General features: G+C 48.9%; 1 protein-coding gene across 5 annotated transcripts; it reads left to right on the top strand.

Annotated features, from left to right (window-relative positions):
* The first annotated feature begins 28,062 nt into the window (after positions 1-28,062).
* PAX2 (paired box 2) lies at positions 28,063-110,373 on the top strand. Of its 5 annotated transcripts, none has more exons than XM_064269444.1 (11): positions 28,078-28,120; positions 31,541-31,709; positions 32,475-32,672; positions 60,343-60,428; positions 61,961-62,080; positions 68,090-68,158; positions 88,075-88,250; positions 90,483-90,609; positions 107,362-107,463; positions 109,640-109,726; positions 110,212-110,373. In XM_064269444.1, exons 1-11 carry the CDS (start codon positions 28,078-28,080, stop codon positions 110,331-110,333), a joined length of 1,299 nt encoding a protein of 432 aa, XP_064125514.1. In that variant the 3' UTR covers positions 110,334-110,373. The 5 variants fall into 5 exon arrangements, with proteins under 5 accessions (XP_064125518.1, XP_064125514.1, XP_064125515.1 ...); XM_064269445.1 differs by having other exon boundaries at positions 110,193-110,373; XM_064269448.1 differs by lacking the exon at positions 68,090-68,158 and having other exon boundaries at positions 28,063-28,120; positions 110,193-110,373.
* The last annotated feature ends 32,714 nt before the right edge of the window (positions 110,374-143,087 follow it).

Here is a 143,087-nt window from a genome sequence, read left to right as displayed (position 1 = left end):
AAGAGTAACTTGTAAAAAATGCAATATTACAATATTCACAAGGACGGCAGAGCGTGGTAAAGCTATAAAATTCAACATTAAAATCTTCCACAGCCTAGATAACCTAGTTAACAAACATGGTATTGGAACTACTTTTCTATTGGGGCTGAGGGATACGAGCCTGGGGCTGATCACAGCTGGGTGGTGGCAAGCGGGAGCGGGGCGGGAGGGGCACGAGGGGCGGGGCAGCCCTGGGTGAGTCCCGCCTTCGCCAGCCTCAGCTTCCTGCTCAGGAGAATGGGGGCGATCCCCGTCTAATATTGAGGAATGCCCGAGGAAGGGCCTCAAAACCTCGGATAGGGCTGTACATTTGTAAGGTTATTTTTCTGTAAGAGACAGATTAAAGCAGAGAATTCAGCGTGGATTTAGTCCTGCCGAATAGGATATACATTTCTGGATTGCAAGATATGCGTATAGAATGCATTAATAAAGAATTTCATGTGTATTTGAATGGTGCAACGATTAAGCACTCAGCTGGTAACCGAAAGGTTGACAGTTCAAACCTACCCAGCTGTTCTGTGGGAAAGAGACCTGGCAATCTGCTTCTGTAAAGATCACAGCCAAGAAAACCCTATGTGATAGTTCTCCTCCATCACATGGGGCCACTATGAGTCAGTATCCACTCCATGGCACTCAACAACAGCACAACACCTGTATTCGAATGTATTCAGGGTGGGATGTTTTATGTGTGTGTGCTCGCGTGTGTGTGTTCACAGAATGTGTTGTACACAGAGACTCAGCGTATGTGCATAGTAACTGAGAACATATGCATGGTATGTAAATGTCTGTGTAGATAGGGTATGCAGGGCACAGCATTTCAGGAAGCAGGATGTGTGTTTATAATACATATGGATGCCAAGCCTATTCACAAAGAGTTTGTATGTAGGGAGTATATGTGAATGCACAGAATATATACATGGGTAGGATGTATATCTAGAGAGCACATGTATTTGCCAAGTGTATGGTGTATTCAAGTACAGAATATGTATGTCACTGCAGGCACATTATGTATCTTTGTGTGAGGTATGTTTTTAGAGAGGATGTATGTTTTCATGATACGATGTGCGTGTGGGAAACCCTGGTGGCACAGTTGTTAAGCACTAGGGCTGCTAACCAAAAGGTCAGCAGTTCCAATCCACCAGGTGCTCCTTGGAAACCATATGGGGCAGTTCTACTCTGTCTTATAGGGCCACTATGAGTCGGAATCAACTCGATGGCAACAAGTTTTTTTTTATGCACATGTGTACAAGGTGCATGTATCACAAGACATGTATGCAGTTGTGAACACAGGATATTTGTGTGTGCAAATAGTATAGAAAGTACAATATGTGTGCTGTGTATGCAGAATATGTATTTATTCACAAACTGTGTATGGGATATGTACACGAATGTGTGTGTGTGTTCAGGGCATGCGTACACATGTACGGTGTGAGTGTACGTGAGCAGGGATGATGTTTGTGAATGTGTGTGTCCACGCGTTTTGTTTATATTCATGTGCAGTAGTGCATACGTATGTGAGCAGAACACATATGCCTTTGTGTTATATGTGTATGAAAGATATGTAGACAATGTGTGTATGATATATCTGTATATGTAGAGTGTGTGTGTGTCTGCAGGTACTGCAGACATGAGCATCTGTTTCTATCAGGCCCCAAAATACCTGTAGTGTCCTGTGGTGGTTTAAAACACAGACTCTGAGACAAGGCTGCTTGGGGATTTAATTTTGGCTTTGCCGTGTGCTAAAATGTGTGACCTTGAACAAATTGCTTAATCTCTAGCTGTTTTAGCCTTGCCAACTACAAAATGGGGATGAAAATCGTACCTACTTTATAGGATTAGGTAAATTAATACTAGTGGTAGGCAGAATTTTGGCCTCCAAAGATGTCCATGTCCTAATTTCTGAAACCTGTGAAGATGTTACCTTATGCAGCAAAAGGGACTCTGTAATTAAGGATTTTAAACTGAGGAGATTATTCTGGTATATCTGGGTGGACCCAATGTAATCATAAGGGTCATCTGAAGAGGGAGACAGAAAAGGAGCCAGGAGCCGTGAAGACAGAAGAAGAGATGGGAATGATAGGGCCGTGAGTCAAGAAAGGCAAGCAGCCTCTAGAAGCTGGAAAAGGCAAGGAAATGAATTCTCCCCAGAGCCTCCAGAAGAATCAGCCCTTTCAAGCTATTTTGGACTTCTCAACACCGGAACTATAAGACGAATTTGTATTGTTTTAAGCCACTAAATTTGTGATAACTTGTAATAGCAGTTTTTGTTTGACTGGGTTTTTGTAATAGCAGCAATAGGAAAAGGATACACTTGTAAAGGTATATAGTGCCAGGTATCCAGCAAGTGCCTTATACCTTCCCCAAAACAACCCATTGTCATCGAGTTGGTTCCGACTCCTATCAATCCTATAGGACTGAGTAGAACTGCCCCATAGGGTTTCCAAGGAGCAGGCAACCTTTTGTTTAGCAGCTGAGCTCTTAGCCACTGTGCCACCAGGGCCCCAAGTGCCTTATAAGTATCCATTAAATAAATTCCTTGCGGATGATTCCTGAGGCCTCTGGGAGGCCTAGTTGGTCAGTCAGTTGCCAGAATTTGCCATTCTCATCTAAGGTTGTCTCTGACTACTGTAGGCTCTCCAAGATTCTGGATCATGCCAGAGCCTGAGTTTTGCCAACATAAGCATGAACCCGTTTACTGAAGGGAAAATGCTTTTGTTCTTCCTTAATCATGAAGAGGGGTTAGGTCAAGGACTAGGATCTAGGCCCATGGCTAAAGGAATTAGTGGGCAGGTCAAGAACGTTGAACCTTCTGATTCACTTGCTCATTTACTTTTTTTTTTTTGGCAGGAGGATAAGGTTGTTGTGGGGGAGGGGAAATCTGGGAACTTGGTACCTTGAGGGCCAGTGAAAAGTACATATGTTTTTATGCACAGAGGGCTCTACCAGACTTTATAGTCACATTCAGCCCATACTCACCAATAGAATTCAGACTACTGGTGGAGTGAGGTGTTACTCAAAGGCCAGCCTTCTCTCTCTCTGTACCTCTTGCTGTCTTCTTTCCCTTCAGCTTGGGGCATCTGTGTTATGCTCCCCATTGCTCCCTAATGAGGACAGAGACCTTGGAGAAATTGCCATGAGATAATGGCATGAGTGGATTGGTTTGTACTGCAACATATTTTTAATTCTTACAATGATGTACCTGTGTGTGTGTGTGTGTGTGTGTGTGTGTGTGTGTGTGTGATATATGAGCCTCAGTTCCTCATTCACAAAAGGGGGATAGTCATCTTTTCCTGCCTTTCTCATGTGGTGTTAAGAGAATAGAAAGAAAACATGCTCTACAATCTTCTGCTACCATTAATGCCTGGGACCCTAGAGCCAAGCACTCACATCTATTTGGAGAAAAGAACCAACTCTGGTTACCCTTGGGCCAGGAGCTGTGAAAGGGTATTTCTCTTCACCGTGGAAGCCTGTCCCCCATCTGCTTTGGGGGCTGTGTAAATGTGTGTTTGGGCAAATACAGTGTATACAGGTCCACACTGGAGGGATCAATGTACACTCCTGTCAGGCCCTCAAAAGGTGTGATAGGGCCTTCTTGGGATGAACCCACAGTGGGGTACAAAAATAGGATACAGAGCTCTCTATATGCACTGAAATGGTTAAGCACCAAGCTCTGGAGTCAGAACGGCAAGTTAAGGATCTCAGCTCCACCACTTCCTGGCCAATGTGATCATGAACAGCTTAATTAAACTCTCTGCCTCAGTTTCCCCATTTGTAAAATGGGATAATAATGACGTCTACTTCAAAAAGTTGCTGTAGGAACTAAATGTGACATGGAAAGTGTTTATTATAGTGTGTGGCACATAACAAGTTCTCAATAAACGTTGTTGTTGATGATGATGATGATGGTATCATCATCATGTGGTGCCGTGGCCTGTTAGCCAGAGGAACCTGGGTTAAAACCATAGCTCTACCTCTAACCAACTGTGTAAGCTTGAGCAGCTGTATAGCTTTAATCCAAATGAGCTTCAGCTTCCTCATCTGTAAAATGGGGTCAGTAATTTCTTAAAAGACTTTCCAGTGAATTTCAATAAAAGTCAAGATTTCTGGCTGCTACTGAAAAATCAGACAACTTGGAATCACTGGCCCCCACTTCTGTACGGCAACAGTCTCCGGGGCCGAGGAACCATGCTCATTATAGGGGACTTGCCCTCTCCATTTGCCCCAGAAGCCCCCTCCTTATTGTCTTTCCAACCCAACCTGCCCACAGGCATCTGTGTGCTGTGAGCCACTGTAAATAGTGTCTACCAAAAAATTTTTTTAAATTGCTGTTGATTTCAACTCACAGCGACCCTGTAGACCCTATAGGACAGAGTAGAACTGCCCCATACGGTTTCCAAGGAGCACCTGGTGGATTTGAACTGCCCACCTTTTGGTTAGCAGCCATAGCCCTTAGCTGCTACACCACCAGGGTTTCCTCTTAACCACTAAAAACCACTAGTACCCAAAAAATACTCAATGAATGCTATTGTTACTCTTTGATGGGAACTACTTCTGTACAGTGTTTAGAATGAGCCTGTTTTAGGGCACAGGTTCTTCTCTCCACGCATGTGTGGGTGAGTTGCGTATTTACAGGGTGTAGGGAACCAGAAGGCCAAGCAAGGAGAGAAGCCAAAGTTCAGAGGCCCCTCCCTCATACCCACAGGCCTTTCCAGGCTTTGCGAGGAGGGGGAATTCCTTCACATATATCCTGCCTAGTTGGCAAAATGAAGACTAACCTGCCTTCTAGAAGTGTGCTGGCCAATACAGTAGCTATGAGCCACAGGTAGCCATTTAAATTGAAATTTAATAAAATTTAAAATTCAGTTTCTCAGTCACTCACACTCACCACATTTCAAGTGCTCAGTAGTCACATGTGACTACTGGCTACCATATTGAACAGTGCAGACATAGAACATTTCCATCATCACAGAAAGTTCTATTGCACAGTGCTGCTGGGGACTGTAATGTCCATGAAGGCAGGGACTATCTGTATGACCACTGTAATTCCTACGCCAAGCACAGAGCCAGCACAGAGAAGGCACTCAGTAATATTTGTTGAATTAATGACTGAGAAATGAAGGAATGAATCAATCAGTCAACCAATGGCCCACAGGAGATAGCCATAGGGCTCCCCACAGCAACCCACTGAGGCAGCCTTTCAAGGGGAAACTGAGGATGGGCTAGGTCAGAGGGGGCCTCAATATAATTCTGGAGACTGGCTGCCCCCAGGGAAGCCAGGAGGGTCACCCCCAGGATAGAGGCCTGGAAAGGAAGCAGTCACCCACTAGTGGTTGTTTTAGTCAAAACCTGTGTTCTGAGCATTCCTGCTGTCTTCTCTTTGCGAGGTCTTCCCTCCTTAGAGTCTGAATAAAAGCCTCTTCTGAAATGTCCCAATGTCTGTGGGCCTGAACTGATGAAGGGGACAGCATAGAGCAGGTAGAGCTCCTCCAGAAGTTGGGTGGGGCAGCTGAGATCTTGCTGGTTACAAGGAATACCCCCACCCAAGCCAGAAGCTATTCTAGGAGCCATGGTGCCTGGCCTGTTCCCACCTGTTCTCACCTGTGCTGAGAGAGAATGAGAAAGACAGAGAGGGGAGGGAAGGGAAGAGAGGAGAGGGCAGAGGGCGAAGGGAAGGGAGGGGAGCTGAGGAGAGGGGAGAGGAAAGAAAAGGAGAGAAGAAGGAAGAGGGGAGAGAGGGAAGAGAGATGGGGAGGTGGGGGAGGAGAGTCTAGGTGAGAGGACAGTGTGTATGTGCACACCATGTATTTGGAGTGTGTGTGTCTTTCTCAATCTATGTGTGTCTGTGTGTATTGAGGGCTATGTATGTGGTTTGGGGGGGGCACTGTGTACAGGAAGTGCTGCGTGAGTACAGTTGGGGAGTTGTATGAGTGTAGTGGAGGCTGTGTACCTGGTGGGCCCTTCAAGTGTGTGGTGTGAGGGGCCTGTGTGTGGTGGTGGCTATGAGTGTATTGGGGCTGTATATACATTGGGGGCTCTATGGGTGTGTGGTATGTGTGATGGGGGTTAAGGGTGTGGTATGTGTGTTGCTGTGTTTATTTCAGGCTCTGTAGGTGTGTGCCATGCTTAGTGAGGAGCTGTAATGTGTGAGAAGCATAAATATCTCTATAACCCAGTTCCTCAGACTCCTGGATGTGGGCCCAAGTTGACCCCTCCAGTCAATTCAGGGAGGCCCTCTGTGGAACATCCCTCCCCTCATCCACGCGGTGAGGATCTAACTGTTCTGTCTCAAATAATCCTTCTTGCTTCTTGGTTCTGACAGGCAAACAGGGGATGCTGAAGACCCAGAGAGACAGGCAGAGATGGAGACAGAGCGGAAGGAAGGGAAGACCCAACCAGGCCCTGTGGACCAAGTGGAGAGAGGGAGAAATGAGAGGGCGAGAAATGGAAAAAGAAGAGCTAAGGGGCAAGGGGAAATGCAAGACAGTGGATCAAAGGCCAGAGAGGTGAGGGGGAGGTGGGGAAGAGAGATGGAGGAAGAGCGGTTGATGGGGGGGGGGGTGGGTAGAAAAAGAGAATGCAGGGGGGTGGCAGAGACAGGGGATCAAAGGCCAGAGACCAGGCCCACGGCGGCGAGAGGAGAGGCGGGGAGCTGCTGGCTGGGGAATTGCCGGGCGGGCGCTCGGGCGCTCCGAGCTGCGCGGCTCCCCGGGGAGACGGCAGACACTTTGCGGAGATGTTACTCTGGAGTTGGAGACGATGATAAATATGATAATTTGTATAAAATCTGAATGGGTCTTGTTTTCAGGGAGAATGCCTCGGATGATGAATGGGCCCGGCTCTCAGAGAGATGGCTGATAAAAAGTGTATTGGATTGTTGAGAGCGATTTTAATTCTCATTCCGTACCTGCAGACGCTGCGCCCCGCCACCGCCTGCTCCTGCCCTCGGCGCGGGGAGGCCAGCGGCCGGGCCGACCTCGGCGGCTCAGGAGGCTTCGGCAATGACTCTAATTACAGAGTTATTAATTTTAAGAGGAGGGTGAGCGGGAGGTTTATGATTATTAATCGAGCGCCGGTGCTTGGCGGGCGGGGCGGGCGGGCCGCAGCGAGCGGCTCTTGGAGCGCGGAGGACGCGCCGGGCAGGCAGTTCAAGCCGGGTGGGCTGCGCGGAGGCGGCGGCAGTGGCTGGGCCGCTTCCCACGCGGGCTAGACAGCCAGGCCCTCCGCGTGCCGCCCGCACCTCTAGCTTGGCGAGACCTGCCCAGCTGCCCTACCTTCTGCCCGGCCCGCGCCCGTGCAGCCAGCGCCCAGCACTGCGCCCGGAGGAGAAAGCAGCCTCAGCCACTGACCCCGGGGCGCCGCTGTACCCCGACCTAGCGCACCCTCCCAGCTCCCAGTTCCCACAGGTGCTGAAGAGTGCCAAGGAACCTCGAGCCTGTGACTGACGCAGTGCGGGCTTCTGTAAATGTGCTACGGGGGCACCGGAAACCCTGGTGGCGTAGTGGTTAAGTGCTATGGCTGCTAACCAAAAGGTCAGCAGTTCGAATCCATCAGGCACTCTTTGGAAACCCTATGGGGCAGTTCTAGTCTGCCTTATAGGATCGCAATGAGTCGGAATCCACTCACTGGCAACAGGTTTACAAGGCAGTAGATCTCCCTGGGTGACAAATAATTAAGCGCTGAGCTACAGACCAAAAGGTTGGAGGTTCGAATCCACCCAGAGACACCTCAGAAGAAATGCCTGGCAATCTATTTTTGAAAACTCACAGTCATTGAAAACCTTTGTAGTCTTGCAATACCTGGGGACACCATGAGTCAGAATCAACTGGAGGAAATGGTCTTGATTTTTATTGGTTACCAGACACTATGCTGGGCACTTTAATGCTTCAATTTCTTCCTGCAGAAGGATAAGCATTCCCCCTCCTTAGAAAAGGAAACTAAGACTCAGAGAAGTACCTTGTCCTTGGGGGGGGGGGGGGATACATTTACTGCAGGGATACCCAGACAGCAACCCTCTCTCAACATACACTTTTCCTTGACTTGAAGAGCTGATGTGGAGGCCAGCAAGATAGAAAGCTCCTCTGCTTTATGTCCATCCAGTTTTCATTTTTTTGCCCAGTTACCTACATGCCCTACCCAACCCCCAATGATTTGGTGGGTTTCCTAAAAATCTGTCCGTCTTGGAGGAAGATTTTCAAGCTGGGCTGCAAGCTAGGACAACAGGCCCCTAAGAGGAGCTGGCAAATGGTTTTGCTCCATGGTGCTGGTACGTTAAGAATACCTATCCGTCCACAGTGACAATTTTGAAGAAATCAAAAGTCCTTTGGAAAAGGCCATTCACCACATTTGGTGGGAAATTGCTTAAATTTGAGTCAAAACTGAGACCCCCAAACATAGGCCCAGGTGCCTCCCACACGCATACATACACACACACATTCACACCTGCCTGACCTTACATGAGTGGTTAAAAGAAGGCAGGGATGTCTCCAGACTCAGATCATTCCAGAACTTCTTCAAGTTCTGTCTTTTGGCAAAAGCAACCTCTGTTGAAAGGAAAAGGGGAAAAAATATCTCTGTGGCCCTAGAGAAAGGAAAGACTGCAGGGTAGTTTTCTAGGATGTTTGAGGGGAGGGCAAATCTCTGGCCACACAGCAGGGTCAATTCTGAGGATGGCCTCAGCACCAGTTGTGTGGACGTGGGGGAGCCAGTAGAGAGCTTGGACTCACAGTAGGGTATTCTCTGATCTTCTGCAGTTCCCAGGAAACATTGGCCAGGCTCCTGAAGATTCTGTGTGGGGCAGCCCAGCTCAGGCCTGTCTGTGGGACATCAGGATTGATCCAGGGAATTTTTATTGCAGCTGGTGTGGGGAATCAGGGTCTACTGAGGCCTGATCAGAGGCTAAGCCCAACTAGGGTGGGACATGGTAGAGGGGAGCCTCTCCCCAGGTTGAGGCTGCGCCTCTGGGACCCAGGGTTGGTAACTGGAAGAGCCTGGCAGCACTGTGGAGAGGCACAAGATTTGACTAGGAAAATCAGAGTCTCTCAACGCAAAGAACAGCTCTGGAGGTGGAGTCTCTTCCTGCTCTGGGTGAGGGCTGGTCACTGGCTTGGTTAGCCTGGTCGCAGGAGCCAGCTCTTAGGTCCTAGATTCAGAGGGCCTGAGGAGAAAAGAGAGGAAGAACATGGAAGTGGTGAAAAGGGACTAGTATGGCAAACTGGAAGGGAGAGGGGAGGAAAGCTCCTGAGTTTCACCAAATAGATTCCCTTAAGGAGCCCTCTCAGACTCACTCAACCTTGTGCCACAGCCAGGCCTCTTCTCCCTCAGGCCTCCTTTTGGGCCCTGAGAATCTCTAGTAAAAGCGTGGGGTTAAGAGTGTAGGCCATGGAGGCCATGTCTGGGTACAGATCCTACCTTTGCCACCTATTTGCTGTGTGATTGTAGTCATGTTACTAAAACTGTGTCCTGGTTTCCTCATCTGTAAAACAGGGTTAATAATAGTACATGAGGGTTAAAGGAATTCATGCACACAAAGCATGCAGAACAGTGCCTGACAAGTACTAGGCCCTCAGACAAATTAGCTGCTTTTGTTGTTATTATGAACCTTGATGGGTGAGGGCACCTGGCCTTTCCTCTGGGTTGAGAACTTCCCTACAGTTCCTCTGTCTTATACTGTTCTTTGTGCCCCCTGACATCCTGTGCCTGCCACAGAAGACAGAGCTCAACCAGCGAAAGCAGAAGTCCAGGACTGGATGGGGCTGAGGAATCAACCAATGTTGACAAACATCTTCTATATGCCAGGGGTCTATTACCTTCTTTAACCCACTCACCAACTCCATAAGGCAAATATTCTTGTCCCCATTTTGAGACGTGGACACTTAAGCACAGAGAGCTCAAGAAATTTGCCCAAGATCACACAGCTTGTACACTTTAGATCTGAGAAAGGTAAATTCCACCTCTGGACTACCTGACTCCATGCTTTTCATTCTTGGTGCTGCTTTCATTGCCTTGGGATGGATGAGAAGTTATTCTCTTCTATAGTGTACACTGTTCTATGAGGCTGCCTGGGTAAGGGATGCATGCGATGGGGAGGAAAATGTTGCCTCCAGACATGATACATGGATTTCCACTCCTGTAACCACTATCTCAGTCCTGTTTGCAAGGGGGAGGGGTGGGTGCAGGAGACAGGTCAGAGTTGAGATTAAAGGTACTGAGAAACCTAGACAGACTTAGTTTGTCTCACCTCACCACACACACACACACACACACACACACCATAACCAAGTCCTGACCATCTTGCCTCCACCTTTCACTTCCATCCACCCCTTCCTCTCTATCCTCTTGGACTTTTTTTCTTTTGAGACCTCACATCTTCCGCTGATATAGCTTTCCCAGTGTGTGCTGCTGTGTCTTTCTCCAGTCCATTGTCCACACCTCCAGAGTGGTCTCGTCCCTCCAAATCAGATATTTTCACTATTTGGCTTAAAACCTCTCAATGGTACTCCATGCCCTGAGAAGAAAATCAAAACCCGCTAGCAAAGATGTTCCTCAATGTAGCCCTTCCCTACCTCCCAGTCTTATTTTCCATGCCTCACAGGCTTCTCTGCCGTTCCCCAATTAGGCAAGCTGTTGCCCTCTCCCAGGCCTTTGCTTGTGATACTCCTTTTGCTGGGAATATCTTTTACCCTTCCCCCATTCCATGCATTGAGTGTACATCTAGTCATCTTGCAAGACCCCATCTCCTTAAGGAAACCTTTCCTGACACCCCCAGTTGTGATTTCCTGTATCCAGTCACCCTTCCAGCCCATATCATGACACTTTCAGGAGCTTCTTGGTTTATAGCTCTGTCTTTGCTGCCAAGGCCAGTGTTGCCTTCATCTCTACAGGCCCAGCTTTCAACAAAGGGCAGGCCCAGACTGACTGACTGACTGATGGAAGCCTCAGGGCTCTGCCGGTACCCTGCCTCTCCAAGCTGACCCAGCTTGGCCTCTGACTCTCTGCCTCCCTACTTTCCCCAGCACAGAGGATTCTGGCCTAGGTAACAGATGAGTCCTGTCTCCATGCAGAAGTAGGAACTGACTGAGCCCCTAGTCTCCTTTCTGGAGGTTCCTCCCTTCCCACTCCACCCCTCACTCCCCCACCCCCCTCCCCAACTCCCACCCCAGTCTGGCTCTGGTGCAGAAAGGGGGAGAAGGAGAGGAGTGGGTTGGGCCACATCAACCCAGAAGTCCCAAAGGTTGGAAAATTTCCTGGTGCTTCCTCTCCCAGAGGCTGCTTGGTGGCAGGGAAGCCTTCCTCTCCTCAGCCTGTACCCTACAGGGTCTCCAGCGACCCTGTAGGGCTCTCAGCCTCTGGGCCTTGCATCCTGGGGGCGCCAGATCATAGGGGTAACGGGTGAGCCCGGGACAGGGGGCACTCCCACCTCTGTCCATGCAGAGATCCCATCATTCTTGCTCCCTCCTTGGCCTTAGCACTGCAGCTGCCCTTTTGCTTCCTCTCTCTGCGTATTCTCCATTCCTCCCCCTGCTCTTTTTCTCTTCTTTCCTTGCCGCCTCCCCGCTCTTCGGCCTGGGTGGCTGTGTCCAGCCCGGCTCAGGGCTGCAGCTGTGTTGCGCCTCTTGGTGGCCGCCGGGAGGCGGCTCAGGAAAGGCGCCCTCCGCTGGCGCTGGGCCGCGGTCTGCGCCGCGTTGCCGTTTTTCCTCAGCTGGGGCCCAGTGCGCGGGCCTGGGCGCTGGGGATCGGGAGGAGAGAGTTCTCTGAAGACTGGGGGGTTCGAGCTGTGGGGACACTGGAGGTCTGAGCCAAGCGGCTGCAGCCCGGCCTTCCCACGGTGCCCGCCTCCTGCCGCGCCAGGGCAGGAAGCTCCAGGCGTTCAATCAGCGCCCAAGACAGAGTCGGGCGCCTTTTATCTCCCTGTCCTATTCTTCGCCAGGGACTCATGATACACCCTCCCCCCTCCCCCCTCCCCCGCACAAACACCACCCCCTTCCAGGAGCGGGTGCTCTCGCGCGCCTTGAGTCCTGGAACTTCAACTTGGGGTCCAGTTCTGCGCGTGTCCCCGCCGGGAGCCCCCAGCACGCGTAGGCTGCTCTCCACCTGGGGCCTCCAGGAGCGCGACCTGCGCCCGACCTTGGTCGCCGTGGGGCGCGCTCTCAACTGCAGCCCCTGGCAGCGGGGGTGGTGGGGGTAGATTCTGTAAATAAACAAAAGCGTTTGTTCTTTTGGTTTTATTTTCTTTATTCTATTGTCCTCCTTCTTAATCTCTCTCCTCTGTTTTTCTTAAATTCTCTTTCCTCCTTCTCATTTTCCCTTTCCTTTCGTTCGCTTTTCTTTCTGTTTTTCTACCTCTCCTCTGTCCGTCTCTTTCTGTATCTCTCTCTTCCACCTCAGTCCCTTCTCTGCCTCTGAGTCCCTCTCTTTCTTTAGGTCTTCCTTCCCGCTACCCTCACTCTCCCAGAGCTGGGGTCTCTCAGCATCATTTTTCTTGGCTCCGCAGCCTTTTTCTCACTTTTTCGTTCTCCCGGCGGCCCCGGTCTGGCGGGCTCGCCTCCGGCTCCCCCACCGCCGCCACCGCCGCCGTGATTTATTCGCCTCACCCGGCGGAATCAGGTGCTGAGCTGAGCCCCGGAACGAGGGACCAGATTTCTCCCAGGAAGGGTTTTGTGAACTAAACGATGCTAATTGCAAGGTGGGGGGCGCGCCGCCCGCGGAGGGGAGGCGGCGGGGCCGAGCGCGCGGCAAGGGGCGAGGCCGGGGCCCGACCCTCCCTGGCCGCCTCCCTGCGCCTCTCCGCCGGGCTTTCGCCTTTCCTTGGGAACTTTCCCGTCAGAGTTAACTATTAACCGTTGGCAAAAAGCAATTTTCTCCGGAATTTCAGCGATTTCCTTTTCGCGGTGGAGGCAGATTAGCATGCAAATGGTGAGATGCTGGGCTTGTGTCTGCTCGCGGGCGAGGATGCCCCTGCCCCTCCAAACGGTGTCCTTCGCTACAGCGGAAAACTACAGCCCGCCCACCCCCCCCGCCCCGTACCAGCGCACGCAGCCGTGACCGAGCCATGGCCGGCAGGTGCCCGGAGTGGTGGTGGAAAAAGCCGAGCGCACGGGGGCGAGAAGGGGCAGCTTAACCCGGGTAGGCCCCGGGAGACCTCAGACTCGCCGCCGGGCACCCCCATGGAGAAGCCCGGGGCCGGCACAGCCTGGTTCCTGCTCTGAGCCCCGCACGCTGGGACGCTCCTGGAGGCGCTGGCAAACTCGGGGGCACTGTCCTCTTGCGCCCGCACACCTCCCAGGCTTCCTCTCTCTTGGCCCCTACCGAGCGCCCCGAACCAGCAGATGGCACACACCGGGCTCTGGCTTTTGATCGCTGCAAACTTTGTCAAACTCGAGCTGCAGGGCACAAACTCCTCTGCTTTTCCTCTTTTCCTCCCTTGCCGGGGGGCCCCCTTTTCCTGGGGGCAGGTAGGAGGGTGTTCTCGGCCCCTGACTTGGGAGAGAACAGAGTTTCCGAATGTCCGGGTCTCGCCTCGCTGTGACGCTAGCCCCTGGCTACCCGCCAGGCCGCCCCATGCCGAGCGCGCTCCATGGCCGAGAGCGCTGGAGGTAGCAGCCGTGAGGCTTGGCCCGGCCAGGACTGACGACCGCCTCTGCCGGGCCGGGCCTCCTCCCCGCACCGGCACCAGGCCCCGCACTGTCATGTCGGGGGCCACGCAGGGCTGGGCGCCCGGGTACAGGGCGGCCAGCCTCTCGCCCCAGCTGTCCTCTCTGCGCCTTCGGTCTTCCTGGCTTATTCCCCCAGCGGTCTACCTGGAGCAGCTCTCTCCCCGCCCGCTTCGCTTTCTGCGCCTCTGGCAGGGCTGCCTCAGTCTCTCTGTGTCTCTCCGTCTCTGTCTCTCTTGTTTGTTTCAACGCGAGGACACTGATTGCGCCTTATGAAGTTCTAACTGGTTTTGTGTCAGGAAGATCTTTCTCGCTGCTACCCAGCCTGGCGTGACGGATTAAACATCAACTAGTTAAATAAAAATTAATATCAACTGCCTCCTAACTTCTAATGTCATGTTGTTTATAACTAATGAACTGATTAGGGGATAAACACATCACGGAGACATTCTGCTCTCCTGCCTGGGCTCCGCCGCCGCCCAGTGCCCACTCCCCGCGCAGCCGGCCTGCCGCCAGGCGGCTGCGAGAGCGGAGTTGGGGGCCCGGGACAGGCTGGGGGGCTGGGAGCTCCCCGGCTTGCTCCTCCGCCAGCCCTAGTCTCTTTCCCTCTCTTTCTCTCTGGCTTTCCTCCCCTTTTCTCTGTACATTTCCTTTTCTTAGTATCTCCTCTTTTCTCTCTCTTTCTCACTCATTCTATCTTTCCTTCTTCTCTGTCCTGTGCTTCTCCACCTCTGTGCATCAGACTGACCCAGCTTCTGTCTCCAGCTAGTCTGGGCCCCCATCTTCTCCTCTGGGTCCCTCCTCTCCCTTTCTCTATTGGAGTCACTGCCCTCTTTTTCCTCTCCTTCCTCCTTATTTGGGTTCATTCCTCCCTGACCAACACAGTGTAATGAGTATCCTGGTAGCTGGGCTTCCGCCCTGCTACAAAGCAAGAGGCTGGGGCCTCTCTCTCAGCACCTTTGTGCAAGATAGACAAGCCCCCCTCCTCTGCCTTCCCCCGCTATTTAAGGGAGAAGGGAGGCAGCTAGAATAAGTAGTTCTGTGTTTTATGTTCCTTATTCAATCTAGAAGGGGAGTAAGGAAATAAACTAATTTTTAAAACTTCCTCTTTGCTTCAGAAGCAATTAATACAGGTTCAAGTGCTAAGTTTAATTTTCAGGGAAAGGAAACTGCTATGGTGTCTTTCCTCCAGGGGTTTTGGATCCCTTGCCACCATCCCCATCCTCCCTCCTACCAGCCCCAGCCTGACCTGAGCAGCCTCCAGCAGGGCCCTCTCCCTAAAGATACTTAAACCAAATCACAATTGTCATCATGACAACAATAAGGCAGAAGAGCGAATAATCACAGACCCAGCCCCAGTGATTTTTTTTTTCCTAAGAAGCCACAACACTTAAACTTGGTTTGCCCTGGACCACAGGGTCTGACAAGACAATAACAACAGAAAAAGCTTTTCAAACCAATTTAGCACACGTGAAAATGTAATTCTAATGAAGAATCAATAGGCTGGCAGATCATTTTTCCTGGTACTCCTTGGAGAACCTGAGAGAGACTCTCAATCAATGGGGCAGGCAATGAGCAAAAGGACCCGAGAGACGGTGCAGGACAGAAGGTGAGGGCCAGGGAGACAAAGAGGCAGAGAATGAGGGAGGAGGCTGAAGGGAGTTTGAGGTTCAGAGTTGGGCCCTTTGACTGGCATCACTTTGCAAGCTTCCGGAGTCCCCAAGACTCCAAGAGTATCAGAGTCAAGAGCTAAGACTGCCCCATCCTCCTCATGGCACCTCTGGTATGCTACAGGCTGCTTAGCACAATGGCCTCAGCTGCCTTCCCCTAGGCCTAGGCCTCAGCCCTGGCACTGCCCCGACCCTAGGCCCTGTGTTTCAGGTAAGTGACCCTGGCTCAGATGCATGCAGGGAACACTAAGCCCAGTGTGTTCACCCCCAGTTCAAAACACCTGGTTCCCTAGTGAGTGGCTTTCTACGTGTGTGTCTGTTGTGTCTCAGTTTGTGTCTCTGATAATACAGAAGCAAGAGCAACTAAGGTGTGTGTTGTTGCACTTTGCACTTCATAAATCACTTCCATGCACATTATTTCCTGACCAGAAACCTGTGAGAAGGGCAAGGGTTGTTATTACTGCTATAGAGAAGAGGAAACAAAGGCACATGAATGTGTGACTCAGCAGGTGACAGTCCCAGTGTGTGACAGGGTGGCTGTGGTTCTGAGGATGGCAGTAAGAGGCTAACTGTGTGTGTGAACGTCACACCTGTGTGTAATGGAGTGACCACATGATAGTGGTCTTTGTGGGTGTGACTAGGGTTTTATTTATGCATAATGCTCTCCTATCTTGATCCTTGGGAATGTTGCCCTGTGTAAAACAAAAAGCTTTTTTTTAAGCTATTGTGCTCTTGGATTGGAAAATTCCCATTTGATTGGGGGGGTGGAGAAGAAGAAAAGAAAACTAGTGAAGTCTGATGTTCTACAAAGCAAATGTTGGCAAGATGAGAATTTGGCCATGATTTGCCTGAAAGGGTAGAAATTCATATTTTTGTAGGAAGATTTTAAAAATTTAAGTTGGAACCATGATATAGATTTTCCCTCTAGGCTCCTGGGCCCTCCAACTTCCTGTCCCTGGTTCAACAGTCCTTCTAAAGGAAGCTCAGCTTAAGTGGATGGGAATCCTAGAGGACAACTTTCAGTTCCTGACCAAAGTGGGCCTGGAGCTGGGGCTTGACTCCTTGCCTTGGTGCCTTTGGGGCTTGAGGGTGTGTGTTTGAGTAGGGGCCAGCCACAGCCCTTATTGAGGGCATTACTTGATGGCCCTTTAGTGTGATTCAGGGCATGTGAGCAAGGCTGTCTTCCAGAGTAGGAGGCCCAGGGTAAGTGGGTGGGGGTAGAAAGCGGGGCCAATAAGAAGGGCATATATGGTTAGGAGCAGTAGTGCTCATGAGATGTGAGAGCGTGTGAGAAGGAAGAGTATAAAAGGGTGTATATGAGAAAAGTGGGGTGTGAGAGATTTGAGGGAGAATGTTAGAAAGGTGTGAGGGGTGTAAACTCCAGAATGGAAGGGCAAGATGTGGGCCAAAGCAAAGTGGGGCTTGGATCAGGGGATGTGAGTGAATGTATGGGTGTGAGTCTGAGCATCCAAGAAACTTGGGGTAAAGGGACCAGGATGTGGTGGGACAGTGTGGCTCATGTGGGTGTGGCAGGAGCTTGAGAGGCCTTTCCTGGTTCACTCTCAAATGCCCTCACCATTTTAGGGACAAGGAAGCCAGGGCCTTTTCCTTTTAAGTTTTTGTTTGTTTTTAAGAAAAGGAAGAACCTGGAGTCCTTGGAACAGGAGAGCTTGTGAGGGCTTTAGCACACAGCTCCACGATGTATTGATGACAGAGACCTCCTGAGAACTGAGGCCGAGACCATGGAGTGTGTGGCTGGCTGTGGAACCTGATAGTCCATAAAGTGGGATGGGACCAGTGCTGAGAGTCTGAGGAAAGAGAACTGCACAAAGTTGGGGACTGCCTGAGCGAGAGGACGCCCCTGAGTGCGAAGCTGGATCACTGCCTGGGAGCATGTGACAGTGAAGAAGAGGGGGTGGGGTGGGGTGGGGTGGGGTGGGGTGGGGTGGGAAGGGTGTGCCGTCTTCTAGGCTGGGGATTCCGTCTTTGGGTGCCTCTGGCAGCGAGGTTGTCGGGCTTGCTTGCGGCTGGCTCAGGGCCTTCGTGCGTGTGTGCGCGTGTGCGCGAGGCGGAGAGTCCCGCGTCGCTGCTCCGCGTGTGGCTGTGCCTTGGTGTGGCTGGGTATGTGAGCGCGGCCGGGAGTGCAGCTCCCAGCCGACGCGGCGGGCAGCCTGGGTTATCTGAGCCGCTCGGTCTTGGGTGGCTGCGCCCAGATCTCCGGGCGGCGGCGGCGAAGGCGAGAAGCGCTGTCGAGCCGCAGAGGAGCCGGGAAGCCAGACCCAGGCCCAGGCGGTGGCAGGGAGCAGAGCATGGAACCACGCGGGGGCCGGGCAGGTAAGAGTGGGGAGCGACTGGTAAGGGACACGCAGGCAAGGGGGTATCTGAGAGGGAGGGGGGCAGGCAGGCCCGGGGCGGGCTAACCCCACTCCTCTTGTTTTCCTGTGCTTGGGACCCAGCGGAACCACTGTAAAGCTGGAGGGTGGGCCTCTTGTGCCTTCCCTCCCCATGTCCTCTAAATCTTCCAGTAAAAACTTTCCACACAGAAAATGTGAGTTTTACAACTTCTTTTTGCAGAACCTGGCTTTTCCTTTCTGTTGAGAGTTTAAGACTTTATCCCTCGGCTTTCTCTAGGCGTATAAATATTTTTCGCAACTTCCTCCAACTTGGGAAGTGGGGAGGCTGTCTAGTGGGAAGGGAGTATGGGCGTGTGTATGTGTGCCAGTGGGTGGGGAAACAGAGTGAACACACCGGTATATACAAGTGTGTGAGTATCTTGTGCATTTGAATATGAACCTAAGTGTGAGCACTGGTGTAGAAGTGCCTAAGGCATAGCCGGGTGATGGCTCTGCCAGGGAAAACCCAACAGCTTCAGGGAGGCCTGGGGGGAGGGGGCGGGCCCCAGGGGAGTGCGGTGGGGGAGGGGAATCTGAAGCTGCCTACCCAAAGGGCTAAGTGAGTGAAGGGCTGCTCTACTATTTCCGTATTTCCTCTTCCTCTTCCCCAGGCCTGCCAGATTTGCACTGACTGTTCACCTGGTGCCTTGGTGTGGTGCAGGGGTGGGAAGCCAGGTGCCCAAGCAGTTTTGGATCGACGGGAGGGAGAATGTTAAATCAGTTCTCCAAATAATTCCACAGAGGTCAAGGCCTAACTCTAGACCTTTTCTTTCTTTTTTTTTTTTTTCTTTGCTTCCTAATTCTCAGTCCTTCCCTCTCCCACTCCCTCACTAGCTCAGGTTCCAGTTCTTTCAGCTGATAACCCAGGTCCCACCTCTGGCACTGTTCCTTGGCCCAATCCCTGGACTGTCCCCACCCCATTCCTATGGCCTTGTCCACACTGAGGAACCTGGACCCCCCAGGAGTGTCAGCTGTGGCCTTCCGGGCTTTTAGGGCTCAGGGCCACCCCTCCGCACCAGAGGTTTAAGTAGGGAGATCAATAGCAAACAGTTGTAATGATCTAATTAATTATGGCAAAATTAAAAGCGAGTACAAAATCAATCTCTGATGGTGTTGAAGATGGAATTCAATTGAGAGCCCATCTGTGCACCCCCTCGACCGTATAAATATGCAGCCCAAGGACAGACCTAATAGCTGGGCTTTCCTGGGAGCCTCTCTTCCCCTTTCTTCCTCTCCTGCACAGGGCTTCTGGCTCACTCACTCTCTCTAAATCTAGTTTGCCTCCTGACCCCACCCCTCCCTCTTTCCTGGTCCTGTTTGCTCAGGCTTCTCTATTCTCTCACTTTTCCATTTTCCCTCCAGGCAGGCAGCTCCCTCTGCCTTGTAGGCCCGAGGTGTGTGGATCTTGCTCCCAGCCCGGGCAAGTCTCCCAGCAGATGCACCTAGGCCAGCGCCTCGGGAAGGAGAAGGCAGAGCGGTGAGGGGCATCCTTGAGCGCCTTTCAGGGTCCTCACCCCAAGCTTTCTGCGCTTCGGCTCCTCCAGAAGCTAGACCAGACCGCGGCGCATCCCACGTCCCCAGGGGCGCCTGCGCCTACCTGCCGGGTCGGGTAGGGGCCGGGACGCCGGATTGCCCGCCGCGCTCCCTTTCGGTTCCTTCTTTTTCCCGCCTTTGCCGGCGCGGGGCTCGCACTCCCGGCGGCCGCGGCTCGCAGAAGGGTGGGGAGGAGCTGTGGCCCTGGGCAGGAGGCCGAGCGGGGTCTTAGAAAAGGAAATCACAGTTCCCTTCGAGGCTGCCTGGCTGAGCAGCCTCGAAGGGAACTGTGATGGTCTTCTGCCCTCCCCGCCGCCTTCTGTCTTTCTTTCTCTCTCCACTACTCCCCTCCTGTTCTTCTGAACCCATCTCCTCCATAGCCCTGTGGCTTCCCGAGGGTCCGCACCCCCCAGACAGCGCCTACGTCCCGTCCCTTTTGGCCCCATCCGGCTACTTTAATGGGACAATGATACACGCGCTCGAGCGAGCGTGCCTGGAGGACGCCCGCGCGCAACCGCTGCAGACGGGTTTGCGAAGGATACGGGTTTTATTCTCGCTGAGCCTGTTCCGTAAGAAAAGAGAGAGGAAAGGGGAAGGGGGAGAGAAGCGGCAGCTGGGTCAGTTGTATCTTCAGCCATCGCCGCGTTTTCCTCCCAAAACCATAAAACAAGATGTTTATTTGTCGTCCTCCCTTTTTCTCCCCTTTTCAGCCGCTGGCCTTCTCCAGTCGGCTCTCCAGCTCTCTGTCGTTGGTCCCCTGCCTCTCCCTCCTAGGGTCCTAGGTCCATCCTTGGCCCATACTGAGTTCCCTGCCCTCGGAGACCCCTGCCTCTCCTTGATCCACAGCCCGGCCCTCAGTGTCTGGGGGAGACACAGCCTAACGCCTCCCCACCCTCTTTTGCCAGGCCTCCTCTCCCTGTTATTAATTGCTGTGTTGACCTGCAGGATTGATTGGCTGCCCCTCTGCAAGAGGCTGCAGAGGCCTTGGCCTCGGAGCAGCCTCGCTGAGGGCAAAGGGAGGAGGGAAGGCACAGGATCTAGGTTCTGAGCTCCCAACTCAGCCCGTCTGGAATACAGCTGTTTGCCTAGACACCCTTTGCCACACTCCCCCCACACAAACACCTTTACGCACCCTCACAACTCAAACACACACTCACAGACCCCTTCACCAAGAGTTGCTCAGTCCCCAAGAAGACACACCAGAAATTCTCCTTAATCGGTTTAGAATTGAAAGAAACTTCTCTTCCGATTATTCAGTTTCTTCAGTGTATTTGTTAGCTCCGGGTCTAGACCTCACTGTCGGCCTAGACAGGGCCAACGAACTCCTGGCACCCAGGCTTTTTACTGTCCGACTGATTTTGCGCCTTCTGTTTTCTAGGAACAGTTGCAGAAAGTTAAATAATCCTGAATGCGGCTGACCCTTAAAGCCTCAAACCAAAGCACTTTCGCCAGAAAGAGACCTTGCCTTTGCTTCTCTGTGATTAGTTTCAGCCCTTTTGTTTCAAATTCGGGGAATGGACGGCCTTGGACAGTGGAGGGTGGAGGCTTGCAACCCCCCTGGGGGCAGGGGTCGAACTTACGCTTACAGCGAGGGCCCTTCCCTCCTACCCCTACCCCTCGCCGGCCTAAACCGCTGGGCGCGCGAGCGCGCGCGCGCGCACACACACACACATGCACACACTTACGGGACCCCAACAGCCACAAGCAACTTCCAGCAACACGCCCCTGCCCCGACCCGAGGCCACGGGACAGCTGGCCAGGAACCCAAGAGGGAGTGAGCCCTGGGATATCCCGACTCCAAGGTGGGAGCTGGGGCGGGAGCGGGGAGGCCGGAGTACACAAACCTTGGCCGTCACCCGAAAGAACCCCTTTCTTGGGGCCTCTCCCTATCTCTGCCAGCCCTTCTCGCCCGTTTTTTCCTCTTCCTCCACTCCAATCCTTTGTCTCCAGCCACTTTGCGCGCCGGGAGCCTGTCCCCCGCCTTCGCACCCCTGCCTGTTGTCTTCCCAGTCTGGCTAGCAGGTCGCCCCTCCTTACCCGTTCCCGGCTCTGGCGCATTCTCCGCCTGCTCCTGGCATCCATACAGCTGCTGGGAGAGGAGGAAAGGAGGGCGGGCACACCGCGGATGGATCCAAGACAGTAGATTTAGTGTCTGCTCCCAACTCCGAGAAAACTAGGCACGGTCCTCCCGCCCCTCTCTAACTCTGCCAGGCCCCGTGCCCTCGCCAGCGTGGAGCCCCTGCTCCACAGCCGTGGCTCGCTGGCTTCCGGGGTCCGCCCTGTGTCTAGAGTTGCACTCCCCTACCTTGCTCTCCGTTCCCTCTCGGCTACCCCTTGCTGCCGCCTGCCCCCTCCCTCCGCAGCCCCCTTCGTTTCGGGGGCCATGGCAGGTGGCGCCGGGGACGTCGCGGGCCTGCCTGCACTGTGTCCCCCAACCACAGTCGGGTCAGACCGCGGGCTCAGGGCCCGGCTGAGAGGGGGGTTAATCATTACTTCGCCACCGGCACCCAGCCTCCCTCGGACTATCTTACCGTGGCTTGTGGGGGGGAGAAGGGAAGGGGACAGCAGGCCCGGTGGGGACCTTGGCTTCGCCCAAACCAGCCTCTTCGGGCCTCCAGACACAGGTGCCTTCTCCATCCCCTCAGCACCCCTTTCACGTCCCTTCTTTCCCTCCTTGCCTCTCCCCCTTTCCATGCCTCCTTCAGTCAGGCCTCGCTCCGCCGCCTCATCCGGGCTCTGGCTGTGGCAGGTTGGCTGCAGGTCTTCGGAGGACCAACTTTCTTTGTTTGGAACCGGACCGGACGGGATTTCCCTCCCCTTGTCTCCGCTGGGGGCCAGCTCCCCCCGATGGTTTTGGCGGACTGGCCCGAAGGGAACGGCGCCTGAGGCCACTATTAACCCAGCTGGGGGGTGGGGGCTTAACTGATCCTCTAGCAGCTGCGCTGGTGCCTTGGGGAAGGGGTGCAGGAAGAAGTGGAAAAGGAGGAGTGGCAGGAGGGATGGAGACAGAATAGAGGGTTAAACTTGGCCTGGGTGAGGTATGATCAATGGAAAGAAGAACCCTAAAAGGGAGGAACACAGGAAGGGGGGCAGTGAGGGATCCCCTAGGCACCTTTAAAGGATAGAAGTTGAATGGAAAACACCACCTCTGCCCGGGCTAAGTGCTCAGATTCCTCCCTTCCCTCTGTATAGATGGACTGGACATTTATTCCTTAGTCTACTGCAGAAATGTTTGGTTTACGAAATGCTCTCCCATTGGTTAGCTCCATGGAGTAGGCAAGACAGTTGTGGTCAGTCCCATCTTACAGGTGAGAAAACTGAGGCTCAAAGAGGCAAAGGGACTATGCATGTGGTAACTGCCGGTCCTCCCCCTGGGCTGTGGGGCATGGGCCCCTTTCCTGCTGTGCAGAGGTCCATGCATGTCTGGGGGATGGAGGAACGGGTTGTCCAGGTCTGAGCCTGAGTGCAGTTCTGGGTCTCTTCTTATCCCCCAACTCCCCCTGTGAAGAGCTTGTCCTCGCTTGGGCCTCCACTCCAACCCTGTTGTTACTGTAGACCGCTGGCCCAGTTCCTCCTGGCTTGACTCTTTTTCGCACCCCCCAGTCAGGTGGCCCGCGGGTCGCAGCCACCTGGCAGGCCCGTGCCGCTAAGAGGCCGCTTTGGTGGCCAAGTGGCTCTCATTGTCGTCACCCCTTAAAGAGGCTGCGAAGGGCCGGGGCAGGTCGCAGGGACCTCTAGCGAGAGAAGCCGGGTTAAAGGGGGAGGGGCGGAAGGATAAAGGCCCAGCACGTGCGCTCGGCCTCCACAGGACCAACAGACCGAGCGGGCGGGGCGGCAGCCAGTCAGGCCCCCGGGACTTCACACAAGGAGCCCAAATATTGGGAACAAAAGCGGGAAAAGAAGAGTAAGAGCAGGAGGGAGGGAGTGAGGAGGCAGAAATTAGGGGGTCTTAGATGAAAAAAAAAAGTAGCTTTAGGGGGAATGTGCTGTGGAGTGTGAAATTGCAGCCCATGGTGCTCCATATTGTACCAGAAGCTCTTCCAAAAAAAAAAAAACCCATCCTCCAACGTGACCAGAGGGCTAGGAAGGGGGAGGGGCGGAGAAAACCGGAGGGGGAGGGGAAGGGCCAGGCGCGAGCTGGTCAGACCAAGCCGGAGAGGGGGCCGGGTGTGCTTGCCAGCCTGGCTGATGAGATCTGACCGCCGATGGTGTGCGCCGAGCAGCGCCGCTGCCCGGAAGGCGATTGGGCCAAGGCGTCCACCCCAGAGCTTGATCGTCAGACGAACTTTTTTTTTTTTTTTTTTTTAGTAGTGGTGTTGGTAACTTCCAGAACTGGGAACAACCTAGAAAAGGAGCTCGGCTGCGGAGCGGCTCCTCTCCTCTCCCCTTCTCTCCTCCTTCCTCCGCTTCTGCTCCTCTTCCCTTCGGACTAGTTTTCCTCCCTTGGTTCTAAACAGCTTCCCCTCGCCACCCCCCCAACTTTAATGCGTTTAATTTGGTCTGCTCTGTGGGGAGCATTTCCTGGGGAGATACATCTAATTTCGGAATTTCTAATCCCCTCCCTCGGAGCCCGGGCCCTGACGCCCCTTACCGCTCGCCGGGAGGTGGCAGGAGGAAGGCAGGCCCGGGCCACCGGGGAGGGACAGGGCTGGAGTCCCCTGCCTTCCCAAATGCTCGGAATCGGGCGACTGGGCCTCAGGTCAGGGCCCTGCCGGAGAAGGGGAGGCAACGACGCCTTTAGCTTTGCCTAGCACTGTAGAAAGCGCTGGGCCAGAGGGAAACGACTTTCCAAACAAGCAGAAGGGTCGCGAAGGGAGCGGGTGCGAGCGGCGGCAGCAGACGAAGGTCTACACTGGCACTGCACTTCCTTCGCAACGTGCCTAGAAATCTGTTTGGGAGCTCCGGGTGCGAGTCGCACTTGGCTTGGCTTGTTGCGCCTGTTCCTGTATATACACGCCGGACCGCCGCCTCCCGGACACGTCCCCATGCAGAGCAGGCGCGGCCCGGGCCGAGAGCCAGGAAGGCCGCAGATCGGCCCACCGCTAGGGAGGAGGCCAGGGCGGGGGCGCCGGGCGCCGGGCGAGCCTGGCAGGGAAGAGCGGGGAGAAAGCGAAGGAGCCGAGATCCACAAGGAAGAATTATTGGGCAGATCAGATGCACAGAGGCAGCTAATGAAGCAAATCCCGAGATGGGTATCAGAGCAACTCCCCAAAAGTTTCTTTGCCTTTAAATTTCCGCAGGGAGGCGGGTGCCTTGTTTGAAGTGTAAATGCCCCTAGGTTGGGGGTGGAATGGCCGCTTTGAAAACACCAGAGAGAAAAGGTTCATTTAGAGGCAGACGGGAAAAGCAACCAACCCTGACAGGTTGGAGCCCGGGTTGTGTTTGGGGTTGGGTTGTTTTCTTTCGTTCTCTTTCTTTCCCGTTTCTTCTTACCTTTTTTTCTTTCTTGCTTTTTTCCCTCTCTACCATTCTGTAGAGATGAAGAAAGGGAAGGACAGGAAAAAGGCGGTCAGAGGGAGAGGCCAACGGCCGGAGAGAAAGCTATAGGCCAGCACTTCATCAGGAGCCCTAGGAGAAGGCAGAGCTGTGGCTAAAAGGGGTACCTAATCGTCAGGGAGGACTCCTCCTTAACTTTCTAGACCTGGGAACAGGCTGGAGCTAAGGAGGAGACTGCCAGAGGCTGGCCTGGCCAGAAAGAGGGTGAGTGTCCAGCTAGTGCAGTGCTGGGACATCCGGAATAGAGGGGCTGCCTGCAAGTTAGACTACCAGGGAATGGTCTTCACTCCTCAGGGGATGCCTGTGAATGGTAGGGGCGTGAGCACAACCTCCAAAACAATTTGTGCCTTAAGTCCCCATCTGCAAAACGTCAAAATTCCTCTCGTCCAGTATGTGCAGATGCATATCATCTGAGCTCACACCCACAGCGTGTGTAACACAGGGCTATGTCTAGCTGGTTCTAGAAAAATCTGTATCTAAGGTGGAAGGGAGTTCTGCCCACAGTCTTGTTCCTCCGATAGTTCAGACCCCTCCTCCCAATCATAGGGAAATCTTGGGGCAAAGGGCTCTTTTAGCTCTGAACTGGTCTCGGTGAGGACACTTCCTCAATGACCCCTCTCACCCCAATTCTGAGTTAACTACCTCCCAAGGGAAGCCCGAGGCTGTATCAGCTAATATCACCTGAAAGCCCCTTGATCCCAGGCCTGGCAGCGGTGCCTTTAGGCACCTGGCACTGTTTTCCTTTTTTTCTCCCCACTCGAAGTTAGTGCGTGTTCGTGGGGTTGAATGGCCAAAGCAAACCCAGGAGCGCCATCTACAGGCCTCCAGAAGAAGAGACTGACCTTCAGGCCGGACCCTGTGCTTCCAACCTCCGGCCCAAGGGAGCTGGCTCCGCCGCCCAAGGGAGGTGGGGGCAGAGGCTGGGATGGAGGGGGCAAGTAAGGGAGGGTTTTTTTTTTCTCCCAGAAGTTACCCCAAGGAGGAAATGGGCTCAGGAAGATACAGGACGGAGGGCAAATGCCGGGATCCCAGCGAACCCGGCCCTCTAGTAGTGAGAGGCTCCAAAACCTTGTCTGGCTGAGCTTGGCCGGAGCCGTGCCTGAGGAGCAAGAGGGTCCCCCAAACCCAGTTCCGGGAAGCCTGATAGGAGTCCTGGCTGAGTCTGGCTGGTGAGGCCCCCGATCCTACTTGCTGCCCAAGCCCCGGCCAAAGAACCGCAGCGCGTGTCCCCAGCGCTTCCCCGTGTGCCGGAGACTGCAGGCAGAGCTGGAGTAGCTTTAGGTCTTGGTGGCTAGCGCGCAGCGCAGGGCATCGCAGACTTCGCCGAGCAGCCGTTTTCGCAGACCCAGGAAAGCGGGGGGAGGGAGAGAAGGAGGGAGAGTTAAAACATCAGCTGAAGTGCCAAGATGATTTATGAGACGAGGGAAAATATTTCATAAAGATCTCCCGGATATTCTGTACTTAACCAGTTGAGAGACAAAGGGCCTCCTTCCTGGTGTGTGCGAACGGACCCGAGCTAGCGAGAGAGCGAGGGAGCTAGTGCTGGCAAGGGCTGTGGAGGCTGGGCCCTCAGCTCCGGCGGGAGCGGGGCTGGGCCCGGCGCGCGGCGCCTCCTGCGCTGGCTTGGGATCGCCGAGCTGGCAGCGGGCGGCGCTCCGCCGCGTTCACAGCCTCCTCTTCTCCCCAGCCGGGGAGAGAGAGTCTTGGTCTCCTGCGTTCTCTGCCGTCCGCGACCGGCCGCTCCACACTGTCTCCCTCCCCAAGCCCCCTCCTCGGCCATCCGAGGGCCCAGGAGCCAAGTCCCCGGGTTCTGCTAACGTCAGTTGGGTCCCACCGGAAAGGTGGGTCCTAGCTGGAGCTTTCCAGTTCGATTCCAAATCGAGTGCTCTGGGTTGCCCAGACCCCTGTGGCCAGGGGACGAGTGAGGCTCTGGACGCAGCGGCTGAACGTGGGACGGGAGAGGACAAACTGCCCGCACTTTGCCTCGGAATGAGAATGGGGGGGGTGCGTGGGCGGGGAGGTACCTCAGGAGGCAAATGCGAAAGGAAGGAACAGAGAGGGAGGAAGGAAAAGCCAGGAAGGAACGGAAAGGAACTCGGGGCTGGGGGTAGGGGAGTTAGGACTAGGGATGAGACTGGCCGGGCTGCGCGGCCCATGCGGGCACTGGCCGGTGGATGGCAGGTCTGGGAGAGTTGGGACTGCGAGCCGCCTTCGGAGAGCGGTGCGCGGCGCGGCCCTCTGTCGGTACCTGAATATTCATTAGACCGGTCGCTCTTTATCCTTATCTAACGTTTATCTTATCGGCGAGTTTCGTTTCTCAGTGTAGTTTTAATCCCGGGCTCCCCCTTCCCCCTCCCCGGCCCGCTTCCCTCCCTCCCTCTTCCTTCGCCCGCTGCTCCCTCCCTCCCGCTCGCTTCCCCCTCCCCTGCCCTCCCCACGCCGGCACAGGAGTGACAGGCGCGGGGCCCTCCTCGCCGAAGCTCGGGGCTCCGGCGCTGGCGAATCACAGAGTGGTGGAATCTATTGCCTTTGTCTGACAAGTCATCCATCTCCCGGCGAGGGGAGGAGGAGGGGGTCTGGAGGGGGCTTTGCAGCTTTTAGAGAGACACACACCGGGAGCCACCGCTCCAGTCTCCGGCCGAGCCTCCTCGCAGCCGCGATCCACCTGGGGCCAGCCCCGCTCTGCCGGCGCCGCTCGGCTCCCTCCTCCCTCCGGCCTCCGGCCGCGGCGGCGTGCCCGGGCCTGTTCCGGGGGCAGGGGCGGCCCGCGAGCTCCCTCCCGCCGGCGCCCGCTCGGACGGCCCGGGGATTGCTACTTCTCTACCAACTTCGCCAACTCGCCGGCACTTGGAGAGACCCCGCTCCCGTCCGGCGCCCTCGGGCCGCCCCCGCCCCGCGCCTTCCGCGACCGCCGCCTCGCGGATGACCGGCTTCCTGGGGCGCTGAGTGTGCTGCCGCCCTCGTCCAGCCTCAAACCGGCCGCAGCTGCAGCGCGCACCATGCGTCCCCAGTGCCCCCCAGCCCGGCCTGCCGTCCCGGGGCCGCTCTGCTGATCGCCCAGCCCGCGCGCCCCGACGGCGGGAACTTGCGGCCCCAGCGGCTGCCAGCCCGGGCAGCCCGGAGGAGTCCCCGCGGGGAGCTCAGCGCGGCCTCCCTCGCCCCCGTGCGCCTCGCTGCAGCCGGGCGCCTGCTCACCTCCCCCCCACCGTCCCTCCCTTTTCTCCTCAAGTCCTGAAGTTGAGTTTTCGAGGCGACACGGCGGCGGCGGCCGCGCTGCTCCCGCTCCTCTGTCTCCCCATGGATATGCACTGCAAAGCAGACCCCTTCTCCGCGATGCACCGTGAGTACCCGCGCCCGGCTCCTGTCCGGCTCGGGCTCTTCGTCCCAACCTAGTCCTGTCCCAAGGCGGCCCCGGCACCCTGCGCTCAGGCCCCATCTCGGAGGCCACGCTGGCTCCTCTCGGCCCCTCATTTCGTTCCTCCTCTTTCCCTTGGCGCGGTGTTTCTCAAGCCTCCAGCTTCCTTTCCCTCCGCCTGTCACCCAGGCTTATCCTCTGCCTGCTTTCCCACCTTCCCCGGTGCCCGGCACCTGCCTTCTCTCCTTCCACCTGATCCTTCTCAGGTCTCCGGGTCTTCTGCAGTCCCAGGTCCTGACTCCTGCGAAACCCCACTCCCTGGTGGCCCTCTTGCCCTGGGTGGGGCACTAATGGGCAGGTAGTTTCCAGGATTGTGTTTTGTGTTGTGTTTTCTCTATCTGTTCTCTATCTCTTTCACTCTTTCTGTCTACCTCCTCCTTCTCCCTTGCCTCTTCTGTACCTTTCTCAAACTAAGAGTTGTGGGTGTTTAGGAGGAGACTCCCAGCGTGGGTAGCCTCAGTGTAGGACAAACTGGCCGCAGAGTGTGGGGGTGGGGTGCCCCCTTCTGACCCTCAGCTCCCAGCAGCTCCCGGGCCTCCTAGGCAAGCTAATGCCGAGCTCCTTGCCGGCTGGCTTGAAATGCTCCTTTCCTCTCCCTTTATTTCTCACCACTCTCCTCTCTCCTTTTCTTGAGTTGGGAGTCCAGGTTGGCACGACATCGTTGTGGTGGTCGTCTTCCCCCACATCTTTCTTGGAGATGCTCCAAAAACAAAGGGGGCTTCTGAGGAGAAATCTAAGTCAATGCCAGGGCAAGGAGAGCAGTTTCCTGGGCCACCCTCGAAGAGCGCAGCTCTGCCCCCAGTTTTGGAGGTACCTGGCTGGGCTTCCACTCCCTGGCAAGGCTGATGCAGCCAGCAACCTGGTCAGGGGGTTGCAGAGAGGGAGAAAATGAGGGGGAAGAACAAAAGGAAGGCAAATGCCAAAGCTGGGGAGAAAGGAGAGAGAAATCAAAAGAAGGGGAAGGAAATTGAAGGAAGAAAATTGAAAGGATTTTGCAGAAAGGAGAAAGGGAGAAAAGTAATAGGAAAATGAGGGAATTATTTTAATAAAATTTGAATTTATCTGATTCATTTCATTCATCTTAGCTTGGAAAACAATTCCAAGATTTTTTTTGCAGTTTTTTTAAAGACAAATAAGATTCTAAATAGAAAGCTCCTCCCCATCAGTAGATTAATAATAAAGGATAATTTGTAACTTTTCACAGGGAAACTTTTAGACCTGATTTGGGTCTGTGCTTTGGAAAACAGAGGAGGAGGGAGAGCTGTGTTTTTTTTTTTCCCCCTTAAGCATATATTTAGCGTTACAAGGGGAGCTTTACAAAATACTCCTGGGATAAAATTGATTTCCCCAAATAATCTCCAAGCGCTGGGGGCCAGCGCCAAGGCCTCCGACGCTGCGGGCCCCTGTTAGCCGGGCTGGAAAGCCTCCCTCCTTTCCGGAGGGAGTGGACCCGGGTCCGCAGCCGTCTTCGCCCTGCCTGCCTACCTGCCTCCCGGCCTGGTCGCCCCTGCTCGCGCTCTCCTCTCTTGCCGATTCTGCGGACATTCTGCCGAGCCGTAGCCGCCCACTGGGTGCCACTTGGAAACCCAAAGTGAAGCAAGGCAAGCAGAAGGGGGTAGGAGAAGGGAGAGAGCTTTGCGCCGGCCGGCCGGCTGACGGGCTGGCAACCGAGAGCTGCAGCCGGAGTCGCCGCCCGGGGCATTCCAGGCCCGACTCTGCGCCAGCTTCGGGAGCCCACCCTGGACCCCCGCCGTGCCTCCTTCCCATCCCCACCCTTAGACTGGGGCCGAAGGGCCGGGCCCGGAGCCCGGCGAGGCTGAATTATTCATCTTTAATCTGCCGGCAGCTGCCGCCTTTTCATACCGGTAACGCGAGTTCTCCCGGGGCCTAAATTATTGATGATCCGGGTTTGGAGGGAGGGGAAGGTGAGGAGTGGGGCTAGAAATAGGTAGGGAGACAAGAGAACGTAAAAGGAGAGGTTCATTTTTCCCCCAGCTTCCCTATCAGATGCTAACTCCCCAGAGGATTCGCCCACCCTTGCCCTTGGTCCCCAGAAGGGGACGGGAGGGAGATGAGGGGAGCGCGTGGGTACCCGCTTTCTCCGAAAGTGGCCTGAGGCTAGCGGGGCAGAGGCTGCAGGTTGCCGGCCGGCTCCAGGCCCGCTTGGCAGCTACAAGTCTGCGCTCAGATTGCTCAATAACTGTGGCTGCCGGTTGATGGCTCTAGGTGCCGGGTTTCTAAACTGCTGCAGGCGAAGGAGGAAGGGGCGCGCGGCAGCGACCTCAGTCCTGGCACCCGGTGTCCGCCTGGCTCCGAGGTGGGGAGCTCGCGCTGCAGCAGGGTTGGAAACCCAGAGCCTTCCTCTTGGCTTGGCTAGAGGAGCAAACGCCTTTGGTGCTCGGTTGCCTGCGCGGAAACCGCAGCTAAGGGGTCAGAGGGATGCGAGCTAGCTTGGATTGGCTGCACAGAGTGCCCCTGAGCCACCAACCCGCCGGGCGGCCTGGACCAGGCGACCTGAGCAAGGTGGTAGGCTGCATATCTGGAGCAGCGCGGCAGCAGGCGAGCGGGAGCAGCCTGCGCTCTCGGCTGTTGCCGGCGCCGCTCGGCGCTCCGCCGCCTCCCGGTCTCTGAGGGCTGCAGACCGAGGTCCCTGCCTCCTCCACCTTCCTGCCTCCACATGGTTTTCTTTGAACTTTAGACATTTTAGAGGCAAGAGGAAAATATGGTCCCCAAATATCTAGAGGCAAAAAAAGAAAGAAAAACGCACGATTAAATAAAAAGAGAAAGAAGTAGGAAAGCTCCGATTAAAAATAAATACAAAGAAACAGGTAGGGAGCAAAAGAGCCCCTAAGAACCGAGTCAACCAGATCCCGATTCCCCAGAATCGCCATCCGCCAAGACCTAGCGCGCAAGGACAACACCCCCTTCCTGCGGCGCAGGGGGGGATCCCTCTCAGCCGCCTGGTCTACAGTCTGCCCGGCCCTTCCCCTCCTAGCTTTCCTGCATTCTTCCCCGCTGGCATGAACTCCCCCTTTCTGTTTTCCCCTACCCACCCTTCCCCTTTTTCTTTTCTTCTGCCGGGCTTCTCCACTCCCTCCCGCACTTTCTACCATGCGTCGTCATGGTCTAAGAACCGCGTTCTTTCGCATCCCTGGGCTCTGCGTCTGCGCTTCCGCGTCTCCAGGGCTTCGCGGTTCCAATCCCCAATCCTCAGCCTTGTGGTCCGCGGGCCACCCCTCTCCGCGAGTCCGGGAACATGCCCCTCCGCCCTGGCCGCGGACCCTGACTAATGGCCGGTCCCTGCTGTGTGTGGGGTGTTGTGTTTTTTTTCTTGTCTCTCCCCAGCAGGGCACGGGGGTGTGAACCAGCTCGGGGGGGTGTTTGTGAACGGCCGGCCCCTGCCCGACGTGGTGAGGCAGCGCATCGTGGAGCTCGCCCACCAGGGTGTGCGGCCCTGCGACATCTCCCGGCAGTTGCGGGTCAGCCACGGCTGTGTCAGCAAAATCCTGGGCAGGTGAGGGCTTCGGAGCTGCCCCGGGCGATGCCCTGCCTCCTTCCCTGGCCAGCACGAGGTCTCCAGCCCCGGGACACTGCTGAAAGCCCCGGACCCCAAGCGGGAGAGGGAGATCCCCTACCGACTCGAGAGGAGCCAGAGCTCTGTTTCTTTTGGAGAGGACGCTTAGGTGGCGGCAGCAGCTTCAGGAGCCAGGGTGGAACAGGGTCACCCAGCTCCAGGGCCCTCTCGCGGAAGCGGCCTGATTTCCTGCCTCAGAAAGGGAGGGACGCCTCTTCTAGCCGAGAAATGCCGACTGGGGGTTCGGTGAATGGGCTAGGGAGCATAAACGAGTCCCCAAGAGGAGAAAAAGCAGCGTTTGGGAGGCCGAGGAAGGATCCTGGCTCCCATGGGCGCTCTGCGCTCAATTGTAAAGGGTTAGAGGTGGTGCCTCGGCCTGGGTGGGCCCGGAGGCTTTGCCACACTGTTCCCCTTGCCTTTCCCAAGTAAAAGCCTGGGTTTTCCTACCCAGACGCACATCCTGGCTGGCGTACCCGCAGCCCACGGTGTGACTGCCTCTACAGGGGAAGCGTCCCCCTCGCCCTCGTCCTCGCCCTCCGCGGTGTCCCTGTCCCCAGCCAAGCGCCCTCTGGAAGCCAGCTCAGCCACGCTGGGAGTTCTCCCTCAGTGCCGCTGTCTTGAGCGGGAGAGCGGCTCAGCGGCCCCGAGCCTACAGCCTCCTGCCGCCGCTGCCTCTCGCTGACCCCGCCGGCCTTCCCGGCGCAGGTACTACGAGACTGGCAGCATCAAGCCCGGCGTGATCGGCGGCTCCAAGCCCAAAGTGGCAACTCCCAAAGTAGTGGACAAGATTGCTGAATACAAGCGACAGAACCCGACTATGTTCGCCTGGGAGATTCGAGACCGGCTCCTGGCCGAGGGCATCTGTGACAACGACACCGTGCCCAGTGTCTCTTCCATCAACAGGTGAGCAAGCTACCCTGCCTGCAGGGTGGGACCCCAGCTCCCTCTCCTGCCTGAGGGGCGGCTCCCCCTCCCCAAGGTCTCAGCTCTTTCTCCAGACTCCACCCTTCCTCCCTGCCCCAAGCCTGGAAGACCTTTGGGCAGGAAGAGGGGACCTGTAAGGCAGAGAGATAGACAGGGCTGTCTCTGGCCCAGGACTGGGCGTTTCCTGCCAGGCTTCACCTCCAGCGTCTTGGAAATGAATCCAAGTGTTGGTGATAATTAAGACTCCAAGATTATGAGCCTCAGTATCTAGAGACAATCACAGCCAAAGCCTTTAAAATGACCAGTGTCTATTCATTGCCTTCAAACAGACTTCCCTTTCTACAGGCGTGCTTGCTTCCCCAGGGGCAGCCACCTGTCCTGGCTCCCCCACCCTTCCTGCCAACCCCCACAAAGCCAGCCTCCCCTGGGCCCAGGCCACACTAGCCAGCTCCCTCAGAAGTTTCCGGTTGGCAGGCACTGGTATCCAGGCCTGCGGAGCAAATGCTGTTAACCACCAGCCAGCAGTTGGTAGGAGGAGTGGAGGAGCTGGGCAAGGAGCGGCTGACCAGGCAGGGAGGGAGAACTCTGGACCCTGAGGCTGAACCCTGGGAGATGCCCCCGACCATCTAGGGTGACTATGTCCAGGCTGAAGTCTTTGCACTGATGATAGGCTTAGGGAGACACAGGCCAGAGTCCCTTCAACACAGAGTAGCACAGGGTAGGTAGGTCTTCCGGTCCCCAAACCGCTGCAATGCGTGTGCATCCCAGGCACATGTGCCCCGGGCCATGGTGCAAGTGTGTCTGTCCGTGGTGGGTCCAGAGCATATAAACGGCAGTTGGGCCCAGGATCCCAGGCTGGTTTCACAGGTCACAGAGCTGTCCAACCTGACATCCAAGAGACCCCTCACGAGTCACACATCAGCCAGGAGCAAATCCCAGAAAGCCTTGGTCAGCCTTTCAACCCTGCCCCCCATTCTATGGCAAACCGCAAATGAGAAAGACTAAGGCTAAGGGCTTCATACCCTTGTTATTCTTTGCACTCTTCATAGGCTCATTATCAGGGCAACTAATAATTCAGATGGTGCTTTTTTCTGAAACTGGCATCACACATCAAGGGTTTTTTTTTTTTTAATATTTTGCAAACGATATGGAATTATCCCAAATCATCCTGAAAACAGCAGGTAAAATTAGCTGGTAGAATGTACCTTGGCTAAAGAAGATTCCCTCTGCCACACTTGTGCTGTAACGTACTGCGAGGCGACCCCAGAAATTATCCCAGTGTGTGCCATCTGTATTAAAACGGTTATTCAGTTATGAACAGGGTAACATAATACTGATCAGCTAATTATACACCCTCCGAAAACCCTCCAGCTCCCTGGGCCTGGCTCAGCCAGGTATTGAAAGCATAGCGGTTTGATATTCAGACACCTTCCACAAAGGAGCTGGAGAAAGATGCTGGCTGATTTGGGAGAGGAATGAGCCCTTTGCATTTAAAAGCCAAGGGAGGAAGCTGGGGAAGCTCTGGGTCTGTGGCAGGAGTGACAGAAGGGGACTAAGCATTGTTTTCTGCTGCTGGTCCTGGGAATGAGTTGGAACCCAGGTCTTGGGAAGAGAGTAGCCGGGGCCAAGAGTGGTCTTGCTGAAAACTGTTGTTGGGACTGGGTGGTGGTGTTCTGAAGAACATTTGTGAGAAATGCTCACTGTTACTAATAGGACTGGCGATCCTTAAAGGAACCCAAGACACAGATGGCTAAGGCAATTTGTTTCTTCTGATGGTGTGGAGGGGCAGAGGTAGTGGTAGCCTTGTCTAGAACCCCTTGCCACCCAACAGACCCCCCTCACTGGCTGAGGTGTTTTGAAAGCAACCCTCACTGGCTGAGATGTTTTGGAAGCAAGGTTTGGCACAAGTTTGGGAATGCCCTCATTCTGAAAAGCCATGGAGAGCATGGGACAAGTGACCCTAGGATTAAGCTCTAGAGGCCTTGAGGTCAACCCATCAGAACTGGGAATTAGAGAAGTGAGCTGAAAGGGAGATGCGAGTGGGAGAAAGAATGACATCCTCTTGAGAGCTGCAGAGTCTGTCAGCACACAGCTCTGTCATCTGAGGGGCTGGGAGGCCTCCTTTGGGTGTGGAGACATGGCCATCTGTGGGCAGGTGTGCTTGAGATGGAAAGAGAATGGAGAAGAGGGATGGGGATTGCCACTGAGAGCACAAGGAGCAGACAAGCTATTCCTGATATCGCTTTGGGGCAGGACTCTCCCATGTTTCACGTTTCGGAAAGAATTCTGGGGGCTTCCCAGTGTGCTGCTGAGTCGAGGCTGGCGGGATGCATCTGGGCACCACACCCTTAGCTTCATCCCTATCAGTGCCTTGCTTGATGGGGAAAGGTTTTTCTGAGATGTGTTGTTTTACTCTAAAGCTTAATAAAGGCAGAAGTTTCTGTGGGTGCCAGTAATGTCAGAACTTTGCCCTTTTGCAGTTTTGAGAATCCTTACCGCAGGAAGAAGCTGGAGATTTCTTCTGTGCAGGAAATGCAGAGTGTTGGGAATGGGTGGTTCTTGCATTTTGAGGTTTATTGGTTGGTGAGGTGCCCAGTATGCTGGGTACTTTATAACTGTGATGAATAAGGGTGTGCGTGTGCTGGTGGTTGGCAAGAAAGGAAGCCCACACATGCTCACCCACCTGAGCCAAATCGTAAGGTGTTTCATTTTCCCCTCCCCCAAACAGATGCTGTCGCCGCACTTGAAATATGCTGTTATGGTTATAAACTAAATCGCTTTTCATGTTTTAAAAACAGTTTGGGCATTCTCTGATCCTGTCGTGATAAAGCCATCCATTCCACATTCTCCATGAGCACATCCTCATAGAAGTGCCCATTTGAGCCAATGGAGTGGGTCAGGGAGCCCCCTTGCCCCCATCACAGGGACTACTGTCAAAAATCCAGAGGGTTGACTAGGTGGCTGAGCATATGGAATTTATCTGAACCATTCTAAATATTGGGTTACTGATCGCTGAGCATGGAGTTGCCAGCTCTTCAGCTTATATGCCACTGCTGTGGAGGGAGGGTGTTTATAAACAGGTGACTTTAGGTTGAAATCTGTTATGGGAAATGGACTGGAGAGGGAAGAGATGGAGGGGGATCTATGCTACTAAAACGGGAAAAAGTCACCTAGTTACATCGCTAAGCAGTTGACTAGGTAGGAAGGATTTTTCTGATTATATGCTGAAGCCTTCTGGTTTGGCTATTGTTCTGGGCAGGGAATACAGCTCCTTTTAAAGGACACACTCCTTGAGTCTCAGGTTATTGAAGATCCCCTGAGGGTTCTCTCTTGGAATGAGCTGACGGTAAGACCATCACTCCCTAGTTTCTTCAGCCTGCCCTACACTCCCTGCTCCTAGATCTTTGGAGTGGACTCTTCCAGAGTCACCCTCACACCGATCACCTACCACCCACACTTTCCCTTAGTCTGTTTGGCTCTTGGTGAGCACATTTATGCTGCAGGCCCAGCACTGTGTTAAAGAATTCTTTCCTGTGTCATTCAGGTATCCCCCCTGGGTCATTCCCAAGTCTTCTTCAGAAGCCTAACAGCGGGGATGACAGTGGTCTACCAGCTGTTCATTCAAAGACATTTCCAAATAAGCTGGGAACCACTCATCCTAGCCAAAGGAACACTGAAGACATGGGCAGGGCTGAGGTCTGTCTCCCTCTCTGAAGCTCAGCTTCCAGAAGCATCATGCAATTGACTCTTGGACTTGACTTGGCATGAAGCTAGGCCAGAGGGGCAGCATTGCCTACCACATTTCCATACTCTTGCAGCTGTTTGGTGGCCAGGGCTGTTGGCCTCATGACAGACAGCCAGGGCAAGTTGGTGGGTGAAGAAAACTCCCTGCAGAGAAATAGGAGACATAAGGACAGGGTACTTGCCTTAGGTGGCCTGGGGCCTATCAGACTGGGCCACATATAGCAGACAAACATTCCAGTTTCTGTTTGAGAAGCCTTGGTCACCTGTCCTCTCCCAGGGAGGGTCACCTGCTGCTAAGGTTGCTCATCATTAGAATAAAATGTGAAACAGGCAAGGCTGTTGGCCTTCTTGGAGTCTCTGAATGGTACAAACAGTTAAGTGCTTGGCTGCTAACTGAAAGTCTGACTGTTCAAATCCACCCAGAAGTTCCTTGAAAGAAAGATGTGGTGATCTGCTTCCAAAAAATCAGTCACTGAAAACCCTATGGAGCACAGCTCTACTCAGACACACATGGGGTTGCCAAGAGTCGGAATGGAGTTGACAGCAACAGGTTGGTTTTGGTTGGTCTTCTTATTCCTTAAAATGAGCTGGAGTTGTTCTTATGAAAAGACCATTTTTGTGTCCTTAGCTGTTTTGGGCTGGGCTTCTTGGCCGGTGTTGTATAGACCTGTCACTTCCTGGTGGCTGGCCGAGGGCAGGCTTTCAGGCCTCTAAAAGGCTTTCAGGTGAAAGCAATGGCTGGTTGCCCTGAGTTCTTACGTCAGCTGGCAACTCTTCAGAAGGGAAGACAAGAGTGGTTGCCCCTAACAAAAGGCCTAGGTGGATTTTGGAAGGTGATGCAAAGAAGAAAAGAGAGGGAAAACCCTGAATAAATAAATAAAATGTGTCCTAACTGTTCTGAGGACTCAATAAAACAATCATATCAAATATGAAGAGGCATAAATCTTGTGTCTGCACAGGTAACCTATTCAATTGCTTTTATTATCACTCAGACTGCCTCCATTTATTACCGTTCACTGCCTGGGCAAAGGAGGCTGCATGGAGGGTGGTCTCCGGTGCAATCCTACACCCCAAGAGGCAACAATCAGCTCATACAGCCAGGGTTTTCGATGGGAGTCCAGGAAGGGCCCATCTGTCTGCATGAAAACCAATCAATAACTCTGTAACCAGAGCTCTTGTCACAAGGAAATGGACAACACAACAGTTCAATACAGGGGCCACAGGGGGAATTAGCCAAGTGGAGATGGGGCCAGGCAGGAGCAGCCTCTGGAAAAGGGAAACAGGGATACCTGGAAAAGGGGACCTGGGGAGGAGTGGGGTTGCAACAGGGAGAGAAAAGTATTTGTGTACATATTGGCACAGGGAGAGGATTACTACACAAAGTAGATCCAAGGAATGAGAGGCAACATTGGAAGTTAGAGTGGTAGGGAACATGCATTTTGGCGGGTAGCTGAGGAATGGGCTTGTTCTGATACACATGGGATGACGTGATTGTATATGTGACGATATGTACTTGTGGATATATCTAGAGAAAGAGTAGCAATAGTAGTAACTGGTACAGAAGATGTATCCACCCTCCTCCCTGAGAGCCTGCATTCTGAACAGGGGGCTCCCTATGAGCCCACATGGAGTGGGCTACTGCTTTCCAGGCTTCTCAGCAGGACTGATGAGGCACACCTTAAATCAGGGACCCCTTTGTCTGCTTCCAGCTTTCTAGATCTCCAGCTCTAGCTACTCTGCAACTTCGCCTCTGAATGCACAAGTCCACCCTTAACCCCTCCTCATTGCTACCTGTAGTTGGAGTTCTTATATTAAGAGGAAAATGTGTGTACTGGAAAGAATTCCTTCCTCACTTCCTGTTCTTTAAAAGAATGTGGCCAATGGTGTTAACCTGGCCTGCCAATTCTCTAAATCCCTGCTGGTTCTTCTCACACCTCCTCCATCCCTCTAAGCCAGGTGTCCAGACCTTGGGTTCTTACAAAGAAAGCAGCTACAGGTATAGGGTGTGCCCAGCTGTGGGGGTGCATCTAGAGAAGGTAGAGGGGCTCCTGACCAGTCTCAGGAGTGGGAAGCAATATCTTCTAACCAATGCCCAAATAACAAGTGAAATATTGAAGAGGTGAAAAATTGAATCACTTTGGGTTTATCTATCTACTATTGAACTACAAATTGAGATGTTTTTCTCCTGTGGGGTGGGGTGTTTTGGTACTATACAGGCTCAACTTTAATATCTTCATGATAGTTTAAGGCATATAGGTTGATATCTTCTGGGTGTGTGGATTTGCGTGTGTTGTGTGTGCCTACCTCTGCCTGCTCGTAGGTGAAGGGGCTCTGAGGCCAAGAGGAGGAAAGGGAGGAAGGCTCACAGGACAGGACCAGCAGTCACAGGCAAAGACTGAATCCCCTGTACTTTAGATCATTAGGGTCGATCAGCGAGGTAGCCACTGGGCCATTGGGAGGTGGCATAGGGGTGGGTTAGTCCTCATTCCATAATTTAGGCAAACTGGTCTCAAATTTTCATTCAACTATTATTGTGCTATAGTGTAACCCTCTGGAGTCCAGTAAGAGGGGCCTTGCTACAACGATGCCATTGTGTAATGGAGAACTGTGTGATAAGTTGTCCATACTTGCTTTAACACTCGAGTCCCCAGCCCAGTTCACGGGTTTAGTTAGGGACCAACTGCATAAACAAGGTGAGGTGAGAATATTGCTCCGTATAGCTAGGGGAGAGCCCTGGTGGTACAGCAGTTAAGAGCTCAGGCTGATAACCAAAAAGGTCGGCAGTTGAATCCACCAGCCACTCCTTGGAAACCCAATGGGGCAGTTCTACTCTGTCGTATAGGGTCACTATGATTCAGAATTGACTCAATAGCAATGGATTTTTTTAATATATATAGCTAGGGGAGGAAAGGATGAGGTAGGATGGAAGGGGGTGGAAGGAAAGGGAGAATGAGGACTGGAAGAGTAAGGACAGAGGTGATGGAGCTGATGGTGAAAGGAAAGGTCTGGGAGCTGGCTTGGCCTGGATGGTTTGGGAATGCAGTACAGGGAATTTCAGAGTTGGGGGGAGGCTTGAAAAGGAGAGATAGGAGCCTGCTCCTCTGAGCCAAGGCTGTAGGTAGCCCTACAAGGTCTTGGAGGTGGTTGGAGGGAGCCAGAGCTCCAGGGTAGCTGGTAGTCTAAGTTGAAGGGGGTATAAGGAGAGGCCTAGAAAGTGGTAAAGGAGAAAAGAGGAGGGCGAGCCAGGGAGGAGAAAGGTGGGCAAGTTTCTGAACAGAAGCCCAAGCAGAGGAAGTGGCTTTGTTGTTGTTAGCGGCCATCTAGGTGATTTTTTGACTCATAGCAACCGCATGTGACAGAGTAGCACTGCCCCAAGGGGTTTTTTAGGCTGTAATCTTTATGGGAGCAGATCACCAGGTCTTTCATCTGTGGTTCTGCTGGGTGGGTTCAATCCGCCAACTATTTGGTTAGCAGCTGAGTGCTTAACCAGAAGACATGGCAGGGGGAGGTAAATTCACAGGGCTGGAGACTGTGTGGTTCCCTGGAGAGTGGAGTGGGGGAGCACAGGTGTGCACCTCAGCCGCCTGCACCAGCCACACACTGCAAGGCAGGCCAGGGAGCTGTGAGCCCACTGCAGTGCAGTCACCAGCCTGGTCCCTGGCAGGCCGGAGCAGGGAAAGTGGGAGAAAGGCCAAGAGGAAGGGAGGGAAGTCCCTGTTTCCTGGGGGTTCCAGATTAGAGCCCCTCCATCCGTAGCCCTTTGGCCACTTTGCTATGGACTTCCTGTCTCAGCCCACACTTCTCTGTGGTGCTTTCCCTCTGCTGTGATTCAGAAATAAGAAGGCCATGATGGCAGCTCCTGGCAAGAGGAGGAGGCAGGGCTGCGTGATGGGGCAGCAAGGTGGAAAGGAACTTGCATCTACCTGGTAGACAGAGTAAGGTTGAGAAATCAGAGAGAAGGATGGGAGAGGCATGGGGGAAGGGGCAGGGCAGGAAGGGAGCACAAAAGTGGCCCCAAGGCTTGAGCAAACAGAGTGAACACGGGCTGAGCATTCCCTGTTCCTGACGCTCCCGTGGGGACCTCTTGGTCTTTGCTGGGCCAGACTACACAGTCCATATCTGGCAGGCAGGTGAAGGAAGCTGAAGGACCTGGAGCCTTGTGGGCAGCATCAGCCTAACAGGGCACAGGGATGGTGAGGGAGGAGCCCTCATTCTGCCCCTTACCCTGTGACCTCCTCTCTCCTAATCCTAGAGGACAACGGGCTGTGCCTGCCATAATGTGTTACCAAGAGAAGCTGGTAAGTGCATGTTGGGCTCCTCTGTGTGGCTCCATTTTGGGAAGAGTGTGTGGGTTGCTGATATCTAGCTAAACCTGGCAAGCTGTCTAAACGGCCTGGCCTTGCAGGGAGCTCTCCAAGTGTCAGTCTTGTTGAACTGGGAGCTTCTGGTTTGCTGTTCAGAGGGCTTCTGGCTAAAGCAGTTGTTTGGTCCCAGAACAGAAGTTCCTGGCATCATCTGGAAGGCCTGCCTCTTTAGGGTGTTAGTGCACTTTATCAGGAGAGGGCAGGTTGAATGGATAGTAGCTGTTCTGATGGCTTGGTGAGTGGGTGTCCTGTCAGGAATGCAGAGGGTCCTGTGTACATGCCCACATCTGGGGGCATGGACACTGGTGAGCTATGTGCATTTGCTCTGCTGGCCATGAGTGTACTGAGTTGTGTAGTGGCTGGGGAGGTGGGTGTGTGTAATCCGTTGCATATGATGCTATAAAAACTGGTACCAGTTGCTTGGCTTGTGTCTGCTAAGATCCTCCATGTTTGGAAGGGACAAAGGTCAAGATATTTATCCCTTTGATACCTTACCTCCCTACCCTCAGTCCCTTCCCCTTTTCCTTCCTCTTTCTTCTCCTTTTGATTATTACTCTGTTAGCTGGTTTGGGTTAGGAGGCCAATCTCAGCTGACTCTAATTAAAGAGTGAAGAGAATTTGATAAGATAAGGAAGGCCATCCTTCCTCTAGGGACCAGCAGAGGTTTTATGTTCCCCTATGCCCTCTGCTTTCCTAAGGAGCTGACACTCAGTGGGCAGCAGACTGTGACTGCCTGGCCTCAGGGAGAGCCAGAGGAAAAGAGGAAGGGTACTTGGGGTTGAGACTTGTGTTCCTTTCTCTAATCACTGTACGCCTAGGAGGGAAAGCCTAAGAGGGCACCAGATGAGAGAGGAAGAAAGGGTGGTAGAGAGACAGCAGAAGACAGGAGGAGAAAAGTGAGAGCCAGAGTGGTTGATGCTGACCATTCCAGTGAAAGCTCAGTTTTTGGCTACAGAAATGGACTGGGTGGGGTAGGGTGGGGTTTGGTGGGGTGGGGTGGGGGTGGGGTCTTTCTATTAGGCAAGAGGCTCTGTCTGCTGGGTTGAGCACGCAGCTCTAAGGTCCAGCTCGTCTGAGAAACAGCTTTCTCGCCCTCACTCTCGACTCACTGCTGCCCTTCCCCAGCACATACACATCTCCTTCCTCCCTGTTGAGCTTGGATCTGAGGACCAAGTAACCCCAGGAAAGCAGTGCAGATTCCATAAATGACCTCCCAGAACGGGTACGAAAAAAGTTGAGAGAAATTCATTTCATGGCCAGTGGCTGCTTAGAAAAGGCGATCCCAGCATACGAATGTGATAAATGTTAACTGAGCATTAATCGCTTTAAAGAGGGCCCTATAAACTTTTCATTTCTAATTAAATTCATCCAGTGATGCTGCCCAAGCGAGTACTCTAGGCCTTTGTTTATGTGGAAAATTAAAATGCAAATATAATGGGATTTATTTCCAGGAGTGGAGTGATGGGCTGGTCCCTCTGGCTACTGGTCTCTAGGCCTATTGGGTCAGATAACTGCTTCTTTGGAGGTGTTGTCCCCCTCAGGACAGATTCTGATGTGAAGGGGAAGGCCAGAGTTCAAGGTCAAAGAGAGTTAGAAGTGGGGAGAAGATGTGGAAAGAATTGAAGAGAAGGAGAAAAAGGCATTAGATGGATGGCCTAGGATTACAGGGAGGCATTTCTTGGTTCCCCTCACCCAATTCACACCTTCTAAGAGAATAAAAGCCCTGGCTGCTAACCAGAAGGCTGGCAGTTCAAATCCACTACCGGCTCTTTGGAAACCTTATGGGGCAGTTCCACTCTGTCCTATAGGGTCACTATGAGTTGAAACTGACTTGATGACAGTGGGTTTGCTTTTTTGGTTTTTGATAAGAGAATAGAAAGGAGCCCTGGTGATTCAGTGGCTAAGAACTTGGCTGCTAACTGAAAGATCGGTGGTTCGAAACCACCAGCTGCTCCATGGGAGGAGGATGTGGCAGTCTGCTTTCATAAAGATCACAGACTTGGAAACCCTATGGAGCGGTTTTACTCTGTCCTACCTGGTCACTATGTGTCAGGATCTACTTGATGGCAATGGTTTTTTGTTTTGCTTTGTTTGTTTTTTTTTTTTAGAGAACAGACCCCAAAACCTTGCTTGTCAATTATACCATCTCAAACCCCATCTGCAGCTCTGGATGAAGGGTGTGCGTAGGAGGGAGAATTTGGAGGAAGCAGCCCTGCCAGACATGTGTGGGCCTGCTCCTAAAAGAACTGAGTGCTCATCAGGAGAGCGGGTCCAGGGCCTGGATTTATCTCCAGCTCTTCGAGGGTTAGCTGCTGTCCACATCATGATTTCACTGGGCTCTTCCTGTTGGTGCCGAGCAGCATTGACACAGAGCAATGGAGCATAGAGGCATAACCTGAGGAGGACATTGTGCATGCAAACCCGCCCGCATGCATCTCTCTCGTATGCAGAGAGAGCGGTTGCTCATAAGAATAAACAAATATACCTTGCAAGGAGTCTTTTAGTGCCTTGATCCCTTTGATAAGAGTGGTAATCCTAAATGCTATTGAATGGAACGATCTAAAGTTCCTGTTTACTAAAACATAAATAAACTCGAGGGAAGAGAGAACCTGGGTAAGAAAAGCCATTTGAGTAGATCAGTTAGAGACACTGAAAGATAGCTCTGCAGCTGTATGGATGAGGCAGTTGTAAATAGCATTAAAAAGTAGAGAGAGAAAGAAAATGGAGTTGGGAGAGATGATAAAAGGCAGAGCCCTAGATCACAAATAGGGGTAAATGTACAGAGTCACAAACCAGATTTACTCCAAGCTTTGCAAAATCTACAGCTTGGACTGAAAATCCGTAGATACCAAGTGCACAGGCAGGCAACTGGAGAGTGGATGAGGCCATGTCAGCACATAAGAGGCTGGATTGGCCGCAATGTGGCCAAACTACTCTCTGGGCTGGACACTGGGATGGGATTGATCCATCGGTTGTGCCGTGCAGGGATCTGATTGGGCAGGGCTCTGTAGACAGTCAAGGGTACAGCCTTACCACATTTTCAAAGGTCTTTAAGCACATGAGTCTCTTGTGAGCTGGATCCATGTTCTAATGGATCTCCAAGGTAGCAACTCATTCCTGGAACGGAGTCTGCTTGACTGGTTTTGTCGAATAGCTACTACCCCGGTCCTCTTTAGTCTGTTTTATTCTGGGTTATTCTTTTCCTCTTTAGTGTTCACTTATGTCTCTTGGAAATGCATGAGCACTTGCTGACAAACAGGTTAATGACTGTGGCAACTCCCATAGATCTGGATGAAAACCAAGAACTTTAGTCAATTTTCTATAGAGGTTGTCAATATGAAGCCAACTATCTGGCAATTTAGAAACATTCACATCATTGATTGAATGTCTCAGTTTTTATTCAGGCACAGAATCAACACCTGTTTTGAGAGAAAAATATTTAAGGAAACAAAGTGATGTGTTTAGAAAGCATCTTTGATGCATTTGGGTCTGATCTCTGGTCTGAAGGGAGAATGGGCCTGGCCGTAAAGTCAGGTGGAGAACTAGTGGGGACAGCATTTAGTGTCTGAACAGTCATAGCTGTTGGGCACTTCCCTTGCCCTGCAAGTTGGTCTGGACAGCAAATAGCTTTGCCCAACTAAACTTCAGCTGTCCATTCGGCCTGGTTTTGATAAGAGAAACATCTTAGGTGAGAATATCAGGGTTCTTGATAGATATGATTTTTCATTCATTTATTCTTTCATTCATCTATTCAAAAAATCTTTACTGAGCACCTACTATATGCCAGGCAATTCGTATGAAGCCATATGGTGTAGCGTAAGAAAGCCTGGGGCTCTGGGAAGAGACTATCTCTGGTTTCACTACTCAGCAGGCTACATGTTTATGAGCAAACTTCCTATCCTCTCTGGATCTCTGTTTCCTTACCCATAATATGAGAATAATCATGAGCTATCTCATAGGTTCTCATAAGCGTTAAATGAGCTAATCTAGTAAACCTTCTTAGAGTTGTGCCTGGTAGGTATTAAGTACTCAATCAATATTATTATTGCAACAATAATCATCAAGTGTATATTTCTTGTTATGTGTCTTTGTCGACGTGTGTGGGTTCTGGTTTGTGTGTGCATAAACATTGAAATCTTTCAAATAAAAAAGCTTGAGGAGTCAAAAGAATATTTTGTGAGTGGGATTGTGTACCATGAATGCCACTGAGATTTAGAAAGGGAGCCTGCTCTGTATACTTTCAGAAATAAAACACTATGATTTAGTTATCTGACCACTGGACAGAATTAGTCAATAGCTGCCCCCTTTGTCCACTTTCATTTGACAGCCAGCCTCTGTGGACATGAGTGTGTGTGTGAGTGTCTGTGTATGTATGTGTGAATTTGTATGACTGTCCACGCCTTCTCTGAGGTGAGCCTACTATTGCTTGAAGAGTTGAAAGTTGGCTTTTTCAGGGCTTCATGGCATTTTCATGGGTTGTGGTACTTTGCATTTTGTAGTTTTTTTTTTTTTTAGGATCAAATGGTAGTGGAAAAAAAGTCTTTATGTGATGGCTTTAAAGAGTTCTTCTGATTCTTAAATGTCATAGAAGGAAGAGGAAAGGAAGGTAAACAATAAGAGGAGATGAGAGGAGAGAAAAGGGAGATAAGACAAAACATGAAAAAAGAAGGAGAAGCGAGCAAATATTTGACAAATTCAAACCAAACCTGTCTACTGTTGTCCCAACGATCTGGATATTCCCGGGATGCATGGAAGTTTGAGAATCATTGTTGTTGTTTCAGAGCTAAGGAATCAAGGACTTAAAAAAAATTTTTTTTCAGGAGAAGAAAACCTAGTTTGGTCTTAATTTAGTTGGTGTAATAGCTCGGAGTAACCGGATAACTGCAAATTCTGCTGTTTACTCTGTGCCCAACAAGAGCAAAGATGGACACTGAAGTTTTCCCCAAACTCACAATAAATGATATGTTTCTGGCTCCCCATCTTTACGGGAAGTTCGATGGAATGAGGCTAAGGCCCAAAACCATTCTTTCCTGAGTTCTCCTTGCCCGTGTAACTTAAGATATGGCAGGTAGGGCGCATGCCCTGGGCGCCACTTGAGGAGGGCTGCTAATGAGCAGTTTCGATTGGCCAACTGTGAAAACTCATTCAGCAATGTAAAACTAATTGTTAGAGGCACTATTTTCTGTAGCTAGGCCCCTGCCCTTTGGCCTAGTCAGGTAACCAAGCTCAACTCAAGGGCTGCTAGAAGATCCACACCCAAATGCCTTAACATTCACTTATCTGATACCGTTCTTCCTTCTTCCTTAGTTCCCAAATTTAATACCTAGATTCCACTATTCCTCATTTACACCATTAGCTGGCAAAGGTCCTGATTTTTTTTAAATGAGAGTGTAGATCTTTTAAGTGAGCTCATTTTGAATTCTGAGGGCTCAATCATATTTAAAAATTTTTGTAAGGATAGAACACGTATGAGGGCCACCATCTTCTTTTATGCCATGTCATCACCACAGGGCTGGATGCAGCCCTCTGTACGGAGATGGGCAGTGGTGAACTCTATCACCCCCCTTCCCCTGCAGCTGTACAAATAAACTAGAAGGCCAAGGAGAGAGCTGCCTTCTGCCCAGCCCTGCTTGACTGCAGCTTTTCCACTTTTCTCCTTAAAACACACCACACACACATATATGCACCCTGATTTATTTTGGGATTTTATGTCCCTTAGCACACACATGTACACATATGTACACATGCTTGGGCTGATCTTATTATGTCTTTATATTAATAATAATAATAACTAACAAGTGCTTACTGAACTAGGAACTGTTCTATGCATGTTACATGTATTAACTGATTTAAACCTCATAAACAACCCCACAGGGCTTTATAGGATTGTTTCTAGATGAGGTAACTGGAGTACAGAGAAGTTAAATAACTTACCCAAGGTCACAGGCTAAGTAGCAGAGCTGGGATTTGAACCCGTGCAGTACTGGCTCTGAAATCCACATGCTTATCCATTACACCATACTATATATCAACCTTGTATCAAAGGAACTGCAGGCATGTGTCATCTTTTGAAGAGCTCTATATATTTTGCAGTCTCATGTTCAGCTATATATTCATACATTTACTTGTAAGCTCAGAACAAGGACCCTGTGCCTTAATAGAAAGTCCTGCCAAGTCCATGTGTGCCTGTGGTCTTCCATGACCTGTGAATGCAGGTCACTGCTGAGCCCTATCATCTGGGAATACTGGGAAGGAAGAATATGCTGATGGGCACAGCCACATAGTGGAACAGACTGGGGATTCTTGGAACTAGCGATCATGTTGTTATTCCCATTGAGACTGGGGAATTTACTCCCATTCATTCTCCTCTAGTCCCAGCAGGGATCTAGACTCTCAACAGGCATAGGGCTTAGCCTAGGGATTTAATTTAAAATTAAACAGAGGAAGAGAAAGTGGCACCAGAACTTGTACTAGTGAAGTGCAGCCAAAGCTGTTCAGCGGAGCAGGGGCAACTTCTAGTAGCCAAGCCATCTCTGGATTTGCTTCCAAGAAAAATAGACCTACACATTTGGACATCAAGAAGAGATTTGTCCTGCATCTCTAGAATCTTCCCTCTGGAAAGAAGCAGTGCAAATGACCAGGCCAGAGTAAGCTAGAAAGCTGAAGGATGGGCCCTCTTACCCACAGCCATACCAATAAAAAAAAAAAAAGGCAATTAAAGCAATTACCGAATCACACACCACCACCCAAATCCAACATCGTTACTCAACCCATTTTACCAAGGAGACACCCATTAACCTAATCTCTGAGACATACATTGTAGAAAAAAAAAAAAAAAGATGCTGATATGATCAACGAACATAATTCAAAGCAGAAACACAGCCACTGTCACCAAACAATACTCAAATTCCTCCAACTCAGTGTTACACAAAGTGCAGTCACCTTGATACAATACTACAAAACACCAAGTAACAAACCTTCAGCCAGCTGCCAGAATGCACTGGCACAATGCAGTACACGGTAACACACAACACAATTCAAATGCCCCATCCCACAGGCACACCCACATGCAAAGACTGAAATCAGATCGCCATCTGAGCAATGACGAGCACTGGTCAAGCACTCACAGCGATGGAACCAGCCAGGCAACATCTAACAGTGCAATGCCTTCTGCACACCCAACAGCAGCCTCCCCAACCCCAGCACACTCCTGATCCCCAGGCACAGGGAAGCGTGCGGGAAAGCAGCAGCTCCAGCCCCTTTCTCCTGCAGCTAGATGTGCCCAGGCCAATGTCCCCAGGCTCTCATTGCTCGTAAGAGAGTAAACTGTCCCCTGAGCCTGCTTCCGGACACAGGACAAATCAGCTCTATCTTGGTTGGGGGTTTAATAAGACTTTGCTGTTACAGAAAATGACAGAGCTCCAGGGAGCAAGGGAAAGGTGGCGGAGGGCCTCTCCAAGCTGGGTGCAGGAATTCCCCTTCCTCCACCAAGCCCTGCCTTCTGGGGCCATTCCAGAGCTGAAGCCCTCTTGCTGGGTGTTCACTGAGTATCGATTCAGTCTGCAAGCAATTTTAATATTTCTTCAGGGACTTTCCAGCCACAGCACAAGTCATTAATTCACCCTCCCAAATTGCTTATTCAATAGCAGGAACATGGCTCCTGAATAAAGTCCCAGAATTTATGTGACTCGCACGAGTCAGGAGGTCAAACAACTGTTATGGAGCGAAGTTAAAAATCCAAATAAAATATTGACACTTTTTTTTTTGGGGGGGGGAAGCAAAGGTATTTAAAATAGGTTTTTGTTTGCAATGCCCCCAGGATAAAGAATGGAAGGAGACTGAAGACAAGTTGGAGTTTATAAAATCAATGGAATTTATTGCACATCTACTTGGCATTTAATAATTCTCTCATTTCCACATCCCCCACACCACCACCCTGTCCTGGCCATAGACAGAGAGACACACAGGTACACAAACGCACATTTACTCATATCGATACCAGTGCATGGGCCAACATAAAAACACAGTTGTGATGTGAGCGTCTTGAAGACCCTGGGAAGGGAACAGTGATGAGTGTAGAGTCGTGTGTGACTGTGGCTTACACATTTGACCAAAACAGGCATGCTGGGCAAATCTTCCTGAGCTAGGTTTTGATAAATATATTCAGCATCATAAATCCTGGATCAACGCACTAGAACAGACATGAATATAAAGATACGTGAATCATAGAAATAGTCTGCAGAAATACAGAACGTGGAGAGACACATCTGTGTGCAGTCTCCCCCACAATCATATGCATGAGCAACTATATAATTTGGAAAACCTACCCGTGCATGTAAAATACACCGAAATCCATAGTCACTTAACCTAAGATTGTGGTTGGTTTGTACCACACACATGATGCTTATCAAATACAACCGTGGCACATACGTGGGAGTGGGTAAGCACGGTTAGTATCACAGGTACATGTGATCTCTGTTAATCGTCTCTGTATGTTTCCTCAGTTGTCTAGATCACGGATGTGAAAAGACTGAAGGGAAAATTTGCTCACGCCCAAATAGTTAATAAAATGCAAAGAAATATTAATATAGAAATTTTCAGAAGTAATATGGTTCAGTGTACAGATATTGGAGTCCCAGGATTGGATCCAAAGTCTGGCTCCGCTGTTATTAAGCATGTGACCTTGAGCAATTTGCTTAGCCTTTCCATTGCCTCTTTGGTAAAAGAGAGAACATGCTCATTTGTAGAGTTGTAGGTAGGATTTGAATGGGAAGATGCATTTATTACAGAAGAAGCAATTCATATTCACTACATGACAGGCACTGTATGAATATTCACTATGACAAGCAGTATATGAATAAGAAATATTCACTATATTAAATATCAAATAAATGTTAGTTATTACTTTTACTACTGTTATATGCAGCTCATCTGTTCATGTGTAAACAGGCCCAGCCTCACACAGATTCTATCCTGATCTGACTAACTTATTCTACCCAATAGAGCCCTGGTGGCACAGTGGTTAGGAACTATGGCTACAAACCAAAAGGTCAGCAGTTCAAATCCACCAGCTGCTCCTTGGAAACCCTATGGGGCAGTTCTACTCTGTCCCATAGGGTTGCAATGAGTCAAAATCCACTCAGAGGCAATGGTTTTTTGTTTTTGTTTTTTTGGTATGCTACCCAATAGTTAGCGGCTTGGGTTCTGGAGTCAGGCACCTAGGCTTAAATCCTAGCTCTGCTACTTAATAGCTGTGTGATCCTGGGCAATTTACTTAACCTCTCTGAGCCTCAGTTACCATATTTGTAGAATAAGGATAATAATAGTACCTACTTCATAGATAATTGTGAGAAGTAAATTAAATAATCCCTGTAAAGTATTTAGCACAGTATTTGGCCCACAGCAAACAAATGTTAGTTCACTATGTCCCTTAAGATTATGTTATTTCTGATAATACGATAGACTATAATAATAATATTAACTTGTTATTCAACAAAGAATCATTAAGTACTTACATTATGCCAGGCACTGTTGCTGGGTCCTGGAAATACAATGGTGAATAAAATAGACCTGAGATTTTCCCTTGTAGAGCTCAGAGTTCAGGGGAGGACACAATGTGAATTGCGTAAGCAGGAAACAAGGTTTCAGCTCTGTACTAGACCCTGAGGGGAAGAGGGAAACAGAAAGAGAGAGACTGGAAAGCCAGGGTGGAGTCAGATTGGGAAAGATTTTGAAGGCTAGGGAATATCAAATTTATCCTGTAGGTAATAGGAAGTAATGGTAGGATTTAGCCACATCTTAGGAGGAGCCCAAGATAGACTGATGGATTGTTTTTGACTACTAGAGTAACCAGGTGAGAAGTGCGGCAAGCTAGAGACCGGGAGGTGGCAGAGACAGGTACAGGCCCCACCTTTGCCTCCACAATGTGTACTCCCTCTAGACTGTCTTCGGCTGGCCCAGAGATGTCAGTGTACCTGTGAAGGGACAGGGGAGTGGACAGGAGCATTTAGGGAGACATAGCCCCAGCAAGGAGTCTATGGCAGCACCCCTTTCTCCATCATATTGGGCAGCCTTGTTGACTCTGGAGTCTCCCAACTAGGCCCACGGGGTGAACAGCTCTAACTGGAAGCCCTGGCAGATGAGGGCAGGGCCGGTGCCAAGAGGAGCTAGTCTGGTCATGCTCTGGGCTTGTCATGCACTGCAGACTGGTTTCCAAATGGTTAAACACATTGCCCCTTGATTTTTAAACTTATGCATATCTTAAAGTTAAATCAATCTATATGCTTACCATTCACCATATAAACCATTACTACTGCCCCGTTGGGCCAGCCCCATGGCCCATCTAGCCTGGTAAATTGTCTCTGGCCTGGGTTCCCAAGGACACGTGGTGGAGGGATTATTGTCTTCAATGCCAGTCTTAGAAGGTAAGGCTGATGCGGAAAATACGCCTGCTCATGAAGGGACCCACCAGGAGTGTGTCATCCTATTTTGAAATCATTTTCATTTTTAACCTATACTTTAGTCTTCACAGAGGAACTGATAAGCTTCTTGAACTTTGGTGGCTGTGTCAGCTGGAGTCAAGGTTATCAGATGGAGAGAAATGTGATGGAGTATGAGTAAGGAACTTTCTCTTAACTCTGAGACTTTCTCCTAACTCTCTCAAGACTCCTCTGAATAATCAGAAGGGTGATTTTCTCTGCCCCTGGCTTAAACTGGTCATTCTCAAACATTAGAGAGTTAAAGGGTAATCTGAAGAGTTAGCTGTGAGAAATCCTAACTCGGGAGGTCTGAGATGGGAGACAGGGATTTGCATGTTAGCAAGCCCCCAGGGGATGCTAATGTAGGAAATTCAAGAACAATTCTTTGATGAAAACCTGAAAGCTTTTTGGTAGGGCTCTCATTTCTTGGAGCTCAGTTATAACTTCTGAGATGCAACAGAAGAGACAGGTGCTCTTGACACACTTGGGGGAACTCTTGTAACCCTGGAACCTTTATATTCCAGCTATGTCCCTCCACAGCCAGAACGGAAGGTCTTGGCCACAGCTTTGAAGGATGGCCTGTCTTTGTTAGCTAGTGCAGCAATAACACAAAATACTGCAAGTGAGTGGCTTTAGAAAAACAGAACAGAAATTAATTTTTCTCACAGTTCAGGAGCTAGAAATCCAAATTCAGGGCATGGCTCTAGAGGGAGGTCTTTCCTTGTCAGTAGCCCTGGTTCTTACCAGGAATTCCTTGGGATTCCTTTGCTTGTAGATGATCCTCATTTGGGGTCTATCTTACCTGTGTGTATGTCTCTGCATCTGTTCTGGTCTTTTTATAACTCAAAAGTGATTAGCTTTAGGATCCACTCTACACTGGTATGACGCCATTAATATAGCACACGAAAACCCCTATTTCCAAACAGAATCACATCCCCAGGTACTGGGGCCAGGAATTCAACACGTTTTGGAAGGACACAGTTCAGTCCATACCATGGCCTTACTCTCATCAGTGGCTGTTATGCACAGTGCTCAGAACCCTGCTTGCCATGTGGTTAATTGTCCTAACTGAAGCCCACAGGGCATGTGAGTGGGTAAAACAATGCTGGACTCTGCACAAACTGCAAATCCAGAGCCTAAGAACACATTGTTTCTGTTTAGAGTGGAGGGCATGTGCAGGGTGGATGCTGTTCCCATTGGGGTCCTCCTGCTGGAAGGAGGTATTAAATTTCCATTTCTTAGTTTCTGGGTTGTGAGGAAAGGAGAGCCCAGTTCCTTAGGGTTCTCAGGAGTAGGGAGAGGTAGAACCATTTTCAGGAGAGAGGAGGTTTTCCTGGATGATCTATGATGTCTCACTTGAGGTTCTGCCATGAAAAGTCTCCGGCTGTTGGTGTTACTCTGACTGGCCTCAGGGCTGAGTCAGGGACACGTGCCTGATGTAGGCAGCTTTCAAAGGCCTGAGATGGAACAATTACCTGCATTTGTTGGGCAAAATATCCTTTCCTGAAGCAAATATGGTTTTGTTCTCTGGAATGATCTAGGCAGCCTGAAGTCACTGGCAAAGACTCTACCTACTCCTATCTCGCTCAGTGGGCAACTTATCTAAAACATTCTCTACTTTGCAGTTGTTTTGATTTACCAAATCATGAAAGACTTTCCCCACATCAGGGATTAACTGTTTTCTGCATAGACTCCAAAATGGGCAGTCTACCCCAGGACAATTTAAATTGATTTATATATGTATATGACACATGTATCTAGTTACCTGACATCTTGCTCCCAAGGCCGTTTAAGCAATGCAGTGATACGACCTGGCCTGGGAACAGCCTGCCACTCCACTAGGAAGTAATTCCAAAATGGAGAAAGTAGTCTGTTCTGAATAGCTGGGCAAGATTTCATGGGGGCGTGCTTGGAGTTCCCATGTACATATGCATTGTCAGCATCTGATTCCAACAAGAGTTATTACTTCCCATTTTCCACTTGGGAACACTGAGGCTCATAGGAGCCTATTACACTTCATTTCTCAGAACATAACAGGAGACTGGAAGTAGAACCCAGGAGATTGGACCTCTCTACTGGAGGCAATATGCTTATTGTTTACGGGTATAGGCTTATTGTTTACAGGTATAGGCTTATTGTTTACAGGTATAGGCTGGAGGGTCAGTCCACCTGAATTCCAGTCCTGGCTTTGCCATTTATTAAATGGGTGGCCTTGGGCAAATTATAACATACTTCATCTGTAAAATGGGTTGTTGTGAGGATGAAGTGAATGCTTTGTTTGAAGCACTTAGAACATTGCCAAGCACATAGTAAATACTCAGTAGACAGTAGTTTTTATTACTGGAGCCTCGGCTAGGGAAGCATTCTCCTAGAAATCCTGACCAGCTTAGTCCTGGAAAGGCTGCCACCTCACTGCCTCCAAGGAGAGCTGTCTGAGGTCACCTCCATGCTAATAGGACCTCTTCTTGTCTCCACCTCAGGGGGAGTTTTTGCACACCATTTATTATCATATAATATAGTGCAATATAATATCATACATAACATAACATAATATGATGGGTAGGTTAACTTGGAAACCCTCAGGCAGACCATAGATGGATGGATAGATGAATAGATACATTTGTACTAAGTATACATACATTATATCATTCTATTGATTTGTAAAAAGTTCCCGGTCTGCCTGGCTGTAATGAGATTTTTGAACTTTGCGTAGCGATCAATGAGAGGAATATTATTGGCCTGGAGAATTGATATACCTGCTCTCGGTGGCTTGTTCTGCTCCTGGGCTGCCCCGGCCCCCCAGGTGTACGATTCCAGCAGACACTTAACCTTTTTTACAGTGTCATCAGGCTAAAAGGAATCTAATAGTGACACAGGACTTGTGCTCAGCACTCTGCCACTATTGCTTTCCTGTCACAAATAATTTATAACCTTCTATTTCCATCCCTGAGCCTGCACCCCAGCCCTGCCTCCCACTTCCCCCCAGCTCCCAGGAATCAATAAACTCACATAGCCACAGTGGGACTTGAGGGTACAAGGAGACAGACAAACAGACAAAGAGAGGAGAGCTAGAGAGAGGGCCAGAATAAGACAGAGCGAGGAGAGAGAGACTGAGAATGAAACACAGAGGAAGAAGTGAAAGAAGGAGGAAGAGGAAATAGAACTAGAACTAGGAGTTACAGACTCCCTAGTGCTTTCTAAGAAGGGTTGGGAGATTTTGCGTTTCTTCATGAGCTTAACAAACTGCCAATAGGAGTCCGATGGCATGGCTTTCATTCTAACTCACAAAATGAATGAGACTGTTTTGATTCCCAGCTTGGTGGGAGCTGGAGACCTTCTGTGAATTTAACCAAAGAGGGGTGACCTCACTACTTGCCTTGCCATCCTTTACGCTAAAGCTCTGCCATTACCCCCTGGCATCTCTCCTAAAGGAACTGCTCTTTGTGCCCTCTGTGTATCCTTTCCAGAGCCCCCAGGCAGGGGTTGATCTAGTCTCCAGTCTGTCTTTCTGATGCAACTTCTTTTGGGGTCAGGGCTGGGACACCTGCAGCTGCTGTTTATTGTCTGCTTGATGCTCTTTCTAGTTTCAGTAGCACTTGCATTGATCAGACATATTGGGCTGGAAGGGCTCCTGCTTGCACCCGGCTCAGCCCCGAAATAGAAAACATCCGAAGTTAGGGGTCACTCATAGGAATAATAATACCAGTAGTTACTATTATTATACCAAAAAAACCCAAACCCACTGCCATCGAGTTGATTCTGACTCACAGCGACCCCATAGGGTTTCCAAGTCTGTAAATCTTCACTGAAGCAGACTGCCACATCTTTCTCCCATGGAGCAGCTGGTGGGTTCGAATCGAAGACCTATTGGTTAACAGCTGAGCACTTTTAACCCCTGCATTTTTGAGCAAAACATCATGCTAATTACTTTACATGGATTATCCTATTTAATCCTCACGACAGTCCTATGAAGTGGATAGTATTATCTTAACTTACAGATGAGGGAATAACAAGAAACCAAGGCTTTCACAGGCAGTAAGTAGCAGAGCTGAGATTCAGACTCAAGCAGAATGACCCCAGAGCCATACCCTGATTCTGTTTGCTGTGCTCATGCCCTTGTGAATGTGAGAGACTCTAAGTACCTGCAAGTCCCCATGCTGGAGCTCAGACCAAAGCCCTGGAGGTTCCCAGGAGAGGACAGACTCTCCTCTGAAGTGGTGGAGGAAAGCATGCTGGAGAGAGAAGTGGGAAGCAGGCACTTAGCAGGGCAGTCTGTCTGTGGAACCAGGAGATATGCCCTCCAGTGCTCCTAACTGCACCTCCAAGGATTCATATCCAAGGACTTGACCTTCCAGGCCAAACCTGCCTGGGGCCATGGAGGACATGGCTGTCCTTTGGGGTCAAGAATGAAAAAGAATTGGAGGAGGAGGAGGAAGAAGAGGAAATAATATCAGGTGGTTGTCCAGAGCAACTGCTTTACATCATTCTTCTAGCCTCTAGTGAAATTCCCATGAGTTGTTGGGTTGTTGTATGGGGTGCAGGGTTGCAAAGGATGACCATCAGGGTTCCGTGGCCCCAATTCTTAAATTCTCTGAGATCAGCGCTGGGGACTGGCAAGCGTCTACTGCTTGGGGGCTGTGGGTAGACATCGAGAGCATGAGTTACAGCACGCACGCTGCCCAGCTCCTTTCCCATGCACCACCAAGCTGGTGTCAGGGAGTAGTGATTTTCCATCACTTGCCGCCTCAGCTAAATCCACACCAGTGCCCTGGGGTCATAGGCTCTGGGTAACAAAGACAGAAACTCTGCAAGGCCATCCAGTTATCTGCCTCACCCAGCCCCAGCACGGGAACTCCCTTAGACCAGAGCCCCTCAAGCCAGGGCCACCGGCAGTGCCCATTGAAATCCCCAGAAGCTTTAGTGCAATGAATCAGAAGCAGCTGATTCTAGGCTTTTCTTGTAGACGAGTTTACGCTGTCCTTAGCTACTCTCTAATCTTTCCCATTGTGATCATGTGCCAAACCTTCCCCCTTTCTTCATCTCTTGGGAGATGACCTTACCTTCTGCTTTGCTGAGAGAGAAAAGCACCTTTTTGAAGCTTTTGGCCATGTCAAAATATGCCATATCTGGCTGACTCCTTCCCCTGTGCGCTCCACTCCATTCCCTCCTGGTTCTGCCTTGCTCTCTCAACCATTTACGTTCTCTCAGGCAACTTCCGTTTCTCCCTCTTCGCTGGTTTTTCCTCCTCAGCCTATAAACTTATCCAGATTTTCCCTCCACTCAGCTGCTAGTTCCATCCTCTGGCTTCCACACCTTTCTTTCCTTCCCTCTTCCCTGACAGACTTCTGAAGGTAGCAGTCTGCTCTTATTGCCTCCCTCTCCTTATCCCCCATTCGCTTCCTAACCTCTCTGTCTGGTTCCTGTTTCCGTCACTTTGCTGAGACCCTCTCTCCAAGCTCATCAGTGGTCATCAAAATTCCCAAATCTATGTTTCTTCTTATTGCCAACTCTCCTCAATCTTTATGTCACAGTTGGTACTGTGGATTATGATTTCCTCAAAATACTCTTCTCCGCTGTCTTACGTGAAACTGCCTGACCCAGCTTCTCCCATTTCCTGTGTGAACAATTCTCTGACTTCTTTGCAAGGTCAGGTCCTTTCCCCCTTTCTCTGAAAGTGGGTGTCCTCCAGCCTCTACTCCTTATGCCTCTCCTACCTTTCAACACTCATTTCCTTGACAGTCTCCTAAATTTGTATCTGCGTTGTCAACTGATGCATGGGCATGTCCACCTGCATACTCCCCCACCAGCTCAAATGTGGAACGTCTGGTACCAATGTCATCACTGTTCCAAAACCAGCTACCTCCCTACACCCTATTCCTGCCAACAATACATACCACCAACCTTGCAGTTGCACAAAATTGGGTCCTGAGAACCACAGTTGACATGAGTTAGTAGTCAAATCCTGGCCATTCTGCTTTTGCAATGTTGTGGAAATTCTTCCCTTTCTTTCCAGAGGCTAGTCCTTAATGCTTCATGCCTGTGTATTGCTTTACTGTGATCAGTTTGTACGTGACCCCTCTGGGTTAGAAAGCATTCATGGCTTGAGACCCTCCAAACCTGGTTCTTATATGTTGGTGGAAGTATGGTAAAGCAACCAAAAGCACAGATTTTGGAGGCTGCATTCGGACTCTGCCCTAACTAGCAGTGTGATCTTGAGTAAGCTATTTACTCTTCTTTGGCAGTTGTTGTGAGAATTAACAAAATTACATATACATATTTTAAATCGCGCATAATATTGGCACATAGTAGGTGCTCAGAGGGGCCCTGGTGGTGCAGTGGTTAAGCATTTGGCTGCTAACCAAAAGGTCAGCAATTGGAATCCCCCAACTATTTCTTGGAAACCTTATGGGGCAATTCTACTCTGTTCTATAGGGTTGCTATGAGTCAGAATTAACTCTACAGCAACAGGTGTTTTTTTTTGTTTGTTTGTTTGTTTTAGGTACTCAATAAATGGAAAATAGCTATCATCATCCCCAAGTTTTCAGCCTCCTTTCCACTGTTTCTAGCTGATTGGTCTAGGCATTGATCCCTGAAAACATCATGCACATTAAAGTATCCATGTCTTTGCTTCTACCCTGCCCCCGTACCTGTTTATAACACCCGTTTCTCTGCTTCTTTGCTCATTTTTAGAAGCATATTATTATTATTTTGGCTTAAAACAAAGGTAACTTTTATTTTGTTTACAAATCTGCTATTTGGGCAAGGCTTAGTACGGATAGCTTGTTTTTGTTCCACTCAGCTTCAACTGGGGTGATTCAAAGGGTGGGGACTGGAATCAACTGAAGACTCATTCACTCATATTCCGGTAGCTGTCTGTGGGCTGAATCCTTAGATGGGGCTTTTAGTGGAATCAGCTTCACATGGTTCTCTGTGTGGCCTGGGGTCCTCACAGCATGGTGGCTCAGTTGCAAGGTCAAGCACCCCTCTGCTTTTAGAGTATCTCCTTATTTAGGTGTACTTCCAGTTCCAACTCAGTTAAAGAAAACAAGAGACTGGGGTCTTCAGTCCAGCTAAAACTGGTCTTGGACCAGCTCAGGCCCACCTGAACTGCTCAATACTGATGACTGCCCCCAGACGACTTATTTATGTCAAAGGCCAAAAAACACATGCATGTCTACGCTTGGACGTGGGCAAAACGCCATCTTTGTGGCCCCCCTTTCAGATTCAGAAGCATATTATTTTTCACTGGGAAAGAGACCTTCGTGCTCCTGCAGTCCAGCCCATTTATTTTACAGCTGAAGAAGCTGAGGCCCAAAGATGCTGAATGTTAAACACAAAGCTATGTGGCCTCCTAATGATAGAGTCAGAACTGGACTCAGAGCCCCTAACCTGCAACCCTGTGCTCTTTCCACTGTCCTAAAACCGGTTGCTATGAGCTGATTCTGACTCATGGAGACCCCATGTGTGTCAGAGTAGAAGTGTGTTCCTTACGGTTTTCAGTGACTGATTTTTTGGAAGTAGATCGTCAGGCCTTTCCTCCAAGGTATCTCTGGGTGGACTCATACCTCCAACCTTTCAGTTAGTAGCTGAGTGTGTTAACCGTTTGCACTACCCAGGGACTTCTTCCACTATTCTACATGCCTCCAACTTCAGTCCTACTCTGCTTTGAAGATCTACATCAAGTTCTAACTGCTCAGTGGCTTTTTCCCCCACTCCCCCAACTACAAGGGGTTTCCTCCTCTGAATCCTTCTGGTACTTACTCCCAGGCCCCCTCATGCTTACTTAGCTTTTGTGGGGGGATCTATATTTTCTCTCCCTAACTTAATTTCTCCGTGATTAAGAGCTATGGCTGCTAACCAAAAGGTCGGCAGTTTGAACCCACCAGCAGCTCCTTGAAAACCCTAATGGGCAGTTTTACTCTGTCCTATAGGGTCGCTTTGAGTCGGAAGCGACTCAATGGCTAATGGGTTTGTTTTGTTTTTTTAACTTAATTTCCAGCACTGTGATGTAGGGGCTTCATCCCTATTGCCTGCAAGTGTTCAGTAAAAGCCGGTTAGAGCTGAGTCTGCTGTGGCTTGTGACTCACCTGGCTGGTTGAGGTGAGCATGGCTCACATACCTCTCTGGGGGGAGAAGCAAGGCCCTGGGAAAAGCTGCTTGCAAGGGAACCTAATTTGACCAGTGAGTGGAGAAGGCCACTCCTCAGCGCCAGTCCCAGGGTTGGTCTTTTGGATCACTGGGCCTGGCTCTTCTAAATCACTGAAAAGCAGGCTCACCCTCCCCCACCCCCATGCTTGATTCCTTCTCCACCCCTGGGTCTGCAGGGAGGGCAACAGGCTTTTCAACTGGGCAGTAAAGAGACTGTGACCCAAGTAAGACCCTCAGGCAGGAAAGGAGGCCATCAGCCAGCCAGCTGGGTGGGGCCAGGGCTTGGACTTGCTTGAGGACCATAAGTGGACTCAAGAAGAGGTTGTTTAGGGCCTGACAGCCAGCAGAGGGACCATGTGCTATGTTGGAATCCTGGGGACAAAAGGGTCCCCTATGACCCAGCTCTTTCCTGGCTACTTCTTAGCTCAAGGGGTGGGGAAATTCCACCCCCTCCCCTGACTCTGGAGGCATGTGACACAGTTCCAGTAGGAAACACTGCTCCAAAATGGCCACTAGACCAGGATTCCTGTTACCAGCGGAAGATAAGTATGGTTGAGGAGGGAAGGGTGGACAGCAAGCCACAGCAGTCCCCACCCGCAGAAGGGGAAAGGATACTGAGCTCCACTCAGTGTACGGCCCTGATCCTCACTACCAAAACTCAACCTGCAGCCGGACGATGCACAGGGCAGAGCACAGCGCAGATTGCCTCCGCTCACAGCTACACTAGATGGGCCCTGCGGAGCCACCAGGAGGGAAGACTGTGCCCGGCAGCTGTCAATGAGGGCAGGGTTGCAGGGAATAGACTGATGGGGAAGGACTGAGGGGAGCGTGGGAGAGCCCTTCCAAGGGCTGGGCTGGAGGTGGCCAGACCAGGAGAGGCACGTGATGTGTGATGCTGTTGTGATGCTGTTGCAGGATCATCCGGACCAAAGTTCAGCAGCCTTTCCACCCAACGCCGGATGGGGCTGGGACGGGAGTGACTGCCCCCGGCCACACCATTGGTAAGAGAGCTCAGGGAATGAGGAAGGGGAAGCTGGGCCCACTGAGGAAGCCTGGCTCCACCCCCAGGAGCATTCCATCCAGTCTGAGGTCCAAGGCTTGACTGGCCAGTTTGCTAATTCCTGAGCTCCTAGAGGTTCAGGGTTTCCCTGACAGAGACTAGCCCACCTGAATTGTGCTCTGTCTCCCACCCACGTCACCTCACCTCTGCCTTACTTATCTTACTCAGCCTCTCTCTCTCTCTCTCTCTTTTAAATCAATATCCTTCTTTTAGAGTTTCTTTTTATTTTCCCATCTCTCCTCCCTTGCCTTCACCTTTTATCTGATTGTCTCCCTGCCTGTCCCTCTTTCTTTCGCATCTGTTCTCTTACTCCATCTTCCTATTTAAATAAAAAAATTTTTACTTGTCCTTCTCTCTTCTCTCCTTCCCTCTGCCTTTCCCCTCTGTTCTCACCTCTCCCTATGTGTGTCTCTGGATTTGTATCTCTTCTCTCCTCCTCATGGCCTCTGGCTTTGCTTGGCCTGTGTTCGTGATCTCTGTCTCTATCTCACTCACTCTGCAGCTCCCTGCCCCTCACCGTCCTCCTCATTTACTCACCCTTGCTCATGGCCTCTCAGAGAGGTGACCAGGCGTCTCAGAACACCCGTGAAGGCCCCGCCCACCTCCACACATGGCTTGGGCTTCCCTCAGGCCCAAGGGTACTTGGTGCCGCTGTAGCCATATTTAAGCTTGAGGGGCTAGGAAGTGATTAAACTTTTCCTGCTGCCCCTCTTGGCAGCTGTTCCCTACTCTCTTGACCAGCAGGAAGTAGCAATGGCTGGTCCCAGCCCTCCTGGAGTTGGCAGGAGCTGTTGTTTATTAGGCCTATGTAACAGCATGTGCCTGGAAGGAGGGTGAGGCCAAACTGTACCTGAGCTGATCACCGCTCAGTGAACAGGTTCACTAGTTTGTGCCCTCAGGGGAAGATTAGGAACTGCTCAAGTGGTTTCAAGACCAGAAGCAATGGAGGGGAGAGGAGCTGTGCACCTTGGGGTGTATTAGGACTATTCTGTGTCTTCTGAAGAATTAGGCAGATCTTAGAAAACCACAGACCATAAATCAGGACTGGTAAAGACTCAGCCCAAGAGACTGAGAAATGATGAGCTGTGGTTTGTTAGAGGGATTTGTTCAGCCCTGGGGATTGAAGGAGCTGTGAGGGAGGCAGCCTAGGAACTATGCTCTCTAGAGGAGCGCGGAACCACTTTCCAGATTGAATCAGTCTTAGTGTTTCCTGGGCCTGAAATTCATCTTCAGTGAAATCTATAGGTCTACTGAGAAGGCTTGGGGTTGATGGTCTCCATTCACTCCAGGGCTGGGCAGAATTGAATAGCCTGGACTATATGTAGAAACATGTTCCCACTTTAGCCCCAGAGGAAGAAGGGGACTATGAACCCCCACCCCTTATTTCTTCTGCTTCTTTGCCACCAGCCCTGGGGCTCTGGCCTGAGGTCACAACTGCTCTTCTTATGGCATGTTCTCCTTCCTCTCATCCAGTTCCCAGCACAGCCTCCCCTCCTGTCTCCAGCGCCTCCAATGATCCAGTGGGATCCTACTCCATCAATGGGATCCTGGGAATTCCTCGCTCCAATGGTGAGAAGAGGAAACGTGATGAAGGTAGGGAGGAGGGAAGAGGTTTGGCTTCCCTTTTGCATGCTTTGTCCTTGGACTCAGAGCTCCGGTTTCGGCCCGGCCTCCAGCTGCTCTGCTGTGAGATCAATTTTAGTAGCAAAGCCCAGGTACCCACACTGTCCTGCTGGCTCCTGGATAGAGGGAGGGAGGCTACTGGTGGGGCCATCAGCTTCACCATCTGCTCAGCAGCCCTAACTGCCTCATCTTCCACTGGGACTCACCCATCGAGCCCTGTGGGATGCCAGGAGGAGGAGCATGAGACATTTTACCTGGGAAGGTTTTGGAGTTTGGGGGACAGCTGGTCTCTGACCCGAGGATGAAAGGCCAACCTGCCTTGTCCTCACCTGATCCCAACCCAGCAGGAGGTGGGGAGTAATGTCATCTGCACCTGACCTGGGTGTCTTTTCTCTGTCACACATGGACACCACCCCCAATAAACTACACAGGGAGCTGGCCCCTTGACTCTTCTTCTCCATGAGAGGAAACAGCACTCAGGCTCCTTCTTTCCCATCCCCCAGTCCCTGGAACACCTCAGCACAGTGTTGGGCAGTTAAAAGGAGTAGAGAATGAAGAAGAATGGTAAGGAGGAGAGGAAAAATGAATTAAGGGGGTCACTGAAATGAAGAAAGACTGAGATTCCAGGTTTTTCCTCTACTGAGAATTCACACACATTGTGCCATAAGGGGTCCCTTGGTGAACATTTGGTTCTCTTCTGGTGCATGAGGCCAGGGCCATGGGAGACAAGCAGAGGTACAGTGTCTGCAGCCTGCTTCCTGCCTCAGTTCTCTCAGGATCCCCACTGGAAAAGATGTAATCTGGCCTAGGGAAAGTGTATGGTTTTAAGAATATCTCCCACGGAATGGACAGAATCCATAAGGATGAGCATAAAGGGGTGAGTGCACACCCCACTATACCAAGACAGTCTCGATTTATGCCTATTGTCTCCGCATCTTGGCCAGTCAGCATCTCCTTTTACTCTAAAAAATGTTCTGTTTGGACAATAAATGATATGGTCATCCCAAGCATAGACAAGCCCTTGATGGGGGCAGCTTTAGATGGTAAGGAATAGAAAAAGGATAAAGCCGGGATTCCCTGGGCCCGTGGTCTGATGTTCCCTAGGCCTAGGTTACGGGTGAAGAGAAAGAGCCCTGGCCTTCAGCGGAAGGGATGGAGTGGATGAGAGGCCTAGGTCTGGCAAGACAGTGATGACCTGGTGCTGGCCTCCTTCCAGAAGCCCTAATGGCCTCGTTTCACAGGGAAACAGCTTGTCTGGCTCTATTTCTCCTTCTTCCAAAATATCCAAACCCATTTGGCTGCCACGGCCTTTGCCACTCACTAAATTTCATTGTGGTTGTTTTGGCGGCAGCCCCTGATGGGCAGGGGGAGGCTGAGTAAAAGCCTTAAGTCCCAGTTCCCCCCGAGGGCTTCCCATACTCAGGCATTAGCCAAGCCCTCTGATTCTTTGAGTGGTTTAGAAGATTCTGCCTCAAACCCTAAAGGGTTTCTCCTTTAAACCACCAGCCGCTGCTTTTTTTAGCAGAGTGTAAGGCATCCAGTGGGCCGGGAGAAGCCTCTGTAATGACTTTAACTCTGTAATAACTTTTATGCTCCCCCATGGGCCTGAGGTTGGGGCCAAGCACACCCTCTGCTCCCTGGGCTCCTCCTGAAGGCCATGAAAGGAGACCAGAGGTAGGGAGGCCCTGGCGCGAGTCTGTTGCCACCCAGGGCCAGGCTGGGCTGGCCCAGGACAGAGCAACCTTCTCTCTGGATAGCTGATCACACTTATTGTTTCTGGTCTATTCAGTTCAATGAACCTTTCCTGCACATCAGTTGCAAGAAAGACCTGGTGCTATAAAATCTCAAAGCAGAACAAGATATGATTCTTGTCCTTAAGGAGCTTATAGTCTAGCGGGGCGTGTAAAGCACATGAGCCCAGAGAGCAGAAAGGCCCATCAGATATCTGTGTTGCAACAGAGATCTGGGCTGTAAGCCATGGGAGTTCAGAGTGGAGAGGGAGAAAACTGTCAGGAAGGGCTGCCGCTTGAGGAGGAGCTTGAAGGATGAATGAGGATGATGATAAAGACAATGGTAGCATGAAAATCTCCTAGACTGAGCCTTGTGACCAGAAGGTACTGTGGCGAGAAAATTCAGGGAACTTTGGCTGTGATGAAGGGCAAGGGTACGTAGTAGGAGGTAAGACTAGGGAGAGGGGTTAGGGTCACAGGATATCAGGCCAAGACTGGATCATATGAGAAGTTTGGACTTTTTTCTGAAGGTAGGAATAGCTGCTTAAGGCATCAGCAGGAAGGGACACGAAGAAGGCTGGGTTGGGGGAAGCTCACCCTCCAGCAGTGTGACCAGCCAAGAGGGAAGCCGGGAGACATCTTGGAAAGCAGTTAATGTCTTTTAGGTGAGGGATAATGGGGGCCCTCCAAGTTTCCCCTTACTGCTTAAACACTATCTCCTAAGCCTTGCCAGGTAGCAAGAAGGATCAGAGACCTCGTTCCATTTTTTTGGTAGGAGGGAGTTTTTTGCCCTGACTTCCCCTTCCTCTTAACCTGGCTCCTGCCTTTTCTAGACCAGCCTCAGGCCAGATTGAGCCGTCCTTTCCCTGGTTTTTTTAGGAAGCTAGCTCTCCCTGGACCCTGACTTGATCTATCAGACCCAGGTGGGAAGAGAGAGGAGAGGAGAGAGCAAAGCCCTTTCACAGACCTTCATCCCCCTCCTCCACCCTGGGTGCCTCCAAGCATCCAGGCCCCTGTTTGCATTAGGGAGCAGCTCAGATGATTAAGAATAGGGGAGATAATTATGTGTCAAGATGATGTAGCCCAACTCTGCAGTCAGGCCAAGGTAGCAAAGCAGCTGGTAGGTTTTTGCAGGAGGCGGCAGCAGGCAGAGGTTGCATAGACACCCAGGTGTGTCCTTCAGCTTTGGACCAGAACTGCAGACAAAAGTGAAAACTGACTTGGGAACTGAGGGGTGTTGGGACAGGGATGGGAATACATGTCAAGGGACTAGACCCTACAGGGAGTGGAGGGGCTCATCTCCCTCTAGAAGGACCACTGATGCTCCTGCCAGGCTGGTCCTCCTTTGGCCCCAGGCACTGGGCCTCTCACTAGAAGTGTCACACCCCGAGAGCAAGCTATGAGCTTCTGTCCTCAGGGAAGCTGATCCCAAGTTTCGGGTACAGTTCGGCCTATTCTTCAGCTCTAACAATGTCACGGTGGTGGGCATTAGTGAGGACAATCACTGCAGCATGTGCTAGCATTATTGGAGACAGTCTCAGCAGTAGTTATTGGTGTTGCAGTGATAATATCCAAAGTATTATTGGCATTGGCACTCAGAATGTGGACAGTGTTATTAGTATCTGTAGCAATCATAGCTGTGGGAATATTAGTAAAAGGCCAATCAGCTGTGGCTCTGGGGAAAAAGGAGACGGACAGTGACTGTGAACCTGCTTGAGACTCCTGATTCTTTGACCTTTGGAGGTATGGAAAAATCTCACAGACTTTCTTTTGAGAAATGGCTAGTGAAGATGCCTTGACCCTCCTCCCAAGAGTCTAGAAGTTCCCAGAATGAGTTAGGGATAGATGAGGAAGTTATGTCATGAAGCATCCAAAAAACAGGCTGCCCATCAGTCAGAGAGGGTAGAGCCCCCATCCAGCATCCGCCAAAATGCTCGCCTCTTCTTAGCTACAATTATGGTTGAGTATTTTATATTGGGGCTGGAAACACTGGTGGCGTAGTGATTAAGTGCTGTGGCTGCTAACCAAAGGGTCGGCAGTTCACATCCGCCAGGCGCTCCTTGGAAACTCTGTGGGGCAGTTCTACTCTGTCCTATAGGGTCACCATGAGTCGGAATCAGCTCGACGGCACTGGGTTTTTCTGGGATATTGGGGCTAAAGGAGCCTTGGTGGGGCTCTGTTTAAGCACTCATCTGCTAACTGAAAGGTCAGCGGCTCGAAATCACCAGCCTCTCCACAGAAGAAAGATGTGGCAGTCTGATTCCATAAAGATTTACAGCCTTGGAAACCCTATGGGGCAGTTCTACCCTGTCCTATAGGGTCACTATGAGTCAGAATCAACTTGAAGGCAGTGGGTTGTGGTGGGTTATACTGGGGCTGGATTCCCTGGGCACTTTGAAGGGACACTGATTCCCCGAATGTTCCATGCTCTGGCTTACACAGCTGGAGGATAGAGACTCTTGTCTCCCTATCTACAATCAGGCTCAAACTCTGAAGTCCTTTCTTCCCACTCAGTTGCTTTTGGCTGGAGCCCAAAGCATTGCTGTACACCGGTGTTGTTGCTGAAACATAGAGCAGTTACATAACTTGTCCAAAAATCCACATGGAGTCATATGGTGTAAGCCTATTGGTCTGTGTGAGGGAAGGTGTGCTGGTCTCCTCCTTTGCTGTGTGGGATTGCACGGGGCTGTGGTTTTGCCTTCCGTTAATCAGGTGCACAATGACTTGTGCAGCTGAATGGTGCCAAGCCAGTGCAGTTGTGAGTTTGCAGCGGGGCAGGCTGCACAGATGCAAATGGCTGAGGCTTGTCACTGCCTTTAGTTGCTCCCTTCTGCTTGGGATGAAGCCATAACCGGAAGAAGTGTTTTATTTCTTGAGTTGGTTACCCTCTGAGAAGCCCACAAGGGTGGTGCTCAGGTTAGGCTTGGATCCAGTAAAGGGACTCAGCTGTGGAAATGAGCAACACCTGCCCTGTCTAGGAGCCCTGGCCTCAGGCCAGGGAAGGCTGCACAGACTTCACCAGGAAGGGCAGCAAGGGCCAAGGCAGGCTGTGCAGCTCGTGGAGCCTAGCACTGGTGGGAAGAGTGGCTCAGTGGGGAAAAGTATGGGCTGTGGAGTACAGCTGGCTTTGAACTCTAGCGCCACTTCCTAGTGGTATGACCTTGGCCAAGTCAACCTCCATCAGCTCAGTTGTCTCCTCTGTACAATGGAGATGTAACAGCACTTGCTTCATGGGGACCGTGGAGAGGGTTAAATGAGATCATGGATATAAAGTGTTGACCAAGTCCATCTTGGAAAATGGGTCTTTATGTATCTGGGGAGGAAGGCTTAATTGACAGTGTTATGTTTCTAGGGGAGGTGAAGTTATGTCAGAGAGAAACTTATCTGGGCACAGGCTCCCTAACTTTGGTGTGGCTGCTTATAACTAGGGCAGCCTAGAGAAGCTGCTCCATGGATAACCTAACGTAGATAGGACCAGCACAGTGCGAAAAACAAGTCAGCCTCCCACGTGTGCTTTGGAGGACCTTTGTCTTCCTGCTCGTTTGCTCTGTAGCTATCCAGTCAGGCCACATGCTATCACTTAGCATCCACAGGCATTTAGGTGTATGTAAATAATGATAGCACCTTCTCCTTTGTCTAACATGGAGGCATCACTCCTTCTGTCCATTGATGTACATTTCTGTTCCCAAATGCAAGCTTATATGTTTATTTTATGGGCCCATAGATAAGTTTTTACACTGCTTATGCAAGTATGAGTATGTGTGTGTTTCCTACCATCTCGAGATCTTTGGGTAAAAGGAGGTATGGAATGCCAAGTGTTGGGAAGGTGTACAATTTGCTGGGTTGTGTGCGTGCTTAAAGAGATTGTCAGGTGTGAGCATGTGCCTGCCCACCAGGCCAGTGAGTGTAGAGACCTGGAAGCCAGGTCTGCCTGTGTTAAGCATCTGTGGTCTGAGGCACAATTGTGTATATAGAGCTTTGCCCAAAGGGCCCCATAGGCATCACCTTGCATTCTGTTGGCAAATGGATGGGGATGCCCTGAGCCTACCTCCAGGGGTAGCCTGGGGCCCAAGGCTAGGGAGACTGAGGCAGGATCCCCTACCCACTCAGGCTGTGTGGACCTGCGGCTTGGAACTCTTGCAGCCCTTTGAAGAGGAGCCTGGTCTCCCAATCTCAGGTCTTGCTCTGGTCTTCTACCTTCCTGTCTTTTGGGATCTCTCAGTGTCTGTCTGTCTCTTATTTGCTCTAGTCGAGGTATACACTGATCCTGCCCACATTAGAGGAGGTGGAGGTTTGCATCTGGTCTGGACTTTAAGAGGTATGGGGGCCAGAGGGAACATGGTGTGGGGGTCAAGGGAAATAGCTTGGGGGTGGTGGTTAGAGACCATTCAGAGAGTGGGTTCCTAAGGGCCAGAGAGTGGAAAAGGAAGAGGTGGCTCAGGCTTCCATCAGAAACTAAGAGGCTAATAGAGCTTCAGGGCCTGGATCACTTCTGCCTTGGGCCAATGATGGGGTTTGGGGTTGAGGCCCCAGTGGCCGGAAGGGTCAGGCACTTGGTGGATGGAGGGCACTTTTTCCAGCCTTTGGAAAAACAAAGAGCAGATCGGGTAGTAAAACAAAAGCAAAGGAGACCTGGAAGCACCTGACAGCCCTAATTCATCACGGCCCAAGTTTTTTCCTGTGTTCCCATTATATTTGTTTGTAAAAGTGGAAATCAATTTTGAAGGTAATTTTCTGGAAAGAATGGAAGGGAGGTGGGAGGGCCGGATAAGGCAGAGATGGTAAAAGGAAAAATTTAGGCCAGGCACAGCCCAGGGGCAGCTCTTGGCAAGGTGAAAGAAAATTGCATATTCAATCTCCATCCATGAATCTCCCTCACTGCTGCCCGCCTCCTGCTTGAAAACAATGAAGGCTTTTTCCCAACGCTGGGCAGGGCCTCGGTATCAGCCTCACTTTAACTTCAGGGTCATTAATTCCCTGATTATTGAAGGAGAAGAGAGGGTTGCAGCATCGTCAATTCCAAAGGCAAACCCCCCCCCCCACCATGTGATCAGGCCCTGGCTGGGGCAGGGTAGGGGGCAGCCAGGGCAAGGTGAGGTGTTGTTTCAGAAGAGCAAAGGGGTGGGGAGGGGGGAAATGGGGAGCCCACTGGACTGGGAGGGAAGGAAGCCAGGAGGAGGGTGGAAGAAGGCAGTCATTACTGCATACCTCTGTTGTGTTGTTATTGCAAATTAAAAGTAGCATGTTCCACTCCACAGCTATCTTTGGGGAGGGAGGGGCACCGAGGGAGGTGGGGGATCTTATCATTGCTTCTTCAGCAGACCAGCCATGGTGTCACCGTGTGAGGTGACATTTGAATTTACAATTCCGCTGAGAAAAGCCATTAATTCACAAATTAACATTTCTCCCTCTCCCTCTCTCTTTAACACTCTCTCCCTCTCTCACATGGATGTGCAAGCAATTGAAAAGACAAAGGAAATAGCCTTAAGGAAGAGACTTTACTGCTAGTCTGTCTGTGCTGAGATTGCTCCCCCTGCTTCCAGATAGATAAACCAATTACCTGAGCAGCTCTGCTCCTGGCCGCCCGCGATCGCCTCCTTTTGTAGACTGCCTCTGTGGCTGGATTACAGTCGGTGTAGCTCATTAATGTAAACCAGGCATGTCCTGGTCACCGGCCTCTCCTCCCCACTGTCTTTCTGGCGGGGCAGCAGGAAGAGTGCCAGGGTCAGAAAAAGGGGCAAGGAGCACCCCAGAGAAGAGCAGAGGGTGCCACAGCCAAGCTGCCTAGGCCCTGGATCTTTGTGAGTGCAGCTGCTCTCATGGAGGAGGCTGATGGGGGAGTCTGCAGGTGTCTGCTCCCTGGCAGGCTGGCTCTGAACTGAGCGAGAGGTGGGCACAGGGAGACGGGCTGAGGCTGAGGTAAGGCCAGAGTACTTGTTTCTCAGGCTCACCGTGCCTATATACTCTGGGGTCTTTTGGGCCAGACGCAGGAGGCTGGCAGAGTCAGAGAGGACCTGAGCACTCCCTGCATGGGAAGAGCTGGGAGAATCCTTGCCGAGTGTACTCCATTTTAGTGGGACAGGATTCAGCCTGAAGGAGCTGGAAGGGGGGTCGGAGAGGGCGCAGACGTCTTGGTGAGGTCACACCGTATTGGGGGAAAAAAAAATGAGGTTGCCCCAGCTCCTTACCTAAACACAGCACTTGGGCACAATTATGTCTGTTTACCACATAATCCTCACCCAGACACATATCCAGTCATCCAAGTCCCTTCTTAGAAAATACCCACCTAGGAATGTGCTCTCAGAGTTCTGAAGTGAGCTTACCCTGTGGGCAGGGAGTGGTGGAGCCTCTTTTTGCTTTTACTCACCTCCCAGGCTCTTGCAGGCCCCTGGGGGGTGCAAATGGCTTGCACTCAACTACTAACCTAAATGTTGGTGGTTTGAACTCACCTAGTAGCGCTGTGAAAGAAAGGCCTGGCAATCTGCTGCCATAAAGAGTACAGCTAAGAAAACCCTATGAAGCAGTTCTATTCTGTCACACACAGGGTTGCCATGAGTCGGATTTGACTCCACAGCAACGAATTGGACTTTTCTTCTTTCAGACTCTTGCTACACACTGTAAGAAGGTGTTATATTGGCAGAGGGAAGCCAAGCAGAGTTTGCGTTTATAAGGAGAGGTGCTCTGTGGGTTATTGCTGGGATGACATCCGTTCACACACACTGTACCACCTAGTGCCTGTCAGACTTGGCCCTCGTGGAGAAATCCTATGAAAGTCCAGAAACCAGGTATACATGGAGGGAGTCATCTGCCTAGACAAGTGCCTCAGTTTAACGACATTAACAAAGCTCAACCTATGTTTATTTTCCAGCCATTATTCAAAACCTGGCTAATGTACACTCCAGTCCAAGAAAGGGCTAAGGTTCAAAGATCAGTATTCATTAAGATACCATAAAAAAAAAAGAAAGAAAGAAAGCTACTTATGAACATACATTCATCGTTATGATTATATCTTCCTAGTAACCTGGGAAATTAGACCATTCATACCTGAGGGGGAAATATTTCTATCTTAGTGGGATCGCATAGTTTAGCCAAACTCTCTGGGCAATGTTGGCCATGAGCCTGTTGAACATTGACCGTGTCATCTATGCAGAGGTAGATGTGAGTTATGGCAGGACTTTCCCTTGGGCCCTGAGCACAGGGGGACTTGTGTTTTTCCATGGGGAAATACTGGGATTTAGCCATGGCCATGTAGCTGACATAGGTCCCTGAATTTGCACATAAATCCCTGCACGTACACCAGAGACTGTCACCAAATCATTAACCGTCTTAGTTGTCCAACTGGTTTACACTGTTGTGGATAAAGAGTTACATTTGGTTGACTGGGGAAGTATTTTGAGATTTAACACAGAGTATTTTTTTAATAAAGGGCCCAAAAGAAAGACTGGATAGGTGGGCCCTACCTCCCAGGAGAGAATGCACAGATGTGATGTAGAGATGGCTCTATGTGTCCCTCCATCACTGGAAATCGTGGTGGCTGTAGTATAGGTATTACAACTTTCTCAGCTGAGGCCATCCAGTGATCCCGGATCTCCATATTTGTACACGCACGTGCATGCGTACACACACCAACCTTTAGACTATCTCTTCGAATCCTAGTCCCCCAATTGGCAACTCCCTTTCAGCCCTGCAGATAGGCACCACTCTCCTCCCACAGCAAGGGCGCCTATCCAGAAATCTGCTGCCTCAGCTCTGCCCTTCTCCCCCAAGCACAGGCTCTGGCTGCAGGTGGGAGGAGCCAGGCTGAGGCTGTCCCCCAGGCCTGCTGCTCTCTGCTCTCCTCCCAGGGCACCTCCTCCTCTGCAGGCCAGCAGACAGCTAAGAAGGGCAGGCACCTGGTCTGAGGGACCCCTTAGAAAGAGGATTTGGAAAGAATGCAGACCAGGGAGACCCAGGAGTGCTGCGGGCCAGAGGAATGGGTCCTGGCAGCCTCTCCCACCCTTGCTACCTGTACAGCAATGGGCCCTCCTCACCCTGGCTTCCTCAGGGCCTTGGTGGCCTTGGGGCTCTGTGGGTCTCTCCTATTCTGCTTCATGGGGGTGGAAGGGCAAGGAGGGTTAGGGGAGGGCAGGGGCTGGCTCAGGGGCTGAGAGACTGATCACGAGCCTCCGAGCCTCATAGCTGAGTTGAGTTGCGGCAGAGCCAGTAATTCAAACCATCCTGACCCTTCAGTGAACCCAAACCTGCTGACCTTGACAGCACCAGACAAGGGAGGCCTCACAAACCTCAACCTTGCAGGCCTCGCCTCCTTGCCCTCCCCTTCTCCCAGCCCTGTGGCCCTAGCCTCCAGGTGGCTCCTAATTTGGCCATCCCCATGAAATGTCAGCATCCCCTCCCTCACTGCCTGCTTCAAAGCACCCTTTGTGCTCATCCCCACTGGAGAGAAGAGCATGGGCATCGCGTGGGGGTCCTTTCCAGGGCTGCTGCTGAGGCTCCCCCAGCCCCGGCAAGGGTTTTCTTCCATTGAGGGAGCACCTTTCCCTTTCCCACCTGCCCCAGCCTTCATCTGTTTCAGAAGTGCTGGCTGGTGTGTGTGTGTGTGTGTGTGTGTGAGAGAGAGAGAGAGAGAGAGAGAGTGTGTGAAGGTCTGGGTGCACACAGGGGCAGGGATAAAATGCGATCGAGACAGAGCAGACAAGGGGAGAGAAGAAAAGCCTGAGGAAAGGAGCCCCAGGAACCTGCATTAAAGTAAATGCAGTTTATGAAGTTTATGCTTTTCTCCCAGGGAGAGCTGGATCCCATCCAACAGCCTCTCAGAGCCTGCCAGACAGCTCCTGAAGCAGAAAGTGCAGGCAGGAGAACAGGCAAGCCAGTGACAGAGGGAGAAATGTGTGTGCGCACGCGCGCACACACACACACACACAAACTCACTCACACACACACTGGGCTCACTTGGATCTCTCTAAGCCCTGGCCAGCTTCAAACCTTGGATGGAGGGATGCAGGTGGGTTATGTCCAGCAGGTGTTGTTCTAGGAGCTATACTTTCCATCTCTCTCACCTCCCCAAGCCCATTTATACCTCCTTTGGCAGTGTAACCCACCCAGACACATAGGCAGTGTGGACACCTGGGTGGACTAGAGGCGTGGCGAGCTGGGTCAAGGACCGTGTGGACTACCTGAAGCAGCCAGCCCACTTATAGAAACTGCTCTGGATGAGAGGCATTGTAGGTGGTCTTAGGGTAGTGGACAGGAGGACTAGGTAGTAAAAGGGGCCAGAATGTGGTACCATTGAGTCTCCCATGAATCCGCCTTTTCTTCTGATGTCAGGATCCATCTTTCTCTGGCATCTTGGCCTAGACTAAGTGGGTGCTCTGCAGCTACTGAGGATAGCTACTGAGGTCTCTTAAGGGGAAACAATTAGAGACTTTTTTTTTTCCCAAGTATTCAAGGGAAATAAATGGTTGACCAGATTAGGACATGGGAGCTCTTCAGAGGGACTTATAAGCTTGTTGGAGTATCTGCCTTTCTAGACCCTTCTTCATGTGCATGACCACATGGGCGCATGTGTGTGTAGGAGTGTGTGTCCACTGATAATATGTAAGTAGGCCAGGATCCTTGAATTTAGAGGGCAGGGGAGCGTGGAGGAGAAAAATGCCTGGAAAAGGAAGTATGCAGCACAGGCCTTGGGCCCAGCCTGCAGATGGGCACATCGAGTCTCTGGTCTCTGTGGCTGCTGCAACATGCCTTGGCTGGGGACAGGCCATGGGGAGAAGGCATCTCCCCGCTCTTCCTGGGAACTGCGTGCTCTTATTCAGGCTCTGCCAGGAACTGGGATAGAGGGCGACACCAGAGGTAGAGACGTGGAAAGGCAGAGAATCCAGACAAGAGGCGGGAGGAAGGGAAAGTGGAGGGGCAGAACTGCTGATTGTGGAGGACACCCTGGGCCACTAGGAGATGCTAGGCATGGAAGGAAGCAGCAACTGGCCAAGGATGGCTTTCGCCCCCTCTCTCCCCTTCTCCATCCTTCCCTCCCTCCTCCTCTGCCTCCTTATCCCTCCCTCTTCCCTCCACACGTCTTTATTGGTTCCAGTAATAGTGTTGATTTGCATGGCAGGCAAAGCCTTGCTACACACACAAAAAGAAAACCCCAGCCGTGGCGGTGGCGTGGCAGTGTCAGCTCTCGCTGTTGTTCGACAGTGTAAAATTAAATTAATAAAGCCCCCAACACAGGAAAACATAACAGGAAATTAATGGCCTTTACTGTCGCTCTGATGCAGTCATTTGCAACCCTGCTTTCCGCACCAAAGACTTCATAAATGCAAGCAGTTTCTCTAAACAAGCATACTTAGGGCAGCCTGGTATGTAATTTTTCGCCTTGCTTGTGTCCTTTGAGCTAACAAAGCCCCCTTCTCTCCTGGCTCCAGAGAGGTTTCTAACTGGGTCTGGCCCCTGCTTGGTCCAGCGGGAGCAGCACCTAGGCAGAAACCCCACCTCCTCCTCCTGAGGACCTAGAGGGGACTGAGAAGGAGGGCTCAGGTCCCAAGAAAAGAGACACTCTTTGAGCCCTCCTTCCCCATCGGTGGATTGGTGAGTCTCAGCCAGTGAGACCTGGCTGCTGCCATCAGGCCAGCAGGAAGGCACAGCAGTGCTCCCAGGTGGAAGCTTGATCTCTCCAGGAAATTCACCCAAACCCACCTTATCCTCACCCCTCCCCTTTGCATTGTCCCTGGCCTTCCCTCACCCCTCCTCGTCCATCTGTACCTGCCAGCCTTCTTCCACTTCTCCCACACACACTTGGGCTGCCTCGTGCACTAACCACATGGATGCCCATGCCTTTCTTTTCCACAGGTAACCCGGGGACTCTTTTTTTTTTTTTTTTTTTTGAGGGGGCTAACTTATTCAAAATGGAGAAAGTGACGGAACTGGCACAATTCCTTGGGGTTCTAGGTCTCTCTCATATTTCCCTCTTCTCTCCAGGTTGCCATCGAGTTAATGACACTCATGGCAACCCATGAGTGTCCGAGTGGAACTGTGCGCCATAGGGTTTTCAATGGCTGATTTTTTAGAAGTCAATCACCAGAGGTTCCTCCGAGACTTCTCTGGATGGGCTCGAGCCTCCAACCTTTCCGTTGGCAGCCGAGCGCATTAACTATTTTCACCACCCAGGGTTATCCCTCTGTCCTCAGGCAGATTTCCTGTAAATCAGTTCAGAGAGCTGAGAGTCTATGACTTTACTGTGGCATGTACATAGCTGGAATATTGGCAAAATGTATACTTTCTCTCTGGGGAGCTTTGTTTCAGTGTGAGCCCAAGAGCCAACTGTATTGGGACACAGGAGAGGAGCAAATAACCAGGAGGCAGATCTCAAGGAGCTTACAATCTACTGGGGGAGGCAAGGCTATCACACAACAAACAATTAGCTGTTAATTAAATGCTGAACCTTGTGGCTATGTAGGAATTCAGGGAAGTAGACTAGAAGAGCGGACAGGAAAGGCTTTGAGGAGGACGGGGAGTTTGAACCTGGCAGTGGCTAAAATTTGAGGTTGTCTCCAGGGGTGCCTCACGGGTGGAAGTAAACCAGTGATTCCGCTGAGGGTGGTCACAAAGCAGAGTCTCAGATTCATCCAGTCTTATCTGCTACTCCTTCTAGAACTCTCCCAGCAGTCCTGTTTGGCATGGTGGGTCACAGCATCTCCTGGACACAGGACACAGGTGGACAGTTATCATTGTTAGCAGCACTGCCTTTATACTGAGTCTTTTGGTGTCCAGGAGTCTAAATGTGTGAATGTGAGATCCTTACTTGCTCTACCATTAAAAAAAAAAAAGTTGCCGTGGAGTCAATTCTGACTCATAGTCAACCCTATAGGACAGAGTAGAACTGCCCCACAGTGTTTCCAAGTAATGGCTGGTGGATTCAAACTGCGACCTTTTGTTTAGCAGCCAAACTCTTAGCAACTGTACCACCAGGGCTCTACCACAGTGACCCTAATAAGATAGAATAGAACTGCCCCATAGGGTTTCCAAGGTTGTAATCTTTATGGAAGCAGACTGCCACATCTTTCTCCTGCGGAGTGGCTGGTGGGTTCAAACCACCAACCTTTTCGGTTAGCAGCTAAGCGTTTAACCACTGTGCCACCAGGGCTCCTAGGACCTTTAAAACCAGTTGCCAAGTCAACTCCAATTCATGGTGACTCCCTGTGTATCAGAGTAGAACTGTGCTCCACAGGGTTTTCAGTGGCTAATTTTATTGAAAGTAGATCACCAGGCCTTTTTAACTAGGCACCTCTGGGTGGACCCAAACTTCCCCTTTTGTTTAGCAGCCAAGCATGTTAACTATTTGTATCACTCAAAGCCCTTGACTAATTACATAATCTCTCTGAATTTCAGTTTTCTCGACTATAAAATAGAGATGACACTTACAACATCCAAAACCAAAAACCAAACCCACTGCCGTCGAGTCGATTCCGACTCATAGCGACCCTATAGGACAGAGTAGAACTGCCCCATAGAGTTTCCAAGGAGCGCCTGGCGGATTTGAACTGCCAGCCTCTTGGTTAGCAGCCGTAGCACTTAGCCACTACGCCACCAGGGTTTCCACTTACAACATAGAATGGTAGTAAAGATCTCCATTTGGTGCTCTCCCTTCTCTCCCTCCTTTCCTTTCTTCCACTCATTCCATCATTATTATTGAGCACCTGGCAAAACACTGGCTAAACACTGGGTGAACTTCAGTTTCTCACATGATGTGGTCCCTATCCTTGAGGGAGATCCCTCACCATCCTGGTTGCCCATCTCTTGGTTCATTCTTGAGTGTTAAAGTTAAAGACCCTCTTAAATGAACACTAAACTCTAGAGACAGTCTAGCCGACACCACGAAAGTGGTACCATTGCCACTCTCCATCTGGAGACTCTACATCCATAATGTAGCCTAAGATTGCATTCGATTTAACAGCTGTGTCAGACTCAAGCTCATATTGGGTTCGTGGTCAACTAAAACCTCGAGATCTTTTTCACATCAATTGCTATCAAGCCAGGTCTACCCCATTCTGCACTTGTGTAATTGATTTTTTTTAACCTAAACATAGGGCATTCCATTTATCCCTGTTGAATTTCATCTGGTTGGTTTGGGCTCATAATTCCATCCTAGTAAGGTCATAGGGATGTCCTCCATACCTTCATCCAACTAGCTTTTTAAAGAGTTGAATAGATAAATTAAAGGAAAGCCACATGGTCTATGACACTGGAGTGTTCTCTCCAAGTTGCAATCAGTGAATATTTTAGGTACTGTTGAGCCCAACAACTATCAACCATTTCACTTTTCTTCATTTTGTCTATAACGCTAGGAAGAACATTCTTTGCCAAATGTTAACGTTCACTACATCCACAGCATTTCCTTAATCAATAAAAAAAATCCAGTTTAAGTTGATGTACAAACTGAGTTCCTGCTATATATAAAGCACAGCAGGAACTGATTTACAAAGGCAAATAGGGCATGGTCCTTGACCTTAAGAAACTTATAATCTAGTAGGAAAATAGATGCACACACCATTAATCATCATTTGAGCAGGATGTGATAAGTGCTATGATCAAGGTTTGATGTGCTATGATGAATGTTAAAAAAAAAAAAAAAAAGGAGCAGTTGCTTGTAACCAGGGCAATTGGGGAAGTCTTCTTGGGGGAGGCATTAGATCTAAGCACTGATATTGAGTTAATGGACCACAACTTATTTTTTTATATGTAGGCTCCAGGGTATCACCATTTTTTTCTAGTGCCCACAAATTAGCTGTATCATATTTTCTTCTAAAAGATTTCCAGAGCTTCTTATTGAATTTATTAGAATGTTGTTTGCATAAGTTTATCTTTCTCCGTTTTCTGTAAGCCAGGATGACGTTAGGCTTGTCACTGCCAAATCTTTTCGTTGTGACTCCATAAGGATTATCAAGATCCTACCTACTTTTGCAATCGTACCTACTTTTTTCCCTAGGATCCTGATATATGACTAGGGGTTACCTGCCCAGGCCCTTCCCTGACCTGGGCTCCAGGCGCTTCTACCGGTGCCTGTTATGCTGTTCCCATTTTGAAGATTCTTTTCGATGATCAAGAAGGCAGAGGCAAGCTGGGGGTTGAGAAGTTCTGCCTTCCCTCTCAGTATTACAACCTCTTTCCAAGCAGTGAGTCTCCACCTGCCTTCTTTTTTTTTTCTCCAAACATAGCTATCAAGGCCCTTTTTTGTTGTCTCAGCTTATTCTGAGTTTTTGTCTTTCCGACAGGCTCATGTTGCTGTCATATCCGTCCTTGGTTATGGTCTCCTCCTTCCATCTGTTGTGTGCCCATTATAACAGAGAGAAAAAAAATAACTTTCATCTGATAATAAGTGTAATACATGCTTACTGTAACATACTTGGAAGATACAGATATTTTTTTAAATCACCCATCACCAAGATATAACCACTGCTGGTATTTTGTATATTGTTTCCAGTCTTTTTTTCTCCTGTGTATCTACAGTTTTATATATATGTAATTTTTAATCAAAATTGGAATGATACTGTATATACAGCTTTGCATTTTGCTATTTTCAGTTAACATTATATCAGGACCATTTTCACATGTCATTAAATATTCTTCAAAAACACGATTTTTTAATGGCTGCATAATCTTCTACTGTTTGGTGTACATGTCCTTTTAAAATCTAGGCTCATCATATTTTAAAGCTTATTGCAACGACAATGATGTTCTTTAAATGCCCTTCTCTTTCCACCCCTTCCTCACCCCTTTACATTGTCAGATTGATCACTTGAGCTTATAGAGGCACAATTTCATTTTTAGAGCATCCTGTCTTTATGGAATTATTTCCCCTTCTAGAATTTTTTGCCATGGGACCACATGCCCATCCTTTCTCTCAATACCTCTTTTCTTCCCTTAGATGGGATTCTGTCCCTTGTCCCCTTCCTTTGCTACTATCAGTTCTAGGCGTGGTTGTTTGCTTTCCAGATCCCCATTGCTTCCCTTTTTCAGTTTTTCTTTCTTAGTCAGAATGAAGCAGTCCAGAATAGTGGGAAGGGCGCAGGGCTGGGAACCTAGGTTTCCATTCTGGCGTTGACTAGCTGTGTGACATGGGACAATCACCTAACTTTTCTGCACCTTTTTTTTTTTTTAATCTCTAAAAGAGAATCAGATTAAATTATCTCCATGATCCTTTCCAGCTGCAAAATGTGAGAACTCTGAACTCAGAGCAGTGATTTCTTTTGTTGCTTCTTTTTCCTTCTAAAAGATAAAATGTGCAAGGCAAGTTAGGAATTTATTAACCTTTGCTTTTTAGAATTCTATTTGACACATCAACCAACATTTTTGATTACCTACTATACGCCAAGCCCCATGTTAGGTTTACAGAGATGAAAAAGATGGGGTACCTCCCTTCAGAATATTCACAGGCTAGTGGAGAAGGCAAACATTAAAAAAAATAGCTACAACACAGATTCTAAATTTGGCTTACTTGCTGGATGTAGTAAGAAATTTTGGCTGAGGTACTTAACCTTTCCAGCTCTTGGTTTTTCCAGGTTATGAGCTCAGCTGACAGAAGCATATTACCTGTGCTTGGTTCTGTCTCCTCCAACAAGTGTTAGCTGGGTAACCTTTGGAAAGTTCTTTAACCTCTGCACTTCCATTTCTTTACCTACAAAATGGAGATAATAGAAGCTTACTATATAAAATTCTTAGATTAGTATCTGATATATAGTAAACACTTGAAAATGTTACTTGCTGTTATTGTAAAGATTCAATCAGTGTATGTATGCTAACCACAGTGCCTAGTACTTAATAGGAACTCAATTGATTTTTGCTGTTGGTATTATTATTTCTACTGTAGAGGTTCAGATAGATGGCTATTGAAACAGAGAAAGAAGAAATTAATATTGCTGAGTGAGGAGCTAGTACCTCTTAGGTACAGCTGAAGATACTTAGTCCAGAAAAGCTCAAGGGACTTGTACAAGGTCATATCGCAAGTGAGTGAGCAAAACTACAATTTCAACCCAGGAGATGTTATGGGGCTACAGTCACTAACACAGTTAGTGTCCCTAGAGGCAACTGGGTATAAATGGGCAAAGCAAGACCAAGGCCAGGCTGGCTAGACAGCCTCTTGCCCTATCATGAACTCACTGAGTGTTTAGAAGCTGGACTTGGTCAAGGAGAGCAGGAAGTTTGCCAGAGCTAGAAGGCTGACAGAACCTGGTCTTGTACAGAGCCAAAGCTTTGGGCCATATGGCCAAGGGCTTCTTCATGTTCTCCTCTTGAGCTTGGCCAGGCCAGACTCACACAATGTCCATTTTATGGCTGGGAGGCAATGGGGTGTGTCATCCACCAGCACCTTCCCCAGCCTGGCCCTCTGGAGCCCCTTCCTGGCCCATTTCAGCATCCTGTCCTTCCTCTCTCCTTGTTTTTCTATTTCTCCATGCCCAGACTCTCTTCCTCTCTTCTTTCTCCTTTCCCTTTTTCTGCCTCCCCTCCCTTCTCTCCTCATGCCCTCACACTCCTTCCCTCTCCTTTCTCCTCCCACCTCTGCGTCCCCACTTCCCCCCCACCCCCCAACCCCATTCCATATCCTCTCCTGCCAGTCAGAAACGTGCAGACCTGGGGGAGCCAGCCCCATTCCTCAGTGTCTCAAACCTCACTCCCTGTTCCCAATCAGATGGGAGGTCCGGGGTGTCAGCCCAGACCTCCATGGTCCTGCTGCGCTGCAGTGGGGGTGGGGCTGGGCTGCACAGGCGGGCTGCCCTGAATGACAAGCGGGGATATTGATCGCCTTCTGAACTCAGCCCAGCCGATAGAAGGTAATTAATGACTCCATTTGCCTCAGTACCAAGGAGAACAATTGAGTTTGAAACTGCAACAACTGGCAGCTGGGGAGACTGGGGGACAGCCTGGGGGTGAACCCTTCAAGGGGGGGATAGTGGTATGTGGAGGAGCTATGGTGGAAAGTGAGAGGGTGCAGAGGTGAGCAGTCAAAATAAATGTTTGGTCAGGGCACCCGACCCCCAAGCACAGCTGGCCCCAACCTTCTGAGGCCTGAGGCCCATCAGCCACTGCTCCCTTCCTCCACAGATTTCAGGTTTCACTTTTTCCGGTCATTTTCTGTCTGTTGGATAAAGTCAGACTTACTTTCCCTAAGGTTGCTTCTTGCTATTTGTGTGATCTTATGAGTGTGTTTCCTCATTTGTAAAACTGAGCTGATGATAGGTCCTTTGCAAGTGTCCTGTGAGAATTAGAGACAATGTATATATTTTGGGCATGCCTAGCGCGTAGTAGCTGTACAATAAATGAGAGCTATGATGATGACGACGATGATGATGATGGTCTTTGACAAAGAAGGAAAATTGATAGTGTGAAGTCAAAAGACATCCATTTGCCACTTACTAGCTCCAGGATGTTGAGCAAATATCTTGCCTCTGTGAGACTGTTTCCCTATGTGAAAAATGAGAATGATGATAATAAATACCTCATAAAGTTGAGCAAATTTAATAAGTGTCTATGAAAGCTCTAATATTGTTAGTTTTCCCATAACAGGTAGACATTTGTACTTGGACTTAGAAAACTGAAGTTAGTACAGTTATTATACTTTTAAAAAATTATTTGGAAATGCCTAATTCCTGTTTGCTAGGATTTGGTGGACAATGGCTTTTCATCCCATCTTGATTTTGTAGACTTTGATGTGCTTTTGTGCTTTCTGACCAAGGAAACAACATTATTTCATTCTATTACTGCTACCCCCACCCACCTTTTGGTCACCAGACTTATTCTAGTCCCTTGCAATGACCACCTAGGAAATCCAGATAAAATGTAAACATGCAAGGAGGACAAACACTTGTGTTTTGTCCCTTGTCCCTGGCCCCCAGCCCCAAGACATGGTGTTCTGTGACTCCATCCCCAAGCTGCCGAGAACTCATTGGATAGCCCCATTCATGACTGGCCAGGAAGAGGGCTCTGGCCTGGGCTCAGAGAGGTGAGAGGTAGGGCCAGGAATAGATGGGGAGTGACAGGGCTAAGTGAATGAGGAAATAAAATCTTTTCATTAATGATTAAAAGACATTTAAAAAAATGATTATAGAAGTTGTTGTTAGTTGTTGTGGAGTCAGCTCCAACTCATGGTGACCCCGTGTACAACCAAATAAAACATTGCCAGGTCCTGTGCCACTTTCACAATCATTGGTACACTTGAGGCCACTGTGTATTTTGAGTGCCTTCCAACCTGGGGAGGGGGGGCTCATCTTCCAGCAGTATATTGGGCAATATTCTGTTCTGATCCATAGGGTTTTCACTGGTTACTTTTCAGAAGTAGATCACTAGGCATTTCTTCCTAGTCTATCTTAAGCAGGAAGCTTTGCTGAAACCTGTCCACCATGGGTGACCCTGTTGGTATTTGAAATACCAATGGTGTATCTTCCAGCATCATAGCACACGCAAGCCACCACAGTACAACGGACTGACAGGCAAGTAGTGAATTGCAGAAGTAGTACACGCTTGTTGCACCAAGTCTGGATAGAGAAAATTTTGGACAAAAAGAAAGTAAAAATTACTTCTGCTCAGGAAGAAGCTATTGTCAATATATTGGTGGCTCTCCTTCCAGTCAAGCTAATCCTTGGTTTTGGAGTTCTCTTCATTTGCATGGCGACTGGGGCCCCACTGTCTGGACATTGGCTGGGCAGGCAGCCGCTGCTGGTCGTTGGTTCAGTCCCCAAATATTTATGGAGGGCCTTCCCTATGCCAGGCCCTGTGGTGCATATGCCTTTGGGTTAGTCACTTACCCTTATTTAATCTGCACCTCACTTTCTCTGACCCTCAGTTTCCTCACCAGTTACAAAGGAAATAATAATCTCCATTCACCTTGGAGAGTGGTTGGGAAGCCCAGATAACCCAAGGTCTATGAAAGCTTTTTACATTCCTTGGAAACCCTATGGAGCAGTTCTACTCTGTCCTATAGGGTCAGCAATGGGTTTGGTTTTTGGTTAAGCAAATATGAAGCAGTCAGAGTAGAAGACTATATGAGCCTTTGTTCCCCTTGAAAGAATAATATATGTCAAAGTTTTAACTCAGCAGTTTGTTTAATTAAGTAATTTATTTATATCCTGCCTCATTCCAAAAAAGATTTGTGGTAGCTTACTCTCCTTGAGAGTCTTACACTGTAGTTAACAAAGTACCTGGAATGGGCCTAGCCCTGAGAGTCCTACTACCTAGCTGTGTGATCTTGGACAAGTCACCCCCCAACCTCTCTGCCCACCCCAGTAGTTTTCCTGAATATAAAATGAGGATTTTGGACCAGGAATCCCCTAATCACTGTGGACAGAGCCTGGGCTTAGCCAGCACATGTGCCATAGGCTGTAGCCTCAGTATAGGCAGGGCACAGAGTAGAGAACTGGGGTTGCTGGGAGGGAGGCTGTATCTCGGATGGGGCCCAGCGGAAAGCTGCTTGGTTTGGCACCCAGGCAGCAGAGTGAAATGTTTAAAGAGCAGACTCTGGAGTCAGACAGACCTGAATTCAAATCCTGACTGTAATTTACTAACTGTATGGCCTTGGAAAAGCTATTTAACCTCACTTTGCCTCAGTTTCCTTATCCTTAAAATGAGTATAACAGTACTTACCTCCCGTGGTTATTTTGAGGACTAAATGAGTATGTCAAGTACAGCAGTGGCCCAGCATAAGCTCTTGGTACTTGTGAGCAGCTAACGAATGGTAACGGGAGGGGACATCAGGAGAACAGAGTTGAATTCTTCCTACATGGAGATTGTTTGACTAGCACATAGTAACTTCCTCACCCTGTGGGGACTTACTATGCCTACAGTGACCACATTTTCCAACTGTAATCTATAAACGTGGTCTGAGAGTAGGAAAGAATATATGAAATGAGAATTGTTCCAGAAAGCCCAGGACATATGGCCACCATACTCCAGCCCTCTTCTTGGAGCCCTGACAAAGGGTTAGTAAGTTATCTCGTAGAGGTGAGGCCAAGGGCATCCTTCTGTCATTTAGGACAGGTCTTCACTGGGGACCAGCTTCCCCTGACTGGCAGACAGACCCATTTTATTCCAACTCTCCTCTCTGTGACCAGGGCTGTGGTATGGACAGTCCAAATGTACAGGCAGTCTCTGGGCACTGTTTTCAAGCAGCCTGGGCCACCTGCTTTGGATGGCAGTTCTGCAGCTGCAAGGGTTAAGTTCTACACTTAATTGGGAACATAGTGTTCTCTGTCCTTTGGGTAAAGGCACCATAGGTGGGCAGGATGGCATTGCTGAGAGAGGGAAGGGCCTCTTATGGACCAGAGTTGATGCTATCTGAAGGTAACCAGAAGTGGGAGGCAAGTGAAGAAGGGGTATAAGCCTTCCCAGGGACTCCTGCAGGTCTTTCCCACATCCTCTGGGGCTAGAGATGTGTGGGACCGGCCTTCCCAGTGACTGGGTGTCCTGGGCTGCCAGGCCAGTTAGATGGCCAGTCTGCAACCTAGGAGAGCCTTAGTCCTTCCTGCCTTCCTTCATTCATTCACTCATTTATTCAGTACCTACTATTTTTTTTTTTTTTTTTACTAGATACCCAGGTCCATGCCTGGTGCTATAGCTACATAAATACATCAGCCGCGGCCCCTGCCCACAGGAGCTCACAGTCTGGCTCCTTGGCACATGGAGGCTGACAGGTGGAGAATCTTCTTTGGGTTGGATAGTATCTAATTACTCACACACTTTCCTTCCCTGCTCACTCTGAAACCTGGATCAAGGGCCTGCTTCTGCCTCCTCTATTTTAGGAGAGCCCTTCAATATCAGGGCCTAGCAGTGGCCCAGTTCCAACCTTCTCCCTTACTGTTACCTCTGAGACTTTGCCCTCTCCCCTTGGGAAGTCCCACTCAGAGCCTCCATCATCTGGGAAGGTCCCTCCAGGTGGTCAGCACTGACAGCTGCTTCATTTCTCTTCCTTTTCTAGTCTCTTCTTCCTTGTTCTCTTTTCTTTTCCATCTCTCCTTCTCTACTCTCTTGTGTTTCTCTCCCTCTTCCTCTTACGCTCCAAACTGACCCCCATCCAGGCCCCAGGCTGCTCTCCTTTGCTGGAAACCCAGGTCTTCAGCCAGAGCAGAACAGCTGTTCTAATTCCTGTGGCAAGTGTCCTCCCTCAGCCACTGTGTCCCCAGGTTTCCGTGATGGGAGGCTGTTCTGATTTTCCCTCTTCCCTCTGTGCTTCCCCCTTCCCTGAGCTTCTCCTCCTTGGACTGGACCTTCTGACCCCAGGGTTTTCTCCCAACCTTGCCTCACTCCCTTCCTGCTCTTTCTCCTTGCTTTCATTCCTCCCTTCCTTCCTGAGCTGATCTCCTCAGAACACCACCCTCCTCCTCTGGAAAAAGCCCATGAGAGCCTATGGGACCTTTCGCTGATTTGGGGGTGAGGGGGGCTGCCTCCCTGCCCTCACCAGCACCACCAGTGCCCTTTCCCTGCCCCCCATAACTTTCTCTGTGCTCTTTCACCATTCATCACTTCTGCCAACCTTCCCGCCTCCTCCTCGCCTTCCTTCTCCTTTGGGGAATCTCCTCAAGCCTCCTCCAGCCTCTCTCAGGGTCCTCTGCATGTTTCCACCTGCTCCTCTAGCACCTTGTCCCCCACCCCATTCCTCTTCTTCTTCCTTCTCCCCAGCTCCCACCCCACTTCTTCCGGTAGCAGACCTCCTTTGGCCTTTTCCTCCCCTCCGTCGCCCTCTGTCCCTTGCTGCCTCTGTAACCTGCCTTACCACTAGGGCCTGAGTGTACAAAAAAATAAATAAATACAAAGGTCGGCGAGCGGAGGGAGCAGCAATAACCCCTAAAACAGTACTATCAGTGGAACATGATTGATCAATGGAATTCCACAGCGGCTGAAAAATGTGGGATTAAGTAGTGTATTATACGCACAATGAGTTGAGGCATGATGTTCATTTCAAGTTCATTTCGCCGGCCTCTGCCACCAGATCAGGCAATCAATAGGGGCAGCAGATATCATATATCACCTCTCTGCGGGCTGGGGAGAGAGCACCATAATCTCTCGCAAATTTAGAGTGACAGATTTGTCAAGATCTGAAGGGCCCCTGAATAAATGAAGGAAAAGAGACTCCTCCAGCCAGTGACCTGAGGACAAAGCTTCAGTTCAGCCCCTCCACACACGCGCGCGCGCACACACACGCACACACAGAGGCATGGGGTGAGTTAAGCCACACACAAGCATATACACAAACGTACACAGAGGCATGGTATGAGTCTTGCCACACACACGCACAGAGACACACATAATGTGTGAGCACATGCTCACAGACAAATGCACACTTTCTTTCCCAGAACCCATTTGGTGACACTGCAATCAGCACACACAAAGACCCTCCCTGCCTCCCTGGGCCCTGCAGGGCTTCACAGAAAGGAGGAGTCCAGGAAGAGAGAATTAGACACAATGGGACAAGCAAATAGCTAAAAGAAGGGGAATTAGGATGGTGGGACCTCCTGGGAAAAGATGCAGGCACAGAAGAAACGTGGGAGATGTGGGCTCACACTATCTGGGTGATCACACACATGTGCGCACATGTGTACATGCACATTCTTTCGGACAGGTTCTTGCCTTGTCACTTACACACACAGACACGTTTATCTGGATGTTTGTATATGTATGGATGCATATGTACAGAGAATACTCACACACACAGGGAAAATAAATATGCCCCACCCCAACATACAAGGATGCATTCACCCTCTAAGACCGAAAATTATTTCAGAGGCTTTTACACACACACACACACACGAAATAAATAAATTTACAACCAAGTTTTATATCCATAGGAATATCAAGACCCTATGTCTGCCTGTCTGCCTCAGACTTGGTCCTGGTCTTAATTTCTCTCCCCCGCACCCACCCGGTCTCTCTCTCACACACACTTTCTTTGCTTTCCCACCCCCTCCAGAATAGAGCGGAGGGAAAAGGGGAGGCCTCATCAGGAAGTCAAACACCCATGCTCCATCTGGGAGGCCAGGGAGGGAGGCTGACTGCAGGTTGAGGTTAATCAATATGTAATATTTTCTATGGTCTCGCGAATGATACTGTACGGCGTTACTGTATATAATGCAATATTGATTATATCATATCATATAATCACCTATAAACTGATATATATAGCAATCCCAGAGGAATACCCCTGGGCCTACAGCGTGGGCTGGCCCCAGGCCCAAGGCTCCCCAGCTGGTCTTGGACTGAGGGAAGCCAAGGAGTGGCCAGGCTGGGACTGGGGAGGACCCAGCTTTGGGCCAGGATGGTTGCAGGGCTAGGGTCCAGGGAGACTCAGCAGAGGAGGCACTTGGCCCACTGAATGCTCCGAAAACACCGATAGGCCTGATGCAGGAAGGCAGTGATTGAGGGGTAAGGACAACAGAGTTCTGAGAAAGCCTGGTAGAACATGGCCTGGAGACAGAATGTCCCCATGAAGAGGGCCCTGGTGTGGCACAACGGTAGCTCGTCCTTGGTGGGGGAAGTCTCCACTCCCTGTGGAGACTTAGTGGAGGAACCAGGCAGCCAAGGAGCCTGCCTCTGACTGAAGCCTGAGCCCGAGTCCAGGTTAGAGACAGAGGCATAGAGGGTGGCCAGGGCCCAAGCAGCAGCCACAAAGCCGCTGTTTCTAGTCCCTGTCCTCCTAGGTGTTTCATGGCTCTCGTGACACCTGCTGTCTTCTTGCTCTGTCTCTGCCCCGGCCACCCCAAGTGAAATGCCTGTGTGTTGCTTTCAGAACCTCTCCTCCCTCAGTGGTGAAGTTAATTACTTCACCCAGGCTCCATGTTACACTCAGCCTCGGAGATTTGATGATTTTCAACCCTTGGAATCAGTGGAACTGAAATTCATCTTGGAGCCGAGTTCAATTCTCCACAGGCTCAGTGATGCCAGTCTGAGTCACCCAGCTTCTCCCTGGGGACTCTGGCTGGGCGAGAGAGGGGGGCCCAGGGGAGACACTCCCTGGAAGATGGCCTCTGGGAGCCCTCTGACTCCATCTCTGCCCACTCCTTCCCCCACCCCACATTTTCGAATCTTCCCTCCTCTTCTCGTCCTAGGTGCTTCCGAGATTCTGGCTGCCTCAGCCAGGTCTCTGAGGCATGGCCAGCCTCTTAGGACAGAGTCAGGTACCACCCCTTTGCCCATTGTGCCACTCCTTAGCCTCTGCTGGACTGGCACTGATGCTCCAAGTGTCCGTGTGTCCTCCAGATGTGTCCGAGGGCTCAGTTCCCAATGGAGACTCCCAGAGTGGCGTGGACAGTTTGCGGAAGCACTTGAGAGCCGACACCTTCACCCAGCAGCAGCTGGAAGCTTTGGATCGGGTCTTTGAGCGTCCTTCCTATCCCGACGTCTTCCAGGCATCGGAGCACATCAAATCAGAACAGGTGAGGAAGGTGCTTCTGTTTGCAGAGGTGGAGAGGAACTGGTCAGAACGAGGCCTTTCAAGAATTTGCACACAACTCAGCCATGTGCATACCCAGCAGGGCATGTGTTACATAGGGGACATCAGGAGTGTGCTGTGTGAACTTCCTCTTGCAAGAACACTATGGTATAGTTAAGAAGTATCATTATGATATGTAATAGTTAGAAATGATGGGATCCACATACAAGAGTATGGTCTTGGGGTAAGTCTTATCCTTTTCAGGGCCTCAGTTTCTCCATTTGTAGAATGACAGGCTTGGATATAGTGGTCTATTAAGTCCCTTCCAGCTCTACCATTCTGTGGCTCTGGCATGGAGTACTCAGGGACATCCCCTTGCTGTGTTTCTTCCCCAAGTCCTCCTAGCAACCTATAGCAAGTCTGTGCAAGCCCGTGGAGCTCTTGCTCAGTGTCAGCACACTCCTGTGCCAGCCTCCTGCTGCCAATCCGGCTGTCCAACGTGACCACAGGCAGGCTGGCTGCTTACCATCCAGACCCCAGTCTTCCTGCAAATGCAGAATAGTCCAGAATACACAGCATGGGACACTCACACGCCATACCAGCACAACACACAATGTACAGAAACATGGCTCCTAACTAACTCCTTACATGTACATGTGCACATGCTTACACACCTACATGCTCCCTCCCACACACACTGACTGTCCATAGTACTCACAGTCAGCCACATGGAGCCAGAGGGTAAGTGTCTCTAGATCACCAACTCCACATACATCCCAGCACACACCTCCACCCACACATGGGTAGAGTGCCCAGGGCCTCACTGGAAAATCCAGAATCACACACCCATTCCTTCCACAGGTCCAGCGCAGGCCAGGCCCACAACCACAGCACAACACCATATACTGTGCTTACCCATGCACACGCACACCCACCAGCCAGCTCCCAGGCTCCACGCAGCACAGTTCCGCTCTAAGACTGCAAAAGCTTCCAGGCACTAGCCTTCCTCCCCGCCTGTCCTTTTATCCCATGAGCTGTTTGTCTTCATAAAACAAAAATCAAAAGTCTTTTTAAGGTGCCCTGAGCCATAAACCAACAAAGGAGGAGCCGGCCAAGGCGGGCGGCTCAGTGCACCCTCCCTGAGTCCCCGGCTGTATTACAATGAATAACCTTTATTTACTTTCATTAGACTATTAAACACCAGCACAGTCATTTTTCCCCCTGAAACTCAGAGCAGGGCCCATAAAGCAAATCTGAAGCCTAATTGAGTTCATTTTAATTTCTCTCCGATCACAGCGAATTACTCTGGTGATAAATCAGGGGGCAGCTTCACCCCCAGTAGAAGGCCTAATTTGCAGCTAATTACAAAACTGATTTCTACAGGAAGATCAATACGAGAAGGAATTGGAAATGACGAGGCAATCCCGTCCAGCCAGGGAGGGGAGGGGGCCCTCTGGGGGGGCCAGGAAGCGGAAGGGAAAAAAACGGACCCGAAAGAGCAGAAAATCAGTTTTAATTTAACGTAATATTAATCAGAGCAACTTTTTCCTGCTTTGTGCAGGCTCCTGGTCGGCCCAGCTCTGGGGTCTGGCTTGGCGGTGGCTGCAATAAAAAGGCAATTACCCGAGTGTTTCGGGCAGGACACCCTTTCAGAGTCAATGACTGGCCCCCTCCCACCCTTCTGTTAGCCATGTGGACTCTCCCCCTCCCCAATTTCATACCCCAGTGCACAGGCAGAGAGCGAGGGGCCCGTGGGGCTGTCTTTGTTTGTTTTTAAAAAAGGGGCGTCCGTACCCGATCAGCCAGCCCAGCAGTGCCAGGCTGGAGGCTTCACCAGGCCCTTCCCCCAACCACTGCTTCTGCCATCAAGTCATGGCTGGTCCCCCTTGCCGAGGCTCCCCACCTCAAGGTCCCTTAAAATACCCCTCAGCTCTCAGCAGGGAGTTCCCACTATGCCACCCTGCCCTTGGGGCTTCTTAGGCAGGAGATGCTACAGAACTAAAAGGGTGCCGGATAGCCACCCATAATATGTCTGCTGCACCTCCAGCTTCACAGCCAGGTCCACCCCCACCCGCCATCATATGCCGAGCCCGTCCCCTGGCTCTCCCCTCCCTCTGCCAGGCCAGCTCCTTCCACCCCATCTGGGAGGGTTCCGGTCCTCCTCCCCATCTGCACACCAAGCCCTTTCTCTGTGTGTGCATCAATAGAGAGCTGTCACTTTTCTCTCTCCTCCCAGGGGAATGAGTACTCCCTCCCAGCCCTGACCCCTGGGCTTGATGAAGTCAAGTCGAGTCTATCTGCATCCGCCAACCCAGAGCTGGGCAGCAATGTGTCAGGCACGCAGACATACCCTGTTGTGACCGGTAAGGGGGATTCCAGGAGAGTGGAGGCACTGCTTTCAATGGGGGTACCTCAGCTCATGATATTGGGGACCTGGTGTGATAAGTGAGCCACCCATAACATCTGCAGGGAGAACAAGCTTCCAAAAATGAGGGTGCTTCCAGAACAGATGTGTGCAGATGTGGGGGGGGAGATTGTGGTGAGGATGTCTGTGGGCTTCAGCTTGGAAAAGTATCTTAGGGCCAGGAGGGGCTACGGCTGGTTCTTTCTGCCTATCCTTTTAATTATGGTCCTCTTGCTAGGGCTCCTACAGGAGAACCCAGGCGGTACATGAGCCAGGCCAGCAAGAGCGGAGCATTGGTTTCAGGTGTCCCGCCTACAGGGACCTCTCTAAGTCTCCTGTGGGACACACTTTCTCTCTGGGCAGTGTGAGTAGCCGTGCCTTTGAGGGCATGGCACCAATTCTGTGAGGCTGTAGGAAAGCACAGTTCTTCCAGCACTTCTGCTTTCCAGAGAAACTGCTGAGCCCAAGGCTCACCTTACAGGCCAGGGAGGCTCAGGCCTGACCCTAGTCCACTGCTGGGTGAAGGGCAACATGGCCAGGAGACTCCACGGGCTAGAAGTAGCAGGGGCAGCTCGAGTAGAAAGAGGCTGAGGCGTGGCTTAAGAAAGGCCCAGCTGAGCAAGCCCAGACCGCAGAGCTGTAGGCTGGAACTCCTCTGCAGAAGAGTTTCCGGGCCAGGAAAGTGCCCAAGTGGGAGAGACACACATTGAGGTGTTATTAAAATTCACCTAATTATTCTGGAGACACTAAAGCCAATGTGCCGTTTGTTCCTTGGGAGACAGGATGATTGAGAAGGGTCTCGGAGGGGATTGGGAGACACTGAGGCGTTACCTACCGATTGAGTAACGCGGAGGCGGCCTGGGGACCTGGCAGTGGGGCTGCAGGCAGCTAGCATCACAGACAGCAGCAAAGACAGGAAGCAGGCACAGCCCTTGCTGAAGGACAGGGCCCTGGTTACGACATGGAGCTGATCTGTGCGTGACTGAGGCCTAAGCCCACCAGGGGGCTTGGGAAAGCCCTGTTGTTAGCCTTAAGAGGGTGTCCTGGACAACTCTTCCTTCCAGGCCTAGAAGGAGTTGAGCTTTTTGGCCAGGCAGTCAGAGTTTGGGTTCTGCCGGTGTTGGAGAGCTGGATGGGCTTTTAGGTGACAACCTTAGCTAGGTTAACTGGGTCAGGATACAGCTGATTATCATATGGCCCTCCTTAACCTACCTTGGACATGCTGACCTGTTGGGTGTTCTGACCAAAGGCGGACAGATGGTCCAGACCAGCCCACATTCCTCCTGGCCTACTCAGAGGTACAGTGGTCACTTCCCAAAGATGGCCCACCCTAGGCAGCTGGCCAAAGAGAACACAGGGGACTTTTCTGTAACCCAGCCATGCTTTCCTATGCCCAGGGCCACAGCCCAGGAGGCAGGGACTTCCTGGGGTAGGCCTCTGGCTCTGCCGGGTAGGGCTCCTGTTGCAGGAGAGACACTTGGGCTGGTGCAAGAAAGTGCTTCCACCTTGAACATCCCCCACCCGCCTCCCCCCCATGGCCCTGGAACGGTCCCAGCTCAGCCTGGAAACATCTCCGGCTGATCCATCTGGATCCAAGTGTGAGAAAAGTTCATTCCAGACCCAGCTTGACATTCCCAGGTGGCAAGTTAGCACTAACATCTCAATCTGTATGCGACATTTCAATCAAGCGAGGAGTAACAAAAGCAGAACCATTAACATTCGGAGCTGTTCACCAGTGGTAATGACGGGGAAACTCGCTCAGAAACTGGAAATTACCAAAAAGAGAGAAGTGTGTGGAGAGGTGGGGGAGGGGAGGTGGGAGGGGATAGGAGTGGGGGTAGGGAATGATTTTTCTACACTTAGGCCAAGATCCAATGTTTGGATTAATGGTGCCATTATCTGAGAAAGGGCTGCAGATTATGCTCATTCTTAAAATGTTTTTGCTGGCAATTAAATGGCTGCAGTTATTGATCTTTGTTGATTTTATGTCCTCCTAATTTGCATAATCTATTAAAGATGAATGATTCATGATGTGTTTATTATGGGGACAAACAGAATTTGCTGGAGGTATTGTCAAGGTGAGCAATGGGGCAATGGCCAGAGACTTCATGGGCCATCTCAGAGTGGGGTCAACAGTTGGCCTTAGGGCCAAGACTTTGTGGGTGGCAGAGAGCTATGATACAAGGAGAGCAGATACAGGAGGTAGACTTTTGGTGAGTTCTTCTAAAAAGAGGTTGGCATCTCTGAGACTTGGCTCCAAGCTAGGCTGCAATATGGGAGACACTCTAGGTGTATTTGTAGGAATTCCACTCGAAGATTCTTTAAAAGCTTATTTCCTTGGAGAATAGTAAAGGCTTTAGTGGAGGAAGAAAAAGGGAGGCCCTTTCAGGTAGGTGATTCTGGCCAGGTGTATGCTGAGGGTGAGAGAGCAGCATGGTCATCCCTGTACCCACAGCCTGGCTTAGTCATACCAAGGTGTTCAGGATCCTACTTCATTCCCCAAGTCTCAGGCACCCAGCTCATCTTCCCCAGGACAGGCAGCTGAGGCTGCAAACCTTAGGGGATGAGTCCTGAGGACCCTGGCCCAGGAAGTGCCCTATCCCACCCTGAAGAGCCAGACCTTATTGATATTCCTGCCACCTCCTGACACTAGAGGCTGATTTCAAACTTCACCAGCCACTTGATGCAGCTGTTCCACAAGGTCAAAACTGAGAGGAGAGAGGAGCCTGGGCCATTGTGGGAAGGGGAGGGTGGCATCCAGTGGTCCAGGACACAGCTAATCACATTGCAACCTAGGGTGGCTGCCAGAGGCTGGGACTCAGCCCGATAGCCTTCCCTCCCCACCTTCCATCACGGAACCAAGGAGAGAGGCTGATTTTTCTGGGTGGAGTTGATAAGTTCTGCCGAGATTTTAATTTCACTGCATCACAACTCAGCAAGCTGCCAAGTCAAGCTGGTTATTTAAATTTATCACCCACTTTCCCTTCCGCCGCTGAGCTGCTTGAGCTCAGCGGCATCTCTTCTCTCCAGCCCACTGCTCTAGGCTGCTGGTCTGGAACGGAGCCGAGTCTTCTAAGTGATAAGGAAAAAGGGACAAGCTAGGGGAGAGCATGGGTCGGGGTAGTCTGGCCCCACCCTCCCTCAAGTAGGCTGGCTGTGGTTGGTACCTTCCACCACCTTCTTACCCCTCTAAAGGACCCAACAGGGGGCCGCTATCAACCCTTTGGAAGTCCCAAATTCCAAGGACCTCTGGGTCAGGGCCTCCTCAATGACTTCTCTGGCTCTGACTCTGTGCTGGTGCCTCCATCCCGTAAAGTCTCCCATCACTGGTGGAAAAGACACCCGTTCTTCACTGTGACCTCCACACCTCCACCCCTCCCTTTCTGTGCCTGCCCAGGCCTGCAGTGATAAAGGAACATGGGAGACATGGCCAGGGATGTTGACTAGGGAGGAGAAGGTGAGAACTAGTTTCAGGATTCCAAAGTTATTTGGAGATGCTTCTGAGTATGGTGCAAGGCCACCCTGAAGGTGACAGCAGATTCCCTACCCTGGAGCCCAAAGGGAGCTGGAGGGAGTCAGTGGCTGTGCAACGGCTCTCCCTGCTCACTCAAGAAACCGAGCAACACGTCAGCCCCTGGAGCTGCTGCACCAAGCGGGCTTCACTGGCCTCTAGTGGGCATCACTGCCAAGCACTGGCATAGGCTTATACAAATGTAGTTCTTGCCACCTCATTTTAGTCCCAGGGAGGTTATAGAGGAATGAAACTGATGTGCGGAAACAAGGCAGGCTAAGCTTACCAAAACAAGCTGGATGAACCATAACAACAAAAACTGTTACTCACAGCCAAGCCTCACTCTCTACTTACCAGAAAGAGAATTCAAAGCTATGGCAGTATGCGAGAGACTTCGAGGGTATCACATCAAAGGGAGACCCTAGTAGGTGGACATTGGGTTTGTAACACACCAGACAGGAGACACACCCTTGGGCTCAAGAGAAACAGGAAGCTAGAACTAAGTTACCCTGCAGAAAGCCAGGAACAGAATGGGACAGTGATCCATGAAAGGGAAAGACACCAACTCATCCCAATGGTCCAGAGAAGCAAGTGAGAAAAATAGTGTCACCATGAAAAATGGAGACCCTAAGCCTGAGCCACACCCTGATTCAGAATCACAATATTATACCATGAATATGTTTCAGGAACCCCAAGTTAAGAACTTACATAAAAATTCATCCAAAATAATAACCCACTCAGAAGTCTTAGCAGAAACAAAAGCAAACCTGCTCTATAGGGACATTCTATAGCTCAGTATAAAAAATTACACACCTCATGTGAATACAAACTGTCATGAGGTAGAGTTATGGAAGCAATAAATAGGACAATTAATACCATCCAAGAACTAGAAATAATAGAACAATCCAAGTGTAACTATAAAATAGGCATGTTTAATACTGTAAAAAAAATAAGAAGTATTTGTTTTGTCTCTGTCACAGATCCAGATCCCAGGTCCCCTTGCCTACCACTGCTCAGCAAATTGTCAGATAATGGAGATCAAAAGGGCAAAGAATGAGTTTTAAACCTGCTCCTGAATACCACACCTAGGGCTTACTGTTGGGGGTGGGGGTTGGCGTCTAGGAGCCATGGAGTCCTGGTGACTCGGTGGTTAAGAACTACAGCTGCTAACCAAAAGGTCAGCAGTTCGAATCCATCAGCTGCTGCTAACCAAAAGGTCGGCACTTTGAATCCACCAGCTGTTCCTCGGAAACCCTAGGGTCGCTATGAGTCAGAATCGACTCCACGCAATGGGTTTGGTTTGGTTCAGAGCCATGGAAAAGCTGAGCCTCAGGCAGCCCTGAAAGTAGCTCCCAGGCTGCTAAGCCTCACCAGGGAATCTTACCTTTCCTTGGGAAAATGTCTGAATATGGGAGACCTAGGGTCCCTGTTAGTCGGAATCAACTCACCAGCAATGAGGTATTTTTTCAGGGACAGGACAGCACTTTCCTGGTGCGGGACGGAGAGTGGTTTTATTCGAGAGCTTGGAAGACACTTCTTTTAATGCCTAGAGACTGCAGCTCTGAAAGTAGCTGTAACTAAGATCCAGAAGGAGATGTGGAATCTGCCCTAGAAGGAAGTCCCCAAGGCAGGGAGAGGAAGCAGAAGATGCTCGTCTGGAAACTGGCAAGTTTGAGCAGAGGCGAGGGAGGCCCGGGAGCCAAAGTCAAAGCTGAGTACAGGGCTGGAAAAGGGGTGTGGGCTCAGCTTCTGAGAAAGGGGTCTGGACTCTTCAAAGCTCAGACTTCTTACCCACATCTGGGATGACCTGAAAAGTAGCCTTTTGGCAGATATTGGTGTGGACCCTCGGGAACCCAGGGTCTCCTCCTCCCACTCAGGGAGCCCCAAGGACCTCCAGGAACTGCCTCTTTCCTGTAGTTACCAACCCCCTTCCATCCAATGCAACTGCTTTTCCCTCCATAAAACAAACGGCTTAGCCCTTGGCCGGCCCCTCCGGGGGAGGAGAGGGCAGTAAAGGCGGAGAAAGGCTCCGGAAGGCGGTTGGGAGTCTCCTAGCCTTGTCTGTCGGCCCAAAGCTCCTGATTGGTGAGAGGAATTGAGGGCGCAGATATCAGAGTTCTCTTCAACCTTGAAAGGAGAGGGCTGGGGCAATTTTGGACATGCAGCAAGTCAGGGGACCTTTTACTACAGAGCACCCACCAGCCTGAGACCCTTCACTTACGCTGCTGAGGCCCAAAGGAAAGAGGCCAGCCTCTGCCCAACATCCCTGATGCCTCTAGCCACGTGCCCAAAGCCTCTGGCCCCCAGACCTCAGCTCTGATTTAATTATGGGGCATTTCCATAACAATGAGACATTGACAGATAATGTGAGTGCTCTGGGCCTGCAACCTAGGGAGTCATTGGATCAAGGCTCTTTCCCTTCCTCCTTATCCAGTCCACCTCTAGAGGAAAATGAGATTGAAAAGAAGAGGCACTAATCCATTCCAGAGTTTAGAGAGTCAGGCCAAATTTGAGCATAATGAAGGCTGTAACACCGCCCTCCCCCTCACAGCGCCGACCTCATGTCCATGTCTGTGTCCATCAGCCATCCCAGCGGTCATGGACAGCCCTCCCCAAGTGGGTGCCATGGGCAGAAACACATGTGGCTGATAACTGGGCTACAGAGGCGAGGAGAGTCGGGGGAGGATGAAGAAGGGATGAAGTGGGGTCAGGCACCTCAGCGAAGATACAGTCCTGTGCTCTTCTAAGCTGATCTCAAGTTGGGCAGATTTACCTTGGGCCTGTGCCTTTCTTCTCATCGCCTTCCTTCATCTCTTCCCTCCATTCATGAGACCCAAAGGCTGAGTATCGCCAAATGGTCTGTGCTTGTTCCTCCACAGCATGGTCTCCCTAATTCATTTAGAGATCAGGAAGAGAAGCCAGTCTGAATTTGAATCAAAATATTTTCAAGAAATCAATAGTCTTTATTTCAAGCCTGTACCACAGCCGATTCAGGCTAACAAATATTTGCCTAGTAGATAACACTGGGAATTGCCTTCATGATTAGTTAGGTTATAGCACCTTTCAGCTGCTGTTAATATTGTTTAGAGATGCTCAGTGTTCCCCAAAAACGGGTTCTCCAAAAGGGGGACCCCCCCCCAGCACTAAGCTTGTTTACTCCACTATTTGGCACTTTCTAAGAAAAGGTTGGCTAAGTAAAAGTAAACTTGGTCAATCCAACCTTTTCTAAATGACAAGAAATCCTAAACAGTGGTGTCCTAATGCTGTTTAATGAAAGTAGCAGTATGTGTTGGGACCAAGGGCTCAGAAATGTCTTGGTGGCCCCAGAGCTACCTAGACAAGACCCAAAATTCTGCTTCCCTCAGAAAGTCACCCGCCCCCAGGGTAACAGGAAGACCCCCCCACCCCATCCCCAGAATTATCACAGTCCTTCCTCCCCTCACTAGTAACTGTAGCCTCAGGACAAACAAGCCAGTGCCTTTTTAACCCTGAGCTTTGGGAGGCAAGCTCTGCCACTATTGTCACTTCTGAGAGGGCTTTGCATGCCTTCAGCCTGGAATCCTCCCCTCTCCTCCTGGTGGCAGTCGGGCTGGCAGGCAGGCAGGGAGGGAGGAAATCCTGAGGCGGCTCGGAGAGCAGCCTAATGCTCTGGCAGCTTAAGTGGCCGTTTTCCTTGGGATTAGGGTTTCACTTACACAGAGTGCCTGAAAAACGCTGCGCTTTCGGAAGGATTAGAGCTGACAATTCAGTGCTCTCAGAGAACAAAATAAAGCCAGAGAGGAACTGGGGGACCTGGAGTATCAGGAGACTGTGCAAACAAGCTTAACCTCTGCCCACCCAGCACGGGGGTTTCTCTTGCTCTGAGCCCATCAGCGAGCCTGGGCCCAGCCCCCTGAGCACCAGCACCTGCCCAGCTCAAATCTTCATTTGCAATTTGCTAATGGCTCCAGGGAAGTCAGCTAGGGGACGTGAAGAGAGCAGAGGGCTGAAAATGTCTTCCCCTCTCTCTGAGTCTCAGTTTCTTCCCCTAGAAAATGAGGGAGCTATACTAGAAGATAGCGAAGTGGCCTTTCAGCTCTTTGAAAATGCGATTCTCCCCAACACTCCCTAGCCTTATCCCAGGACCCTGAGCTTGCAGCTCCACCAAAGTCCAGTTGAGTAGAAGGAAACCACCTCCTGTGGAGCCTAGGGCCAGCAGGCTACACAGCCCAGAGGAAGATAGTGTGCTGGGAGGGGCAGGGGTGGGGACAGCATGACTGGTTGTGTCCAGCTGCTTGGCTGTCGAGGTGCAGGCCTCACTGAGCCCATGCAGGTCTAGGCAGCATCCTTGCCTAGGACACACCAGGGACTAAAGGTCCAGCTGTCAGCAGGAAGCAAGATCAGCTAGGACAGCAACCACCAGAGCTGCAGGCACAGTCTCCCCTGCTGGAACCTAAGAGCAGGCCAGCCTCGGGTTGAGTGTGGGGCCAAGATGGTGCCTGGGGCTGAGGGCACAAACCTTTGGAAGGATTTGGAAACCTGGAATATAAGAAGCAAAATGAACTATGTAGAAAACTCTTTCCCTCTCCTTTTAAAGCATCCTTTACAGGTTGAAAGTTTGTTACTTCAGTGTATCAGGTATCACCTAGATGGGCCATAAAGTGATCAGAGTTGGTATAGTAAATGTGAGTGTACAGTATATTTAGGCAGTAATTACAAATGTAATAACGGAGTATTCTTGTAAGTATTACAGATGTTTGTCTCAGTTGAGGCAGGGACTGCCAGCCTTGAAGAAATCTAATGTCTTCATTTTCACCACGTTATGAGAAGCAGACAAAATTTGAGGATAAGGCAGTAAAACAAGAGTTATGTTTTCTGGCCTTAGGGTCCTCCACCGTGTCAAGTGGATAGCAAAAGTGCTCGCTTTCAGAGAAAGATGCTGAAGAAAGGCATCTCTAAGCTCAATGAATATAACTTTTGCTGTATAAATCTATGTCTAATAAGTCTCGTTGTCCAACCCATCACTATCAGCAGCTTCAGCTTTTTCAGTGGCTTCCTTTTTATTATTTCTTCGGTCTTCTGAATGCTGACATTTTCTTTGACTTGAGAGGAGCCGCCGTGTTCCTTCACATGCTGTTCTGCTGTTCATTATATGATCTTGTTTATTTGTATGATTCAAGTACTTACAAACAAAGCAGGGTCTTATGCAGAAGAACAGGGGTGGTTTTTGTTTTTTAGAAATCAAACCAGTTGTCCTTGAGTCGCTTCCAACTTACGGCGACCCCATGTGTGTCAGAGTGGACTGTGCTCCATAGGGTTTTCAATCACTAATTCTTGGGAAGTCACCACACCTTTCTTCTAAGACACCTCTGGATGGACTCAAACCTCCAGCCTTTCTGTTAGCAGCCTTGTGTGTTAACTGTTTGCACCACCAAGGGGTTCCTTTTTATAAAGCAGTGCTTATTAATCTTTTTGAGTCATGAAGACTTTTGCGAATCTGATGAAAGCTATGTGCCCTCCCCCCAGAAATATGTGCATAAATAATATCCGTAACATTTGACATACAATTTGACATGAACCCCCTGAAATGCATCTGTGGAATCCTGTGGGATCAATGAACTTCATATTAAAAACCTTTGCTGTAGAAAATAGAAGAATCTGAAACAGACAAAAACAAGAAGCAAAAAGGTGATCTGTTATAGGAAGGATTGGTTTAGCATGATGCTAGGTTATTTTCCTTGACCAAATACCTATTTTCTGGGTCTACAATATTTGAGAATCTCTTTCTAGAACCAGTTCCCAAGCGTATTGCTTATGCTGTAGTCCAGGTGCTGCCGTCTACTAGCTAGTATTGGACATAATACTTAGCCCCTCTGAGTTTGTTTCCTTATCCGTAAAATGGGAATTAAAAACAGAGCCCATACCATAGGGTTGCTGTGAGGATTAAACGAGATCACACACATGAACTATTTACAGCAGTGCCTGGCATATAGCAGATAGTCAATGAAGGCTAGCTAGTAGTGTGTACAGGAAGAAACACAGCCCTGCCCTTGAATCTTAGACCTGATAATTAAAGTAACATGAATTATCTTATAACTAAAAATTTCCAATTTCTTAATAAAGTCATTCACTTTGCTTTTCTCTGTGCTTGTAAGAGGAGCTGCACTTGGATTCTCCAAAACAGTTGATTTGATCTGGCCCATTTGGTAAGGAATGCCTGACGAAAGTGCACTGTCTGATTCAGATGTAGTGATTGCTGTAGAAATTGGCTTTAGAATCTTCAGGGACTTCTGCAGTTGAACTGAGAAGCCATCCTCATCAAGTACAGTGCTTCTTACACTTCTGGGTACTTTAAGATTCTCAACTACTGCCATTTCTTGAAGAGCCTCTTCGTTTTTTAGAAAACTCTCAAAGGAGATTAATATTCCACCCCATGGAGTTTTACTACGGAGCTTCAGTGTCAGTATTTTATTCTTTGTGAGCTTTTTCTCTTGCCTCATCTTAATGATAGTGGCAACAATATGAGATTTGACTTGTCAGATCACTTCTTTTCTTCTCTTTGGCTCTTTTTGGGGGAGTATCTGGTTTATGTTATCATTAAAAGGCAGTGTGGTATAGACCTGGCTTCAGACTTTGGCTGTATCATTTACTAGCTGTGTTCAAGCCATAGGAAAGTCACTATGCCTCTCTGTGTCCCCATTTTCTTACCTTTAAAACAAGGAAGTTAGACCTGTTGTTTCAAAGGCTCTCCCATCTTTAAAAACTTCATAACTTCAGGAAAGTCCCTGGGTGGTACAAACAGTTAAGGCGCTCAGCTGCTAACCAAAAAGCTGGAGGCTCAGGTTCGTCCAGAGGCACCTTGGGAGAAAGGCCTGACGGTCTACTTCTGAAACATCAGCCTTTGAAAACCCTATGGAGCACAGGTCTACTCTGACAGACGTGGGTCGCCATGTGCCGAAATTGGCTCGGTAGCAACTGGTTTAACCTTAGGAAGTAAGTATCCAACATGAAATGCCCACCCTTCTGTAGCAAAATGTGGATTTTTTGCCATTTGTGATTCCTGGTGCTGTTTCCTGTTACTGGCATTGTCAGTGAGCAAAGCAAATACTTTACTGCTTCCGGTCTTCTATTGGATGGCACGTATTTTACAATTGCTATATTCTGCCAAGTAGCTGTTTTCTCCTGTTCCTGTGCCTTTGTTTGTTTAAAGAAGGTGGCTGTGCTATTTTTACAGTTTTAGAGTCCAGCTCCGCTCCCATTTGTTCATCTGTCTGTAGCACTGCAAGACCCAGTGCTCCGTCGATTCTTCCTTGCACAGATTCCATTACCCATTCATATTCGGCCTCTAAAAGAGGCTTGCTCAAAGAATGCTGCTGGGCAAATGGTATGACTGTCTTAGTAATTTGAAAACTTCCTGCAGTATGTGTTTTCCATTATTGACAATGGCATTGCAGAAGAATATATGGCTCTGGCAAAAGTTTGGTCAATTTTTCCTGCTCGTCAAGTGTCACCTGTGTACTAGTGAAGCCATTGAGAGTGCTTTATACGCAGTTGGTTGCACCTTTGTTGGTTCAGGGGTCCTAAGCGGGCACCTCCTTTGTGGTGCCACTGATGCTAAGGAACCTGTAGCACCAGGAGCACAGCTGTATGGAGAACATTAGGAACCTTGCATGCTTTTTCTTCATCGGGCCTCTTCTCTCACAGTTTTAAACTGTCTGCATGACACATCCATGCAAATTCAATTTTTTAAACAGAATTTGGAAATGTGCCCTTAAATCAACAGTTCTTTGGGTGACTTGCAGCATGTAAAATCCACTGCTGTTGTGTCAGTTCCAACTCAAAGCAACCCTAGAGGACAGAGTAGAACTGATCCATAGGATTTCCAAGGAACAGCTGGTGGAGCTGCTGACCTTTTGGTTGGCAACCATAGCTCTTAACTACTATGCCACCAGGGTTCCTAGCATGTAGGAGTTTCTATATATTGGAAGTTGGCCTTACTATTTTGCAAGAGAGAAAGCCAGTGGAAATAAACTTTGTAACGGAAGTGACTCCAAGTTAGCTAGAAACACTTTTACAATCATCCAGCCTTTCTTCCTCTCTCCTGAAGCTTGTTAGAAGATATTGTCACAAAACCTTAGATTATAAAGAATTCACGTGTGACAGGTTGTGGGGACCTTGTAGCTAAAAATCAGAATTCAGATGCATTTAAATTTCTGTTTATAAAGACATAAGCATACTTCTTTTCCTGGCTGCCCAGTAGATATTAAGATCATAGGGCCAGGAGATATTTGATTTCTATATATTTCTAGCTTCAAAATCTCTAAATCTTCCCTAATTCTCTTCTGTCCTGCGCCTTTTTTGACCAATAAGTGCCTTATTATTAATCTGTCTAGGAATTGATAGATACTGCTGTCATTGTCTGCTTCAGGCCCACTCACTGAGAGTCAGGAAGAGTGTATCTTTTATTTTATTTTGTTGTCATTGAGAACATACACAGCAAAACATACACCAATTCTATCCTTTCTACACGTTCAATTCAGTGACATTAATTACATTTTTTGAGTTGTGCAAATATTCTCACCCCCTTTTTCTGAGTTGTTCCTCCCTCATTAACATAAACTCATTGCCTCTTAAGGTTCCCATCTAATCTTTTGAGTTGCTGTTTTCACTTTGATCCAGTATAAATAATTCTCAAAAGAGTATAATACTCAAGGCAGACTTTTTTTTTTTATGCTTTAGGTGAAAGTTTACAGCTCAAGTTGGTTTCTCATACAAAAATTTGTACACGTTGTTATATGACCCTAGTTGCTATCCCCATAACGTGGCTGCACATTCTTCTTTTCCACCTCGGATTTCCGGTATCCATTCAACCAGCTCCTATCCCTTTCTGTCAAGGCAGACATTTTTTTACTAGTTAAGCTAAACTGTTGTTTGGCTTTAAGAAGACTACAGGGGATATTTTTGGTTTAAGTTTTAAAGATTATCTCAGGACAGTGGTTTCAGGGATTCATCTAGCCCCCATGGCTCCAGAAAGTCTGGAGTCCATGAGAATTTGAAATTCTGTTCTGCATTGTCCCCTTTTTGATCAGGCCTCTTCTATAGGATCTTTGCTGAAAATGTTCAGTAAAGGTAGCTGGGCATCATCCAGCTCTTCTGGTCTCACGGCGAAGGAGGCAGTTGTTCACGGAGGCAATGCCACACATTCCATGTCCTTCTCCTGTTCCTGACTCTCCTTCTTCCTCTATTGCTCCAAGAATTATATCTTTAATTGACAATAATTAAAAAAAAAAAAAGGCTAGTTGCTGTAGAATCACTGCCAACTCATACCAACCCCATGTGTATCAGAGTAGAGCTATGCTCCATAGGGTTTTTAATGGCTGATTTTTCTGAAGTAGAGCACATAGGCCTTTCTTCCAAGATGCCTCTGGGTAGACTTGAACCATCAACCTTTCAGTTAGGAGCCAAGTGGGTTAACCATTTGTGCCACCCAGGGACTCCTTTTATTGACAAAAAAAAAAAAACCAAACCCATTGCCGTCGAGTGGATTCTGACTCATAGCTACCCTATAGGACAGAATAGAACTGCCCCATAAAGTTTCCAAGGAGCTCCTGGTGGATTCGAGCTGCCGATCTTTTGGTTAGCAGCTGTAGCCCTTAACCACTGCGCCACCAGGGTTTCCTTTATTGACAAAAGAAGTCAATAAAAGAAAACTCACAACCAAGCAAATACAGAGTCTTTCTTCTCTCTCTCTGGGAGTCAGAGTAATCTCTTATTTGACAGTTGTACTCTGTTGTTTGTTTTAGAGTTCCAGGAAATGTACGATATTAGATACATTAGGCATGTATAGTGGGAAATCATTCTATTGCGTAATAAAGCTGAGTCACAAAATATATAAGTCCCTCACTAGAAATCTCCCATCATTTTACGAAAAATCATAATCCATTGTTGAAACTGCTTTTAGAGTGAAAGCAGATTCAAACATTTACATTTTGTCTCAGCCTTTGTCTCTTTAAAGGAGACCAACACATATGAAACAATTAGAAAACAACTATGGGCTAACTCATATGGAATTAGCTATAAATGCAATAGAGTGACAGAGAATTAATCAGCAAGTATTTATTGAGCATCTACCATGCTCTTAACCATGCAGGATAAAACAGAAGATCGGGCTGTACCCTCAGGTTGCTTACAATCTGTTTGAGGATGCAAGCCATGATATGAAACAACAGGGCTGATACATTATGAAATATGACACAGTAAACCGTGGGGCACAGAGGCTATAGAAGCTCAGAAGACAGAAACTTCCCTGATGGATAAAATGGTAGGGGTTTAAGGGTTTGAGTTGGAAGGAGAGGGAAACTTTGAGTAAAGGAAGGAGAAAACAACATGGCAAAAGCAGAGCACACAAGCCAGTGAAAACTGTCAAACTAAACCAGGAGGGGTGAGAACCACAGCTGAGAAAGCTGGTGGGAGGCAGCAGGTACGGTGGGTAGGGAATGGTAGAGTACCTGAGAGGGTATGAAAGCCTGGCAGTGTTTAGATGAGAATCAATAGTTTTTACAAGGCAAGTGGTGTGATGAAAGCAATGTTTCATGAGGACTAGTAAAGCAGCCACATTTGGGATAGACTGGAAGGGGAAGAATCTGGAGGCTGGGAATGCAAGTAAAAAGCCTGTGGCCAGCCAAAGGCAGGTACTTAAGAGCCTGAACTATGCAGGTGGTGGAGGAAGTGGAGACGGGACAGATTAACAGACAACACTAAGCAGAACTGGCAACACTTGGTGACTGCCTTCACATTGTTATTGTTGTTGTTAGGTGCTATCCAATCAGTTCTGGTTCATAGTGACCCTATATACAACAAAACAAAACAGTGCCCAGTCCTGTACCATCCTCACAATCATTGCTGTTTGAGCCCATTTTTGCAGCCACTGTGTCAGTTTATCTCGTTGAGGGTCTTCCTCTCTTTCATTGACCTTCTACTTTACCAAGCATGATGTCCTTCTCCAGGGACTAGTCCCTCCTGATAACATGTCCAAAGTATGTGAGATGAAGTCTCACCATCATCGCTTCCAAGGAGCACTCTGGCTGTACTTCTTCCAAGACAGACTTGTTCTTTCTTCTGGCGGTCCATGGTGTATTCCATATTTTTGCTAACATCATAATTCAAAGGCGTCAATTCTTCTTTAGTCTTCCTTATTCATTGGCCAGCTTTCGAACACACGTGAGGTGATTGAAAATATTACGGCTTGGGTTAGGTGCACCTTAGTCCTCAAAATGACATCTTTGCTTTTCAACACTTTAAAGAGGTCTTTTGTAGCAGATTTTCCCCAATGCAATACGTTGATTTTTTTGACTGCTGCTTCCATGGGTGCTGATTTATTTTCTCCGTTTATCATGATGTTGCTTATTGGTCCAGTTGTAAGGATTTTTGTTTTCTTTACATTGAGATATAATCCATACTGGAGGCTATAATTTTTTATCTTCACAGTAAGTGCTTCATAAAGAGGGGGAAAAAGGTGATATCAGGAAGGACTCTGAAGTTTCGGGTCTGATGGTCTACAAGAGGGTCAACAGAATTGGTGGTGGGGCGGGGGAGATGAATCTGCTTTTATTCCTGTAAGGTTTGAGGTGACAGTGGAACAGTTAATGAAAATATTCGGCAGGCAGCTGGAAATGCAGAAACCTGACTTGTGGTTTGGTATACTTAGGGAAAAATGAACCACACAGATGTGGTAAGATAGGGGCAAGGAAACATATATTTTGGAAAAGTAGGAGGTGAGGTCGTCTTCTAGGAGGAAGTGGCAAGGAGAGAGAGATACTTTGGAAGAGCCATCAGGAGGATGAAGACTAGGGCTCAACCGATGGACAGAAAATTAACTAGGCCAGATGGGGTGCATATGGTTAAGTGCTCAACTACTAACGGAAAGGTTGGCAGTTTGAGCCCACCCAGTAGCTCTGTGGGAGGAAAATCTGGTAATCTACCTCCATAAAGATTACACCAAAGAAAAACCCTATGGGGCAGTTCTGCTGTGTCACATGGGGTCACTAGGAGTCGAAATCAACTCGACAGCACCAAACAACTTCTTCCAGTCATGCCTTGCTATGCCAGGGGCTGAAACATGGAAGGGGTTGGACAGAAGCACTACAGTGGTAGAGTAGCACTGGCTAGAGAAGAGGGTAAAGAGAACCTGGAGAGGATAAATGAGACCCAGGGGAACCAGGAGTAGATAAAGAAGTAGTGTCTATGATGCGGACGTATGGAAGAGGAAAGAGGGCAAAATATTGTCATTAGAACTAGGAGCATGCTAAATTGCAAAGGCAGGTGGTCATCTTCATAGCAATGGACGGAGCAGACAAGGAAGGGAGGCCAGTCAGGTGCAGCTGGTTCCAGGAGATGTCTATGGATGTTCAGCTGCTCAGTATCCCTGACATTGACTATCTTTGCATCCTCCACTCCAGGACACTGCTAAGGAAAGCCCTGCATCCCACCCTCCAGGCTTTAGCTAATGGAGACCTCCAGGGACAGAAGTCAAGCAGCTGGTGGGGGCAGCAGATTTTGTTCATTGGAACTTGATCTGATCCACTTGCACTGTTGGCTCAAAGCCCCTGATTTGCTTCGGGGATGGTTTTCTATCATTTGAATGCCATAGACACTAACAGCAAAATGGCCCATAGGCTGGCTCCCTGCTCTCAACACCTGCCAGGCCCAGCACCAGCAGCTCCACTTGGAAAGGACAGGGGATTCCCAACAGCCCCTGCAGAGGTGGTGGTGGGTTGTTCTCCAAGACTGAAGGAAAGGTGAGGTATTAGGGAAGGGAGAGGTAGGAAAGATGATTGAGGTCCATTGGCTACTGGAGAGACCACAGCTGATTATCTTGCTGGGAAGGAGTGAAACCAGGTCATCTACCTCCCATCTCCGTCTGGGTTTGGGATGCAAAGAGACATAAGCAAAGGCAGACACATGCACACACAAATGCAGAGAGAGACTCAAAAAGCTACACAGAAGAGGAGCATACACACAGGTGATGACAGGCATGGGCATTTAGGTAAGAAGCTTAGACGCTTGCAAAGGCACACCTGGACCTGCTCATTGGAACACAGACCTGTCCACATACCCCCACATGTCTGCACAGGAATTTCCTTTCCATGGAGTAGCCCTGGTGTGAGTAGAGGCAGGCCCCTCTCTTCCAGGCCTCACCCCTTCCCCTTTGTGTTTTTCCAGGTCGTGACATGGCGAGCACCACTCTGCCTGGTTACCCCCCTCACGTGCCCCCCACTGGCCAGGGAAGCTACCCCACCTCCACCCTGGCAGGAATGGTGCCTGGTAGGTGACAATGCTGCAGCTGCCTAATCTAGGTGGGGGAAACTAAATCATGGGTGAGCTGCTAAGTGGTCTGTAGTCTGAGGCTAGGGGTGGAGGAGCACCAACATCCTTCTCCCAAAGCCAGCCCTGTTCTGTCTTTCTTTTCCTAGAGGCTGCAGTTGGTCCCTCACCCTCCCTCATGAACAACCCAGGGAGGGAGCCTGCAGAACTGCACCGTTGTGTGCACCCCCACTGCATGGCCTGGCCCTTTCACAGTGCACACCCACCCAAGCCTGTGCCCGGGGGAGCCTTTAGCCTCAGCTCCACCCTCAGTGCCCAGCTCACCCTAACCAGCTGACACTGCTTGGAAGAGCCTGCCCTGGTTTCCATGGAAACTTGGAGCCAACAACTATCTCCAGGGGCATGTCAGTCACTCAGCCAAAGCTCTCCTGGTCTGCAACAACCCACAGAAGACCAGTGTTGAGAACTGACCCCGCCCCAGAGAAGATGAAGCAGTCCCTAAAAAAAAAAAAAAAGGAAAGAGAAAAGAGGACAGGCTATGGCAGAAACCAGAGAGAGTTTTGTTTCAGGGAGACAAGCTAGAGCACCCTATATCTCCTCAGAGGATCCCAGGCCCTCATTGCTCCTCTGGAGCTCTAGCACATGCCTTGTTTGAGAGAACTTGCTTTGGGCTGTGTAGGTCAGAGGCAGAGGCTATATTTAGGGTCTGGTGACTGCAGGTAGAGGTTGTGCTACCACCCACCTCTCACCCCAGACTGAGAGCAGAGCCTCAAGCTAAAGAGAGTTGAAGCTCCTTTCTTATAAACACCAAAAAACTCTTGCCTTAAAGACGGTCAGACTCACTGAGTCTGCAAGCCACTTCTTCTGGCCACCCTTTCAGTGCCCTTTCCCTGAAGTTCAGCTCTCAAGGGGTGGGTGGGTGTGGAAGAGAGTTGTTGGCCCCTTCCCTGGCCTTCCATCCATTCAGGGACAGCCCTGGACAAGCAGAGCTTGAGGGAGTTGTGATGGCAAAGAGGGTGATTGCTGCAGGGTGTGGTAGGATAGGGGCTGAAAGGAGTTAGAGGAAGTGAGTAAGGACAGCAGGGAGATGTGGGTGTGGGGATTCTGGCCCAGATTTGGGGGAGGGAAAGTGGGGGGGGGGAGCAGGAGAGTCTTAAGGTGAGTGGGTGAGAAGTGGAGGCTGGAGAAGGTTTTGGGGAGAGGAGGATGAGAGAAGCCTGGGGCGGGTGGGGGTGGGGAGTCTGCAGGGAGGTGGGGATGAGGGGAGCTGCAGAGAGCTCATGGTGGCAAGGGGGGAGTCGTTAAACAGAATCTAGTGCTGATGAGGAAATTACACTTGTTTCATTAGCGATGGGGAAGGAGATAGCTCAGTTCCTCTTGGTCACAGTTGAGCTCAGAAGCTCATTATCCTGCTGCACGCATGCTTTCCCTCCTCGTCAATAAACAGGCTTTCCAGTGGCTGCGTCCCCCACCCCCACCCCAGCTCCCTCTCCAAGAGGGGCCCCTTCTCCTCTACTTAACCCGCGGTTAGGGATCACTGTAAACAGTCTGGGGTCACCACACAGGAGAAAGGGCGAGAGGGAAACCCGGAGGCCTGGCCTTTCTCTCGCGGAGGGAGGGAGGCTGCTTCCGACGGCTCCCAGCCCGGGGGGTCCGTGGCTCACCGCTCGCCCCGCGGGCAGTCCACCTGCTTCCTGCCACCTCGTTCGCCTGCGTGGAGGCTCTCGGATCGAGCCTCTCTAGGGGCAGGCGGGAGGGGGTGTTTTCCAGCAAAGCTCCCACCCCCTGCATGGGCACAGTACCAAGATGCCATCTTTAGGACTTTCTGGGACAAAGTGGCCGGAGCGCTCTTCTGCACCATCCTCCCCAAGCTTCCGCCCGCTCAGGCGGAGTCTACCAAACAGGCCTTTGCTCCCAGAGCAGCGGGGTGGGCGCACGGCAGCCGGGAGCAAACCTTTCCTGGGCGGCTCGAGCCCCTCCTCAGGGGAGCTCCGGGCGGGCCCGCAGGTCTCTCCACGCCGGTGTGCAAGGCCCGTCGATGCTTTTGGCCTTCCCCGGCCCTTCCCACGCGGACGCAATTGATTGCTCGCCTCCGCCTGGCCCGCATGCTCTGCCCACTGTACCGCGCCTCCGGCCGGGCTCTTTGGGGCGAGGCTGATTCCTCTCCTCCCCGCAGGGAGCGAGTTCTCCGGCAACCCGTACAGCCACCCCCAGTACACGGCCTACAACGAGGCTTGGAGATTCAGCAACCCCGCCTTACTAAGTGAGTACGCCACCTGGCTGGCCGGCGGCTCAGCGCGCCCATCCGCTCGTCCGCCCGCCGCGCGTGCCGGGCAGGGGTTCCGCTCAGGCCACCTGACCTCCGCGCCCGGCCCGGCCCGGCCCGGCCCAGCCAGCTTGTTAGTGCAGCGCCGAGGCCCCGGGATCCCACGAGGACGCCCGTGCCTCCCGCTCCCCCTCCTCCCTCCGTGGTCGCTGGAAGGTTCTGCGCCGCCCTCGCCCTCGGCCCCCACTGGAGTGTCGACAGCCGGGCGGCAGCGGTCACCGCTCGGGTCCCTTTCCCCGCCCTATGAGCGCAGGGAGCAACTGGCCCCGCCGCCCAGCCAAAGTCTCCAGCCCCAATCCCGCAGACCCCAGGCCGGGGAGGTCTTTTCGTTGCTTTTCTTTCCTTTTTTGTTCTCCTGTTTGTCCTCTCACCCAGCCCATTCTTCTCCTGTGTTAACTTCCAGGTTCCCCTTATTATTATAGTGCCGCCCCCCGGGGCTCCGCCCCTGCCGCTGCTGCCGCTGCCTATGACCGCCACTAGTTACCGCGGGGACCACATCAAGCTTCAGGCCGACAGCTTCGGCCTCCACATCGTCCCTGTCTGACCGCCCACCCCGGAGGGAGGGAGGACCGACGCGACGCGATGCCTCCCGGCCACCGCCCCAGACCCACCCCATCCCAGGACCCCGCAGCCCTTCACAGCGCCCGGTGGAAGGCGGGACAGGACCTGCGGCGCCGCGGGCGGGACCCTCAGGCGGGACCCGCCTCCCCTCCCCGCTCGCAGCCCCTCCCGGCCTGCCTGGACTCGCGGCCGCTGGAGGGCCGACCCGCGCGCCCAGCCTAGCCCGACCGCCCGGGGCAGGTCCGCGGCCGCGCGCGCCGGACACGTCTCTGTGACACACAATCAGCGCCGACTGCAGCGCGGCCCATTCCCCGCGCAGCCTGCCTGGGACACTCGGGCGCCGGGAGGCTTCGCCGGACTGGCTGGGCAAAGAAATGAGGAAGAAAACGATTTTCTGCAGGAGGAGGAAGAGCCACCTGGCGAAACCCCGAGGGAAAGTGCGTTCCCCCTGAGCCAGCCGGACTGTCCCCGCCTGCCTGCTGGGGAAGGTGGAATGGGGCGTGGGGGCTGGGTTCTTGGGGTGTCAGGTCTTTCCAAGGTTGGGAACCGAGGCGCCCAGGGCCCAGCAGCCCGCCCAGAACGAGCCCAACGCTGGGCTCTTCCCCTCTCCACCTGGACTGCCTCTTTCTGGCCCAGGCACCTCTGACGACGTGACTCGGCTCTCCACCCGCCTTGCCCCGACTTCGGCGTCTCTTCCATCTGCCGGCCTCCCAGTGTCCTCCCCCTGCCGGTCCTTCTCCCCTCCCACTACGCCCTGCATCTCTGCCCCCTCATCGCTGCCCCACCGGAGGCTCTCCCGGGCCCCCGCAGGACCAGCTTCCCTAGGCCGCAGGCACTGGTCCTTCCTGAGCAGTTACTTGATGATCCCCTCGCCCCAGCCCCAACACAGACTCAATCTGCCGGTGGCAGGAAGCCGGTCCCGAGCTGGCGTCTGACCTGCTGCGGGGTGGAAGACGGGGCTGCCACGCTCCCGCCCCCGGCCTCCTCCACCGGCAGGGACTGAGCAGAACAGCAAAAGGTCTACGTTTATTTAATATGATGGTTTTTGCAAAAAGGAAAAAACAAAAACCCAACCGGCTGATGCTTTGTAGGGAGACGGTGTGTGTCGTGTGAAGGCGAACCCCGTGTATATAAGCCCGCCCTCGGCCCCGCCCCGCCAGGTAGAGTCCCCGCCGCCCGCCGGCCCTGCCTGTAGATACGCCCGCTGTCTGTGCGTGAGAGTCGCCGCTCGCTGGGGAGGGGGGGGGACACAGCCAAACGCCCACTAAAGCACAGCACGTCCTGGGGGAGGGGGGCATTTTTTATGTGACGGAAAAAAATTACAAAAGAAAAATCTCTATGCAAAACGACGAACATGGTCCTGTGGACTCCTCTCGCCTCTGCTTCGTTGGCTATTTCTCTGTAATTCCGCGTTCTCGCTCTCTCTTCTGCATCTCTTCGCGCCCTGCATCTCTCCCCTTTCGCCATCTTTCTCCCTCGGCATCTCTCCCCCTCTCTATCCCTGTCTCTCTGTCTGTCTCTGTCCCTCCTCCGGCCTCTCTCCCAGCCCCGTCCCGGCCGCCCGGCCTCGCAGGCTTACAGGGGGCCACGCCAGCCTCCCCAGGCCGCCCCCTCGCGGCCGGGCCTGGCGCGCCCTGGGCCGCCGGCGGCCGGGCGGACCTGCCCCGTAGTTGCTCTCTCGGTAGCGGCGATGCGCCCTGCATGTCTCCTCACCCGTGGATCGTGACGACTCGAAATAACAGAAACAAAGTCAATAAAAGTGAAAATAAATAAATAAATAAAAATCCTTGAACAAACCCAAAAAGGCTTGGAGTCCTCTCCCAGATCTCTCTCCCCTTCGAGCCTTTTTATTTGAAAAGGAAAGCGAGAAAAGAGAACAGTTCAAGGGAACTGCCGGCGCTCAGCCAGGACCCAGTGGCCTTAGCAGGGACGGCAAGGGCGCCGAGGTCCGGACTCGGAGGCTCGGCCTATCCCAGTCCACGTGGGGCTTGGCTGGGCAGGGGCCTCGGACCTGGGACCAGGCCGAAACCCTCGAAAGGTTTCCCAATGGTTCTGGTCTACTTGGCCATTTTCAGCGCGTCGGTTCGTTTTGATTTTTTTTTTTTTTGTGCACATGAGAAATAATAATAATAATAAAATTTTGTATGTCACTCCCCATGACTCCAGGTTTGTCTTCTCCCTGTCCCTGAAACGGGCCTCCTTTCGCATTGACCCCCAACAACTCCCTCAGTGATTTACCCAATTACAGCTCCACTGCGACTCCCTGCAACTCTCTTGCCAAGGCCTCCCCAACCTCCTCCCCCTCCCACCCCTGGCGGAGGCTGCACGCAGCAAAGACCCAGACGAGCTACCCTTTCAGTAGCCACTTTGCCCCACTCCATCTCGCCCTCGGGGCAAGGAGATGTCGCTTTCTGAAACGCGGAATAACTCGAGTTACGAATCTATACCAGCCTACTGCGCTGTTCCTGCTACCCCACTCCCACACAGATTTGGGGTGCAAGCTCTCAGACCACGAGAAGCCCTCTCCTCGCGAATTTGGGGGTCGTCTGCTGTCCTACTCGCTCCCTCCGCTCGCGGGCGGGCGTACTTGCACCTGGGCGCATTCGCGGAGTCCGCGCGGAGACGCCGAGACCGCCAACGGCGGCAAGTTTTCTCGCTGCTCGGTAACTTCCCTCCCCAGCTCACCGGCTCTTGTTGCAGCGCCCCGGATGCCCTGCGGTGGGCAGGGCTCAGGGAGCAGCAACTGAAAACTGGTGTGCTCTGTGGCGCAGTTTGGATGTGTCCCGGAGAGGCGGTGAGGGCGCCTGGGTCGGTCGATCAGTATATGGGCTTCTGTTCGTCTGTGTGGGTCTGTATGTCCCTGGGGGCTCTGGGGACGAGGTGTGGGAGAGCCGCTTGTCTTTTAATGTTTCCATGCCAGAGTGACCAGTGTGAGTGAAGATCTACGTGTATGTTCCTGTGTCATTGTCACTGTTTTGGAGGAGGGTTGGGTGACGGCCCAGGACCATCCGCACTGCATTGGAGATACCTGGAGTAGGGTGCCTCTCTCTCTTGCCGGGTGCCTCTCTCTCCTGCCGGCTACCTCCCAGCTCTAGCCGTCCTTTTTTGTGAGACTAAGGAGATTTATCTTCTCCCCCTGTGCCCAAACCTCGGAGGCTCAGCTTCCATCCCAGCCTCCTCCCACTTGAAGGGCTCTTGCAGCTCTGAGTTTCCAGTGGTGGCTAGGGAGGCTGCAAGCAGGGCCTGGGGACAGACTAAAGAGTGAACCGCTCCCCTTGGTTGGAAAGCTAGTGCCTCCTACACACCTTCATGCCACCAGGATCTCAGAGGCCTTTCTTTCCCCAAGCTAATTTGCCCACCTTCACCCATACCATGAGTGGCAATACAGGGAGATATGCAGGACCCCAGACAAATCACCAAGCCCCAATCAAGTTCACCTTCTCCCTTTTCCCCCTCATACCCCTCTCCTATCCCCACCTGTGCCTCCTCCCTGTTTCTCATCTCAGCAAATGGCAGTACCATCACCCATTGTCCACCCTGCCCTCTGCTGCCCCTCCTGACCACAATCTCCTAGAAGAGTGATCTTCGAACTTTTTGGATCATACGCCATATCAATGAAAATAATTCAGGTAGTGTATGCCCAATGTATGCATATTTACTTATTTACAAATTCCATAAATGTACTACTGGACTGGACTAACATATTATGAAACATATAAAATATACAATAGAAAAAGGATAAGATTTGAATATATAGAAAGGAAAGTTTTAATGTTCTCACGCTCCAGGGGATCATCTCGCATGCGCTGGAAGATGTATTCCCCAGTTTGGAGATTCTCCTCAGAGCCATAAAGACCCAGCATGGCAGAGCTCCTGACTGTTGCCTGATGCCCAACAGATGAGTTCCTGGAAGGTGTCAGGCGCTGGGTGGGTGTAAGGTAGCCCAGTGAACACTCCCCTCATTGTATGTAGTAGGTCGCTTAGTCCTCAGTGCCTGGCTTTGCCTCCAGGTCCTCCACCCCCACCTGCCCACCTGGGAGCCCCGTCCTGCCCAGTACATCAAATTGGGAGCCAAGGTCTCTTATTTGGATCCCACCAGGACCTCTTACCTTCTGTTCTATTTCTGGTTTCTCTCATATCAAATTGGACCCCCAGAATCACCCCGTTTACAGAGACCTGCCTCTAACTAGAAGCCGTCATGCTGTGTCCCTCCTAGGGCATCAATTCTGCTTAGAATCAGCCTGAGGATCCTAGAGCATAAACTAAAGTCCTTGTCGTTGCTAGTTGCCGTCCAGTTGATTCCAACTCATGGCGACCCTATGTGGGCAGAGTAGCACTATTTCATAGGGCTTTCAAGGCTGTGACTTTCTGGAGGCAAATCGCGAGGTGCCTCTGGGTGGGTTTGAACTGGCAACCTTTTGGTTAGCAGTCCAGTGCCACCATGTGCACCAATCAGGTTCTCCTAAAGTCCTTGGCCAGTTGCATATGCTCCCCACCACCCACCCCAACACAAATAGGGTCTGTTGTCCAGGGCTTAGTTTTTCTAGATCTCACCTATTCTGATTTTGCTAGTCCTGTCCCCACCCCACGCCCACAGAGTTCCTAGCTGAGGTACACCAAGTATGACAGTCAGAAATGGATGAAGAAATGGGTTGAGGGAACAGCGAAGACTTGGAGGAATGGAAATATGCTAGATAAAATGTGGCTGCAGTATCAGGTGCCTGGGGACAGGTAAAGGGAGTGGGGGTGTAGGGGGCAGGAGAGGGAGCTGAAAGTAGTTGGTAGGTAGGACACTCTACTGAGAATGTCAAAATGGTACCTGTCGCTCTCACAGATCCTTTAAGGAAGCTGCCCTACCCACAGCCTCTCTTGCCCATGTAGACACAGCCAGCCATATTTGTACAAATGACAGTTACTGATACAGAATCGGACTAAGCCAATCAGTCCCTCTCTCTCAGGAAATAGAACTAGGAAGTGTGGAAAGCATGAGGCCATTAACATTGAATGGGGGCCATGAGGGGCTTCCCCAGCCTGCCCATCTCAGTAAAGGACAACTCTGTTCTGCCAGTCACTCAGGCCAAGAAGCCTGCATCTTCCCTGACTCCACATCCCACATCTGACCTGTCAGCAAAACCTGACAACTCTACCTTTAAAATAGGTCCAAAATTTGGCCACTCCTAACTATCTGCCCTGTACCATCCTGGTCCAGGTCATCATGATCCTTCATCTGGAACTTGCAAAAAAAAGTTCTAACTGGTCTACCTGCTTGCATCTTTGCCCCAACCCAGTATATCTCCCTGCCACCGCCACACCCAGCAGCCAGAGTAAGCCTCCGAAATTTACATTAAGCAGTTAATGTCCCTCCTCTGGAAACCCTGGTGGTGTAGCGGTTAAGTGCTACGACTTGTCACCAAAAGGTCAGCCGTTGGAAACTCTATGGGGTGGTTCTACTCCGTTCTATAGTGTCACTATGAGTCAAAATCAACTTGATGGCAATGGGTTTGTTTTTGTTTTTTTTTTTTTTTTGGTTCCTCCTCTGCTCAAAACCCTCCAATGGCTCTGCATCCCCCTCAAAGTCCTAAAACTGACCCGCAAAGGCCCACATATTCTGGCTGTCCACTCCCCACTCTATGACCACCACTGTTAACTTGCCTCCCATTATCCTTCTGAAGTCCGTGAGTGGTGCAAACTGTTAAGCACTCAACCACTAACAGAAAGATTGGTGGTTCAAACCCACTCAGAGGCACCTTGGAAGAGAAGCTTGGTGATCTGCTTCTGAAAGGTCACAGCCTTGAAACCCTATGGAGTGCAGTTCTACTCTGCCACACATGGGGTCACTATGAGTTGGAATCAATTTGACAGCTGGTGTGGTTTGGTTATCCTTCCCCAGCTTCTCTGTGCTCAGGTCCTGCTGGCTTGGGTGCTGTGCTTCGCTCACGCCAAGCACGCACCTTTCTCAAGACCTTTGCCTGGAAGCTCTTAGCCCATACATTCCCATGGCTGGCTCCCTCACTTTCTTGAAGTCTCTGCTCCAATGTTAGCATAACAGAGAAGCCTTCCCTGTCCAATTGAAATAACATAGCATGCCCCCTCCCCCCCACCACCATTGCTCTCTATTCCTTGCCCCTGCTTCTTCACAGTGCTTGCCACCACCTGATGGGTTCCAAATTTTATGTATTCATGTCTTGTCCTTTCCCACTAGAATATGAGCTCCATGAGGGCAGATTTTTTTCTGTTCTGTTCATTGCCTGGGACAGTGCTTGGTCCACAGTAGGCGTTCAATAAGTATATTTTGGGGCAAATAAATGAATGGAGTGATGAGGAAGAAGAAACTACAAGTGAGCAGAAACCTCGAGCAGGGAGAGAAGCACAGAGTAGAAGGAAGGATGGCCCCAGAGTAGGTGATTTGCTAACAAGGAGGCTTGAGAGTGCAGGTGCTCTTCCCGCTCCTCCTGCAGTTTGGTGGTTTGGCTTCTCCAGGACTAGTGAGCACTTAGTTCCTTGAATAACTCCCACTACCAGTGGTACCTGTGGTGACTCTCTGTCCCTTACTATCCAAAGCACCTAACATAGTCTCCATGGAAAGCCCCAAGGGGCATCCACCTTCCATTGGAAAACTGCATCCTGTGTGGTTTGGAGTACCCCATCAACTCCTGACCACAGATGTGGCCTGTGAGCCACATCTGGCCAATTGGGTTGCCAGATGCTGTCCACAGTGTATAGACCTCAAGTTCGGGACAGTCAGAGTCCTCTCAGAAGGCTGGTGGTTGCATACCATAAGAGAGAGAGAGGAGGTCTATGTCTTTTGGACTGTGAGCTGCAACGACAAAGGTTTAGGACCCCAGGGCTTCCCTCCACCCCACTACAATAGTACCTGTCTGAGAGTGAAGCAGAGACAAGCAGAAGTGAGAGGCAGAGAGAAAAGGAGCTCAGGTGGTATCATTTGAGCCTCTGCAGCCAGCTAGGCCTGAAGCAAGCAAAACCTGTGTTTGAACTTCCAGGGTCATTTTCTCTCTCTCTTTTTTTTTTTTTTAGACTTAAGCTTATTCGTTGAGTGGGTCACTTGCAACCATAAAAGTTCTGACTTAAACAGCACTGAAGGACATGAATGCCCTCCTGAGGATTCTAGTTTTTTTCCTAAAGCAATGAAAACCATGGAGAATTTTTAAGCAACAGAGAGTGGCTTAATAGTGCTGCATTTTTTGAGAGTTTTCTGCCTGTAATGAGCAGAGTGGGACAAATGAGACACAATGGACACAGGGAGACCTATAGAAAACCACTCCAATGGCAAGAGATAATGGGGCCTACACTAAAGATTAGCTCAGAAAGGAAAATGACATTTATTGAGCACCCAATGTATACCAAGAAGTTTACTGTTGTCATCTCTTCAGTCTTCACAGCAACCCTGTGAGGTGGGTATTGCTTTTCCACATTTGACAAATGAGAAAACAGGTTCAGAGAGGTTAAGCCACTTGTCCTTGCACATAGCCAGCAGGTGGCAAGGCGGATAGATGGCCTCAGATCATTCTGGCATCAAAGCTTGTGCCTCGTAGGAGGTAAAGCCAGCTAGCTCATTTTCCCCAGGATGGTAGGGATGAAGTCTATGCTGCCGTAACCCTGGACCTAGTTCAGAGACATGCAAAGAATAGGTGTCTACTAAATGCTCATGGAGGATACTGGTGGTTCAGTGCTCTCACCTTCCATGGGGGAGACACAGGTTCGATTCCTGTTCAATGCACTTAAAACACAGCCACCACCTGTCTGTCAGTGGTGGTGTGCATGTTGCTATGATGCCAGACAGGTATTAGCACAGCTTCCAGATTAAGACAGCTAGGAAGAAAGGCCTGTTGATCTACTTCTGGAAATCAGCCAGTGAAAATCGTATGGATCACAACAGTCTGATCTGCAACCGATTGATCATGGGAATGGTGCAGGACCAGGCAGCATTTTATTCCATTGTATATGGGGTCGCCATGAGTCGGGGGACAATTTGATGGCAGCTGACAACAACAAAATGTTCATGGCTAATACATGAATAAAGGCAATGGAGAAAGTGAAAGAGCTGCTATAAAGCTATGGGGGAAAGACTGGAAATAGCCCAAGTTCCATCAGTGAGGGTGTGGTTAAATAAACTATGGCATAGCCTCAAAATGGAGCAGTATACATCTGTGATAAGGAAAAAGGAAGATCTCATGTACTGACATGGAAACATTACAATTTTTTGTGTGCATGTGCTTTAAGTGGAAGTTTACAAATCAAGTCAGTCTCTCATACAAAACCTTATATACACCCTGCTATTATATACTCCTAGTTGCTCTCCCCCTAATGAGACAGCACACTCCTTCTCTCCACCCTGTGTTTCTGTGTCCATTTAGCCAATTTCTGTCCCCCTCGGCCTTCATATTTCCCCTCCAGACAGGAGCTGCACACATAGTCTTGTGTGTCTACTTGACTCAAGAAGCCCACTCCTCACCAGCATCATTTTCTGTCTTATAGGCCAGTCCAATCCCTGTCTGAAAAGTTGGCTTTGGGAATGGTTCCTGTCTTGGGCTAACAGAAGGTCTGGGGACCATGGCCTCTGGGGTCCTTCTAGTCCCAGTCTGACCATTAAGTCTGGTCTTCTTACAAGAATTTGGGGTCTGCATCCCACTGCTCTCCTGCTCCTTCAGGGATTCTCTGTTGTGTTCCCTATCATGGCAGGTATCAGTTGTAGCCAGGCACCATCTAGTTCTTCTGGTCTCAGGCTGATGTAGTCTCTGATTTATGTGGCCCATTTTGACTCTTGGGTTCATACTTACCTTGTGTCTTTGGTGTTCTTCATTCTCCTTTGCTCCACGTGGGTTGAGACCAACTGATGCATCTTAGATGGCCACTTGCTAGCGTTTAAGACCCCAGACGCCACTCTCCAAAGTGGGATGCAGAATGTTTTCTTAATAGATTTTATTACGCCAATTGACCTAGATGTTCCCTGAAACCATGGTCTCCAAGCCCCAAACCCCGCTACACTGGCCTTCGAGGCATTCGGTTTATTCCGGAAACTTCTTTACTTTTGGTTTAGTCCAGTTGTGCTGACCTCTCCTGTATTGTGTGTTGTCCTTCCCTTCACCTAAATTAGTTCTACAAGGTTATATTTTTAAGTAAAACAGAAAAGTGCAGGACAGTGGACACATTGTGCAAAAAAGAGGGAGAATAAGAATGTTTATCCACATTGCTTATGCATACTTGTATATTGGAAAGATAAACAACAATCTGATAAAAATATTATCCCTGACTAGACAGCTTGGATGGGGAGAGGGATAAGAGCAACATTTCTGTGAGTATACTCTTTAATATAATTTTGACTTCATTGAAAACTCAAATTTAAATCTAAAAAAGTAAAGAGATAACCTGATTCTTGACACATATATGCACAATTGTTTAAGGAACAAACCAAGTTTTCACTTTTTGGTCGTATGACTTAGGGAAAGGCCATCGGATGTGGTGACGAGAGGATACTTGGTGATCTCCAAACTAGTGGTTTCTGAAGGTGGAGGGGGAGAGCTGGAGGTGGGGAGGAGTGGCTGAGCCCTGGAAAGTGGAAGTAGCAGAGTATAGGCACTTCTTGTGGAAGGTTTGGAAAGGAGGGGAAGACAAGAGGGGCTGGTAGATAATGTTGTCAGTGAGCTCAAGGGAAGGTTCTTTCAGGTTAAGGAAGGGATATTTGGACATGCCTGATGGCTGAGGCACAGCGTAAGGGGTGGGGGGTGGGGTGAAGAGAGACTGTTCAGAGATGGCTGTGAGGGGCTTGGAAGGATGCCTGAAAGGATGAATTGAGGCATGGGGGTGAGAGGTGGGAAGGAAGGGGAGTCAGAACAGGAGCAGTCTGGTGTTCTGGGGGGTGGGGGGAAGATCACGGAGGCTGGGGACTGCTAGGTTGCTCCGAGAGACTGCAGGAGACACTGTTACTGTCTGCTGAGAGTGGGGGCAGCAGGGGTGGGTCTAGTCTTAAGGAAGGTAGAGAATTTTAGAATACTGTCTCTTGAGGATTCAGAAGGACGTCTACAAGAGCAGAAGGAACTTGCTGCCAACCAGCAGCAGGGAGAGCACACGCTGGTGTGGATCCTTGGCTGCACCTTCTCCTGGACCCGTTTCTCAGGACACAGCAGCCAGGCCCCCCAAGATTCCTCTGCCCTCTCCTCCTCCACCCAATTCATCCTTCCTCCTTCATGCAGGCTTCCTGGTTGACTGAGCCCAACAGCACCTCGGGCCCAGCCACTCGGTCTCATCTTTGGTAGTACGCATTGCAAGTGCCCAGGCTTAACCATAGCTGCCTTGTGGGGCGGGGGATATGTAAGAGAGCTCTCCTGAGGGAATTCTCAGCCCCCACAAGCAACCAGAGGCAGAACAAAAAGCATGTATGTAAGGAAGCATCTCTAAGCTGGAAGCTGAGGGGCCCCAGAAGTTGGCTTACACGGTTACTTGTATGATCTTCAACAAGTACCTCCCCCATCCCCAGCTCCCACCCCTCCCCCCATGCCTTAGTTTCCTCATGTATAAGACTGGATGTTCTCTAAGGCATCTTCCCACTTTGACGTTGTAAGATTCCGTAGCACTGCAGACGCTCAGGCTATGTCTGTGATCTGGAGAAGTTCAGGAAAGCTCTGTGGAGGTGAGGTAGGGCAGGTACCTTTAAATGGGGAAGGGAATGGACAGCTTTCTAAGCCAAAGGAAGAGCAAACATGGATTTGTTTCTTTGCTGCCTCTCTCCCATCTGGGAGTTACTACTGCTTTTTCCTATCTCTCTTCTCAGTGCCTGCCCAGAGATCTCTGGGGTGGGGGCTGTGAGTATTGAGGCAGATGAATGGTGGTCTGAGGGGACCAATGAGGGTGCAGGGTAGGGTACTAGGGAGGGAGACAAAGGAAACAGCTATTTGGGACCAACTACATTTCATACCTCCCTCCCAACACCCCGCCTGCCCAAACCATCCCAATACCCTAATTAGTCAGTCCCTTAGGTCCCTGTTAGCCAGGCCGGCTGAGCGCCCTACTCCCTGGGGATCAGCCCCCTTACCCCCTAGACTAATCAGCCCCTCACTCCTTGAGTGCATGAGCATGCACACACACGCACACACACACACACACACACACACTCACTCCATTATTCTCTCTCAGAGCCCCAGGCCCCATTCCAGACTTCAGAGGGTTAATGTAGGATAGTGCTGAATTCCCCCATTAAAGACACCCCTACTTGAGATGATAGGAGAGTTGAAAAAGGACCATGCAAAGTTTGGGAGGTCCTTTCCAATTTGGGATTTTCTGTCTAACTTGTGGGATCAAAGATGTATGGCAAAGGGTGAGGCCATGATTGGGATGCTCTACAGCACCCCAAGCCTTTGGGCTGGTGCCTATCAGGCTCCCATCTATGGCCAATATTCACCCCAACCCCGACCCCCTCCTCCCCCTCATCTCGGCGCTCCGGTCCATCTCCCCACCCCCTACCCCCCGACACCCGCACTGTCAGCCCAAACACAAGATAAATTGCCCTGTCAACAGAATTCATTCAGGGACCAATTAATTCCACAGAAATGAACCAGGAGCCATCAGTTGCTGAAAAACTCAGAGTGCAGGGAGCAGAGGGAGGAGGTGCGGGCGGGGAGTAGGCGGCAGAGGAGGGGATGGGGAGGCTGGGGAAGTTAGTCTGACAGAAATTGGTCATTTAATGCTTAAGTGCACGCTAGACAGCCCTGTCATCACCCACGGCCCCCGTGCGGGATTAATTATCGGAGGAGGAGAGGGCAGCCCAGCCCAGCCCAGCCCAGCCCAGCCCAGCCCAGCTGTCTGTCACCAACCAAGGCTGGAGTCACCCAGGCCTTGGCCCACCCTGGGTCCACTTCTGGGTCTCCAGGCCTCCTGCTCCCCTGGCTTCCATGCCCCCCTAGACCCTAGTCCTAGGCCCAACCTCATATCTTGGCCCCTCAGCTCTACTTAGCCATGAACTAACCCAACCAGGAAGCCTTCCTTGACCCCTTGACTGGCTGAGGTCCCATAACTCTCTCTACTCCCCCATCATTATCCTCAACCACCTTGAGTGACAATTTGTGCAGAGCTCAAGGGGCCAAGATATGAGGTTGGGCCTAGGACTAGGATCTAGGGGGGCATGGAAGACCCATTGGTCTTCATCTGGGGGAATGGCACCATCATCCACTTAATTGCTCAAGCCAGAATCTCGCCAATCATCCTTGACTCCTCCTTCTCCCTCTCCCTCACCCATCTCATCCAATCAGTTTTACCTCCCATAAATATATCAAACCCCATCCACTTGCTTCTATCTCCTGATCACTACCCAAGGCTGAGCCATCATCATCTCCACCTCCTGTCCTGATTTAGGCTCTTGGCTGTAACTAATGTTATCTTAAAAAATGCAGATAACATCCTCCCACACCCAGCCCTCAATCTAACACTCTTTGGTGGCCCACAATGAGCCTACAGGAGGTCAAGTTCAAGCCCCTTAACTTGGCTTACAAGCCACAAAGCCCTGGCCTCTGCCACAGCCCAGCCTTGCCTCCAGCATCCTTCCCCTGCAGTCTCCTTCAGCCCCGCTGACCTTCTATTCCAGCCTTTGAACATGTTTTTCTTCTCTCACCATGAAATACTCCCACCACCCTGCAGCTCCCAACTTTCACTTGACTAATTGTTGTTCATCCTTCAGATCTCCAATTAAATGCCACTCCCTCCAGGAAGCCTTCCCTGGCCTCTGTGATGTGGTATTACAGTTTCCAAAACTTCCCCATTCATCACCCTGGAAAGTACTTGTGCATTGTCTATCCTTCCACTAAAACAGTAAGGCTAATGAGGATTCAGTCCTTGTCTTTATCCTCAGAGCCTGGTACTTAATGGATAAAATATATATATATATATATTTGTTGAATGAATGAATGCCTAGCCCTGTCTTGGTGTACTCCTAGCCTGACTCTGTGCCAGTTCTACTTGCTCACCACGTCAGTCCTCTCCCAGCAGCCAAAGACAGGCTGAAATGGTTGGAGACAAAAGAAACCCTCAGGGAACACTCAGACAATTATGAAGCCATCAAATTGACCCAAACCAAGTATTCTGGGTGGGCTCAGATGAGGGAGAGACTGCTAAAAACTAGACATTAAAATGGCCAAGAAGATGGCTGTAGGCTTCCTAGAGGAGCATAGCACAGGGTTGCGAAGAAACATGCTCTGTGCAGAGATGTGGGCTGGCTGGAGCTGGGGTTGTTCAGTGGAAGAGAGGGAGAAACGGTTGGGAATGGAACTTGAGACCAGCTTGTGAAGGGTATTGAGAAGTTTGAACTTTCTCCTGCTCTTCATGGAAGGTCATTGACTGCTTCCAAAGATGTCCAGATGCTAAAACCAAAAATTATAAAAAATGTCATAGAAGAAAAAATAGGGTCAACGCTAGAAGCCCTAATACATGGTATTAGCAGGATACAAACCATAACTAACAATACACAAACACCAGAAGATAAGCTAGATAACTGGGATCTTCTAAAAATTAAACACTTATGCTCATGAAAAGAATTCACCAAAAGAGTAAAAAGAGAAACTACAGGTTGGGAAAAATTTTTTGGCTATGGCAAATCAAACAAAGGCCAAATCTTGAAAATCTACAGGAAAATCCAACACCTCTACAACAAAAAGACAAATAATCCAATTTAAAAATGGGCAGAGTTTATGAACAGACACTTCACCAAGAAGACGCACAAATGGCTAACGGATGCATGAAGAAATGCTTGTGATGACTAGCCATTAGAGAAATGCAAATCAGAACCACAATGAGATACCATCTCACCTCAACATCACTGGCACAAATCAAAAAAACAGAAAATAGCAAATGTTAGAGAAGCTGCAGGGAGATTGGGACTCCTAGGCACTGTTGGTAGGAATGCAAAACAGTACAACCATTTTGGACAATGATATGGCGCTTCCTTAAAAAGCCAGAAATAGAAAATACCATATAATCCAGCAATCCCACTCCTAGAGAAATAAGAGCCATCACATGAATAGACATTTGCACACCCATGTTAAATGCAGCATTGTTCACAATAGCAAAAAGATGGAAGCAACCTAGGTGCCCATCAACAGGTGAATGGATAAACAAACTATGGTACATACACACAATGGAATACTACGCAACAGTGAAGAACAATGATGACTCTGTGAAACTTCTCATCACATGGATGAATCTGGAGGGCATTATGCTGAGTGAAATAAGTCAATCTACATCTAGGACAAATATTATATAAGACCACCACTATAAAAACACATGAAAAGTTTCACACAATAAAGAAACAATCTTTGATGGTTACAAAGGAGGTGAAGAGGGGGAGGAAAAAACACTAAATAGACAATATATAAGTTGTAACTTTGGCCAAGGGTAAGACAGTACACGATACTGGGGAAGCCAGCACAACTTGTCCAAGTCAAGGTCATGGAAGCTCCATAGTCAACTTCAAACTCACTGAGGGACCAAAGTACTGGGCTGAGGGCTCTGGAGACCATGGTCTCGCAGAACATCTAGCTCGATTATAGGTTATAAAAAAATGTTCTACATTCTACTTTGGTGAGTAGCGTCTGGGGTCTTAAAAGCTTATGAGTGGGGAGGTGGGGCCAAGATGGGGCAGTAATCAGATGCTTCCAGTGATTCCTCTTACAACAAAGACCCGAAAAAACAAGTGAAATGATTATATTTATGACAAGCTAGGAGCCCTGAAAGTCAAAGGCAAAATTAGAAAACGGACTTAGCGGTGGGGGAGGGAGAGATGTTTCAGAAGTGGAGAGGAGTTGCTGGACCCAAATTGCTGGGAACTCTCAGGCATTGTTTCCTGAAGTGACCGTGGTGGGGCTGGTGGTAGCATTCCAGGCACAGTTTCCTCAGGGAGAGACAGCCAGCCACACAGCCTACTTACGCCCCCGGAACCAGAGAAGAACGGTGCTCTCAGCAAAAGTTAAGTACTTGTGTATATTTTACTGTATATTTCACGCCCCAAGTCAGCTCCAGTGGCTGTCAATTTCTCTGGGCCTGAGATAGGCTCTGCAGAGTGTCTTGAGCCATTCTCCTGGCCTTGGAGAAGGCATAAATTCACAACAGGGGAAAAGATAATCTGACAGCTCCACTAAACTGGGGAGCTCAGGACAGAAGCAGCTCCTGTCCAGGCATAAAAGGTCCATGGACTTTGAATACCTTTCCCCCATGCATGGACCTGTGTGGGCCTATTTCAGGAGAATAGGCCCTCGTTGGCAGACTGCAACTGTTTCAGCAGTGCGGTGGAGAGAAGTGTTTGATGTTTGACACCACATTGCCTATTAAACAGGGTCCTCACCTACCCACATCCGAGACCTAAGGACTGGTGGCCCCTCCCACATCACCTAGCCACCCACAACAGGGGTCTAAGGATAACTGGTACCTCCCAGTTCTAACAAACAAAAGCACTGGGTGCCCATGGACTGTCTCAGAACCCACCCACCTGTGTGCCCTAGGAAAGAGGGACACGCTTTCCTTACAGACACTCAGGGGATGGTTGTCAGCACCCTGTCTTGTTCAGAGTGTGACCCCCTGCTGCAACCAGGTAGCTATACCTGCATCAATCACCCCTGCCCCTCTAAGACTGTAGGACAGAGCCTGTACCACACACTTGATGACCAACTACCTGGACACCTGAGCTGAATCCATACAAGAAAAGTGAATGGACTCCTAGGCTCATATACCTGATAATAGCTCTAGCCATCTGGTGACAGGACGTTAGAGCTTCAAAGGCAAAAATAATCAAGCTAGCTTACTCAAGCAGCCTATTTGGAATATCAAAACAAAACAAAACAAGAAGCTAGGATACAGAGCGCAAACATAAAATAACTAATACAATAACTTATAGATGGCTCAGAAACAACAGTCAATATCAAATCACTTAAAGAAGCAGACCATGATTGCTTCAACAAGGTCTCAAAACAAGGAATCAAGGGATCTTCTGAATGAAGGTGCCTTCCTGGAATTACCAGATGCAGAATACAAAAGATTAATATACAGATCTCCTCAAGACATCAAGAATGAGATCAGGAAAGAGATCAGGCAATATGCAGAACAAGCCAAGGAACACACAGATAAAGCAATTGAAGAAATTAAAAAGGTTATTCAAGAACATAATGAAAAATTTAATATGCTGGAAGAATCCATAGAGAGACAACAATCAGAAATTCAGAAGATTAACAATAAAATTACAGAATTAGATAACTCAGTAGAAAGTCAGAAGAGCAGAAATGAGGAAATGGAAGGCAGAACTAGTGAGACTAAAACATCTGGCACCAATATATATGAAGAAAAATCAGATAAAAGAATTAAAAAAAAAGAAAAAAACCTAAGAATCATGTGGGACTCTATCAAGACAAATAACCTACGAGTGATTGGAGTACCAGAACAGGGAGGGATAACAGAAAATAGAGAGAATTGTTGAAAATTTGTTGGCAGAAAACTTCCCTGATATCATGAATGATGAGAAGATATCTATCCAAGATGCTCTTCGAACTCCACGTAAGGTAGATCTCAAAAGAAAGTCACCAACACACATTATAATCAAGCTTGCCAAAACCAAAGATAAAGAGAGAATTTAAAATATGGCTAGGGATAAGCAAAAAGTCACTTACAAAGGAGAGTCAATAAGAATAAGCTCAGACTACTTAGCAGAAACCATGCAGACAAGAAGGCAATGGGACGACATAAAGCATTGAAGGAAAAAAATTGCTAAGAATCATATACCCAACAAAGCCGTCCCTCAAATATGAAGGTGATATTAGGACATTTCCAGATAAACAGAAGTTTAGAGAATTTGTAAAAAACAAAACCAAAACTACAAGAAATACTAAAGGGAGTTTCTTGGTTAGAAAATCAGTAATATCAAATATCAACCCAAGACGAGAACACAGGACGGAGCAACCAGATGTCAACCCAGATAGAGATATCACAAAAATAAATCAAGATTAAAAAAATGCTCAAAAAAGGGGAGCAGCAATGACATTAAGTAAAAGCAGATAACACACAAACAATAAAGAGGGACTAAGAAATGTCGTCATAGATCTTTCTCATATGGAGAGGAAGACAAGGCAATATAAAGAAATAGAAGTTAAGTTCAAATGTAGAAGAATCGGGGTAAATATTAAGTTAACCACAATGGAGACTAACAATCCTACTGACCAAAATAAAATACAAGAAAAAAATAAAGACTCGGCAGAAACAAAATCAACTACAATGAATAAGAAGAAAAGACAATAGATAAACAACTCAGCACAAAAAATTAAGTGGGAAAAAGAAACTGTCAACACACACAAAAAAAGACATCAAAATGACAGCACTAAACTCATAAAAAAAACCTATCCATAATTACGCTGAATGTAAATGGACTAAATGCACCAATAAAGACACGGAGAGTGGCAGCATAGATAAAAAAACACTATCCATCTATACGCTGCCTACAAGAGACACACCTTAGACTTAGAGACACAAACTAATACTCAAAGGATGGAAAAAATATATCAAGCAAACAACAATCAAAAAAGAGCAGGAGCGGCAATATTAATTTCTGACAAAATAGACTTTTAAGTTAAATCCACCACAAAGGATCATGAAGGACACTATATAATGATGAAAGGGACAGTATACCAGGAGGCTATAACCATATTATATATTTATGCACCTAATGACAGGGCTGCAAGATACGTAAAACAAACTCTAACAGCTTTGAAAAGTGAGATAGACAGCTCTACAATTATAGTAGGAGACTTTGACACACCACTTTTGGCGAAGGACAGGACATCCAGAAAGAAGCTCAATAAAGACACGGAAGATCTAAATGCCACAATCAACCAACCCAACAGCAGCCAAGTATACTTTCTTTTCTAGTGCACATGGAACATTCTCTAGGATAGACCACATATTAGGTCATAAAGCAAGTCTTAGCAGAATCCAAAACATCGAAATATTATGAAGTATCTTCTCTGACCATAAGGCCATAAAAGTAGAAATCAATAACAGAAAAATCAGGGAAAAGAAATCAAACACTTGGAAACTGAACAATACCCTGCTTAAAAACAACTGAGTTGTAGAAGACATTAAGGGTGGAGAAAAGAAATTCATAGACTCCAATGAGAATGAAAACACCTCCTATCAGAACCTTTGAGACACAGCTAAAGCAGTGCTCGGAGGCCAATTTATATCAATAAATACACACATACAAAAAGAAGAAATGGCCAAAATCAAAGAATTATCACTACAACTTGAAAAAAAAAAAAAGAGCAACAAAAGAAACCCTCAGGCACCAGGAGAATGCAAATAATAAAAATTAGAGTAGAAAAACAATTGAAAGAGTTAACAAGACCAAAAGCTGGTTCTTGGAAAAAAATAACAAAATTGATAAACCATTGGCCAAACTGACAAAAGAAAAACAGGAGAGGAAGAAAATAACCCAAATAAGAATAAGATGGGTGATATCACAACAGACCCAAATGAAATTTAAAGAATCATATCAGATTACCACAAAAAATTGTACTCTAACAAATTTGAAAACCTACAAGAAATGGATGAATTCCTAGAAACACACTACCTACCTAAACTAACACAAACAGAGGTAGAATGACTAAATAAACCCATAACAAAGAAGAGATTGAAAAAGTAATTTAAAAACTCCCAACAAAAAAAAAAGCCCTGGCCCGAATGGCTTCACTGCAGAGTTCTACCAAACTTTCAGAGAAGAGTTAACATTACTATTACTAAAGGTATTTCAGAGCATAGAAAAGGACAGAACACTCCCAAACTCATACTATGAAGCCAGCATATCCCTGATGCCAAAACCAGGTAAAGACACACAAAAAAAGAAAATTACAGACCTATATCCCTCATGAACTTAGATGCAAAAATCCTCAACAAAATTCTAGCCAATAGAATTCAACAACATACCAAAAAAATAATTCACCATGATCAAGTGGGACTCATCACAGGTATGCAGGGATGGTTCAACATTAGCAAAACAATTAATGCAGTCTATCATATAAAAAAAATTTTTTTTTTTATCATATAAATGGAAACTGTGGTGGCATAGTGGTTAACTGCTACAGCTGCTAACCAAAGGGTCAGCAGTTCAAACCCATCAGGTGCTCCTTGGAAACTCTATAGGGCAGTTCTATTCTGTCCTATGGGGTCGCTATGAGTTGGAATCAACTTGACGGCACTGGGTTCAGTTTTTGGTTTTAGTTATCACATAGATAAAACACAAGAACCACGTGACCTTATCAATTGATGTAGGAAAAGCATTTGACAAAGTCCAACACGGATTCATGATAAAAACTCTCAGCAAAATAGGAATAGGAGGAAAATTCCTCAACATGATAAAGGGCATTTATACAAAGCCAACAGCCAACATCATCCTAAACTGAGAGAGTCTGAAAGCATTCCCCTTGAGATCCGGGCCCAGACAGGGATGCCCTTTATAGCCACTCTAACTCAGCATTGTGCTGGAGGTCCTAGCCAGAGCCAGTAGGCTAGATAAATAAAGAGCATCCAAATTGGGAAGGAAGAAGTAAAAGTATCTCTATTTATGGAGGACATGATCTTACACAGAAAACCCTAAAGAATCCTCAAGAAAACCACTGAAACTAATAGAAGAGTTCAGCAGAGTATCAGGACACAAGATAAAAGTACAAAAATCAGTTGGATTCCTCTACACCAACAAAGAGAATGTTGAAGAGGAAATCACCAAATCAATACCATTCACAGGAACCCCCAAGAAGATAAAATACTTAGGAATAAATCTAACCAGAGATGTAAAAGACCTATACAGAGGAAACTATAAGACACTATAGCAAGAAACCAAAAGACTCAACATTGTAAAAATGTCTATTCTACCCAAAGAGATCTATAGAAACAATGCAATTCTGATCCTAATTCCAGTGACATTTTTTAATGAGATGGAGAAATAAGTCCCCAACTTCATATGGAAGGGAAAGAGGCCCCGGATAAGTAAAGCATTAATGAAAAAGAAGAACAAAATGTGAGGCCTCACACTGCCTGATTTTAGAACCTATTATACCGCCACAGTAGTCAGAACAGCCTGGTATGGGTACAACAACAGATACATAGACCAATGGAACAGAATTGAGAATCCAGACTTAAATCCATCCACATATGAGCAGCTGATATCTGACAAAGTCCCAAAGTCTGTTAAATGGGGAAAAGACAGTCACTTAACAAATGGTGCTGGCATAACTGGATATCCATCTGCAAAAGAATGACACAAGACCCATACCTCATACCATGCACAAAAACTAACTCAAAATGGATCAAAGACCTAAACATAAAATCTAATACTTAAAGCTCATGGAAGAAAAAAATAGGGACAATGCTAGGAGCCCTAATACATGGCATAAACAGTACACAAAACATTACTAACAATGCGCAAACACCAGAAGAGAAACTAGATAACTGGGAGCTCCTAAAAATCAAACACTTATGCTCATCCAAAGACTTCACCAAAACAGTACAAAGATACCTACAGACTGGAAAAAAATTTTAGCTATGACATTTCTGATTAGCATCTGATCTCTAAAATCTACATAATACTACAAAAACTCAGTAACAGACAAATAACCCAATTAAAAAATGGGCAAAGGATATGAACAGGCACGTCACTGAAGATGACATTCAGGTAACTAACAGATACATGAGGAAATACTCACGATCATTAACCATTAGAGAAATGCAAATCAAAACTACAATGAGATTCCATCTCACTCCAACAAGGCTAGCATTAATCCAAAAAACACAAAATAATAAATGTTGGAGAGGCTGTGGAGAGACTGAAACACTTACATACACTGCTGGTGGGAATGTCAAATGGTACAACCACTTTGGAAATCGATTTGGCACTTCCTTAAAAAGCTAGAAATAGAACTACCATACAATTCAGCAATCCCACTCCTTGGAATATATCCTAGAGAAAGAAGAGCCTTTACATGAACAGATATATGCACACCCATGTTCCTTGCAGCACTGTTTAGAATAGCAAAAAAATGGAAGCAACCAAAGTGCCCATCAATGGATGAATGGATAAATAAATCATGGTATATTCACACAATAGAATATTATGCATCAATAAAGAACAATGATGAATCCATGAAACATTTCATAACATGGAGGAATCTGGAAGGCACTATGCTGAGTGAAATTAGTCAGCTGCAAAAGGACAAATATTGTACGAGACCACTATTATAAGAACTCGAGAAATAGTTTAAAAAGAGAAGAAAATATCACTTGATGGTTACAAGAGTGGGGAAGGGATATTCATTAATTAGGTAGTAGACAAGAACTATTTTAGGTAAAGGGAAAGACAACACACAATACAGGAGAGGTCAGCACAACTGGTCTAAACTAAAAGCAAAGAAGATTCCTGAATGAATTGAATGCTTCGAAGGCCAGTGTAGAAGTGATGGGTGTTTGGGGACCATGGTTTCAGGGGATATCTAGGTCAATTGGCATAATAAAATCCATTAAGAAAACATTTTGCATCCCACTTTGGAGAGTGGTTTCTGGGGGTCTTAAACGATAGCAAGCGGCTGTCTAAGATGCATCAATTGGCCTCAACCCACCTGGAACAAAGGAGAATGAAGAACACCAAAGACACAAGGTAACTATGAGGCCAAGAGACAGAAAGGGCCACATAAACCAGAGACTACATCAGCCTGAGACGAGAAGAACTGGATGGTGCCCAGCTACAACCAATGACTTTCCTGACAGGGAACACAACAGAGAACCCCTGAGGGAGCAGGAGAGCAGTGGGGTGCAGACCTCCAATTCTCATGAAAAGACCAGGCTTAATGCTCTCTGACTGAGACTAGAAGGACCCTAGAGATAATGGTCCCCAGACCTTCCGTTAGCCCAAGACTAGAACCATTCCCAAAACCAACTCTTCAGACAGGGATTGGACTGGACTATAGGATAGGAAATGATACTGCTGAGGAGTAGGCTTCTTGGATCTAGCAGACACATGAGACTATGCGGGCAGCTCCTGTCTGAAGGGGAGATGAGAAGTCAGAGGGTGTCAGAAGCTGGCTGAATGCACATGAAAATAGAGGATGGAGAGAAGAAGCGTGCTGTCTCATTAGAGGGAGAGAAACTAGGAGTATATAGCAAGGTATATATAAATTTTTATATGAGAGACTGACTTGATTTATAAACTTTCACTTACAGCACAATGAAAACTAAAAAAAAAAGAAAGAAAAAAAAAGCCTATGAGCAGCCATTTAACATACTCCACTGATCTCACCCCATCTGGAGCACGGGAGAAAGAAGAAAACCAAAGACACAGGGGAAAGATTCGTCCAAAGGACTAATGGACCACAACTACCACAGCCTCCACCAGCCTGAGTCCAGCACAACTAGATGGTGCCCTGCTAAGGCGACTGACTGCTCTGACAGGGATTACAATAGATAGAGGGCCCTGGACAGAGATGGAGAAAAATGTAGAACAAAATTCTAACTCATAAAAAAAAAAAAAAAAGACCAGACTTACCTGTCTGACAGAGACTGGAGAAACCTGGAGAGTATGGCCCCCAGACACTCTTATAGCTCAGTAATGAAGTCATTCCTGAGGTTCACCCTTCAGCCAAAGAATAGACAGGCCCATAAAACAAAACAAGACTAAATGGACACACCAGCCCAGGGGCAAGGAGAAGAGGGCAGGAGGGAACAGGAAAGCTGTTAATGGGGAACCCAAGGTCAAGAAGGGGAGAGTGTTGACATATAGTGGAGTTGGCAACAAATGTCACAAAACAATATGTGTTTTAATTATTTAATAACAAGCTTTTTTGCTCTGTACAATAAAAATAATAATAATAAAGATGGTTAGATGCAAACTACTCTTTGCAAAATTAATTCCAGTCACCAGATAGCATGGTTGAAGGGAAGGGTTGAGACAGGGAGACCATTAAGAGGCTGGCTCAGTTATGAGAAAGGGAGGGAGGGAGGGAAGAAGGGAAGGAAGAAAGAGAGAGAGAGACAGAGACTAAGAGTGACCTCTGGAAAGAGGTTATATGATAGAGAAGTCTCCCTTGGGGACAGAGGGAAACAAGGTGAGCCAGCTAGTCTCCAGCTCCAAGGTGCCTGGGCCCAAAGGAGCCCGGTGACGGCATCACTGAGGTGCCATATCTGAGCTTGGCTGTCAATTGGATATGAAGGTAAGGGAGAGGGGTAGGGTAAATATGACTGCCTCCAAGGGTTGTGTGTTCCAAGAGGCTGGTTGACTGGTGGGACCACCAACAGAGGTAGGAGGAGTAGCTGGTTTAGGACTAGAAATGAGCATGACATTGTATATACTCAGTCTGGCATGTCTGGACATGATGTCAAATACACAGAATTATAGGGCAGCCCTTCAAGGGAGTGAATTGGGCTTTGGGTGTAGAGTTGGGAGATAGATTTTCCTGCCCCACCCTTTTATCCCTGAAATTTGCATTTCAGTTTGAATACGACAATGTCATTCTGTAACAAAGTAACAATATAATATTGAACTAAATTGATTCTACAATAATTAAATGCAGTAAAGATGTATCACCATAAAGATACAAGTGATCGTGTAGGGCTATAATGATGTAATCCAGAAATAGGATAACCATATCACAGTTTACTGATATCAACCAAGAAATGATAGGTCAACGTGCTAGTTAGCAATATGAGGCTGTATTGTGGTAATGAGATAAACATGTAATCAGCGACACTGTAGTCCTGTAATGGCTGCAACGAGGCACATGACCAAGAAACAAAATGACAACCTGACAGTGTAACAATTTTAACTTGGTAATGACATATTGATATAATAACATGATGGTAGAATATGGTTATGATATCACATGATAATAAAGCCTCAAAAGTGGTGGGGGACTAGGGAAGAAGGCAGAACTCTTAACCTAAGCTCCAGGGCCCTGAGGATGAAGTGAGAAAGCTATTTCCAGGTCAGAAAGGAGGTTCCCTCAGGGTGCAGCAGAGATCTGGAAGCAGCTTCTGGAGGGATGCTACAACCCGGGACCAGAAGAAACTGATCCAAGAGAGGAAGTTGGGAAGGCAAGAAATGATGGTGGCTTTGCAGAATAGAATAACCCTCTGCGGGGCCGGCCAGAAGGGAAGGGCCAGAGTCTGGGATCAGAAGGAGGCAGCCTCGACTGTGGAATGGTAGCTGAGAAGCACTGACAGAATTAGCAGTCCAAGGGAGTGCTCACATGGCCCAAAGGCCTCTGCTCCTTCAGGAGGTGGAAGTATGGTAAATCATATCCTGTGCTTGTAAGGTTCTTGGAATCATCGAATTGACAAGAACTTCAAGGAAAACCCAGATCTAATAATAACACAATTGAAAACAATTCGCATTTATCCTACCTATACCATGTGCCAGGTAGTGTGCTAAGTGCTCTTCCTACATTATGTCATTTAATCCTCACAATAACTCTGTGAAGAAGGTTTTATTTTTTCTATTTTGTAGATGAGGATAATGAGGCCCAAAGAGGTTAATGTATTTGTCCAAAGTTACATAACAAGTAACGGGCAGGGCTGGAATTCAAACCTAGATCCATTTGCCTTTAAAGCACATCCATGCCCTTGCCATTGAGTATCTGCTATCAGAAGTGTGTGCCCCCAGGAAAGAGGTGAGCTGGGGAGCAGGTTGAGCCACAAAATAAACATGTAACATATTCCTAGAACATAAACTTTGTTAAAAGATTCTGTTAAGGTGGACAAAAATGTATATAATAGGTAACCATTTATCTAAGAAAGAAAGGAGGAATATGAATACATGTACTTATTTACTTACATTTTTTAAAATGGAAAGATAAACCAAAACATCTTTTTCAAATTATCATCTATTGGAGAAGGGAGAAAACAAAGTAGAGAAGACAGGGTAGAAGGTTGATATCACTAAGTATACCTTATATTGTATATTTTACTTTAGAACTATGTAAATTTATTTATTTATTTTTAGTGTGCTTTAAGTGAAAGTTTACAAATCAAGTCAGTCCCTCAGACAAAAACATATATACACCTTGCTATGTACTCATAGTTGCTCTTCCCCTAATGAGACAGCACACTCCTCCTCTCCACCTTGTATTCCCTGTGTCCATTCAGCCAGCTCCTGTCCCCCTCTGCCTTCTCATCTCGCTTCCAGAAAGAGCTGCCCACATACTCTCACGTGTCTACTTGAGCCAAGAAACTCCTCACCAGTATTATTTTCTGTCTTACAGTCCAGTCCAATCCCTGTCTGAAGAGTTGGCTTCAGGAATGGTTCCAGTCTTGGGCTAACAGAAGGTCTGGGGACCATGATCTCTGTGGTCGTTCTAATTTCAGTCAGACCATTAAGCCTGGTCTTTTTATGACAATTTGAGTTCTGCATCCCACTGCTCTCCTGCTGCATCAGGGATTCTCTGTTGCGTTCCCTGTCAGGGCAGTCATCGGTTGTAGCCGGGCACCCTCTAATGTGGAGTCTCTCCACAACCTCTCCAACATTTATTATTTTGTGTTTTTTGGATTAATGCTAGCCTTGTTGGAGTGAGATGGAATCTCATTGTAGTTTTGATTTGCATTTCTCTAATGGTTAATGATCGTGAGCATTTCCTCATGTATCTGTTAGTTACCTGAATGTCATCTTCAGTGACATGCCTGTTCATATCCTTTGCCCATTTTTTAATTGAGTTATTTGTCTGTTATTGAGTTTTTGTAGTATTATGTAGATTTTAGAGATCAGACGCTAATCAGAAATGTCATAGCTAAAATTTTTTCCCAGTGTGTAGGTAGTCTTTTTACTCTTTTGGTGAAGCCTTTGGATGAGCATAGGTGCTTGATTTTTAGGAGCTCCCAGGTACCTGGTTTCTCTTCGGCATTTTTAGCAATGTTTTGTGTTCTATTTATGCCACGTATTAGGGCTCCTAACATTGTCCCTATTTTTTCTTCCATAATCTTTATCTTTTTAGACTTTATGTTTAGGTCTTTGATCCATTTTGAGTTAGTTTTTGTGCATGGTGTGAGGTATGGATCTTATTTCATATTTTTGCAGATGGATATCCAGTTATGCCAGCACCATTTGTTAAAGAGACTGTCTTTTCCCCATTTAATAGACTTTGGGACTTTGTCAAATATCAGCTGCTCATATGTGGATGGATTTAAGTCTGGATTCTCAATTCTGTTCCATTGGTCTATGTATCTGTTGTTGTACCCATACCAGGCTGTTCTGACTACTGTGGTGGTATACTAGGCTCTAAAGTCAGGTAGTGTGAGGCCTTCCTCTTTGTTCTTCTTTTTCAGTAATGCTTTACTTACCCGAGCCCTCTTTCCCTTCCATATGAAGTTGGTAACTTATTTCTCCATCTCATTAAAAAATGTCATTGGAATTCAGATCGGAATTGCATTGTTTCTATAGATCTCTTTGGGTAGAATAGACATTTTTACAATGTTGAGTCTTCCTATCCATGAACAAGCTATGTTTCTCCACTTATGTAGATCTTTTTTGGTTTCTTGCTATAGTGTCTTATAGTTTCCTTTGTATAGGTCTTTTACATCTCTTGTTAGATTTATTCCTAAGTATTTTATCTTCTTAGGGGCTACTGTAAATGGTATTGATTTAGTGATTTCCTCTTCAACGTTCTCTTTGTTGGTGTAGAGGAATCCAACTGATTTTTGTATGTCTATCTTGTAGCCTGATACTCTGCTAAACTCTTTTATTCTAGTTTCAGTAGTTTTCTTGAGGATTCTTTAGGGTTTTCTGTGTATAAGATCATGTCATCTGCAAGTAGAGGTACTTTTACTTCTTTCTTCCCAGTTTGGTTGCCCTTTATTTCTTTACCTAGCCTAACTGCTCTGGCTAGGACCTCCAGCACAATGTTGAACAAGGGTGGTGATAAAGGGCATCCTTGTCTGGGCCCTGATCTCAAGGGGAATGTTTTCAGACTGTCTCCATTTAGGATGATGTTGGCAGTTGGCTTTGTATAACTGCCCTTTATTATGTAGAGGAATTTCCCTTTAATTCTTATTTTGCTGAGAGTATTTATCATGAATGGGTGTTGGACTTTGTCAAATGCCTTTTCTGCATCAATTGATAAGATCAAGTGGTTCTTGCCTTTTGTTTTATTTATATGATGGATTGTATTGATTGTTTTTCTAATGTTGAACCATCCCTGCGTACCTGGTATGAATCTCACTTGGTCATGGTAGAACTATGTAAATATTTTATGTAATACTACAACAAAATTATGTAAATGAATAAGCAATACCTAAAAAATAAAAAGCAAAATGAAACAAATTAGCCTGTCTATTGGGTTGATGTCATAACCACATAGAGAGAAACTATTTTTTTTTTTATTTTAAATCCATTAATTGACTGTATATGCATCCAGTGTGGGATATACTCTAATAGAGAGTATAGACACTCCAGAAATTGACAGAATACCAACTGAGATGTTTCAACAAATGGATATAATGCTGGAAGTGCTCACTTGTCTATGCCAAGAAATTTAGAAGACAGCTATCTGGCCAACCAACTGGAAGAGATCCATATTTATGCCTATTCCAAAAAAGATGATCCAACAGAATGCGGAAATTATCAAATAATATCACATGCAAGGAAAATTTTGCTGAAGGTCATTCAAAAGCAGTTGCAGCAGTACATTGACAGGGACCTGCCAGAAATTCAAGCCAGGTTCAGAAGATGATGTGGAATGGAGGATATCATTGCTGATGTTAGGTGAATCTTGGATGAAAGCAGAGAATACCAAAAAGATGTTTACCTATGTTTTATTGACTATGCAAAGGCATTCGACTGCGTGGATCAGAACACATTATGGATAACATTGCAAAGAAGGGGAATTCCAGAGCACTTAATTGTGCCCATGAGGCACCTGTACATAGACTAAGAAGCAGTCATTCAAACAGAACAAGGGGAATCTGCTGGTTTAAAATCAGGAAAGGTGTGTGTCAGGGCTGTATCCTTTCACCATACTTATTCAATCTGTATGCTGAGCAAGTAATCCAAGAAACTGGACTACAGGAAGAAGAACGGGGCATTAGGATTGTAGGAAGACTCATTAACACTCTGCATTATGTAGATGACACAGCTTACTTGCTGTAGGTGAAGAGAACTTGAAGCATTTACTGATAAAGATCAAAGACCATAGCTTTCAGTATGAATTACATCTCAACATAAAGAAGACAAAAGTCATCACAACTGGACCAATAAGCAACATCATGATAAATGGAGAAAATATCAAAGTTGTCAAGGATTTCATTTTGCCTGGATTCACAGTCAACACCCGTGGAAGCAGCAATCAAGAAATCAAATGACATATTGCGTTGGGCAAATCTGCTGCAAAAAAACCGCTTTAAAGTATTAAAAAGCAAAGATGTCAGCCAAAGATTAGGCAGGCCCATAAAACAAAACAAGACTAAAGGGGCACACCAGCCCAGGTGCAAGGACTAGAAAGCAGGAGGGGATAGGAAAGCTGGTAATACAGAACCCAAGGTCGAGAAAGAAGAGCATTGACAAGTTGTGGGGTTGTTAACCAACGCCATAAGACAATATGAGCACTGAGTGTTTAAGGAGAAACTAGTTTGTTCTGTAAACCTTCATCTAAAGTACAATTTAAAAAAAAAAAAAAGAAAGAAAAAAACAAAGATGTCACTTTGAGGACTGTGGTGGCCTGACTGACCCAAGCCATGGGGTTTTCAATTGCCTCATATGCATCCTAAAGCTGGACAGCGAATAAGGAAGACTGAAGAATTGACACATTGGAATTATGGTGCTGGCGAAGAATATGGAAAATACCACGGACTGCCAAAAGAACAAATCTGTCTTGGAAGAAGCACAGCCAGAATGCTTATTAGAAGCAAGGATGGGGAAACATTGCCTCACATACTTTGGACATGTTATCAGGAGGGACCAGTTCCTAGAGAGGGACATCATGCTTAGTAAAGTAGAAGATCATTGAAAAAGAGGAAGACCCTCAATGAGATAGATTGACACAGTGGCTGCTCATGCATAACAATGATTATGAGGATGACGCAGGACTGGGCAGTGTTTCATTCTGTTGTACTTAGGGTAGATATGAGTCGGAACCGACTTGACAGCACCTAACGACAACTGTAATAATTATAATAATAAGTAATTATATTGATGTTCTTGGAGTTTTTTGGTGTGAAAAAAAATCAAACAAACCAAACAGGTAGAAGATTAAAGGAAATAAGTAAAACTGTTGCAGTCACAACTTTGAATGGGAAGTACCAGTAATAACTCCTGATGTAGTTTATCTCTGGAAAACAAAAAATATTTCCTGTATCTGTCAACTCAGAAGGGCAAGAAATGATGCCAACTAGTAGCAATAAGCATTTCTAGTCTCCAGAATGTAGTCTTTAAATACCACGTTGCACTAAAAGGAACCAGGGCTGTTTGGATAAAACGGAAGATTCCACGTCTGAAACAGAACATGTTCAAGATAGATCTGGAAACCTTGTCATACCAGAAAGCAAGGAAGCTATCAAAGACTTCTACAATTATGTCGAAAGGACTTATGCATCAGTTAGAGGCTCCCACTGACCAAAGATGAGACAATTGAGCATCAATGAGAATAATAACTGCAACTGATTGAAACTAATCAAATATATCTAAATCCATGAGTGCATAATTATACTTTTAAAAATAAACCTTATTAGTCTTCTTTGGAGAATCCTAATGAACCAACCCATTATTTGGAAAATTAATAAATAAAGAGAAAGAATCAAACATTTCTTTGCCTTTTTTATATGAGCTGTACTTCATAGTAACCAAATAGTGGGTGAGGAAAAGTTTCTCTTTATCAAAATCTTCCAGCTAATAAATAAAGAAGGAATGAGTAGAATTAGAATATCACCACTTTGCATTCCCTAATGAAATAATGTACCTAGGCGATGATAATCAATGACTGTTAATGTCACAAATAGAGAAACAACAGAACATTATATGCCTCATGATGAAAATACAAAAAGTAAAAAATAAGCCCAGAAAAACCCCACCTCTATAAAGTAGTATTTTCAAAAAATAAAACTTGAATTTGATCAAGCTTCTAGAGGTAGCTATCAATTTAAGGAAAACACTATGAACAGAAACTAAAAAAAAAAAAAAACCCACTGCTGTCAAGTTGATTCTGACTCATAGCCACCCTATAGGGCAGAGTACAGCTGCCCCATAGGGCTTCCAAGGAGTACCCGGGGGCTTCAAACTGCCGAACTTTTGGATAGCAGCCATAGCCAGGGTTTCCACTACAAACAGAGGAACCACCAAGATGCAGCCTGCAAACTTCAGACTGTGAAAATCTCTATAGGACAGATAACCTGGTTTATTCAATAAAGAAATTGCAGGGGAGAAAAGATACACTAAACGAGACTTAAGAGACATATTAACTAATTGTAATGTATTTGAAATTCTGCAAGTAGTTAAAAGGAGGAGGAGGAGCAGCAGCAGGAGAAGTTATAAGTCATTAATTGGACGTTATGAACTTTCATAGATGTGATAATCATATTATGGTTATTTTTTAAAGTTATTTTGTTTTTTGAAATATTTTTAAATTAAATTATATAATGTCTGGGATTTGCTGTAAAATAGTCTGAGAGGTGGAGCTGGTTGGGGAATAGATAAAACAAATTTGGCTATAAATGGATCATTGTTGGAGTTGGGTTCATTATACTTTTTCTGTATTTTTATATATGTTTGAAATTATTAATAATAAAAATTTTAAAAATTATTGTTATACTAAAACTAGTTAAATTTGTAGGTAGCCATCTCTCCCATCTCGGCTTTCAGAGAGCTGGCAGCTATCTTCAAATGCCCAGCTTTCAGGCCGGAGGCTCTGAGGAAGCTGGCCTGTCCAAAAAAAAAAAAAGAAAACAAACCTCTAAATTCTGGCATTGGATTCTCCTACAAAACATCATGGTCCCTACCGGATAACTCTTTAGTAATGTCTACTAATCAACCAGCCCTAAACATGTACACAAATCTTCCAATCAGCCTTTTAGAGCCTTGCTTTTGCGGATTTATGGACAGTAGTTTAAAGGAAGCTTCTAACATGAAAGACAGAAACCAGAATTAACTAACGCAAGGAAAATAACTTGAAAGAATCAAAGACAATTCAGGAAAAGGAGAAAACTTTTTAAAAATCTGTAATTAATAGCTTCAACAGGTAAGAGAAACTCATATTAAACAAGAACAGGGTGTGTTTTTAAGGCAGGTTCGAGAATAATATTATTTTTTAAAATACTCCCAGGAAAATATGCATAAACACACACAGAGAAGTAAAAATATTTAATAGAAGGGTTTCAAGATAAGAAAGATAAAGTTGAAGAAATCAACCAAAAAGTAGAACAAAGGGCATGGTAAAGAAAATTAGGAAAGAAAAATAAGAAAACTAGAGAAGAAATACAATAGGTGTAAATATCTGACTGATAGAAGCCTCAGAAAAAGAAGACATGAAGGTGAGAAATATTATAAAAAGAGAATTCCAAAGGTTTTTAGAAATTAAGGTCATCAATTTCTATATTGAAAGGGCCTACCAAATACTCAGCAAAATGGATTTATAAAGTTCTACACCAAAGTGCATCATCATGAAATTTTAGAACATCAAAGGGTAAAGAGAAGGTTCTAGAAGCTTCCAGAATGAGAGAAAGGGGAAGGGAGAGGGAAGGATAAAATGTAAAACTTTGCAAATAAGAATGTCATCAGACTTTTCAACAGAAACTTAAGATAATGAGATAAATCCTTCAAATTTTTGAGAAAAAAATCATTTCAGATCTAGAATTTCATTGCCGCTGTTAGGTGCTGTCAAGTTGGTTCCGACTCATAGCAACCTTATTTACAACAGAACAAAACACTACCCGGTCCTGCACCACTCTCACAATCATTGCTATGTTTGAGCCCACTTTTAAAGTCACTGTGTCAATCCATCTCGTTGAGAGTCTTCCCCTCTTTCATTGATCCTCTACCTTACCAAGCATGATGTCTTTCTCCAGGGACTAGCCCCTCCTGACAGCACGTCCAAAGTATGTGAGACGAAGTTTTACCATCCTTGCTTCCAAGAAGCATTCTGACCGTACTTCTTCCAAGACAGACTTTTTTGTTCTTCTGGGAGTCCATTCAATATTTTTGCCAACTTCGTAATTCAAATGTGTCAGTTCTTCTTCAGTCTTCCTTATTCATTGTCCAGCTTTTGCATGCATGCAAGGAGATAGAAAACACCATGGCTTGAATCAGGCACACCTTAGTCCTCAAAGTGTATCTTTGCTTTCGAACAGTTTAAAGAGATCTTTTGCAGCAGATTTGCCCAGTACAATACATTGATTGATTTCTTGACTGCTGCTTCCATGGGCATTGATTATGGATCCAAGTAAAATGAAATCCTAGACAACTTCAATATTTTCTGCATTTATCATGATGTTGCTTATTGGTCCACTTGTGAGAGTTTTTGTCTTCAAGTCCTCTCCACTTTCAGCCAGCAAGGTTGTGTCATCTGCATATTGCAGATTGTTAATGAGTCTTCCTGTAATCCTGATGCCTCGTTACTCTTCATATAGTCCAACTTCTCAGATTATTTGCTCAGCATACAGATTGAATAAGTATGATGAAAGGATACAACCCTGACACACACCTTTCCTGATTTTAAACCAGCAGTATACCCTTGTTCTGTTT

Source organism: Loxodonta africana, chromosome 16, assembly GCF_030014295.1.
Source record: "Loxodonta africana isolate mLoxAfr1 chromosome 16, mLoxAfr1.hap2, whole genome shotgun sequence".
Lineage (NCBI taxonomy): Eukaryota > Metazoa > Chordata > Mammalia > Proboscidea > Elephantidae > Loxodonta > Loxodonta africana.
This window is presented reverse-complemented; position numbering and strand designations above follow the sequence as displayed.

Bases quoted from the DNA above. Each gene is read 5' to 3' on its own strand.
- PAX2 (XM_064269444.1), top strand. From the start codon at position 28,078: ATGGATATGCACTGCAAAGCAGACCCCTTCTCCGCGATGCACC. The intron at 88,251-90,482 runs GTGAGGAAGGTG...CTCTCCTCCCAG, and splicing joins AGCACATCAAATCAGAACAG to GGGAATGAGTACTCCCTCCC. The intron at 107,464-109,639 runs GTAGGTGACAAT...TCCTCCCCGCAG, and splicing joins CCTGGCAGGAATGGTGCCTG to GGAGCGAGTTCTCCGGCAAC.